Source organism: Eubalaena glacialis, chromosome 1 (genome assembly GCF_028564815.1).
Source record: "Eubalaena glacialis isolate mEubGla1 chromosome 1, mEubGla1.1.hap2.+ XY, whole genome shotgun sequence".
NCBI classification, from domain to species: domain Eukaryota; kingdom Metazoa; phylum Chordata; class Mammalia; order Artiodactyla; family Balaenidae; genus Eubalaena; species Eubalaena glacialis.
The window spans coordinates 112,721,010-112,865,188 of NC_083716.1; the positions used below are offsets into that span (position 1 = coordinate 112,721,010).

Consider the following 144,179-nt stretch of genomic DNA (forward strand, 5'->3'; position numbering starts at 1 on the left):
ATGAATGGGTGAGGCAGGGTAAGACTGGCTAATTTGAATATTTCAATAAGCTCTGGAGCATAGGAGCTGCATGTCTTATATCTGGCCTTGGGTGATTAGGGTGGGTATATAGTGGCCCAGAGTTGAAGAATCCAATAAGTGAAGTGGTCGAGGGTGTGGACTAGATTGGCTGTTCAAGAGAACTGACTGGCCTTTAGCCAGGGCCAAAACTGGGTCAAGAGAGCATTTTTAAGAAACTTATTTCTGGAGTCACTAAGGCTCTTGGATCCATGAGTTGATATTTTTAATCACACCTTGACTTGGCCAATATTTCTCCAAACGTATTTGTTAAACTGCTTGATACTGCCTCACAGGTTATTACATATATTCATTTATTATTTTTCTCAATCGTTTTTCCCTCTTTGCTCTTCAATTTGGATAATTTCCATTAATCTATTTTCAAGTTCTCTGATCCTTTTTTTTTTTGCAGTGTTTAATCTTAAGCCTACCCATGAAATTGGTTCTTAAAAATTTCATCTCTCTCCTAAAATTCCCCACATCTTCATCCTTTGTATATATCCATTCCTATTGTTTCTTTGACATATTTGTAATTACTTCATTTTTTAATAAATTTTATTTATTTACTTATTTATTTATTGGCTGCAGTTGGGTGTTCGTTGCTGTGCGCAGGCTTTCTCCAGTTGCGGCGAGCAGGGGCTGCTCTTCATTGCGGCGCGTGGGCTGCTCACTGTGGTGGCTTCTCTTGTTGCGGAGCACGGGCTCTAGGCACGCGGGCTTCAGTAGTTGTGGCTCGCGGGCTCTAGAGCGCAGGCTCAGTAGTTGTGGTGCACGGGCTTAGTTGCTCCACGGCATGTGGGATCTTCCCGGACCAGGCATTGAACCCGTGTCCCCTGCATTAGCAGGGGGGTTCTTAACCACTGCACCACCAGGGAAGTCCCTATAATTATTTTAAAATTCTTATTCAATAATTTCAACGTCTTGGTTGCCTGCAGATCTCGATTTTTCCCCCTTGTTTATGCGTCCTGTATTCCTGTTTCTTACGTCTGATTTGTGATTGTATACTGCACATTCTGAGTGATACATTGTAGAGACTCTGGATTCATTAATTTTCCCATGAAAACTGTTGAGTTTTAGTAGGGAGTTAAGTTACTATTGGATCACCTTGATTCTTCGAAGGCTTGACTTTACACTTTATTAGAGTGGTTCTATTTTAGTTTTGCCCTTAGTCCTAGGGCCTAGACCCGAGTTCAACGGAAAGCCCCAAATATTTACTGAGCCTCTCCAACTTGGTGGGACATAAATGCCAAACTTTTCCTCCCCAGCACCAGACATCTGCTGACATCTCTGCTGAGCTTTTCCAGCCTTCCAGCTGTTGCTTTGTTTGGCCCTCTTGGAATCCTGCTTTGTTCAAGCATAATTTAGGAGTCAGCCAAGGATTTGAGGGGAGTATGTAAGGCAAATTCAAAGCTCTGTGGCTTCCTCCTTTCTGGGATTTTCCGCCTTCAATTTCTAGCTGCTTGGGCAGCCTCTGAACTCTGACTTGGCTCCTCAGCCCTGTAAAACAGCCACTTTTTGTTTTATTCCCTGTGGGCCACATGAGGAATAGTCGCTTAAATGTGGATCTTATCCAGTGTGTTTCTCTTCTTTCAGTGGTTGAGGAGTCCCTTCCAGTTTTTGCCTGTCTCTTGTCACTTTCCAGTGCATTTCAACAGTGTATATAGTTACTGGTTGGTCTGATACAATGCTCTTGCCACTGATGGAAGCCAGACTATAATCCAGCTTTTTACCTCTATCTGGTTGATGGTTATACAAGTGTGTTTACTTTGAAAATCTATCAAGGTGTATGTTTGTGTACTTGTACCTTCAAGTGCTATACATCAATAGTAATTTTTTTACAAGAAAAAAGTGATTTCATGTGGGCACCCAGTGTAAAACCCCTCAGGGGCTTTCTGGTGGCTCTGGATCAACTCAGATCCCCACTCCAGCACCTCGCTCCTGGCCATGACTCCAGCCCTAGAGGTTCACTTGCAGCTCCTTAAATGAGATACACCAGCTCTCCATCCTCCCTGTATCCCCACCTCCCTCATTCTACATAGATAATGCCTACTGATTCCCCAAACTTCAGTTTAAGCATCCTCTCCTTGTAGAAGCTTTTCCTGACCACCAAATCCCTCCTTCCCTCCTCCACCGTAGGTGCCCTCTGTCACGTTCGCACAGCCACAAGGTCCCTCTGCCCAACCTCCACCTCTGCAAGCGCTCCCACTACACCAGCTTGCAGTGTCCAGTGAGCACCTGAATGGCGGGAACCATATCTATCTTCAACCTCAAATCCAGCCCCAGCGTAGGAGCTCAGAGAATTTGCAAAATGAACGAAGTCCATGCCATCCTCCCTGTTATGGTTAGTGCTTCTGGGGCAGTTCCCCGAAGTTGGGGACCCAGAAGAGGCCTGGGTGCTCCCCTGAGAATCTAGAGACTTGGCTGCGCCTGGACCTAGCTCCTCACCAGACAAGCCATTCAGGTAAAGCTCTTCCTCCTGTCCAGGCCTGCTGCTTCTGTCAGATGGAGGGGTGGAACTTCGAGCTCGAACCATTTACCTTTCCTAAGCATAAAAGCTGAATGACGGACCAGACGGTTTTAAAGAAGAGAAGGAAAAGTTTATTGTGTTGAGCAGACCTTATTTTCATTACAGTACCAGGAAATTCATTCTCAATCCATTTCAGGCGCAGAGGGCTCTGTAGACATTTAGTGCCCCAATGCTTGTTCCCGAGCAAGGGGCAGCACCTGGACCTATGTTGCATTTAATGGAACAGGATTACAGTAAAATAGAAGAGTTACAAAGGTGGTTGTTTTTTTGGGTTTTTTTTAAGTACACAGTTTCTTTAAAAATTCTAATATTTTTGTTTGTTTTTCCATGTTTACCTTATTATTAGCAAAAACAACTGGTTGGAAACCACCGTACTTGATAATCTTTTCTCAAATTGCTGACCTTAGGTTAATGTATTTTGCTATTTTTATTCTGAAGAGGAATTATGTCCATTTCTCTGGAAATCTAAAAGGTGACACGTAAGGCAATGCATAAATTACAGGTGGGATGAAGGCCTTGGCTCAAACCCTAACTTGTGTCCTACTTAAATCTGCCACATTTGGCCTCTGTGTTGCTAGGTAATTGGAAAAGACTCAGGAGATGGCCTCACTTTCGGACTGCTTCTGGGGAGCATGCAGCTGCCTGAAGCTGATTTCGTGGTTTGTTTTTATAAGCTGTCAGCACTCAGTGACACCCTGAGAGGGAGAGATCCTCTACTCAGTGCCCTGACTCACTGCCACCCAGAAGCGTCATTTCTGTATTAGATTGAGAGATCAAAGACCAAATAATGAAAGAAATATCGGTATCCTCCAGATACTCTGAAGTACCAACAAAGACCTGAGTTAATGACGTGGAATTTGTGGAATTCAGTCAGGTTATTACCAAAGTCCTGATAAAGATCCTTCCTCACTCTAGCAAGACTGGGAAAATAGGAGTTTAAATTAAAAAGGTTATCCCACCAGACTAGACACAAAACAGCGATATTCAAGTTGATTAACCCTAATCATCCCACAAAAGTGTCCCCATAAAATCAAATGCTTAAAAAATTATTAAAATTACACAATGGAATATATTTAAATAACTTTGCACACAACACACCCTCCATTCGTTGTTACCAAGAGAAAGCTTCGCCAAAACATTTCCATTTCCATGATATTTGATACCACAGCACTAACATTTTACTCAGAAAAATGTACGAGATGTCCTCTTGAAACTCTTCAGTTGAATTATTTCTTTTAATCATCCATGGCAATTTCAGGAAAAAAAACAAAACAGAACTGCTTTCAAGTAGCCAGATTTACTCCCAAGGTGGGTGTCGGGGAGGAGGAATCATCTTACACTCGTTGCTGTGAGGGCGGGTTCTGACCCGTTCCAAGTTACGAAGTCAGTAAAGTGGAATTCCCAGCCGAAGGAAACTGGGATTTTCATTTCCCTTCCAGTCTCTTCTGGAAACCACACTGCTGTCCCTGGCCGTCAGCCCTTCATTCAGTAACCCTGCAACCAGACAGACGTTGTTCGTTCCATCAGACCTTTCACAAGGCTCATGCTATGAGGGCGTGAGGACAGCAGAGTCGATTAAGCTCCTTTCTTGGAAACTACTACCTGATTTTTATGAAACCTTTGCTCCCACCCCCCCCCACCCCGAGCTGAGCTCACACAGTATGTGGGCCTACCACATGCACGTGCGCTTGGCAGGCAAGCAAACAGCTCTACGTTTCAATTTGCAGTGCCATTTTGACAGGTTCAGCACTCTCTCTCTCAGGCGTGTGGAAAACTGCCACACCAGCGCTCTCAGCGTGGCAAGTATTCAGGATGCTTTTAAACGAAACACAGGCACGTCCCCGCAGCTCCGAGAGCAGGCCGCGTGCACCCGTTCTGACCTCCATCAAATACCACTGTTCACAGGACATAAAAACCCACACTGTTGCATGTCGTTCTGATGTGTCACATTATGTCACATCGCTCTGGCACTGATTCAGAAGAAAAAGTTTCCACTATGGCATGATGAAGGGGGAAAAAATCCATTACGTATGAAAAGATGGTTGAAAACAATGTGCTTCGAGTAGTTTCCAGAAGCTTGCACTTCTCGGTGAAATCAGTTCATGTTTCTTGTGAAAAATCTCTCCTACCTATCTTTCCAGTCACAATTTGCTTTCATGCGGTAGAGAGAACAGACAAAGCTGACCAAGACTGAATTTTAGTGGCGGTGTCATTTCCCAGGGCGCTAGAGGTTCGTTTCAGAAGTTGCTCACGCCACGCGAACCAAGATATTCCTGGCACGAGGAGGAGGGTCCTAGGCCGTTTCAGAAGCAAGCGGGGTCTCGCATGTTTAGATTCAACTGTTAATAAGACTTAAATTTAGGGTGGTGACAAATAAGGGGCAACGAGGACACACACACACTACACAGAGCACAGATTTCACCTTCCTCATGTACGATACGCTTAAGAGCCCAGGCAGAACGACGTGGAGAGGTGGCCTGTTCCATGTCCCAAGGGAACCAGCGTTTAGAAAGCACATCGCAGTGACTTTTGTTATTTCCCACTCAACCTCCCAGAAAATGAAGTGGAAAAACGCACAACTGCGCCCATGGCTGTAGACAGAAGTGGCGGCGGCGGCGGCAGCCTCTCTGAAGGCTTAATTAACCCTCAGAGGGACCTGAGTGAATGTTTTCCACTCTCACTGATTCTATCCCTTCAGCTGCTCTGACCAGGCGAGGAGCAGCGTGGGGGGAACTCATGCTAGAGCCTCTGTCAACAGCGACACCTCTGAGGGACCTTTTCAGTCTTGGATCGATTTATCTAAAAATCTTCCGGGCTCCCTCCTCCCCAGTTTTTTAATGGACCTACAAAAGCACGCTCAAAAGCTCCCTCGGACTAAGAGACTCCCGAGCCAACTCTGGCTCGTGAATATGGAAAAAATTAGTTCCTCGATATTTGTCCTACGACTTTGGAAGGAGGCACGGTCCACGGAGTGCTCTGCTGCCGTGCCCTGCAGCCTGGGCAGCCGGGGGGCAGGACCTGCAGCCTTACAGCCACGCGGGCCGACAGCACCCGCAAGACTCCTCGTGGGCGCCTCCCGGCTCTGCCCACCCAGCAGGAAAGGCTGCCGCAGAAGGGCCCTTCTGGGCTGCTGGAGTGAAGACACGAAAAGCCATGACCAAAGGGCCAAACCTGCTTCAAGATGCAACTCTGTGGAGTCAGAACGGGGGGAACACTGGCAATTTCTGCAAGTCAAAGGCAGCCCACCGCACTAAACTAAAAGGAATACAGAACAGTGTATAGAAAAAAGTGAATTACACAATCAGAATCTCTCCCGATCTCAGATCTGGGAGTCTTCCATAGAGAAAAGTCAAAGCCAACTTCCCCTGGGTCTGAGAGACGAAAATCCTGCGGAGAAGAGGAGGGTAAGTGATGCGGTGACCTTCCTGAAGGAGCCCTGAGCCCTTCAGGATGGATCACTAGAGGGGCTTACTATGGCTGTATCCAGTAAGGAAATAACAGACTTCTTTTTTAAGAAAGTGGGAAGAGAAAAGCAAAGACTTTCACAAATTAAAAAACTGCTTACAAAACAATTACTTAAAAAGTTCACTGGGGCTGGGTGGAGAATAAGGATAACATCTTCATTTCAAATTAGTCACAATGGTACCGATGGTCTATAAAAGAGAACGGCCGATTTCCGGTCCTCCTCGCCCTCACCCCAGCATCCCAGGGCCTCCGACTCCTGACATTTTCCCTACCCTCAGCCCAAGCCACCCCCATCCTAACCCCCAATTAATCTGCCCCGAGCCGAGCCTGAAGACACATGATTGTTGGTTGGGTTTCAATTTGACAGTGAACCTGATGCTGGGGAAGGGCACAGGGGAACGCTGGCGCCGACCCCGAGGTGCGCAGACCTGGGGCAAAGCTCCTGACGGCCGATGTGGGCGGCACCTGCCCTGCGGCCCAGGCTGCAGACAGAGCTCCGCTGCCTGTAGGCTGAGGTAAGGAAGGACACGGTGGCTCTGGCTGGTGGCTTCCCGAGACGCTGTGGCACGTGTGGGCTCCCGGGTGTGAGCGCCACAGGGCTCGCTTTCTTCCAGTCGCCTCTGCATCTTCCCTTCTGGTTAGAAGCCTGTTCTTTATAGCGTCCCCCAAAGATCAGCCCCTTGTCTTCCTCTGAGGTATGAATCCAGTGGAGCCTTGACTCCAGAGATCCAGAGCCGCCAGCGTGCAGGAGTCAGAATGAACGGTGCGGCACACCTGCCCGGCCAGTTCATCAGCAGTTGTATAGACAGATTGGAAAAAACTAGCATTTAATATAAAAAGTGTTCTTCAAATGGTGTAATTCCCTATCCTCCTCTGGAGATCATAATTCTTCACGTTTCTGAGGTCCTACGGAAAAGGAGAACAATTGAAAAGAAAAGGAATTATTGTCAAGTTATAAAAGTACATACTTGGGACTTCCCTTGGCGGTCCAGTGGTGAAGAATCCGCCTTCCAACGCAGGGGACGCGGGTTCGCTCCCTGGTCGGGGAACTAAGATCCCACACGCCACGGGGCAACTAAGCCCGCGTGCCGCTAACTACAGAGCCCATGAGCCCTGGAGCCTACGCGTCACAACTAAGAGCCCACACGCTGAAATGAAAGATCCCGAGTGTTGCAACGAAGGACCCAACACAGCCAAAAAAAAAAAAGTACAGACTAGGCATTTTCTGGTACGAAACCTATTATTTGTGCCCCTACCTCCGCTGTATCTCTCTTTTTAAATTTTTAGGAGCTTTGGTTTAGTGTGTTTGTGTTATATTTTGAAAGCAAAGACAAAGTAAAAAAGACATTTTAATTTTTAAGAACATGGAAACTAGCTGCATACCCCTAACTCCATCTAAATATTGTTTTCACAAGTACAATATTTACTTCTAGTAACGATGCACATATTTTTAGTCAAGATTCTTCTTTTTCCACTTAATAACACATAAACATTTTCCTATGTAGCAGTGTAGCTCATTTACTATTTTCTATTTTTGGGTGTTTAAAACTGTTTTTTAATGCCTTTGGTTTACAAGTAATAATAAAATAAATTTCTCCATGTATATAACTTTTTTCTTGTATTGAATTATTTCTTTCAAGGTAAATTCTCGAGAGAGAAATTACTGAGGATGTAAACATTTTAATGGCTCCTGACGACGACTGACTGCCGTTCAACAAGGAGTGTTCTAGTGCACAAAGCTTCAGCAAGGCCCACCCAGAACAGTTTAATCACCATCTCCCCCAACAAATGGCATTATCAATAGGTACGTTTTTTTCTATGCAGTATGTATTAATGATAGATTCCTTTAATTTGATTACTGTTTCCTCAAATTCATTTATATTTGTGTTTTCCTCTTATTTAAACAGTATGTCTACATTCTTTGCCCATTTATCTATGAAAATCCTTGAGGTTTTACTCATGAACTTAATTATTTTTACGGTGACTATCCAACCTTTTAGCTGTGATTTTAATATCATGCCATAGTCTTCAGAATCACTCAAGACCCATGTTCTATAATTGCTTTTTGAGAACTCGTTTTGAGCTGAATAAATTAAAATCCAGAGCCCAGCTTATTAATGGGTTTACAAAAGGTCACTTTTGTATTCTAATGATTATTTTAGATTGGCTACCATTCGAGATGTACATATAGTAGGGAAAACATTATATGAAGATTTAGTCCTTAGAATACTTTTTTTCAGATCAATACGTTCTCTGTCTTGATCCTAAATGTGTTCATTCACTAGTGCCTGGACAGATTTAATTAAAAACCAAGGAATCTGACAAGAGATCCCCCAAATAATGGCAGGTTTGGCTGATGTATCACAAAACTCATGAACCTAAATAACAATAATCACAAAGAAAGCAGTCTTTCTTCAAAAAAAGAAAGAAAGAGAAAGAAAGAAGAAAAAAAGGGCAGCAATTGCATTAATAAATACTGTTTGGAACCCAAGTGACTAAGGAAGGTGCACAATATACAGACGTCGGGAAGGAAGGGTTAAGCAAGGTGCACAATATACACCAGCAGACGTCGGGAAGGAAGGGTTAAGCAACTGTCTCTTCTAGTCCTTTCACTCATTATTCTGCTTTTGCAACAGACAGACGTGAGGCAGGCCGAGAAGGACTTGCCTGAAGCCACAGGCCTGTGCGTACCTTGTCGGCCCGGCTCCTGTGCCGGTGCGCCTTTGTGAAGTACGCCCGCTTCCTTCTCCTCCTGGAAGCGCGTCTGTAGCTGTTTGATCTCCTGGTCATAGTCCTGCCACTCTGGGACGATTCGGACAGCGGCCTCCAGCTTGGGCTCTTTGGTCATTGGATTATTACACTGTGAAAACCAAAATAACGCACTTCAACTGAGCTGAAGGAAGGGTATGTTACAGAGAATTCCGAGGTGTTTCTGTTCTTGGGTTACAAGTCCTTACTGGACGAAAAGAACAATACTGAGAAAGCAAATGATATCAGCAGAAGCGGTGTGGCAGTGAGTGCGCTGTGCAAAGCTTCTGCAAAGAAGGTGTGGAGCGCTCCTGCAAGGCAGGAAAAGAGACGCTGGAAACATTACAAGGTACAGAGTGATCTGGAAGACCAGCGGTAACTTCACCAATTCTAAGTAGTGAAAACAACCCCGTCACACACTGGAGGATTTGGCTTCCTGCTGAGGTTGCTGTAAGAAGTTCTGCAGTCCCTGAACTGCACAGTTAAAGAGAAAGACTACATTATCTCGTCATCCATCAGACTGGACTAAGAAGCAGAAAAGAGCCACCGACAACTTACCAAATCAATTGTTTTTGCCCTTTTCTTAGAGGCATCGTCACACCATGTTTCACACCAAAGCCATTCTTGAGGGAGTGATTTAATTGGCACCTGGTGGATCATGTTATTGGGCAAATCCTGTTCAGAAGAGAAGATAAAACACAACAATCTAAAGTTCTAGGGGAATAAACAACAAGGTCCTACTGCAGAGCACAGGGAACTATATTCAATATCCTGTGATAAACCATCATGGAAGAGAATATGAAAAAGAAAAAATATACATGTGTATAACTGAATCACTTTGCATTACAGCAGAAATTAACACAACACTGTAAATCAACTATACTTCAATAAAATATAAAAGAAAATGTTTAGAAATAAAGTCCTAGGGGAAATTTAAATAAATGCACAGCAAATTAGCTGCTCATTACATATCACATGTCAATCACAAATTTCTAAAATAGAAAGGGTCCGTACCAAAAACCTTAGAGAAACTAAAATATTTATTTACGGTGTTTTTAAAAACCACGAAGTTTAGAGGATCCATAAAACACCTACCCATAATAAGCATCTGAAAAACTTTAGCTTAAAACTCACAAATAGCGTGCACCTAGATTCCCTCCATGAGGGCAATTCTAAGAAAAACAGTACTGCCTTCTAAAAGCCAATTAAGCATCGAGGGTGGCTCTTGTACTTCAAGGTTTTGCTTAAAGGAAGCTCTGAATCCACCTTGTCTACTGAGGCTTGATCCCAAGTAGATGAAGCCCACATGTTTTCTAGCCAGCTGTACTCTATGCTTTGAAGCTTTTCTCTCAGGAAAACTTGTGCGTTTGACACAATAAAACGTTCCACTGTCCAAAGACACAAACAACCAATACGATCCGATAATTTCACTTCTGGGTATATACACAAAAGAACTGAAAGCAGAGACTCAAATGGATACTTGTACACCGATGTTCATAGAGGCATTATTCACAAGTCAAAAGATGGAAATAAGCCAAATGTCCATCAACAGATGAATATCCAAACAAATGTATATACATACAATGAAATATTATTTGATCTTAACAGGAAGAAAAGTCAGATACATGCTACAGCATGGATGAATCTTGAAAACATTATGCTAAGTGAAATAAAACAAACACAAAAGGAAAAATATTGTATGATTCCAAAAGTACCTGGAATAAGCAAATGCATACTGACAGAAAATAGAATAGAGGTTACCAGGGGCTGGGGGCAGGAGAAACTGTTTAATGGGTACAGAGTTTCTGTTTGGGATGATGAAACAGTTCTGGGGATGGACAGCTGCACATTGTGAATGTACTTAATCCCACTGAACATTTAAAAATAGTTAAAATGGTAAATTTTATGTATATTTTACCACAGTAAAAAATAATCAAGGTAAAATATAGATACTTTCGGACAACAAAAACTGAATCTGTTACTAGTGAACACTAAGTAAAGGGCCTTCTTCAGGCAGAAGGAAAACGATCCAATATGGAAGCCCAGAAATGCAGGGAAGAATGCAGAGTAACCAAAAGGGTAACTATGTGAGTTAATTCAAATTTAAATAGATACCGACTGTATTAAACAAGAAGAATAACTTCTTCTGGGGTTTAAAATATAGACAGATCTAAAATACATGGCAACAAAGTATTTAGGTTGAGATAAGGATAAATGGAGTAATGAGTTCTAAGACAATGATACTCAAAATGTAGTCTGTGGATTGGCAGCACAGAGTTTGCTAGGAATGCAGATTCTAAGGCCCAACCATATACCTACTGAATCAGCCTGTGGGGGATGGGGCCCAGGGATTAAGGCTTTAATAAGTCCTTCAGGTGATTTTTTTATATATGCTAAAATTTGAGAAGAACTGTTCTGATGTTTTTGCACTGTCTGGTAGATGAGTAAAATACACTAACATTAGCCTTTGCTAAGTCAGAAATGCATACTGTAATCTCTAGGCTGATCATTAAAAAATTATTTTAAGTGTATAGTTTAATAGAGGGAAAATGGAATTATGAAAAAATCCTCAATCAATCTGAAAGAAACTGACTAAGGAGAAAAAAGAAATACAGGACATATGGAATAAGCAGGAGGACTATGGAGAAGCCCAACTTGCTGGTGATTACATTAACTATAAACGGACTAATGTTCAAATTAAATGACTGTCACAACCACATGAAAAAACAAACTGATATAAGCTATTTATAAGAAACAGAACTAAAACATAAGGATAAAGAATGATTGAGAACAGAAGGATAAAAAAATATACCATGTAACACTAACTAAAAGGAAAACCAGCGTAGCTGCACTAATACTAGATGACGCACACTTCAAGCCCCTGCCCAAAAAGCATTAATAGAGATAATAAAAGGTTAATTTGTCAGACATATATATGACTTCTGAGTTTTTAGGCACTGAATGATACAGTCTCTAAGCACATCAAGCAAAATTTGACAAAACCAAAGACAAAGAAAGATTTCACAACATGGAAAGAGATTTAGCACAATTCTCTCAGTAACTAATAGAAAAACAGACAGACAAAACACACATAACAACATATCACTAAACCTCACCTAATGGACATACATAGAAAAACATTACACCTAACATCTGCAGAATATAAAACCAGTTGAAATGTTTACCAAAACTAATCATATCTGGGTCAGCTCAACAAGCAAAGCTCAACAAACTTCAAATGGCTGAGATCATACACAATACTTTCTCAGACTAGAGCAACTGGGCTAGAACAAAAAAAAATCCCTGGAAAATCTCCATGTATATAGTGAAAGAAACAGGAGGGGAATTAAAATATCTATTAATGAAGGCAGTAATGGAGGAACTGAGAAACACAAAAGACATATAGAAAACAAGTAGGAAATTGGCAGATGTAAATCCTACCACACTAATAATTACATTAAATGTAAAGGGATTAAACTCTCTAACTGAAAGCCACATGGGCTGCCAGCTCACATCTATCAATTTAACAGATTAACAATAAGTATTACTCAAAATTACAAAGAGCGTCAGGAATTCTTACACTGCTGATGGGAGTATAAATCAGAACTACTTTGGAAAACTGTTTGGAATTATCTAGTAAAGATAAAGATGGACCAATCTAATGACCCAGCAATTCAACTTGTAGTTGCACACACAATTGAAATACATATACATGTGCATCAACCAACACATGTGCATAAACGATGATCACAGCAGCATTATCTGTAGAAGACAAAAATGGAAAACAACCCAAATGTACAATAAACAAAACATACTACCACTTCACACAACAACACGGATGAATCTAACATAACATTAAGCAGAAGAAGTTAGACTCAAAAGAGTACATCGTGTATAATCCCACTGAGACAGGCAGAAAAAAACAGGTAAAACTATAGTGTTTAAGGATACATGTGTAAGTAGTAATTCAATACAGAAAAGCAATGGAGTGATTACCACAAAAGTCAGGATGCTGGATACTTCTGTTAAGAGGGTGGCTTCTGGGATGCTAGTAATGTTGTATTTCTAAAACTGGGTGGTAGTACACGGGCATGTGCTTTGTGGTAATTCATTGATGCATATGAATATGTATATATTTATAAATTTTTGTTTTGTACACTCACTTTTCTTTATGGGTGCTATATATCACAAATGCTTAAAAATGTTTAAGGCAGACTTAAGCAAAACAAAATATGTGAAACTATGTATCTAAAACACAAACTATAATCTCACCTATAAAAAATGTTTAGCATTAATAAACAGTGACTCATCTAAACTTCTTAAAAAACACCATGGTTTCTGATACGGGAAAAAAACGGGAAATTATGATACTATATTCTGTGCTGTGAATCCTGAGCTAGTTAGTTCCTAAAGAAGAGAAATACACTGACCCTAGTAGGCAGAGAAACAAATTTATCAGATTAGCTGGGTACAAAATGAAAAGATAGGGTAATGGTTCTGAGTGGCAGTGTCCTCCTTCTATCTCCCTCCCCAAACCAACCTCAGGCCCATGACATTTTTCACCACTATGTCCTCTCTTGAGGACAGATAAAAATGTTACACACACACAAATTCCTTTCCATGAAGACACAAAACACTGTCCCAACAGAGGAGAAAATTGAGAAGCAAATACTACTTCACTTTCCGACACAACATTGTATACCCATCACTGAAACGGTTAACCAAAAAAATGGCCACTTACTTGATCAAGATTTGAAAGGCTGTTAGGATCCTGACTCAGACCTTGGTACTGTCCCCTGAGTCTGTCACCAGCAGCTATTTTCCTAAACTTCTTCAGATCCACGACATACAATGCACTGGACAGAGAAAATCCATTTGTTATAACCATGGATTATGGCAGGAAAAGTAACTGCACTGATCAATGGAACAGATCACTAGGCAAACATTCTGGCTTCTCTTTGAAAAGGTAAGCTGAGGTCTACAGTGGAGCTCAGAGTTAGTCTGTGCTACTTCAAAGATGGCTAAGGAAGTTATTACAAAACCCATATTCTGGTACCACAAGCTCACTTTGTCACTGTTCTTTAAGTAATTGCCTTCCAAAGGAAATCATCTCTGACAAAAGATTCCTAGCAAATGTCAGCAGGTTTGGTAATAAAGACTGATAACCATTAGCCAAAGATATCCTGATGATGTCTTAAATGTTAGAGGAAAAAAAAAAAACCAACCAAGTGTTACAGTTCTTTTGGACCAAGAACATAAAGTACAATACTGAAATCACCACACCCCAACATTTATCTCTACACATGCTGCTTCCTACATATCCCCCTACTCTCCAAATCACACTCTGCCCAGAGAAGATAATGTAGAAAAGCAACAAATGCCCAACAGATACGTTCACTGTTTAACCTAGGAGTTCTAGGAATTTATCCTACAGATATACTTGAAATATACACAATTACGTATTTAATTATTCACTACAACATTGTATGTCATAGGAAGACCATAAATTATATACTGGAATAATATGTTGATGTAAAAAGGAAAAAGGTCTCTCTCCACATGTGGATATAAAGTCTACTAGAGACATCAAGTAAAAAAAAGCAAGGCACAAAACTATAAACAGGATAGTACATATTTTGTGTAAAAAAGAAGTCACAGTTGTTTACCTAAGAATTAAGAAAGTCTGGAAGGACACACAGTAAATTAATAGAGGATTTTATCTGTTGTGGGAGTGGGAACTGGGAAGAAGAGAGACAGAACAGGGAAGATTTCTTTTCACTGTGTATTGTTTATAATTTTTATTTTTGAACCACATTAATGTATTACCTATTCACAACTTTAAATATACAAAATTAATTTTAAAGACAATCAAACAACAGCATTAGAGGTACTCCTTTTTCAGTACCTGATGTGATACTTTCGCCCGGATAAGTGACTGGCCCAGTACCCTGACTTCCAGAACCTGTAGCCGTCCATTTCCCTGCGGCTATCACAGAAAGGAGTATAGCCGTAAGGAGCACCGTCCAAATTGAAGTCTCTTAACTCTTTCAAGTCTGTCCGTACAATCTGAAGAAGAGAGGATCACAGTCATTTGTTCAACAACCATGCAGACAGCGGGTTCCTGAAAATACGGAGGGGAGCTCAGGGGTCAGCGCCACAGGCAGGAGACCCCGCTCGAGACTCGCTTCCTCCACTGATTAGGCTGACTGCCCTCACTAGCATGTTAAGACGCTTAGCCTAGTGCTTGGCACAGAGTATTCTAAGCATTCAAAAAAAAAAAGCAGAAATAAAACAAATGAATAATTGATACATTGCACAGCCTCTCTGTGACTCAGTTTCCTCATCTAAAATGGAGATCTCACAGGGTTGCTGGGAGGATTAACACGAACTAACGGGGAATGATGGGGAATGACGCCTGGCACACAGTAAGTGCTCAGCAAGGATTAAGTGTGATTATATTAGAACTAGGAAAGCGTGCTTCAGGTTGAGCCAGTTGTGATACAAGTGAGCCAGAGGGGGCAGAATTCCCAAGAGCTGGACGAAGCTTTGTCCAAATGACTTGCACACATTACATCACTTCCATTCAGATGAGGAACTCAGGTTTCAGCCAGCTCAGGATAAGGAGAAAGGCTGTAGGGTAGAAGTATATTTACACTTTTTGAGTTTGTATGCTCTAAAATTTCTAAAATTAGAAATTTTAATTTTCTAAAATTGTGTTCCTTTTAATTAAGTCAAATCTTGACAGCAGGATGACCTTCTGAAGAGTTCCACATTATCAAGGCCACCTACTTGCACTTCCTCTCTCTTACCCTTGTCAATAACTTCTAGCTTTGGGGCAAATAATTGGAGATGATGGCAAGCACTGTGTTAAACTGATGAATTTTCCAACTGTTAGTTTGTATGTTAAATGAACTAAATGGAAGATACAAAACTGCATACACAATGCAATCACAACTATGTGAAAGAGGCAATAGGAAAAAAGATGAAAAGGAGATATGTCGAATGCAAATTCTAAAAGTGATCACATCTGGGTGATACATTTCCATATACTCTAAATAATGTAAACTAAGCATGTATTTTTCCATAATTGGAATGATAAAATCATTTAAAAAAGGAAAGGAAGCCCAATGCCTTTAATACAAACTGCTGAAGCCCAGTCTTTCAGAGCTTACCTGATCGGCATCCACAAACAGGAACTTGTCAACAACCAGCGGGAAGAGCACATCCAGGAAGAGGATCTTGTAACCCCAGATGATACGCTGTTTCTCAGTCTGCTGATGAAGCCACCGGGGCCACTTGTACTGAACAAGCTCATATTGAAAACTGTACTTGTTTGCCATGTAAGGTATAAACTCCTATTATTAGACACAGGGAACAACAATCAGTTACTTTGATTAAGAAAAACAAGTAAGTCAACCAACCACGATTATGGCACAAGTAAAACACATTTACCATATCACTCGTGACTACATAAACTACATAAAAGACTACATACATATAAACTTCTGTCAAATCCCCATTTTTTTATGGCTTCTCATCACCACGTGAGATGACAGAAATCTTTAAGTGAAGGCTTTTAGATAATTAATTTATGTGTGTGTGTGTGTGTGTGTGTGTATTTAAGGGAAATGGACTTTATCTGTCGAAACTTGATTTCAGTAAAACATTTTTTTGAGCTTGATTTTAAGCCTTTCTCACCACTAGGTCTAGCCCGGGGAATGACACGGCAAACCCAAGTACTCTGAACAAGGTTGCTGCCATTAAGTCTTTCAGATTCTACATGTAAGTACTTTCAGGCGACCAGAAGTGAATCACTTCTCTCAGAGAGATATTACTGAGTACCTTAAAAGCTGCTTGAAGAAGAACAACAACAACAAAGATGCAAATAAATCAGTTTAGACGACAAATACTAACTGATATAAAGCGGAAAACTTTCCAAGCGTGTTTTTGTTTTGCACAGATGATCCTTTACTTCCACAGATCACTGGGTAGTTGTTCATGACAGAACTAACCATCCTTCTCACTGGAAACCTGTACTGTGCTTTCTAATCAAACAAGGACATGCACACTCAGAGGAGGAATGTTACTCCATCAACACAAAAGATACAGACTCTCCTCCTATGTTATCCACGCTTCAAACAAGTCACAATTTTGTGTTCAGTTTTATAACAACTACTCCCCCCCAAACAGACCAGTCTGGAAGAATAATCAACATAGAATTATGCGGGTGAATTAGGGTAACCAAATACAAGGAAAAATTTTAAATTATACAGATAACATAGAAGTAGCAAAAAGTATATTACACTGTACATATCTCCTTAATAAGAATGTTTTCCTTTTCAAAGCCTGAGGAACAAACCTTAAACGTGGGGGACAAATAATTCTTCAAGAACCAGAATTTCACAGGAGTCTTGGTATTCTTCAGTACTGATAGCATCATTATGCTGTCAAACAAAAGCAAATAATAATAACAATTGTCCAAATCTTTTCAATCTCAACAAAACCAAGGAGAGTCCATCAAGAGACCACTCAGTGTTCTTTGTGGCAGAGCTAACTGATGGCTCAATTAGGCAAAGAGAGACCCTGAGTAGGGGACAATGGAAAACTGCCCTTATTCATTTTTACAGTGTTATCACTGGATGGGAAAGAAGGACTACTTATTACCTATAGTAATATACCGAACTGATAAAGGCACGTTTTAATTACGCTACAGCTTTAAATAAACTGCTTCATGAACTGACACGTTAGTTAGGGTACAAATGAATCCTAGAGGCTGTGCTTAGCTGACAACATCACCCTAAAAAGAAGCTGGAAAAGCCCGGCGGCTCTGCGTCAGGGCACTGCCCCCCACGGCCTGGACAGGGCCTGCCAGGGAGGAGAGCGGGGCAAGGTAAGGGGACGGCAAGTGGTTACAGCTTCAGGATTCCCTACTTTGGAAACAAACAAAAGCAAATTTTGAGTCAAGGAATTTAATTAAATTCAGTTGTTACTGACATCTGACATTACTATTCTAGGTCAGATATTATTTCTTGGGAATATGAGGGCTAAACATGAGTAAAATGACATCTTGATTAGTTGCTATACTAGATTTGTAGTGGAAAATTACAAGGAAAAAGAACCCTGGCATTAGGAGAGTTACTCTCAGGCAAAGGCCTTCCTGACCACTGACAACAAGGCGCCCTGAGGGCCTTCCCCCTGGCGACCGCTGTGTCAACCAGCCCAAGCCTGTGCCTCTCCTCTGCTCTGGCTCTGTGACCTCAGGCGAATCCTTCCACCCTCTGAATCTCAGCCTGTCTACAGAACGGAATTAAGATCCCTCCTGGCTCTAACATCCTATGAATCTTCAGAAGGCAGGTCCATGGCCCTATTCCACCTCTATTCTCTATGTTAACCTCCTAATTTCTGGTTTAAGCGATGCTTGGTGGAGAGTTAAATACCATTCTTCATGATGTGTGCACAGTGATACTGAAGTATGTTTACAGCCTTGTAATAGGTACACAGATGCATTTAGCTCCCCTTCATGAGTCTGGCTGGATCAAAACAAATACAATTACATGTGGTAATCCAGTCACAATCCTTAGAGTGTGTCAAATATACAGAAGTATAACAGGCAGAATCCCATGAAACACGTACTCCCTAAATAAGAATCCTGTAACAAATTCATGCATATATTCTGAAATAACCAACATGACTAACCGAAGAAATCTTTCATAGAGATGACCAGATGCGACAGAGAAAATATTAATTATGTCATCTTTCTCCTGTTTCACTTCCTCAGTCTTCTGTCCTCCTGTAAAGCCCCTATAACAAGAAGGTAAAAACAAGAACACTTGAAACGCTGGTACAGACACACTGCCCTTTAAGGGGAGAGGGAAGGAGACGGTGCTTCCCCATCCCTGTTCCTTCCCGAGAGCGCAAGGCCGGCAAAAGCAGCTGCCCAACGAGAGGGAGGCTGCCCACAGGGCCTCGTGTAGCTTCCGGAGAAGACTGGACACAGGCTAGTCCACACAGTGCAAGACACACAATGGAAGGTTAACTGAGCAATTACCACTCAGCTCTCCAAACAGCAGGCAAAATCCAACAGCAGTCAAGAACTAGGGCACAGAAGTCACCCCACCATGAGGGGACGCTGACCTCTTTCAGTCTTTCAATCAGTGGGAAACACTCATCTACTCTAAGTACAAGTGCAGGATTTGGTTGCACAGAGCAGAATCTGAAAAGCCCAAACAGGATTATTATACTCAAAAGAAGGGAGGGATGGTGCTCATATATCAGTTTTTCCGTAAAAACATTACTTCTTTATGATGCCAGTTTACCATTTGAAGGAGTCCCAAAATCCAGATTCATTCTCATTAGTTCCGTCGCTCAGCAAGTCTTCATTCACCATGTCTGCCTTCTTCTGAACCTGCAATCAGTCACACGTGATGGATCTGACTCCCCCTACTGGGTCTAACAGGCATTAGACAGTCTTCACCAGATGCACACTGTGAATACTGTCAACACTAGGGAGGGAATGATCCTGCCAGCAGGTACAATCCGCCCCGAGTCCAGACGTATTCAACAAACTGCGCTCATCATATCACATTAAAATCTTAAGTGAGGAGATAGCAACCTCTTTTAATTAGACAATAACTGTTTTCAGTTTGAAAAACGGGCAGAGAACCTTATGGTCTGAGTAAAATCAGAAGCACAACTCAGCAAGCTAACTGCTAGTTCCAGGGAAAGAGGGCAGCACACACGAGCTCTAACTGTCGGGAAGGAGGCATCTCATGTGACAGCCTTGTATCAGGGCTGACTAGTACAAACAGGGGTCGAATCTTCTCGACAGCACAGGGATCATTTTTCTGCTCAACCGTGTGTCGTCTGCTTTCGATTTTACTGTGTATAATGATTATTTATCCCATAATACCTTTTACTTGAATTTAAGGCACTAGGAACTTCAAAATTCTGAGAACAGAAAGCAGAAGTGAAAAGAAATTAAATAAGGCTACCATTTATTATTGGTGTTGAAATTCTCATTGGCATTCTTTCCAATCTTCTGAGAATAAAATCATGAATAATAATGTGAACTGTGGCTGTAAAGCAAAGCAGTATCTATGAAAACATCTTATGTAAAACGAGACTTGTACTGCTCACTGAGATAACCCAAAAGGTGCAACCTCTCAGGTGAAGAAAGCCACAAACTCATATTTACAGAAGACATTTTGCATTTCAAGCGCATTCCTATAAACGCTACAGTAGAATTCCAAAGGTGAATTAAAGTCTTGGGCTGGTTTCTTTCTTTTTCCTTCAGCTTTACTGAGAGGTAATTAACAAATAACACTTCTAACTTTAAGGTATACAACGCAATGACGTGGTATGGGTATATATTGTGAAAGGATCAGCACGATAACGGCACTATTTCTGGAGTTAACACATTCCATCACCTCACATAATTTGGGGCTGGTTTCAAGATACATATTTTTACATAATAGCTACGAAATACCAAGTTACTGCTGCTTTTACCAGCTTTAATAGAGTGGCTGCCTTAATATTCCAAACTCACCTTCACTTTAATAATTTTGCTCTTGAAGTTGTTGAGGACAACGACCACTTCATCAGCATCAGGTGGAGAGTCTGTACCGTCGTGACTTAGAAAAGAAAGGAAGAGAGGAAGACAGGTATCACAGATCACAGGTCTCAACATGCAGTAAGTGGTCTGATATCAACCCCCCATATTTGTCCATCATCTTTATCATAAAGGAGATTTTTCTGAACAAATTATTTTCTCACAATCTGCAGGAAACCCCTTCAAGCTACGCAGAAGCACTTGTCAAAATCTCTATCCGTACACGTTGAGTATGCCAATCGGTCACAGCCCAAACTTCCTTCCTGAGTCCCTCTTCCAATGACCTTCCACAGAGCGAGAGGCTCCCAGTGCTGGCAAGCACATGATGAGCACGGAACCACTGTGTTCACAAGGTCTGAGCCAAGCACGGCGCCCTTCGATAAAGGAGCTCCTGGGGGCCTGGGCCCCTGCACCGTCACCGGAGACGCATCACTACTGCTCTGTAATGGGCAAGTCGCAAGACATGGCTCTACTTCAGAGTTTTGTAAACGCTTCTGCTCCGTCCTTCCTGGAGGCACACAGCCAAGCCTAGGCCCTGCACTCAATCAGGCGCCCCTCCTCTGGAGGAAAAACTCTAACGAGCTCTGTCTGCAAGCAGACGGGGCAGAGGAGGGAAACTGAAAACAGTCCTTCCCTACTAATCAACTGTAATGCCTAAAGTTACCAGTCACCAAATTTTAAGGTGATAACTACAGAAAGCCACGATAGAACATGAAGTCACTGGATTCACTGTCATCCAGCAGAGAGCAAAGTTCTCAGGCAAAGGTGAGATCCTGACAGGGAGCATGAAACATTCCAGAGCCTGGGAAGCACAGGAGGAAGAGAGCCCGCGACCGTGAGGTGCTGGCCACCGTAGGAGGACTGGCCAGGAAAAGGGCACACAGCAGGGACGGAGTTTAGAAAGACAACACATAAGCTTTTGGGGAAAACATTAATAGACAAAAACCCTACTATGTACAATGAAGATTTTACTATAATACAAAAATCTTCTACTTTCTTGGTAAGAAATATGCAGAAATCCACATAGCTCTCACGTGGGTCAGAAAAGCCTATGAAGCTACGATGAAGACACAACAGGATGCTGTTTTCAAATAAACTCTAATGGAAATCATTCCCGAAATGAACTGGCATGAAGTCTTCTCACATAGCTTAAGACTAATTTAAATTGTGTTAAGCAGAATTTAGATCACACCTTTTTAAAAGGCAGTATCATTTTTTTAAACTAACAGTCACTTGTAGCAAACCTTAAAGCAAAAAGCAGGCTACCGACGATGCTCTGGGAGTACTTCTGCACCACCTCAGACCTGGAAAGACAAGTGCTCGCACCAAGGTTCCATGGCCAAAGCTTACATGTCTTGTCAATCTGCAGCTCACTCAGGGTAGAGAAATATACTATCCAGGGTTGAAAAGTCTGACTGTTCTTCATTTCTTTTCTCCTTTCTTGAAATGACTCACTTTCTCATCTGCCTATGGTTTTCATCACAGTGACAGAATGATTTGATCCTGGGATACTGTTAGCACGAAAGAATGACCGAAGAGTCAAACTTGACTATATATACTGTTAGTATTTACACTGCTTGTTATCCAATTATACCCTGACAAGTCTCCCACATTTAATTTCCTAGAAAAGCACCGTTTCATCACACATACAATTGCAAATTAAATTCTTATTGCCTGGGTAATTGCCAGCGTAGTATTCAATTCAAGCTGATTCTCATTGCAGAATGTTCTAAAAAAAATGTACCTGCATCACTTAATCCTACCTGTAGATTCTATAAATGTCTTCAGAACGTCCCTTCCTTAGTCTGAGAATCCAAGCTCCTGGGTTGGCTTTTAACTGAAAATAGCCCTAGGACAAGAAGACAAGACCAATTTTAGTGCTCTTAAAAACATCAAAATGCTGTTTCTGAGGGACAGTTATTTCTTTTTCTGAAATATCAGTCACCTTTATTTTAAATAAGATGGTTAACAAACGAATGCAACTCTTAAAATCTACATATTAGAAACACTAGCAAAATACTGGCCCGTCAAGCCAAGAAGCCTGCCCTTTAGCTGTACTTCAGTGAAGAAGCAACGCATGATGTGTGAATAAGCTTCAAATCCCAAAAAGAAAAAAGAGAAAGAAGGGAAAAACGCTGTCGGCTCACAAGCAATATTTTTTCAGGAGCCAATCTGGTTAGAGTAGAATATTCTAGCATGTTTTCTTTTAAGTTGTCATGTAATTCCAATCTACAAGTTTAACTAAACTGCTGATTTTTATATTGACCAAATTCAGTCCATCCTGAATTTTAATCTCCCTCATGTTCAGAATGCTAATTGCTCTATCATAAATTGCAGTGCCCAAATTAACATGACGGAGTATCACCACCGGATGTACTGATTGTTTACCAGATTAGCCATAACAATAGTGTCCACGATGACTGGCTTGGCTGAAGTTCCTAAGGTAAACTGCAGTCCCCGTGGGGGCTGGCCGGTGGTGACGTCATAGCAGTGACCTTCTAGTAACAGGTACTCCAGCTCATACTCAGCAGCCACTACGCTGTCCACCTGCAATATCAAAATTAAATCACTTGAAGACCACCCAGCAATAAAAAGAAACAAACTACTGATACATGCAACAACATGGATGAATCTGAAATGCACTATGCAAAGTGAATGAAACCAGACATAAAGGGCAACATACCGTATGATCACATTTATAAAAAATTCAATAAGAGGCAAAACTATAGGGATAAAAAGCAGATCAGCTGTTGCCTGGGGCCAGGGGGAGGAGGAGGGGTTACCTGCAAAGGGGCATGAGAGAACCTTTTGGAGTAAGGGGCATGCTCTGTATCTTGATTGTGCTGGCAGTTAACAGGAGTACACAACTTTAGAAACTACGGTGGGGTGGAAGGAGAGTCAGGAAAAAGGACACAGAAAAAAACAATAAGGAGATTATTCCAAAAGTACAGAGAGGATAAGATGCTAATCTACAAGAGTAGTACTGGGAAAAAAGCATGTAAGATAAAACTGCCAAATGAATGAACAGATCTAAAAGCAAATAATGGAGAAGATAGATAAAACAATCCTACAAGGATTAGCTCATACGACACAAGAGAGAAACAATGAGAAAGATCAGAAAAACATCAGAGAGCAATGCAAATTCATCTTGGCCTTTGGAACGTAGCTGAAAATATTGCTATTCTAAATGCAAATGTCCAAGATGAACTTCATGGCTCCACAATGGCATAAAACCATTCACGTTCTGCACCGACTGCCTAAATTATTGCTAATTTCTTGCAGAAAATATGGTACAACTACGAAGTCTTAGGGCGGCTTGGCTTTAGCGAATTAAAGAGTTTCTATCCCAGGCTAGTTCAGGCTTGGCTTTGTAACCCTACCTAATGCTAATAGTGAACTACTTGGAGCTTAACATGTTATTGCAATACTAAATTCCAAAAGTATAATAATAAGAGCTAAGAGGGAAACCTCCACATGCTCACAAGTCTCAGGCTCTGTATTTTCAATGGAATGCAGAGAAACTGGAGGAAGACTAAGAAAGAGGAGCAAAAACTCTGGGAGATACGGAAGAAACCTACTTTGTTTTCGTTTTTTTTGTTTTGGGTTTTTAAAAAATATTTATTTATTTATTTGGCTGCGCCTGGTCTTAGTTGCAGCATGCAAGATCTTCGTTGCGGCGTGCAGTAACTTCAGTTGCAGCAGGCGGGATCTTTTTTTTTTTTAGTTGCGGCATGCAGGATCTAGTTCCCTGACCAAGGATCAAACCCGGGCCCCCTGCATTGGGAGCACGGAGTCTTAACCACTGGATCACCAGGGAAGGCCCTGGAAGAAACCTGCTTTGCATTTGATCTATACTTCTGTGCACTGTTCTTTAGTGCTTTGTGTGGTCTCTTCAACAAGAGTTGGTTCCTCAAGGGTTCCCTATTTGTTAAAAATATGGTGTGTACGTATGTACACATACACACGCACGTGCGTGCACACTCTGTTTCTCTCTCTCTCCCTGCCACCAACTTAGTACCTAAGGGTTTCTACTTAAAGAAACTAGAGTTATTCAACCTCATGATAAGAGGGCTGCTAATTACTTTGGTAACTATCTTCAAGTTTCCAGTCTCCCAATTCCCAAGAAGACAGAACCAGAAAACAGGCTTCAATTGTAATAAGAGATATTTAAGGCAGACACAGAGACAAATGTTTTAAAAAAGGAAGGAGGCTCTGAGGCACCGTAAGCTCCCTGGAAGTAAAGACCATGTCTTTTAATTCCTTTGTTAATACACTCTGAGCTAGGTGTAGAGTGAGGGCTGGGAAGAGACATCAGTGAAATGAAATTGCACTATCGTTGAAAATGGATTAGGGGAAAAGGACCACTTACCTTAGAGACTTCAAATACAGTTATATGGAAATAAATGAAACAGAGAACAGAAAAACAATAAAGAAAAACCAATGAAACCAAAGGCTGGTTCTTTGCAAATATCAACAAATGGACAAACTTTTAGCTAGACTGACCAGGAAAAAAAAGAGAGAAGAGCCAACTTACTGAAATCAGCAAGGATAAAGGAAACATCACTATTCAATAAAAAAGACTATAAGAATATGCTATGAATAACTATATGCCAACAAATTAGATAACCTAGATAGAATGGATAAATTCCTAAGAGACGCAAACTTTGAAAACTGACTCAAGACAAAATAGAAAATCTAAACAGACCTACAACAAGAGATTGAATCAGTAATTTAAAAATTTTCCAATCAGGCAAGAAAAGTATATAAAAGGCATCCAGATTGTAAAGAAAAAGTAAAACTCTATTTGCAGATGACATGATCTTATACAGGCTTGTATACTAAGAACTACAAAATATTGTTCAAAGAAATTAAAGACCTATATAAATGGAAAGACATCCCATTTTCATGGTTCAGAACACTTAATATTGTTAAGATGGCAATCTCTCCAAATTCATCTAGGGATTTAATGCAATCCCTATTGAAATCCCAGCAGCCTCTTCTGCAGATATTAACAAGCTGATTCCAAAATGCAAAGAACCCAGAATAGCCAAAACTGTATTGAAAAAGAAGAACACAACTGGAAAACTCACACTTCCTAATTTCAAAACTTACTACAAAGCTACAGTAAATAAGACAGTGTGGTACTGGCCTAAGGACAGACACAGAGACCAATGGAATAGAATTCAGAGCCCAGAATTAAACCTTCACATTTAGGGTTAACTGATTTCTGAAAAAGATGTAAAGACCATTCAACGGGGGAAAGAATAGGTTTCTAAAACAAATGGTGCTGGGGCAACTGGATATCCACATGCAAAGAATAAAGCTGGAACTCTGCCTCACACCATATAGAAAGACTAACTCAAAATGAATCTAAGAAGTAAAATGTAAGAGTTTTAAACTGTGAAAGACCTAGAAGAAAACACTGGAGTAAATCCTTGTGACCTGGGATTAAGCAACAGTTTCGTAGATATAACTCCAAAAGCACAAGCAACAAAAAATAGGTAAATTAGACTTCATGAAGATTAGAAACTTTTGTGCTTCAAAGGACGCCATCAAAAAAGTGAAAAGACAACCTGTAAAATGGGAGAAGATATTTGTAAAGCATGTATCTGACAAGAGACTTGTATCCAGAATATATAAAGAACTCTTACAATTCAACAATTAAAAGACAAGCCAATTTTTAAAAATAGGCAAAGGATCTGAATAGACATTTCTCCAAAGAAGATACACAAATGGCCAATAAACACATGAAAAAATGTTCAACATCATTTGTCATTAGGACAGGAATGAAAAATGATGCAGTCACTTTGGAAAACAGCTTGGTAATCCCTCAGAAAGTTAAACATAAAATTATCATATGATCCAGCAATCCCACTCCTAAGTATATACCCAAGAGAAATAAAAGCATATCTACAAAAACTTGTACACATATGCTCATAACAGCATTATTCATACTAGTAAAAAAGTAGAAACAACCCAAATGTTTATCAGTGAAATATAAATAAATAAATAATAAATAAAATGTAGTATATCCATACAATGGAATACTATCTGGCAATAAAAAGGAGTGAAGTACTAATACATGCCAAAACATGAATGAACCTTGAAAATAATTTACGTGAAAGAAGCCAGTCACAAAATATATGACTCTATTTAGGTAAATGTAATAGAACAGGCAAATCCATAGAGAAAGAAAGTAGATTAGTGGTTGCCAGGGGCAAGGGGAATGGGGAGTGATTACTTATGGGTATGGAGTTTTTTTTAGGGGTGATGAAAATATTCTAAAATTAGACAGTGGTGATGGCTGCACAACTCTGTAAATATACTGTAACTACTGAACTGTACACTTTAAAAGGGTGAATTTTATGGTATGTGAATTAGATCTACTAGGCTGTTATTTATAAAAATACAATTATACCTGAACACTACTGTCTCAGAAGCCCACCTAGACTGTGGTCCAGTCTGTTCAGTCAGAGACTACCACCACTACATTTTCAACAGGCTTTACATGTGGTTAGACACTGGGAAGCAAAGATATTCTTACCTCTTCTAAGTAAATGTTATCAAGGTCATATGGCGTTCTGACAGACTCTACCATCCAACTCTCAGGTGTGTTCAAGTTCAGAGTGAACAGAGGAGACTGTGGCATATCCAAAAATTTTGCTATTGGACCCTTAGCAAAGCTATTGTCTGAAGTAAAAGAAATCTCTGCTTCCAAGACATAACGGTAAAAGCTGAAATGGAAAAGAAAGATGTGAATTTTTTTTCAATGCAACCACAGTCCTTGAGTTTATACGCATCCACACAGGTAAACAACTGGCTTAAGACAAACTGGATTTGGAAGGGCTTCCTTCCAGACTGAGAAAAGTGTTTCCAAAACTACCTCTTGACCTAACTGTACGTCCTGTGGTTGTTGCAGACGGGAGAGGAGAGCAGGGGAGGTGGGGCTTGGAGAGGAGGTCCTTCCTTCCTGCCCTGTTGGGGGGTGGAGGGATGGGGGCAGCCGCTGCTGAAGTCACAAGCATGTCCTGAGCACTTGCCTCCCCTGAGCACTTGCCTCCCCTTGGTGAAAGAAACTCACTTTCCTCTCTCTCAAAAACAAAGTCCTAAACGGTGGCTGAGTTCTCGGGCGTGCCCTGAAAACACTGTATGCAATCATTTAAACATTGCTCCTATCCGAGGATAATGGTGAAAGCTGGAACCTTTCTGTCACTTTCAAACATGGCTTCAATTCACTCAGAATCTAACCTATAGAAGCCACCGCATTCGCAAGGTGGCAATTTACCACAGTCCCCAGATGTGCTACACTATCACTACTGACTGCTTTCCAGGCGACCTGTTTCACAAATGACCATTCCAAAGCTCAGAGAGTATGCAGATAAGCCTGCCTTCCTTTCAAGATACATGCAAATGAGCCACATACATTCCAACTTAGAAATGACTGCTCTTCTAAGAAGAAGAAGTATAGACAAGTGTCTTTCTACCCCACAGCACATTTTAACGTAAATTTAATAGCTACATTGATTTAAATGTTTTTAGAGAATTATGTAATTCTGACCAAAACAAAAAAAAAGGAAAGAAAACAAACCACAGGTGCAAGTGGCCTGGGTTAATTCCACTTTTTTTTTTTTTTTTTTTTGATTTATTTTTGTCTGCATTGGGTCTTCGTTGCTGCGCGCCGGCTTTCTCTAGTTGCGGCGAGCAGGGGCTGCTCTTCCTTGCGGTGCTCAGGCTTCTCATTGCAGTGGCTTCTCTTGTTGCGGAGCACGGGCTCTAGGCACGCGGGCTTCAGTAGCTGTGGCTCACGGGCTCTAGAGCGCAGGCTCAGTAGTTGCGGCACACGGGCTTAGCTGCTCCGCGGCATGTGGGATATTCCAGGACCAGGGCTCGAACCCATGACCCCTGCGTTGGCAGGCAGATTCTTAACCACTGCGCCACCAGGGAAGTCCCTAATTCCACCTTTAAATGCTCCCACGCTCACACTAAGTTCTTAGAACTTTTGATTAGTTCTTAGAAATTTAGGAAAACTGAACTTCAAAATAAGTGATTTTTTTCAAACATGAGGTCCATATATAAACCCATTTGATCCTTGACATTCAATTTCAGCTTTCAGATTGAGTGTGATTTTTTCCAGGGGTTGATTTCTTAACCAGTTTGTTTTACCTTTTTAAAGGCATGTCGGAAAGTTTAGATTGGCAGTTCATAAATACTCTTAGATTCATGTTGATCAGCTGAGTTAAAACCTAAAAGAGCAAACCAGATGACAAAACATAAAAATTTTCCCTACAAAGTGACTGATATTTGAGATACAATATTTACATTGTCTCTTCAGAAATGTATCGACACTAAGTTAGGAGAGAGAACATTTCTTAATATCTCAAGCAAAAATACAAAGATAATAAATGTTATAAAGTCTGCACTGGATAAATCCCTAGAAATCACAGCTCTAGTGCACAATCTAAATCACACATACATATCACGTGGACAAAAACATGGGAAATAGGTCATTGCAAATAACTGCTCCCCACATATGTGGGGAAGCAAGACAGGCAATGGATATAGCTGTCTACACAAGGAAGAGTTTAAAGGTTCATCAGTGCAGCTTACAGACTATCATAGGAAAAAACACATACAAATACCCACAAAAAAGGTTAACTGATTATACTTCAATAAAACTTAAAAAAAAAAAAAAAACACAACTCAAAAAAAAAATTGAGGCAACTATATTTTTGGCAGAGTTCTTTTAAAAATTTTTAAATTGCAATATCTTATAACATATCTAAAAGACATTCTGCAGGGAATTCCCTGGTGGTCCAGTGGTTAGGACTTGGTGCTTTCATTGCCGAGGGCCCGGGTGCAATCCCTGGTCAGGCAACTAAGATCCCACAAGCCGTGCGACGCAGCCCCAAAAAAAAAGACACATTACAAAAAAAAATGCTAGTTATAAGAAAGGAAAATGATAAAGCAGAATGCTTTTACCTTTTTTACTCTTCGCCAATATAAAGTATGGCAAAAATAAATTTAATTCAAAGACACTTTGCTCTGAATAAAGATAATTTTTTTTCTTAATTACATGAAGTAATCAACCAAACTTGTGCCTACTTTCAGAGGTTATTAAGTTGTTTTCAGAGCCATTAGTAATCTTTATGAAAACATCTGCTCTGCCCAAGATGCCCTGTAGCACTTTCCAATGCCCTTTAAAGATAACTAAGGGAAAACGATGCTCGCAGAGAATCTCAGGGTATGGGACCACTTCCGGTAAATACGATGTGACACAGATGACGGAAACTGCCTCTGCAGTTGTCCCTACCAAAAGCAACGGGGCAAGTCTCTGCGCTTCTCTGGTGACAGGGTCAACGACGGCCACGACATCAAAGTACGTCTCCCCTTCCTTTGGCCTCAGTTTAATTGCACTACAGAGATCAAAAAGATAAAGCATTAATCTGGAGGCAAACAGGAAACAGTTGATTTCTTTGGGGGGGATGGAGTGGGGAGACGACACATCCAACACAACCAATCAGCCCTCTTAACATTTCAAAAAAACTTTAGATCTAAAACAACAAGGTTACATGGTGGTCAACTATGTGATTACCTCTACCACAAAGTTTAAAAACCCTCTAAAAGCTTCTGATGTTTGTTTTTGACAGTTACATTATGCCAATTTTTATTTCTTGGCAAGAAGGTTATGAGGAGAGAAGAAATTGACTTTTTTAAATAGTAAAAGGAACATAAGAATATTACAAAAACTTGCAAAAGAGTGAAAAAGGAAATAAATAATCATAAAATCTCACCATCCCAACTCAACCACTTTGTGGCATATTTCTACATAGTCTTCCTTAAATGCCTATGTAAAGATGAGATGCACCTACAGGATATCAGCAATTTTATAATGATTTCATTCCTTCCCCCAAAAGTTTCTTATAAAGATTTTTCCATGTTGTTACACATCAATATCCTGAATAAGAAATAATCTTCGATTTACCAAGTGAACCTGCTGTCGTTTACTCAAGCTATTCCTTATTGCTGGACATTTACTTACTTACTTATTTATTTTTAACATCTTTATTGGAGTATAATTGCTTTACAATGGTGTGTTAGTTTTTGCTGTATACCAAAGTGAATCAGCTATACGTATACATATATCCCCATATCTCCTCCCTCTTGCGTCTCCCTCCCACCCTCCCTATCCCACCCCTCTAGGTGGACACAAAGCGCCGAGCTGATCTCCCTGTGCTATGCGGCTGCTTCCCACTAGCTATCTATTTTACATTTGGTAGTGTATATATGTCCATATTGCTGGACATTTAGATGCCTTTCAACCTGTAAAGAACTTCTCACATCCAGTTTTTTTCACACTTGGAAATTTCTTAAGAATTAACATAGTCCTAGACATGAGATTACTGAGTCATAATGACACAAATATTTTTGTGGCTAATATGTCTCGTCAACCACATTTCCTGAAGAACTAAACAATTTTACAAGTCCAAGAAATGAACTTCACTACATCTTGTCAGCATTAAGTTATACAATTTTTTTGTCTGTTCTTAGTTAAGTGAAAAAGGACAACTCCTAGGATTTCTGGGGAGAACACGCATTTCCCCACATGTAATTTCTAGTTACATGGCCTCCTTCTAAAGCCACTTTGACTTAGGTGGCTTAAGAGAAGCAGGAGCCTCTGATACATTTTAAAAAGGAATAAACTTGAAAGGATTTAAAAATACATCCAATTTTCCCCAAACATTAATTGCTTAATCAATGCTTATCTTTGTTTACTCTGAACACTATTTTAATGTGGTTTTGAAATAAATCACCACTTTTATGCAAAAACATTTACCCAATGGGATGAAAACAAAAGTTCAAAACAGAACATAATAACTAATAAAACTGGGTAAACACAGTTTAAATGGTAATGAAGGTTATTTCAAATCTTAACTGTTTTGGAAATAACCATCAGAATAGCTTTGTGACTGTACTGCAACACATGCTTTCAATTTGATATTAATAATTCCAGCTACCAATAATTACTCCAATACATTTTTTTTACTCTAATACAGCTGTTCTCAAAGTGTGGCTCCAGACTAGCAGCATCAGCTTTACCCAGGAATTTGTAAAAAAAAACAAATTGTCAGGCCCCAACCCAGACTTACTGAACCAGCAACTCTGGGGGTAGGTCCAGCAATCTGCATTTCAACAAACTCTCTAAGTAAAAGCCAAAGTGTAAGAGCCACTGCCGACAAATAACTTGGACCTCTGTGGTACTCTAGAATCTAGAAGGAAGAGCGCATTGGAGAACAGCATTATACAAACTCTCCCAAAGGAAACGAGAAGAGGGGTCCCAAACAGTCCTCTAGAGCACAGAGTGTGGGTCAGGCCCCTAAGCCTGGCTGGTTTGGGGTAGAGCTCTGTACGGCATACCCATGTCCTGAGCCAGTGCTCTAGGTGACCCACAACAGATATCCTCAGAAACTGACCCTGTAAGGTCTTTTAACCACCCCCACATCTCTGCAGCAAAAAAGAGGGCAAGACAAACACCAAGAAAAGAGGAATATTGGTGTGGAAATGAAGAACAATATAAACTGACAACACGATGTTTAAATACACTTGCTGTATTCATCAGAGAAAAGACCAGAATAAGGCTGAAAGTGACAGACACAGAAGCAACATTAGAGGAATCACCCACATTTTTGAGAGGTGAGTAGAGCAAATGTCAAGGAACGCAGCGCTTCGCCAATCTTAAGGTACGCATGAGTCACCTGGGGGATCCTGTTACAATGAAGATTCTGATTCGGGAGGTCTGGGCTGCGGCCAGAGACTCTGCCTTTCCAACAAGCTCACAGACAGTGCCCTGTTCCATGGACCACACTTTCAGGGAAAGGGTATACATAACCAGTAATTCAGACTTCTTGTTTCTTGCGTAAATAAGAAACTTCTGACTTAAGTATAACAAACACTCATTTAACTAACACGACCCCAATAAAAATAACTTCTCTAATTGAAATTTGTATCATAATAGAATTTGTAATTAGGACATTTTAATTATATATGACTCATGGAGAAAACAATGTGCTAAATAGGGAAGAGGTCTTGCTCAGGTCTTGGCTATGATAGGCAAACAAGACGGCAGGTCAATTAGGAATGTTTCCTGTGGTAGTAACCAGACCATGTCACTTCCTGAAACCATACAGAGTAAAGAGAGGACGGTGCTAATGGGCAAAATCCAACCAGGGTGATTATTAGCAAGGAGCCACAGCCAGTGAGAAAGGAGAGGATCTCCATTCTAGCCTGGAATCATCAGTCCAAATTTTATCCCCACAAGGATTGGCTGTGAGAAAGCATAGGTCAATTAAACCAAAATCCAATTTACTCCAGACTAATTAAATCAGAATCATAGAGGAGCAGGATGCAGGCTTCTGCATCTAAAGCCTCCCTGGTGATCCTAAGGTGCAATCAGGATATACACCTTCCTGGATACATCAACTGTAGACATTCTTCCTCAAGACAAGTTAACCTTAAATCTAATCATGAGAGAACAACCCAGACTGTGGGACATTCCACAAGACAACTGGCCTGGACCCTTAAAAACGTCAATGTCATAAAAGACCAAAAAAACACCAAAAACAAAAAAAAACACCCAAAACTGTTCTAGCTTAGAAGAGACTAGAGACACAACAACTGACTGCAATGTGTGATCTGGACCAAACAAGCAAACAGCTGTAAAAAGTCATTACTGGGCATCGGAGAAATTTGAAAATGGACCGGTATTACATAATATTACTTTATCAAGGTTAGACTGCTGAGGTATGCTTAACAGTACTATGGAGATACTCCTAGTACTCAGGAGATACAGGCCGAAGAATTTAGGTATGATATATAATGATGTCTGCAACGTACTTTCAAATGGTTCCCCAAAAATGTGAGTGCATGTATGTCTGTATGCAAGCATATACTATACACACACACAGGTAACTGTGGCACAGTGTCTACAACTGGTGAAGCCAGATTAAAGATATTTGGGTATTCACTATAATAGACTTCCAGCTATTCTCTAGGTTTGAAACTTTCCAAAATAAAAAACTGGAAAACAAAAGACAAGGACTTCCTTATAATGCTATACTTATTTTTGTTCTACTGAAAACAAGACAGTTTTCAGTAAAAGATGAGACAAATGCTCTAACAACCTGTTTATTCTTTAATATCAGAAAATGACAACTGATCGGTTTCATTAAATGCTTTCTGTTTTCTTAAAGGGTATATTCAGAACTATTTCAGATTTATTTAGAAATAAATGTCAACTTTTATGCAACTGAAATCTGTTACATGAGTTTTATATACGAATATGAATATATATAAAAACCACATGCCAAATTTTCCATTCCTGTAAGAGCTTATATACACACTTTATATGGAAAAATAAAGGAGCTGAGGTAAAGGTAAATATGCACAAATTCAACATTGATTCTATACCTGTGTCTGTCTTCGAAAAACTGGTACTCGATTCTTGCATCTCCTTTTGGTTGAGCTGACAGGAGAGCATCCACCTTCATTACCAAGTCACTCGCCCTGAAAGACATGGTTGGTGAAAATTTAGCATCTCTTTTACTGAAGGTTTTCCAATTGTTGCTGAGCATAATATAATCAACCTAAGTACTGAATGCCAACAAGCTGGTCTGAAGAAAATATAAACTTTGTATCAATTGGCATGAGAAAAAAGTACAGATTTTATCACTGATAAGTTTTATAGCCCTGGGGTAGGTGCTGATTTTTCCATATGTGAAATGGAGATAATGCCTACTTTGCATGGCTCTTGTAAATACTGCACTGGTGAAACATAGAAAATAAAGCACCTAGCTCAGGGCCTGGCCCATAACTCTCCCTCACCCTCTTCTAAACTTTATTACTTTTAATGATCATTAGAGTAATAATTTACTGAAAAAACATTCAGGAAAAAAATATAAGGAGAAAATGAAGATACACACAATAATAGCAAATTCAAGAAATAAGTATTGATAACATTTTAGTTCATCATTCTTCCATATTTTAAAATATATATATCTACACACACAAAAGTGGTACTATATTATTTGGTAACCTGATTTTTCATTTAATAATATATCATAGGGCTTCCCTGGTGGCGCAGTGGTTGAGAGTCTGCCTGCCAGTGCAGGGGACACGGGTTCGAGCCCTGGTCTGGGAGGATCCCACATGCCGCGAAGCAACTAGGCCCGTGAGCCACAACTACTGAGCCTGCGCATCTGGAGCCTGTGCTCCGCAACAAGAGAGGCCACGATAGTGAGAGGCCCGCGCACCGCAATGAAGAGTGGCCCCTGCTTGCCGCAGCTAGAGAAAGCCCTCGCACAGAAGCGAAGACCCAACACAGCCAAAAATAAATAAATATTTTTAAAAAAATAAAAATAAAAAAATAATAATACATCATAAACATTTTGTTGGATAATAAGTATAGGGGTACATCAATATTTTCAATGACTGCATAATATTATATTTATGGATACATCATAATCTATTTCACTATTACAATCAACATCACGGTAAACAACTTAGAAAAGCATTTCCGCTTTCCTGGCCCCTCCTAACTTGATTTCTAACCAAGGAAGATCTTGAACTAAATCATGAGACTGAAAAAATGCTCTAATCTGTTGAATTGAGGACTCAATTCTAAGAATGCTAAAATATATTTGAATACATTCGTGAATATATCTGAACTGGAATCAAGCCTATGTATAGGCTTGATGTATCTCTCATCGAACCAAACAACTGTATCAAATTACACCTTTTGTTACGTCTCAGTACTAACTCTGAATACATATAAAACAGGCCATTCGTTTCCTGTGAGGTGTCAACACTGCCACAAAATACGTCAAGGGATACTTGGTTCTGCGGACTGGGACGAGCACCATGAGCACAGAGCCCGCAGGTCAGTGTCGTACGGCTGAGCACGGCCTCCCGGCTGCAGGTCTGGGTCACGCGTGAAAGCTGTGGCTGGCACGCACGACCAAGGTGGAGCAGCCCTGGCACTAACGAAAACCCTAGGCAAGCAAGGTCACTCTGAGAACCCTAACAGTTTTAGCATCAATCTTCTGGCAGCCCCATGACTACCTTATTTCCCTAAATTCAACCAGGACAGACCCAGAGCCACCTCTGGTTGGTAAAAGGCAAGTCTTCTGTGCATAGTCTGGCAACTATATCGTCCACAAGGACTCCCAGGGGCCCCCCCAAAGCCTCCACAGAGACGGAGTGGTCCAAGGGACACCACACCAAACCTACGCCTATGACACAGTGGCTTCAAATCAGGGGGTACCTCCTGGCCTGCATCAAGGAAGTGTTTCCTAGGCTAAAACAAGGGGCATCACTCAACAACCAATGAGGTGGAAGGAAACCTCTTTATCTGTAGCCCCAGTTTGGGTGAGATGAAAAAAGATTCCTTTCCGTATCACACAAAACTTGGCAAAGAGACTACTTTCGCAGCTATCAAAGTCAACACTTCACTAAGACATGCATCTTGAACTCTGTAGCATCATGGTGTATGAAATAGATGAAGAAATAAAACAGAAGAACTTTAAAATTCTATATCCTCAAACGATGCATCAAAGAACACTATCAAGAGAGTGAAAAGTCAACCCATGGAGTGGGAAAAAATACCTGCATATCATACAGCTATAAGGATTGATATCCAGAACATAAATGAACTCCTACAACTCAACAACAAAATAAATAATTAAAAATGAGCAACGGACTTGGATAATGTTTTCCCACAGATATACAAATGGTCAATAAGCACACAAAAAGATGCTCAACATCACTAATCATTAGGGAAGTACAAATCATCTTCACACCCATTGGAATGGGTATTATCAAAAGAACAGAAAATAGTAAGTCTTGATGAGGATGTGGAGAAATTAGAACCCTTATGCATGACTGATGGGAAAGTAAAATGGTACAGCCTCTGTGGAAAAAGGTATAATGATTCCTCAAAAACTAAACATAACCATACATCCTCCAGCTACACATTCATTTGATATTTAATGCAGAAACCATGTGAATATAACTATGAGCTTCGGTTACACAGCAGGTACACAGACCAGTCAAATATTTATTTTTTTCCATTGAGAAATAACTCATTAAAATATAAAAGCTAATAATAACACTGAAAGAATTAAAATAACAATAAAGAACCAACAATAACCAACTCATCATCACTTTTGGAATATGCAAGAAAAAAAACTCATTATTCCATACTAGTAAATAAAGAAAAAGAAACATTTAACTTGTCTTTTTTTTTCCTGAACAAAATAAAACTGAAAGGGAATTAAAGAGATAATGAGGGAAAGTATTTCTTTACATAAGTATTCCAAGGAAATAAATAAAATCACCTCTCTACTTCTGCATATGTTTGAAATTTTCCACAATCAAAAGTTAAAAAAAAAAAAATCAAAATGGAGAGAACTAATCCAGTTCTTTAAACAGCTGGCTACAAAATAAATTAACTCGTTTCAACAGAAGTATAAATAAACACTTGAATTGAAGAACATTATTATATTTTAAAGCTGGAGATAAAACATCTTGGAATAGGTAGCATGAGGAAAGTCCAATTAATATAGTCCCTGTGACATGAACTGATTCATTTCTTCTATGGCAAAACTTACACATCTTCTTCTACCCGAAGCTGTTGAATATGAGATTTGATTTTCTGTCCTGAAGTTTTTAAGATGATATTTTCTAGGAGGTGGAAATCATCTTGATTAAAGAGTTCACTGTCCTCCAGTGGCCCAATGATCTGTGAAGAAGAGCAGGGTGGTCAGTGCTGGAATCAGCGGGCTGCAGAGAAGTCCTTGGTTGTCCTCAGGCTACCTTACAAACTAAATCACTTTACAGACCCGAAACACGTTTACATATAAGTCAAATCAATGAAAAAAGTGAAAATAAAACCCAAATCAACTCATACAGTTATTCACTTATCAATTCCTCAACTACACAGAGTGTATGTAGACTTGAATACTTTACAGTATTTTTACAGTAAGCAAACTCTGAAATAAAATAGCAGTATCATTTTCATTAATTCTCACCGAATATAAATACGAAAGCCGAAATAGAAATGTAGTGGTAGATACCAGAGATTTCACCCTAAGGGCTAAGAGTTTAAAGTTTGGTATGTCCGCCATAGTCTCATTTCCGTGGCTGCAGATATTTATGAAATAGTCTAAGCATAAAACAATTAAGTTCATATAGACTGCACAAACCATAAACATGGTCCCCACACGGGACGAATACTTTATGAATCACAGGCCTTATGGATTTGGGTTCTGAGAACCACCACACTCTCACCACCTTACACAATGGCAGGACAAAATTAAACAGGAGGAAGGTTTCACATAAGGACGTTTCTGTCAAAATGAGCAAACTTCCTTTGAAACAAGGGAGCAGAAATGATCATCAGCGCTGCACAAGCCCTAATCACCTTGGGAAAAAGTGGCTCTGTTTGAAGAGTTTACTAGCTTCAGAGGAGAATGCGGCCAAGACTGTTCACTGATCTAATTTGAAGTCAACCTTGTCTCAGGACAAAGTTCTCACCCTTCCATTGCTGATCACTGCCCTCTGTCCCTTCTTCAGCTTCAGAACATCCCTGCAGTACATGGCATGAGACAAAATGAAATCCATTTTGGAAGACTCAAAGACCTCTTTAAAAAGACTGAAATCCATGCCCTAGGAAAGTAATTGTTATTAAGGAAAAGTAATTGTTATTAAGAAAACCATAAAAATGAATAATCATACAAATAAATCATAAAATGCTTTTAGTGGAATGTAGTGACTAATTTTAATAATTAACACTACGATGTCTCCGTTCTCCACTCTCCCTCCCATTTTTTCCCAACCTCCCACTTATCAAGTAATGCTTATTTCCTTTTCCTTTTCCTTTATGTAATCGTTCAATTGGCAAACTATAATTCATGATACCTTTATTCTGCATTTTGCTAATTTCATACCTTTATTCTGCATTTTGCTAATTTCAAGTAAGAGTCTTTTTTCTAACTGAAATATCAAGTACATTCATCATTTTATAAGAAATCTCAAAACTACAAAACAGTCAGAAGTATGTAACATAAATTAATAAAATGGGCTTATATTGGAAATACATCAAGAACACATAAGCCTCTAACTCATTAAGTAGCTTAAATCTCTATAAACAAATATTCTTCTTTGTTCTACAAACAAATCAAATATTATCTGTCTTTTAAAAACTTACAAAACCAATGGCTTTGTGCTTAAAACATATATAAGCTTATATCATGCACATCTTGAAGCCTAGCAAGTTTAAAAGTAATCAAGGGAATATGGCAGAATTGTTATTTCTTGGTAAGACCAAGAATTAAAAAATTTTTTTTTAAATTTAAAAAATATAAAAAAATTTTTTTTTGGAAATAAAAATGCTACCTATTCCAATTAAAAAAAAAAAAATCATCTGAGCTCAGAACTACAATCACAAATCCTGATCATCAACAGGAACACGACACATCAGCCCATGGGAATGAACTTCTGAAATAACAATACAAGGCAGCCTCGTGCCACACACAGACTTACCCCAACGGAGAACTCCCCAATGTCAGCTCCTGCAGCCAGGGCCTCTGCAGTCTCCTCCTTGGCCATTTTTGTAATGAAGTTCTTAGCAGAGTTGGAGGTCTGTGTTTGGAGAGCTGCCCAGATTGCTCTGGAGACCTGAGTTTTCTCATAACTTATATCTTCACTAGGATTATTGATCATGCTTACTCTAACATTGTTACTGGATTTCTATTTACAAAAAGGGAAATAAGAGTTATATGGTAGATGTCTTGAATTTAAAAAGCAGCATTAACATCAGTCATATCCCATAAGTAGCAAATAACACTTAAGTCTTTGGTAGTTCTCCTCTGCATACAGAGTAAAATTAAAATGCTATAATCAGGTATTCAAACCCCTACATGAATTGGCCCCCAGCCTACCTTTCCAACTTCATTTCTTACCATCCCTGTAAATACAGCATACATTACAGACCGTCAGAGTCCTGTATTTCCCCAACACATTTTGCATTCTTCTAATGCATGTTATGCCTCACATTGGTATGTGAACCCCAGCTACACCCATCTTCATTTCCTTAAGTCCCAACCCTCTTGAAGGGCTCTGCTCAGACCTTTCATTCACATGGCCTTTCCAGATTTCTAGTAAAAATTAATCTCTCCTTGGGTCAAAAGTCAAGAATCCATGTGGGAGAAGACATCTGGGGCCCACAAAACCAAAAAAGGGCCATAAGCAACAGAAATTCATATTCATGTGTATCTAAAAACATGTACAAGAGTATTCACTGCAGCATTCTTCTAGCCCCAATCTAGAAACAACCCAATTGTCCATCAAACAGACTAAACAAACAAAACTTTGTGGTACAGCCATATGATACAATACGCACAATGAAAAAGAGTCTTATAATAAGACTCTTATTATAAGAGTCCATTTAACTAAAGTAAAAAGCAGGCAAACCTAGGATGTGAGAAGAGGGACAGGGGAGGGCTAGTGATGCAGCCACAGGCAGGGGCGTGCTTTCAGGACTTCAGTAATTCTGTTACTGTACCTGTGTGGTGGTCATATGGGTGTGTTCACTCTGTGACACTACATCCTATTGATTTGTGCATGTCTTTTGAACCTGTATTTTACTTCAATTACTCCCTCCCTGTTCTCCCACTTTTCACCACTTGAGCATTTGTCAATTTGAGTTAGAGTGCGTTATACGTACATCGTCCTTCACCTGGACTACTCCTGATACAACTGACCGCACCATCTAGTCTGTTCCCTTAGACAATAAAGGCACTCAGTGAAGCTGAAATCACCTGGATATTTCAGTAAGCCTCCTTGGGACGCAGAGTGGCAAGGGGACACAGGAGGGGTGTGAAACTTGGATGAAGATCCAATCTGAAACCGCTCAGGAAAAGGAAATGTAACATCTCTCTCTCTGACAATGACAATCTCTAGAAGGGTTGACTATTTTTCAGCCGTTCACCACTGCCCATTCACTCCACTTCTACGGTTTATATGCTGCACAGCTTTCAGACCACCCGTATGTGCATCCCTCTGCATGCCTACACCTACTTCTATTATACACGTGGTAATGTGCCTCCGTGGTATTTCTCCCATATCTGGACCTCTCTCAATATAAGGACCCTGTCTCTCCCATACAATATACCACACAAACTTTGCAGCATCTCTGCAGCAAGAACATGAATAGTCATACAATAAAAACTTGTCTATGATGACGATCTTATTATTTTTTCCTCTAAAAGAAGCTATTCCTGGGACATCCCTGGCGGTCCAGTGGTTAGGACTCTGTGCTTCCAATGCAGGGAGCCCGGGTTCGATCCCTGGTCAGGGAACTAAGATCCTGCAAGCTGCACGGCACAGCCAAAAAAAAAAAATCTACTCCCTTACATAAAGCCAGAATATTGCAGTCTTCTCTGTTTTCTCACTAGCTGCCAGACCTCTGAAAAAACAATGCTTCTTTCCCTCAAGCACCAAAAAAGCAGGATCCAGCCTCCCCACCAGAACCTTATCAGCACACATACGCCCATGAAGATAACTGCAGCCTCAAACAAAGATACAGAATGAAGTCGTAGATACTTGCCTGATGTTTAATAGCATCATACAATAATTGCCTTCCAGGAGGGCTATCAAAATCCCCAACAATCCAAAAAGTTACTGGCCTAATAAAAGAATCATCTATAGAAAACCAAAAACAACATATTGAGTGGGAGGGGAAAAAGCACATCCTATGTTTCAATATTGCTATTAAGCCAAGTAATTTCTGAAAACCATGCAAAAAAAAAGAAAATGACAAGTTTAATAAAGATACAAAGCAAAAGTATTGAAACTTTGGTACTAGAATGAAAGCAGGGTAACCTTCCACGTGGCTTAATTAAAAACTAAGAACATGCACTTATTAATTCTATTTTGATTTGGGTATCTGTTAGCATGTAAAATGAGAAAGAGTCTTTGAACATGTGGATAACATATTATAGTCTTTAATCATATTCATTTATTAACTTTCTGAAATATAATTCTGGCAAACATTTACACACAGAATTTATCTGCATTGATAAATTATCTGTTACCCACAGGTTACAGAGACATCCCAATAAAGTGTCAATAAATTCTGAATTACAGTGGTGCCTGAAACCACATAAGATAATTAATTAACAAAAGGAATAGAACATTCTGAAATTTAAAGTTACCATAGATTTCCTTGGAGGACATTCCTGGACAAAAGTAAAGGAAAAAGAGTAGAAGAAAAGAAAATGTCATTTCTCTAATTAATGCCAACTGTAAGAGTCAAATTTTAAATAATGCCCAACATCACCTATGCTTCTTTTTGCTCCTTAGTCCCATTAGGGTTACAGCACTGTTCCAGGACCCCTCAGAACCAACTTCTTTGAGGAAACAAATGGAGCAATTGCCTGTACTTAAACATATATCTGGGAAACCAGAAATTCTCTCTGGGAGAAGACCACGGTGGATAAAAATAGCTGCCTTAGGGACTTCCCTGGCGGTCCAGTGGTTAAGACTCCACGCTCCCCATGCAGGGGACACGGGTTTGATCCCTGGTCAGGGAACTAAGATCCCACATGCCACATGGCGCAGCCAAAAAAAAAAAAAAAATAGCTGCCTTACATGACAGTCAGTGCTCTGAAAGGGTAATAAGTGTGACCAGAGGGGAAAAGCACCCATCTGCCATTAAGAGGATATCATTTTACACAATTTTAATCTGAATAAATAACTCTGCATCAAAATCAGTTTAAAAATGTGCACAAGTATTTCTTGTACCAAGAAATTTGATCTTACAAATCCTAAAAACATTTAACCCAATACTGTCATTGAAGAGACAAGTCAAACCAATTTTCAATCCATTAACCCATTTTTACATCATAATTCTTTTTCCATTTTGAACCATGAAAAAAATTCTTCCTTTTACCTTTAATGTCTAATATAAAATTTATAAAGACAACATCTGAATTTTCAAATAATATAAAAAATTAAATTTTAAACAGATATTTTCTAGACTCAAGTAATTATACAAAATAATAAAAGAAATTATGGAATCTCTTTCCCAACAGACACTAAAAATTAAGGTTTTTGTAAATACTAAAAAAAAGGAAAAACAAGTTGAATCCAAGGTAAGCCTAAAATGTATTACCTTTCTTGGTCAGATAATTCATACTATTGGCTATAGCGGCAGTCCTGCCTTGGGAATCCAAGACGGTAAATCTAGCATAATCATCCACAAAAAAGTTATCTGAAAGAAAAATTAGATTTATAATGAATATGCCTAAATTCAATCTAATGTTAATATTCAACTGATAATCTCATTTGACCATAATATACATTTTAATAAAATGCATGAGCGAAATATATTGTTTCACGTTTATTGAACAAGTTCACAACATGACCCACCCCATTAATCACATTTTAAGACACAAATAGAAAATGTACACATCTCACACATAACTCTCAGATATGTGTTTGTCAGTTTGATGGTTTAAATTTATTCTATTCCCACTCTTTTCACTTTATACCTACAGGATGATCTTTTAAAGAGACCCCCTTAACTTCATCTCTCCTTTCCATAGTCCATCCCCATAGTACACTCTTCCCTATCCTATTTGGGGGTAAGAGGGGATAAATGGGAGAGAAAATATTTTAAAAAACTCTTGTTTTAGTTATTTCAAGTCTATCAAGGTAACATTTTTAACCTTAACAGAAACAAAAGGTCATTTTCAGATATGTATCTTTTCCGATTAGTGCCTATGGGCAATGCTCTTATTAATCATTTCCCCCTCAGATAACTCTTGCTAAAATTCCAGTTTCATCAAGTCATTCCCTTGCTCTCAATACTTTGTAATTTCTTCCTACCTACAAACTGGTCTCCAGCCTGGTATCATAAACCCCTTCTCCATCTCCAGCAATCTTCCCAGCCCTTTGCATTATTTACTCCCCAATACAAATGCCCCGTTTCTTGCAATGTCCTCCAAGCACATCTTGCTTGCCCACCCTCCCATGTATTTGTCTGTCCACCCACTCACCCATCTATCCTTTCATTCAAAGAAGCACACCAAGGGCCTACTATCTGTTCAGTCAATAGTCTAGCAAAGGTAAGCAATAGTAAGTAAGACAGACACCGCCCATGACTTCGTGTAGCAGAGGGGAGGAAGCACCATGGCCTTAAAACTGAGTCGCCGGACAGCAAAGGCCAAGAGCAGCGTCGATGATGGAGCTATGACAACTGGGTTAGGAGGATGCCCGCTGCTCTTTCACTGGGAGCTCCAAAACGCTCACCAAGCAAGCTGCGTCCTTGCCACTGCGGACTAGCATCGCTTCACAGCTGAGGGCTGTAACGCTCAGTGGAGAACGATACCCCAAAACACAACTATTCTTACGGTCCTTATTCATGAGTACTCCAAAGATAACTCTTTGTAATTTAATTTAAAATGATGGAAACAACAAAAACTCAGGACAAAATTCATAATACTGCTTGCCTTGCTCTACTAATACTTCTGGTAAAAAGCACTTTCTTACTACTTTCTTTTTCAAATATAAACATACATGTGCATTTTTTCCTCTGCCTATATTTAAACATTTTCTTCTGCCTGAAAGGAAAGGAATTTAGTTTCACGTAGAATAGGGGTGGTTGCAATAAAGTAACAACCATAAAGAGACCTACACATTCACTGTATTCAACTACAGCAACAAATACACTTGGTTTTGACTTCACCATTACACATATCCTTTCTTCGCCAGTAAGATTTCCTGAGCAAGTGGTAACTCTACTGTATTTCCAGCAGTTTGTTAAAGTGGCCTTAAGAGTCTCCAGGGGGGTGGGCTTCCCTGGTGGCGCAGTGGTTGAGAGTCTGCCTGCCGATGCAGGGGACACGGGTTCGAGCCCTGGTCTGGGAAGATCCCACATGCCACGGAGCAACTAGGCTCGTGAGCCGCAGTTACTGAGCCTGCGCGTCTGGAGCCTGTGCTCCGCAACAAGAGAGGCCGCGATAGTGAGAGGCCCGCGCACCATGATGAAGAGTGGCCCCCACTTGCCGCAACTAGAGAAAGCCCTCGCACAGAAACGAAGACCCAACACAGCCATAAATAAATAAATAAATAAATAAATAAATAAATGGATCATCACGTTTAAAAAAAAAAGTCTCCAGGGAAAGCAAAAGGAACAATTATACCTGGGCTTAACCTCTTAAAAAAGGTATTCTTGTGGAAACAACCTAAATACTCATCAACTGAGGAACAGATAAGCAAAGTGTGGCCTATCCATACTATGGAATATGAATCAGTCATAAAAAGGAATGAAGTCCTCCAGAACTGTCAGACAATGAAGTTATATTTATGTTTGTGATTTATGATATTTATTACCTGAAAAAAAAAAAAAGGAATGAAGTTCTGAGACAGGCTACGACATGGATGAACCTTAAAAACTTTATGCTAAGTGAAAGAAGCCAGTCACAAAAAACTTCCAATTATATGAAATATCCAGAACAGAAAAATCCATAGAAACAGAAACTTAATTAGTGGCTGCTGAAGGACAGGAGAAGGGGGAAATGGAGAGTAACTACATCATTTCTTTTGGGGGGGATGATAATGTTCTAAAGTTAGTGTGATGCTCACCCAACTCTGCGAGCATACTAAAAACTGTGCACTTTACAACTGTACACTTTGAAAGGTTGAGTTTTATGGCATGTACACCAGGGGTCGCCAATCCCCGGGCCATGGACCGGTACCGGTCTGTGGCCTGTTAGGAACCGGGCCGCACAACAGGAGGTGAGCGGCGGGTGAGCGAGCGAAGCTTCGTCTGTATTTACAGCCACTCCCCATCACTCGCGTTACCGCCTGAGTTCCGCCTCCTGTCAGATCAGCAGGGGCATTAGATTCTCATAGCAGCACAAACCCTACTGTGAACTGCGCATGTGAGGGATCTAGGTAGCGCTCTCCTCGTGAGAAACTAATGCCTGATGATCTGAGGTGGAACTGAGGCGGTGATGCTAGCACTGGGGAGCGGCTGCAAATACAGATTATCATTAGCAGAGAGGTTTGACTTGCATGGAGACCATAATAAATCAACTGCTTGCAGACTCATATCGAAACCCTATCAGTGAGCGGCAAGTGACAATTAAGCTGCATCTGGTGGCAGGCTTTATAGTGGCAAGTGAGTTGATGTACTTCAACTGTACAGCTGCATCTGGTGGCAGGCTTTAAGTCAGAATCCGACGCTTATTTTAGTCCATGCGTAGCCCAACCCACACCTGAGCCCCAAGCTCAGGGCTCCCACTGCTTCTGCATTATGGTGAGTTGTATAATTATTTCATTCTATAGTACAATGTAATAATAATAGAAATAAAGTGCATAATAAATGTAATGCACCTGAATCGTCCCGAAACCACTCCCCCTCCCCAAACCCAGTCCATGGAAAAACTGTCTTCCACGAAACTGGTCCCTGGTGCCAAAAAGGTTGAGGACCGCTGATGTACACTATTTCTCAATGAAGCTTTATTTGTTAAAAAGGCATTCTTAAGTTCTCAGAGTACAGCTACCTGAGATATTTGTCGACATTATCACTGACTGACTGCATAATGAGGAAGAAGATAGCTGCTTAAGAGCTTTAGGACTGTAAGAAAGTCAACAATCTAGGTCCACTCTTACCATCTACTGCCTACGTTTAGTTGGCATTTAAAAGGCACTGAATATCTTTCAAAGTTTACAAAGATTTATCCAGGAAGAATTTCTCTCCTTTTGGAGGAAACTCTTGTGAATTTAGAAGCTCATATAATGAACTCAAGGTGAACGAAACTGTGTCACAATCTTGGGTTATCAGAAATTCTGAACACTACAATCCAATAAATGCAAAGATTCTGAAAGACAAATCAAAAAGGCCCAAAATTGTTCCTGAAATATTCCTTACTGGTTGCTGTTAAATCCAGGTATTCTCGCTCAGCTGTCAAAATCCTAGAGTTGATTCGTGGAACAACATTTGGCTGATTCATGATATATTCTACCACATCTTGATCATGGGACAGTTCACCCTAGAGGAAAAAAAAAAAGAAAACAGGGTGTGGGTGAGATGCACATTAAACAAATATGATCAATAATAATTTATTAGGACCTAAAAAATCATTAACTTTATAGTATCTTCTTATGTACTGGTAACAGCTAAAAATAAAAGTTACCACGTTATAGGTTCCTGTCATTGCCAAGCAAGGCATTTTATGTACAGTATCTCTAATCCGTTCAACAATGTGAGGAAGATGTGGTACAGAAAGGTTAAATAACTTACTCAAAGTCACAGAGCTAATGAGAAGTGAATATGAAACGCAAACCCATGTTTATTTGATCTCACCACAGAAACAAGCAAGCTCTAGAAATTAGCTGAAGAGTTAATACAAGCAAAAATCCATCCTGAGATCTACTCACAGTTAGCTTCTCTCTAAAGAAGAAAGCCAAATTACTTCTCTCAGGCAGTTAATATACTTCGTAAAAAAAAAAAAAAAAATCACCCCAAGTCTTTTTCAATCTCAGGCATCCAAGTAATCCTACATTTCCAGAGTCACAATTACACTGGGGGAGAAGAAATCATTAATTAAAGAATTAATTAAAGAATCATTAATTCTTCCCTTTATACTTCTCATATTATAGAAATACTTGTACTGCATGAGGGTGATCTAATGTAAATGGCTGCGGAAACTTGCAAGTTTTTCACACTTAATATATTTCATACAAAACCATATTTCAACATAATTTTCAGGGGGAATAGATGTGAATCAAATATACACAATCAAGTCTTAAAAATTCCACTCAGGCATCTTCTGTGGCTACTCATCTCAAGAGCAATAACTCACAAATTCTCAAACTATAAGCCAATAATGAGCATATGCACCAACCACATAATTCAAAAGATTTACAAAGGTAATCGATGACTTGCTATAGATGTAAGCTCATGTATGAAACTTTGGTCTCTATCATAAACCTGAACTGATTCCAATAAAAAGCCTAACTCGAGGCAATCTGGCAAATCTATCAAAATTTTACATGTACATACCTTTTAATGCAGCTCACCTACACACACATACACACGCACACACAGTGGTTGTTTGCAGAAAGAAAAGATGAATGGCAGGGGAACAGGAATGAATAAGTGACAGTTTCTCTTCATTTATACCTCTATACACATTTTGAATCTCACACTATCTGCATATCATATGCTTTTATATATAGTGAATTTAGTGCAAAATTTAAAATGTACATTATTACCCTTTGACACAATTCCAATAATTGGTATTTCTCAAAAAATTATAAAGTACAAAGATATACATATTAGAAGATTCACTGAGCATTATTTATAAAAGTGTACATCTACAAGCAACATCCAACATTAAGGGATAAAATAAATGATTGTTCATTCTTAAAAAGGAATAGCAGCAATCTAAAAGTTTTAAGACAGAGTTGTTATGTTCAGAAATGCAGTGCTAAGATATATTCAATTAGAAAAGTAAGCTAAAAAGCTGAAAAATGCACATATACATATATATAAATCAATATACATAGAGACACAGACAAATATTTCTCTAGGGATGAGCGTAAGAACTTTCATTTTTACATTATACAATTTAGTATTTCCCAAATTTAGTATTTTCTAAATATGTGTGGAAGCACATATAACTTTTGTCATAATATTTAAATTCTTATCTAGCCAAACCCATTCATTTCATGTTTCATTCCTGGAGCTCCATGAAGAACAAATTCCTTAACAAAACTACTGGGACCTATTCTTATTCATGAGGAGACATGCAACCGAATTTGGCCAACATTTTTTTGTGTGTGTATAAATGCATTAACAGTCAGCACAAGAAATAGCTTCTTTCAAAAATACTGCTTGCTTTTTTTTTAAACAAATGATGCTAGGAAAATTGGACATCCACATGCAAAAGAATAAAGTGAGCCCATTACCTCACACCACACACAAAAACTAACTCAAAATATATCAAAGACATCAACATAAGAGCTAAACTATGAAACTTTTAGAAGAAAACATTAGGGAAAATCTTCATGACACTGAATTTGACTATGATTTTTCTGATATGACACCAAAATCACAGGCAACAAAAAGAAAAAAGAGGTAAATAGGACTTCATCAAAAACTAATTTTAATACTTTAATATTTAAAATATTATGACAAAAGTTATTTGTGCTTCTACACATATTTAGAAAATACTAAACTTTGGATATTAAATTGTATAAAGTAAAAATGAAAGTTCTTCCCCTCATTCCAATCTTTAGAGGAATATTTCTGTGGTCTCCATGTATATTGATTTTACTTTTTTTTAATTTTTTGGCCATGCCACGCAGCATGCAGGATCTTAGTTCCCCGACCAAGGATTGAACCCACGCCCCCTGCAGTGGAAGCTCAGAGTCTTATCCACTGGACCGCCAGGGAAGTCCCATATTGATTTATACATAGGTATATGTGCATTTTTCAGCCTACGTTTCTAATTGAATATACCTTAGCTCTGCATTTCTGAACATAATAACTCTATCTCAATACTTTTAGAATGCTGCATAATATTCCTTTTTACAAATGAACAGTAACATTTATTTCATCCTCTAATGTTGGACGTTACTTGTAGAAACTTTCGTGAATCAAAGGACACCATCAAGAAAGTGAAGCGAGAACTGACAGAATGGAAGAGAATATTTGCAAATCATATGTCTGATAAGGGATAAATACCCAAAATATATAAAAAACTCCTACACTTCAACATCAATTTTAAAAAACCCATTTTGAAAATGGGCAAAGGACCCGAACAGACATTTCTCCAAAGAAGATATACAAATGGCTAATAAGCACCTGAAAAGATGTTCGTTCAGTCTCATTAGTCCTTAGGGAATTGCAAATCAAAACCATAATGAGATACCACTTCACACCAACCAGAATGGCTATAATCAAAATGACAGAAACTAAGAGGTGTTGGTGAGGATGTGCTATGGAAAACAGTTTGGTGGTTCCTCAAAATGTTAAACACAGACTTACTGTATGATCCAACAATTCCACTTCTAGGTATATATCAAAAAGAATTGAAAGCAAGGACTTGAGCAGATAATCGTACACCAGTGTTCACAGCAGCATTATTCACAATAGCCAAAAGGGGGAAACAACCCAAATGTCCATCGACATTTGAATGAATAAACCAAATGTGGTATATACATCATTTAATCTTAACAGGAAGGAAATTCTGATACATGCTGCAACATGTATGAACCTTAAAATAAGCAAAACACAAAAGTGACAAACACTGTATGACGCCACTTACATGAAATACCTGGAATAGGCAAACGCATAGACACAGAAAGTAGAATAGTGGAATCGCAGTAGGAAAAGTTACCTTTATGACATTTTAACTTGCCCTATCACTATCTACTTGTCCCCAGCTATGCAGGAGCCTTGAAAACCAACAGCCCTGCAATAAAGGTGAAAACCAGCAGACTAGGAAAGTCCCCAGGCATTCTCTTTATTTGAGCGGAATCAGACCTTACTCAGTGCCAAGTGCCTTTTTCCTGGAGGTGTTTGTCAAAAAGAATCAGGAGTAACTGTTTAATGTCTCAGTTGTTTGAGTGGTGACAGCAGTTGGGTTAACATAAAGCTGGCCAAAAAGAGCAGAAGAAAAAGCTAGGGAATGAGATGTCTATGAGGGATTTTGAAAAGTTCTCATATTCCTTGGAATCTAAAAGGCCACGTGCATGGCGGCCAGGGGTGTGTACACGCCCAGGAAAAATCTTTGAAGGCCCTAAACTCTTGGCTCTAACTAACCTTGACACTCGAGCAAGCAAGAACTGAAGAGGCTAAGGCAGAGTTGTAAACTGCCTGGCTGAGCGCCGAAGGCATACTCCAGCATGTACACAGACACACTTGGGAAGAACTGGGATACTTTCTTGGATTCATGCATTTAAGAAAATCTCTGTTTATTCATTAGTCGACCAATAAGCTAACAAACAGACTTAAGAGGCTACATGCGATAAAGAACACAGACTTTAAAGAATCAATACAGTAAACTCACTAAACAAACAACAGCTGCAACAACAAACCTTGGTAGGGCAAAGACCTTGATTTATGAAGGTGTCACATTACATTAATTAAAACGTCCAGTTATCAACAAATTTTAAAGACATGCAAAGAAACAAAAGTGTGACCCATAATCAGGAAAAGCAGCAGTTAGTACATACTGTTCCCGAGACAGTCCAAGAATTGGACTTAATACACAAAGTTTTTAAATCAGTTATTTAAATATATTCAAAGAACTAAAGGAAATTCTATCTAGTAAACTAAAGGTAAGTTTGAGACTCGTGTCTCACCAAATAGACAATATCAATAAAAAGAAAAATTATGGAAAAGAACCAAATAGAAAAACTGGAGTTAAAAAATATAAAAACTGAAATGAAATATTCACTAGAAGGACTCAGCAGAATATTTCAGCTGACAGTAAAAAGAATCAGTGAACTTTAAGATACACCAACTGAGATTATCCAGTGTAAGGAACAGAAAAAAAGAAACCTGTGGGACAGTAAACAGTATCAATATATGTATACATCAAGAAGGAGGAGAGGGAAAGAAAGGACAGTGTGTAATAAAGAATTTGGCTAGCTCCCTGGTTCCTGGAAGGTAACCTCTTAATCCTGAAATTTCCTGAATGATAGGAGTGGTGTCTTTGTTATTTATGCAGGGCCCCTCAGACCACACCTGATAGTTTATACTAAAGAGGTGATTCGTGGTGGTGGGCCCTCAGGTAGTTTATGCTAACAAGATGACTCAGAATGCAGGCTGCCTAGGCCAGAAAGACAAATCATGTGTTTAGAGGATTGGTGTTTTGAGCAGCATGACCTGCAGAAACAGGAGGGGGGCTAGAGACTGAGTTTAGTCACATGGCCAACGATTCAATCAACAGTGGCTATGCAGGGACTTCCCTGGTGGCTCAGTGGTTAAGAATCCGCCTGCCAGGGACTTCCCTGGTGGCGCAGTGGTTAAGAATCCACCTGCCAATGCAGGGGACACGGGTTCGATCCCTGGTCCGGGAAGATCCCACATGCCGCAGAGCAACTAAGCCCGTGCACCACAACTACTGAGCCTGGGCTCTAGAGCCTGTGAACCACAACTACTGAGCTCGTGTGCCACAACTACTAAAGCCCACTCGCCTAGAGCCCGTGTTCCGCAACAAGAGAAGCCACTGAAATGAGAAGACCGTGCACTGCGACAAAGAGTAGCCCCCACTTGCCACAACTAGAGAAAGCCTGCGCACAGCAACAAAGACCCAACGCAGCCAAGAAAAAAAAAAAAGAATCCACCTGTCAATGCAGGGGACATGGGTTTGAGCCCTGGCCCGGGAAGATCCCAAGTGCCGCGGAGCAACTAAGCCCGTGCGCCGCAACTACTGAGCCTGCGCTCTAGAGCCCGCAAGCCACAACTACTGAGCCCACATGCTGCAACTACTGAAGCCTGCGCACCTAGAGCCCATGCTCCACAACGAGAGAAGCCACCGCAATGAGAAGCCCGTGCACCGCAACAAAGAGTAGCCCCTGCTCACTGCAACTAGAGGAAGCCTGTGCACAGCAACGAAGACCCAACGCAGCCAAAAATTTTTTTTTAAATTATATGTGTGTATATATAATATATAAATAAATAAATAAATAAATAAATAAATAAATATATATATATATATATATAGTGGCTATGCAATGAAGCCCCAATAAAAACTCTGGACACCAAAACTTGGCTGAACTTCCCTGGTTGGCAACACGCCACATGTTATCACACATCAGTGAGCTGGGAGGATAATATATCCTGACTTCATGGGGAAAAGACACAGCATTTTTACATCTGGAACTTTCCCAAGCTTTGCGGTGTGCACCTTACTCTTTGGCTGGTTCTGATACATATTCTATTACTATAACGATGCTAACTGTAAAGATAGCACTGTCCTGAGTTCTGCAAGCCATTCTAGCAAATTATCAAAACTGAGGGAACGCCAGCATTTGTAGCCAGTTGATCATAAGTAACAGTGGCCTGAGGATCTCTGAAATTGGGGCTGGTGTCTAAAGTGGAGACAATCTTGTGGAGAATTATGTCCTTAATCTGTTAGGACTATGGCCTAACTCTGAGTAGTGTGGTATCAGAAGTCACTACAGGCCAAAAGACTGTTAGAAGAAATACAGGGTAAAAAGTTCCCAGATTTGATGGAAAACGTTAATTTACATATCTAAGAAATGTAATGAGGGTATATCCATATAATGTATGTTTTTCAATCTCAGCACTATTGACATTTTGGACTAGATAACTCTTTGGAAAGGGAGTTGCTGTCCTGCTTCTTTGGAAGGGGGAGGGACTGACCTGAGCATTTAAGAGGTTTAGCAGCATCCCTGATTCCTGCCCACTAGATGCCAGTAGCACCCCTCCCTTCCCCCAGTTATGACAACCAAAAATGTCTCCGGACATTGACAAATGTGCCGCCAAGTGGGGTAAAATTGTTCCTTCTTATTGAGACCCACTTATGTGATGGAATACTACACAGCTGTCTTCAAAAACTGAGAATACGCTATGCACTGAATTAGAAAGACTCATAACATGCATTTTGTTAAGTGAAAAAAACCAAGGTATAGAATAGTTACGTAATTTGCTACCACTTTTGAATAAAGGTTGGGAAGGAGTAAATATTCATTGTTAGCATACAGATACAAAAATGTTTTGGAAGAATTCAGAGGAAACGTAAAACAGCAATTACCTATTATTGGAAGGTAGGTAGATGAATGGCTATATACAGAGGGAGATTTTTTAATTTTATTTTTTATGATGATTTAATAATCATGGGAATTTTTTAATAATTAAATACATTGAGCAAAACTGACAAATCATTTGAGTCTTTCCATTAGCTCTGTCTTAATAATCATCACTTATAAAGGTGCCAGACCTTGATTTCCCTCTCAAGCTACTGAGAATCCTCAAGTGTACTGAGATTTTCTTTGCCTATACATTGGTTTGGGCCCCTGAAACATCTGTATAGTGAGTCATATTTTGACGTCTTGAAAAGTGGAAAACTAAGGGAGTGGAAATACTGTAGTTTGTTGTAAAAAACAAATAAGCAAGAAAGAAATGTAAAGTACTATAAGTAAGAAAAACTCAAGAGTTCCACACCTAGACATGTCCTTGTCATCTGAAAGATGACAGTATTTTCTATACAGAAAATGTTAAAGAATCCACAAAAAAACTCTTAGAGCTAATAAACAATGTCAACATGGTTACAGCATATGAGATCAATATATAAAAATCCATTGCATTTCTATTCACTATCAATGAACTATCCAAAAATTAAATTAAGGAAACAACTACATTTACAACAGCATCAAAAAGAGTAAAATATAAAATACTAAGGAATAAATTTAACAAAAGAAGTGTAAGACTTCTTCACTGAAAACGATAAAACATCATTAAAAGAAAGTAACAAGACCTAAATAAATGGGGAAACATCCTGTGTTCATGGGTTAGAAGATTCAATATTATTAAGATGTCAATAGTCCCCAAATTGATCAACAGATTCAACACAATTCCTATCAAAATTCCAATGGCCCCTTTTTTGCAGAAACTGACAAGCTGATCTTAAGATTCTTATGGAATTGAAAGGGACACAGAAGAGCCAAACCTTTTTTTTTTATTTTTTTAAAGGAACACCAACAGTCCAACCCAAACTTTCATTTAGATAAAAATCATTTCTCCATTGCATTAAGGGCATACTCAGGCTAAAGAATAGCCTTGTTTTCATTAGTAGCCATGTCACACTATACAGCCACGGTCATATTTATGGTGAGCTTGACATTTTCTCTCAGTATCCTAGCTAAGTCCTTTATATTTTTGTAACTAAAGAGCCCAGACTGGGACTTTTTCTAAAAACATTAGAAGTCTGCTCCAAAGGAGAAATGATGTCTCCACCTCCACAAACTAAAAATTGTCAACACATTGCAAATATTAACATTCCAGTTACAAACTTCCACGAGGAAGGGAGCATCCCCAGCCATCACCTTACTACCAGATGTATGAGTGTGTACGTACACGCTTGTGTGCGTGTGCATGCGTTTTGTGTACGCATTAAAGACTGTCAACATGTACAGAATCACAAATGGTGGCTAAATCTAAGAGACTGTGGGCTATGTTAATTTTCTTTTATTTGCTTTTTTGGGTTTCTTTTTGCTTGGATTTTTACGATTCGTCTGAAAGTGGAACAAGCACAAAGCACACATGCAAAGCTGAGCTTTACAGGCTTTTTGTTGGTTTTAAGCCCCTAATATTTTATTTTCTTTTTCCTTGATCTTTCTTCTAAAAAACAAAGCCCCACATGTCTGATTAATTAAGGTTTCAGTTAATCAAATTTCACTAGGGATTTTACAAATTTTATAGACAACTGTCTGTAAGCCGAGCTGATGCAAAATGGCAGATGGGGCTGTCTGACCACAGAGAAGAGCCCGGTGGAAAGAGGAGACTAAAAAGCGGAGGTGTTCATTTAAATCAATGGGATTTGGAATCAGAAGAGCTCCTTTCTAAAAACATTCATTTTAGCAAAGAGTGAGTTGAAATTTGTGATGTTTATTTAAAACTACACAATGAGTTTTGAAACCACAAGGGCACATAATTATCTTGTCTGTAGCTCCCTCTTTGAACTCAAATGTGACTTTTTAAAAATATTCATTTTAATCTTCAAACTTTAAATCAACTGTTTTTCTCTGTGCTTGAGCAGTTTCCCATCTGTGAGGTGGTAAACAGGCTAGTGCTTTTTTAAAAACTTTTTTATTTCATATTAGCAATACAATACATATTCATTGATGAAAATATAATACAGAAGAGCCCAAAGAAAAACAATCATCCATAATCTCGCCATGCTGTTCATGAAAAAGCTTCTCATTTGAGGTATTTATTTCCAGCCTAACACACACACAGACATACACATATACACATACAGACATACTTACATATGAACACACCTACCCAGACACACTCACATATACACAGTAACAGGATCAGCCTGGCCACACTACTTTATAATCCACTTGCCAGAACTTGGCAACATGTTATAAACATATCTTTAGATATTCTTAGTTAACATCTTTTTAATGGCTACATTGTGCTCCATCATATTGTTGGATATTTAAATTATTTCTAATTCTTTGCTATCATAATGACTGCTTCACTGTACATTTATATATTTCATATTCATATATGTTTATGTAATTAATATTCACAGAAGAGCCAAACATTCTTAAAAAAGAAAAGCTCAAAGTTGGAAAACTCACACTTGATTATGACAATAATCAAGACTGTGAGGTCCTTACATAGAAAAAGATATACAGGTTAATGTAAAACAAGAGACAGTCCAAAAATAAACCTATACATTAGTGGGCAATTTATTTTTGACAACGGTACCATAACAATTTAATGGGGAAAGACTACTCTTTTCAATAAATGGTGCTGGGGCAACTGAATATTCAAAAAGATACCCAAGTTGCATGTCTCAAATTGAACAGGGAAAAAGAGTTGGAATCCTACCTCACTCCATATACAAAAATTAACTGAAGATGGATCAAAGAACTAAATGTTAAGAGAAAAAACGATAAAATACTCAGAAGAAAACACAGAAATCTTCATGACCTAGGATTAAGCAAGAGTTTCTTACATCTGATACAAATAATACAAGCAACGACAACAAAAAAAAAGTAAATTGAACTTAATCAAAATTTAAAACATTTGTGCTTTAAAAGACACTACCAAGAAAGTAAAAAGACAAACCAGAAAATGAGAGAAAATATTTGAAAATCATAAATAATATGGAATTCATGTCTAGAATATACAAAGAACTCTTATAACTCAACAGTAATAAAACAAATAACCCAATTAAACACAGGCAAATAATCTGAATAGACACTTCTCCAAAGAGAAATAAATGGTCAATAAGCATAGGAAACAATGCTCAACATCATTCATGGTTGAGTAATGCAAATCAAAACCACAGTGAGATACCACTTCACACCCACTAGGCTATAATCGAAGAGACAGACAATACCAAGAATTGGCTAGAATTTATAGACAATGGAACCTGCATACATTGCTGAGAGGAATGTATAAGGGCACAGGTGGTTTGGAAAACAGTCTGGCAATTCTGTTAAAAATGGAATTACTATTAAAAATAGAATACCTACATGAGCAGGCAATTCCACTCCTAGGTATATACCCAAGACAACTGAGAACATATGTCTATATTAAAACTTTTACATGATTGCTTATAGCAGCAGCATTATTCATAGTAGCCAAAAAAGTGGCAATAACCTAAATATGAATGGATAAACAAACTGTGGTATATCCATTGGAGGAACTATTATTTGGCCATAAAAAGGAATGAAGTACTGACACATGCTCCAACAAGGATAAACCTTGAAAACATTATGCTAAGTAAAAGAAATCAGTCACAAAATACCATATATTATATGAATCCCTTTATATAAAATGTCCCAAACAGGCAAATCCATAGAGACTGAAAACAGATTCATGGGTGCCAGGGGGTGGGGTAGGGGAAAATGGGGAGTGATTGCTGCTGGGTGCCAGGTTTATTTTAGGGGTGAGGATAATGCTCTGATATTAGACAGTGGTGATAGTTGCATAATTCTGTGTACACACTAAAACCCACTGCAGAGTCCACCTTAAAAGGCTGAGTTTTACGTCATATAAGTTATATCTCAACAATAACTATATATATATATAAAATATTTGAATTTTTCTGAATCACAATTCCTTACAAGTAGAACAAGTGTCTCTTAGAATGGCTAAATTCTTAAGAATTTTTAAAATAAAATTTAATCTTGAAGCCAATAAAATTAGTTATTTCAAAAACAATGTACAGAAAGTCTCAGGGACATTTTCACTACAGCAGAACCTGCTGGGAGTCTGCACATCAATTATGAGTGGTGTACAGAAAACTTTATTGCCTACTACAGAGACTACAAAAACGTAAGCAAACCATATTCTCTTTCAAAATCCGCCTTGAGACACTACTTACCAAGTACACTGCTCTTTGAAAGAAGGTTGTAGCCTCCAGGATTTTGTGCATTGTGACGGTTTCCAACTCATCAGGGTCTAGCTGCTCCTTTTCAAAGGGCATTCCATTGAACAGGACAACAGGCAGTGGACCAACTCCAGTCTGCTCATAGTAGCCTCTTGCTTCCTGAAACACATGGGACCACAAACAGCATATTTTTGTCCTTCCTGAGACAAATGGAGCAAAGCATATTTTTCACACATACATGTTCTAAAAAGAAAAAAACAACAACAGAAATATGGAAACCAAGAAATAACTAAAGAAAAATTCTTTTAAAAATATATAAAGAACTAACACAACATTGTAAATCAACTACACTCCAATAAAAATTAATTTAAAAAATATATGAAGAACATCATAGTTAATATCCTACTAGGTAAATCTGAGTTTAAATTACTGAGTTTTAATAAAACCACAAAACCTTATAAATCAGGAAGTGGTTGCAGATGGGGATGAGGGTAATTTTAAGCAGCCCAGGCTACCAGACCTGAATTACATATACTACAGCCCAGACTATACAACAGACTTTTCTGCAATGATGGAGATATTCTATCTTCACTGTCCAATGCAGTAACCACTAACCACATGTAGCTACTGAGCACATGAAATTAATTAACTTCCATTTTAAAAGCTCATGTGGCCAGAGGCTACCATAATGCGCAGCACAACCATAGACTGTCATAAACTCTTAGTGCTCCTGGCAGATAACTTGAGATGAAATATTTACACCCAATTCTAAATTTTAAAGGGTCCATATCACTAAACAAGAAGTTACACCTACAGAAAACAAAACAAGGTTGGTGGGAAAACAGTGCTCAGAAATTGCTCTGTAATGTACTAAGCTCAATCTTTTGCCTTCTCCAGGACAAAAGAGGTTCCTTGGCAGGGAAGTACCAGGCGAACATATATATCTGAGACTTTTCCAACAATCGACATAGGTGCATTCCCCCAGATATCAACCACACACCCAAGACTAAGATTTTAGAGTAAAAACTATATTACTACCCAAGATATAAAAAAAAGGTCCTTAAAGCATTCTTGTTAAACATCTTGTAACTGCTATCTTCTGAAAATAGCAGAATTTTAAAATATATAGCCTTTTTAGATAGCACAAATAGAAAAGTACCTCAATTCGGTAACTAATACCAGTCATCAGCTTAGTTTCAGATCTAGCCACAGTGATAACTGATAGTACAGACTTATCTGATGGACTAACATGGCACAATGAGAAAGGCCTTCCAGGTTGATTTCTGCCATCTCTGTATATCATGGTTAAAACTTCTAAAATGTACACTCCCAAAACTGTTACATTAATTCTGTTCTTTGACATCTCACCTATCTCAAAGGAGTTCACAAAAACTCAATTTTAATATACTTTGAGCTTTGAAAATCAATACCCCAGGAAAACAAAACAAAATCCACATTATAACTCTCAGTGACAATAAGAAGTAAGTAACATTGGTTTTCTCTGAACGTGGCAACTGAGTAAAAGGCAAGAGTGGGAGGGAGATGTTTTGACTATAAACGTTCCATTTTTGCAACTTGCAAATAGATTATCAGACTAAAAATTAACAGAATGCAGGCCAATTATCAGAGTCATGCTTAAAAATTACATGTGAGAATTTCTACCAACTGATCACTAAAAATGTTAATTACACATAATTTTGAAACACTGACTACAAAGTCACAAATGAGCCATTCATAAATGATAACTGAGATTAATAAAGACTCAGAGTTAATATGCCAAATGTAAAATGTTTGCACGAATAAGTTAGAACTTTTCTTACTTTGGCTTTGAAACATATAAATATGCACCTATCAGACTATATTCTCTTCAGTTCAAAAGATCTACTTTAATTGTACTACGTAGTTTTAGAAATGATTACTTCTTTCAAATACCAGGCATAGAAGATAACACAGCTTCAGATTTATACAAAAGGTACAGATATTCCTAAGTGTAATAACATTTGCTAACCTCACTCATTCCTCCTTTAAAAAAAAAAAAAAGGCACTCGGGCTTCCCTGGTGGTGCAGTGGATAAGAATCTGCCTGCCAATGCAGGCGACACGGGTTCGATCCCTGGTCTTGGAAGATCCCACATGTCACGGAGCAACTAAGCCCATGCGCCACAACTACTGAGCCTGCACTCTAGAACCCGCGAGCCACAACTACTGAGCCCGTGTGCCACAACTACTGAAGCCCGTATGCCTAGAGCCCACGCTCCACAACAAGAGAAGCCACCGCAATGAGAAGCCCGCGCACCGCAACGAAGAGTAGCCCCCGCTCACCGCAACTAGAGAAAGCCTGTGCGCAGCAACGAAGACCCAACACAGCCAAAAATAAATTAATCAAAAAAAAAAAATGCAGTCATTCCTCCTTTTCAAAAAAATCTATTTTTCTTGAGCTTTTTCATATGAGGGGTACAGCTCCTGCAACTTAAAAAATCTTACTGATCATTAGATTCTTAGGACCTCTGGGAATCTCACAACATCCTTGAGAGTATATGCCTACTTAAATAGCTAGGTAATTACGATCTGTTTATATGGGAAGGGCCTCTAAACAGTAGAGATGAGGAAAATGGCCAAATCTGGGAAACTATTGAGGAGCTAGGTCTGTGATACTCCCACTTGATTCTTCAGCAAAATCAAGATTTCAGTGCATAAAAGACAACGTGTAAAAATACCCTTTTCCCCAATTTGTCCACTATAGTCAATGTTTTTCAAGCAAATCCTTTTGATATAGCAATCATCCACAATAAAAAAGGCAACATGTACTTTTTCTTCAATAGGATGATAGAAAACCAGAGTTAAACATTTTCCAAAACTGAAATATAAGAAAATTCCATTAATTTTCTCAAATACTCCCGAAGTGGCCCGTCTTTCCTTTTATTTCACCTTTCTTTTTCTACAGAGTACTACTCAGGCTGTTTGTGAAAATGTGAAAAATCACTAGGTGCCCATATCAATATTATTTTATTTAAAAAAAAAAAAAAAGAAGGTAAGTGACTGAACAGAAGGTTGCAATACAATAATGGAAACATGTTCAGTCTAAACTGAGTAGCTCTCATGACCAGCTTCAACTCCAAACCTTAAACCAAGGAGATTTAACACTGAGGCAGGAGTGATGTCAGTATCATGGCTGAATAAGACTTCCCTCATTAGTGTCTCCCCCACAGAAAAACAACAACTTGGCATCTATCCACGGACAAAAGGGTCTTTGTGGGAGCTTTGGAATCCAGCACCATATGCCAAGTGGCCCGGGAGAAGTGTTGCCCACCCGTGCAGCAGGTAACATGCAGACGGACTTTGACCCTGGCTGTGGGCTCCGCATTGACGCATGAGCTGGCTCCAGGGAACCCCTGGGAAAAACTATCTTAATCAATTACCCATAGACAAGACAGCCTCTGTGAAGTCCAGGTTTCCAGCAAGAAGTTCCAGGACACCACTGGAGCAAAAAAATATGAATTTGGACACACTGGAGGGGGTAAGAGAAACAGTCTGACTTTATTCACATCACCCCTCTCCCAAGGCAGTACAGCTTAGGGCCACAAGAGATCTTCTGAGTCTATGATTTCTCCTACAAGGGACATAAGAGCAAGGGTTGAGCACTCAACTTCCCCAGCTATGTGGGATGCTGCCAAAGAGGCTCAATTCTCTCCCGGTCCATCCAGAATATTGATTTGTGAGTGGCATCACCATGTGGGAAGAGGCTGGGAGGGCAGCAGACAGTGCTCTCATAGGGCATTTAAGGAAGGCAGATCCTACTTACTGCATCAAGAAGCCCACCTATGAGACACCCAGGACACCTCATCCACAGATGCCCCCAGATGGCTCATGGGCACCCCGCAGTGCTCTGCACACACCCTACCCCCATATACCCACACCCTGTGGCTGGCTCCCAGTGCACAGTCCTGACAAGAGCAGCAAGAGTGAGCTCTGCCAGATGGACGGTGAGGACGTACAGAAAGCCAGTCCACATCAGGAGGCCAGAAAGAGACAAAAAACTTGAGCTTTAGTGCCACTTTGGGGAAAACAAAAAGGAGGTGGCCTGTCAGCACCCAGCCTGGGGGCAATGTAGAATCAAGAGGAGTTAAACAAGCTTCAGAATTCTGCACAAGAGGGAACAACAGCATGGAGCAGGTGTGCCCACAGACATCCTGAGAACACCTCGAAATTCCTAGCAGGGCTGAAATGGAAGGTATTTCTCTCCCAAAGCAGAGAGTAGAGACTGGTAGAAGCGACTGCTACCAGTCACTTCTGGTAGCAACTTAAAATTGCAAGGAACATGAAAAATCAAGAAAGCATAACACCACCTAAGGATCGCAATAATCTTCCAGTAACCAATCCTGAAGACATGGAGATCTGCAATTTACCCAATGAAGAATTCAAAATAACTGTTTTTGGGAGACTCAATGAGCTACAAGAAGACACAGAAGGACAATTCAACAAAATCAAGAAAACAATACACAAACAAAATCAGAATTTTAACAAAGAGAGAGAGCATAAAAAAGAACCAAACAGAAATTCTGGAGCTGAAGAATATAATGAATGAAATTTTAAAAATGATATTGCATTAACATCAGAGTGAAATCAAGCAAAAGAAAAAATCTACAAGTTAGAAGACAGGAACTTTGCAATTATCCAGTCAGAGGACAACAATAATAACAACAGCAACCGAAGAATTAAAGAAATGGTATATGGATAATTTTCAAATTACTGGAGCTCCAGAGAAGATGAGATAGAGAAGGGAGCAGAAAGCTTATTTAAAGAAATAATGGATAAGAACTTCCCAAATCTGGAGAGAGATTTGGATATCCAAGTTCCCGAAGATCATAGGTCGCCAAAGAAAATAAATTTAAAGAGCACCTCTCCAAGACACATTATAATAAAACTATCAAAAGTCAAAAACAGACACTCTTAAGAGCAGCAAGAGAAGAAGAAGCTTGTAACTTACCAGGGAAGGCTAACAGTAGACGTCTCAGTAAAAAAGTTGCAGGCAAGGAGTGAGTGGGATGATATATTCAAACTGCTAAAAGAAAAAACTGCCAACCAAGAATACTCTACCTGGCAAAGTTATCATCTAGAAATGGAGGAGAAATAAAGACATTCCCAGACAAACAAAAGCTACAGAGTTCATCATCACCAAACCTGCCTTACAAGAAATGCTGAAAGGAGTCCTTCAAGTTGAAATGAACGGGCATTAATTAGTAACATGAAAACGTATGAAAACATACAACACACTAGTAAAAGTAAGTATATAGTCAAATTCAGAATACCTTAACACTGTAATATGATGGTGTATTAACCACTTAACTCTATAAAGGTTAAAAGACAAGAGTATTCAAATGAAGCAAGAGAGGGCCCTCAACCATGAATTTTGAAGCAATGCCCTCCATGCTCAAAGGGAATGTGGGATGGATGACAGTTGCCTGAATTGCCCTCTAATGATGATGCTGTTCATGCAGAAAACTCCATCTTGCTGTTTTTCAATATAAAGAATATGCTGATGAAAAGCAAAAAAAAAAGACAAGAGTACTAAAAGTAACTATAGATATAATAATTTGTTATTGAATACACAATATAAAGAGTTAAACTGTGATGTCCAAAACAAAAAAGGGGAGGGAATAAAAGGGTAGTTTTTATATTTGATCAAAGTTAAGTCATCAACATAAAAGAGATTGTTTTATCTATAAAATATTTTATGTAAGACTCATAGTAACCACAAAACAAAAATCTACAGTAGATTCACAAAAGATAAAGAGAAAGGAACCAAAGCATACCATTATGGAAAATCATCAGTTCACAAAGGCAGGCAGCAAGAGAGGAAAAAAGGAACAAGGGAAATATAAATCAGCCTCAAATAACTAATAAAATGGCATTACTATGTCCCTTACCTATCAATAACTACTCTAAATGTTCCTGTATTAAATTCCCCAATCAAAAGGCATAGAATGCTGGATGGATTAAAAAGTAAGACCCAACTATATGAGCCTACAGTTCCTTGCAGCTTTAAGGACACAAACAGACTCAAAGTGAAGGGATAGAAAAAGATCCACTTACATAAGTGGAAACCAGAAGAGAGAAGGGGTAGCTATATTTCTATCAGACAAAACAGAGTTTAAGCCAAAAATTATAACAAGAGATAAAAAGGTCATTATATAATGATAATGGGGTCAATTCATTGAGAAGATTTAACAATTCTAAATATATATGCACCCAACATCAGAACACCTAAATATATGAAACGAATACTAACAGATCTCAAGGGAGAAAAAGACAACTATACAATGTTAATAGGGGAATTAAAGATATGGAAGCAGAAGACCATAATTCAAAAAGAGACACATACCACCATGTTCAGTGCAGCACTACTTACAATAGCCAGGACATGGAAGCAACCTAAGTGTCCATCGACAGATGAATGGATAAAGAAGATGCGGCACATATATACAATGGAATATCAGTCAGTCATAAAAAGAAATGAAATTGAGTTATCTGTAGTGACGTGGATGGACCTAGAGTCTGTCATACAGAGTGAAGTTAAGTCAGAAAGAGAAAAACAAATACCATATGCTAACACATATATATGGAATCTAAAAAAAAAAAATGGTTCTGATGAACCTAGGGGCAGGACAGGAATAAAGACACAGAGGTAGAGAATGGACTTGAGGACATGGGGAGGGAGAAGGGTAAGCTGGGATGAAGTGAAAGAGTAGCACTGACATATATACACTACCAAATGTAAAATAGATAGCTAGTGGGAAGCAGCTGCATAGCACAGGGAGATCAGCTCAGTGCTTTGTGTCCACCTAGAGGGGTGGGATAGGGAGGGTGGGAGGGAGACGCAAGAGGGAGGGGATATGGGGATATATGTATATGTATAGCTGATTCACTTTGTTATACGGCAGAAACTAACACAACACTGCAAAGCAATTATACTCCAATAAAGATGTTAAAAAAAATAAAATAAAAACAAAGATATGGAAGCAACCTAAGTGTCCATCAAGAGATGAATGGATAAAGAAGATGTAGTTTACATACACAATGGATTCAGCCATAAAAAAGAATGAAATTTTGCCATTTGCAACAACATGGATGGAGTTGGAGGGCATTATGCCAAGTGAAATAAGTCAGACAGAGAAAGACAAATCCTGTATGATTTCACTTACATGTGGAATCTATAAAATACAGCAAACTAGTGAATATAACAACAACAACAAAAAACAAACTCACAGATATAGAGAACAAATTAGTGGTTACCCGTGGGGAGAGTGAAGGGGGGAGGGACAAGATACAGATAGAGGATTAAGATGTATATTATGGAGACTTCCCTCGTAGCGCAGTGGTTAAGAATCCACCTGCCAATTCAGGGGACACGGGTTCAAGCCCTGGTCGAGGAGGATCCCACATGCCGTGGAGCAACTAAGCCCGTGTGCCACAACTACTGAGCCTGCGCTCTAGAGCCCGCGAGCCACAACTACTGAGCCCGTGTGCCACAACTACTGAAGCCCACGCGCCTAGAGCCTTTGCTCTGCAACAAGAGATGCCACCGAAGTGAGAAGCCCGCACACCGCGAAGAAGAGTAGCCCCTGCTCACCGCCAACTAGTGAAAGCCATGGGCAGCAACAAAGACCCAATGCAGCCAAAAATAAATAAATGAATTTATTTTTTTAAAAACTGTAAATAAATTTTTTTTAAAAAGATGTATATTATATATACATAATACATATCTTCCGGGATAACCTAGAAGAAATGGATAAATTCCTAGAAACATAAAACCTACCAAGACTGAATCATGAAGAAATAGAAAATCTGGACAGACCAATAATAAGTAAGGAGTTTGAATCAGTAATGAATATCCTCCCAACAAAGAAAACCCTAGGACCACATGGTTTCCTTAGTGAGTGCTACAAAACATTTAAAGAGGAATTAAAACCAGTCCTTCTCAAACTCTTCCAAAAAACTGAAGCAAACAGAACATATTTTATGTGGCCAGAGTTACCCTAATAACAAAACCAAACAAAGACAACACACAAAAAAGAAAATTACAGGCCAATATCTCTGATGAACACAGATGCAAAAATCCCCAACAAAATATTAGCAAACTGAATTCAACAATACATCAAAAGGATCATACAGGGACTTCCCTGGTGGTCCAGTGGTTAAGACTTCACCTTCCAATACAGGGGGTGTGGGTTCGATCCCTGGTCAGGGATCTAAGATTCCACATGTGCCTTGTGGCCAAAAAACCAAAACAGAAGCAATATTGTAACAAATTCAATAAAGACTTTAAAAATGGTCCACATCAAAAAAAAAAAAAAAGGAAAGAATCCACCTGCCATTGCAGGGGACACGAGTTGGAGCCCTGGTCCGGGAAGATCCCACATGCTGCGGAGCAACTAAGCCTGTTCACCACAACTATTGAGCCCACGCTCTAGAGCCCATGAACCACAACTGCTGAGCCTGTATGCCACAACTACTGAAGCCTGCGCGCCTGGAGCCCATGCTCCACAACAAGAGAAGCCACCGCAATGAGAAGCCCATGCACCGCGATGAAGAGTAGCCCCTGCTCGCCACAGCTAGAGAAAGGCCGCACACAGCAACGACGAGCCAAGGCAGCCAAAAATAAATAAATAAAATTTTTTTAAAAAGATGATCTTCAAAAAAAAAAAAAAGAAGGATCATACACCATGATCAAGTGAAATATATTCTAGGGATGAAAGGATGACTCAACATCCCCACATCAATCAACGTGATACACCACATTAAAAAAATGAATGATAAAAAACCACATGATCATCTCAATAGATGCAGGAAAACCATTTGAGAAGATTCAACACCCATTTATGATATAAACTCTCAGTGAAGTGGGTATAGAAGGGACATACCTCAATGTAATAAAGGCCACATACAACAAATCCACAGCTAACATCATTCTCAATGGTGAAAAACTGAAAGCTATCACTCTAAGATCAGGAACAAGACAAGGATGCCCACTCTCGCCACTCATTTTCAACACAGTATTGAAAGTCCTAGCCAGAGCAATGAGGTAAGCAAAAGAAATAAAACACACCCAAATTGGAAAGAAGACGTAAAACTGTTACTGTTTGCAGATGACATGATTTTATGTGCAGAAAACCCTAAAGACTCCACCAAAAAATTATTGGAAGTAATAAACAAATACAATAAAGTTGCAAGATATAAAATCAATATACAAAAATCTGTTGCATTTCTATACGCTAGGCAGAAAGAGAAATTAAGAAAACAATCCCATTTATAATCACGATAAATTTAACCAGGGAGGTGAAAGACGTACCCTGAAACCTGTAAGACTGTTGAAAGAAACCAAAGAAGACACAAATAAATGGAAAGATATTTCATGCTCATGGATTGGAAAATTTAACATTGTTAAAATGTCCATATTATGGGACTTCCCTGGCAGTCCAGTGGTTAGCACTCTGTACTTTCACTGCTGTGGGCCCTGGTTCAATCACTGGTTGGGGAACAAAGATCCTGCAAGCCATGCCTCATGGCCAAGAAAAAAATAAATAAAGCCAATTAAAAACACACACACACACACACACACACACACACACACAACAACAACAAAAAAAGGGATTTCCCTGGCGGTCCAGTGGCTAAGACTCCACACTCCCACTGCAAGGGGTGCGGATTTGATCCCTGGTCAGGGATCCCACATCCTGCATGGTGCAGCCAAAAATAAGTAAATAAAATGTCCATATTACCTAAGACAATTTACATTACAGATTCAATGTAATGCCTATCAAAATACCAAGGACATTTTTCACAGAAGTAGAACAAAAATTCTGAAATTTATACAGAAACAGAAAAAACCCTGAATAACCAAAACAATCCTGAGAAAAAGAACAAAGCTGGAGGTATCACATTTCCTGACTTCAAACTATATTACAAAGCCATACTAATCCAAACAGCATGGTATTGGCAGGAAAACAGATACATAGATCAATGGAACAGAATGAGAGCCGAGAAATAAAACCAAACATATATGGACAATTTATGACAAAGGAGCAAAGAACATACAATGGAGAAATGATATCTCTTCAATAAATGGCGTTGGGAAAACCGGACAGCCACATGCAAAAAAAAAAAAAAAAAATGAAACTAGACCACTACCTCACACCATACACAAAATTTAACTCAAAATGAATTTAAAAACTTTAATGTAAGACCTGAAACCATAAAAGTCCAAGGGAAAAAAAAGGCAGTATCCTCTCTGACATCCATCTTGGCAATATCTTTCTAGATATGTCTCCTCAGGCAAGGAAAACAAAAGCGTAAGTAAACAGATATAATTATATCAAATGAAAAAAGCTTCTGCACAGCAAAGAAAACCAACAATAAAATGAAAAGACAACCTACCCAATGAGAGAATATATTTGCAAATAATATACCCAATAAGAGGTTAACATGCAAAATATATAAAGATCTCATACAGCTCAAGAACAACAACAACAAAAACAATCTGATTAAAAAATGGGCAGAGGACCTGAATAGACATTTTTCCAAAGAAGACATACAGATGGCCAACAGGCACGTGAAAGGTGTTCAACATCACTACTCATCTTGGAAATGCAAATCAAAACCACATGAGATATCACCTCACGCTTGCCAAAATGACTATTATCAAAAACACAGACAATAACAAATGTTGGTAAGTATGTGGAGAAAAGAGAATCCTCTTGCACTGTTGGAATGTAAATTGGTACAGCCACTATGGAAAACAGTATGGAGATTCCTCAAAAAAAATTAAGAATAGAATATGATCCAGTAATTCCACTTCTGGTTATTTATCCAAAGAAAGTGAAAACACTAATCCAAAAAATTATATGCACTCCTATGTTCATCATGGCATTGTTTACAATAGCCAAGATACAGAAACAACCCAAGTGTCCATCAACAGGTGAATGGATAAAGAAGATGTGAGATATACATACACACACACAAACACACATACACACAATAGAACACTTCTCAGTCATAAAAAGAAGATGAAATCTTGCCATCTGTGACAACATGGATGGACCTTGAGGGTATTATGCTAGTGAAATAAGTCAGACGGAGAAGGACAAATACCATAGGATTTCACCTACACGTGGAATATAAAAAACTAATAAACAAACAAAACAAAGTAAGTGAACAAACCAAACCAAACAAAAACAAACATGTAACAAAGTAGCAGATACTGGGGGCGGGGAAATGAGTAAACGGGATCAACTGTACAGTGATGAATGGAAACTAAATTTTTGGTGGTGGGCAAGCTGTAGGGGATACAGAAGTAGAAATATAATGTTGTACACATGAAACATATAATGTTACAAATCAATGTTACCATAATAAAATTATATTAAGTTAAAATAAGTGGAAGGAAGGAAGGAAGGAAACGAAAACAAACTGAATGACTAGAAAAACAAAAAAGTGAAAGGCTAAAAAACAACTGGTGTTGAATTGGGTGTGGGTAAGACTTGAGAGGGAGATTATAAAATCTAGGATTCTGTACTCAGATAAAAGAGAAAGTATAAACAATGCATTATCAGTATGGTTTCTAATGAAATGATGGCTCAGATCTCAAACAGATGAACCAAAGGCCTTGTCCTTCATTCAAAAACATGAAAAAAAGCTGGTAAATAAATACACTTTTTTATTGTTTTAAATTGTTTCAGAAATGTATTTTGATTCCTTGCCTTAACATTTGTTTTCAGTAAACTGACCACCTTGTTCCTGCTTACAATAAAGGTCCTTCACTATATTTAATGTCTCACTATTATCTTTAAATAAAGATTTTAAAATATTTCCCTATATCCTTATTATGAGACTTTGCCATTCTGTTTATTACATTTCCTATTGCATTTCCATCTTTAGCCTAAACAATTAAATACATGACACACATTAGGCACACACATCATACCTGACAAGCATACATCATATACTTCCAACAGATTTTATCCAGAACATATATCACTCAAGTACTACCAGTGCATTATAAAGAGAAATTATTTTTCAATTGAATAGTTAATAGGCCAGCTAAGAATCAACGATATCTTCACAAAATTGAAATATAAACTATATTTGCAGAGACAGAAAAGTGACCAAGTTTCTAAATTTTTAAATGCTAAGTACCTAAATATTTCACCATCACCACCTTTATTAACAGCAACCCCCAATAATAAGGAGAGATAAGGAAAGTGTAGTGTTGCAGTCAAATGAGAAGTGCCAGAGAATGTTTACCTTCCGATTCTGATCATAAGCAGAGTCAATCCCCAAAATGCTATTCACTTCCACATATGGATATTTCTTCTCCAGGACACTGACCACATGTTCAACTTTAACTTTTTCTCCAGTCCTTACTTTGTTATATATCTGAAGAAAGAAAAACCAGGTAACCAACTACACTTTCACATGTAAATTTCGGAGTATTTATTACAAAAGATTTCAGAATGTAGAGGAAAAATGAAAACAATAGCTAATTCTCTTAAAAAGAGCAAATGGGCCATATTAGCAATTCTCCCTTTTCCATATACTTCCTTATGCCTTCTTAGGTTAGAAACTACATATTCTTAAAATGACTCAATCAGTTCATATTCACATTAAGTCCCAAACGCAAAAATGTGTTAATTTTTTAAAAATCTGAATACTTATAAGTAATCCTTGAAATAAGAACTCATGTCCATGAAGTTTAAGGGGAAAAAAAAGTTTCAAACTACGTATGGCATAATCCTTGTTTTTAAAAGGCAGACACAAGACAACAAAACTGTGTCTGTACATGTACAGTTAAGCATCTGGAAGGATGCAAGCTTTTAATAGTGGCTGCCTGTAAGGAGCAGGATTAAGGAGGGCAGAGACAGATTTTTTAATCAACACACTTTAATATTATTTTTTAAAAGTTTTAATAATGAACATAATTTCTTTTGACTTTTGCAACTAAAAATAAAGAAAAAGAAATGAAAACTTTTTATCCTTTCCTTCATCTACACAGCTGTGAGGGGAAAACACTTTAAAAAGCAGACTTAAGAACCCTTACTACCCTCAGCAGCGTCACTGGAACGTACTTCACCCCGCAGAGGCTGCTGCTAGCTCAGGTCCCGCCACCATCTCTCACAGAGGCCACAGCGACAGCTCACCGACTAGCACCCCCGCCGCTTTCTCTGCCCTTCACCACACCCACCTCCACACACGCATCACGATGAGGTGCTAACTGGAGTTTACCTCTGTGCTCTGGACACCTATTACCCAGCCGAATGGCCTCAGTGACCACTGCGGTCCCCTCTCCACTCTGCTCTCACAATAGTCTGCTCGAGTCGTACTAACAACTTGGGAGTCGCTACCTCTGATTTGCAGCCACTGTTCAACTGACTCCTGTTTTCCCTCCACGCTCAGCTGGGACGACTTCCCACTCCACAGAAACGCCCGTGGCCATCCCTAGTGGAGTGAGGTCCCACTGCTGCTGTAGCCAGCGGTGCTTCCCACACTGTACCAAATCACCTGTGTGGAGGCGTCCCCCACTAGACTGTAAGGTGTTTGAGGACGGGGGAAAATCTTACTCTTCTTTGTATCCCTAGCAGCTGGTACGGGCCTGGCAAAGGGCGCATCTTTAATACAAGCTGGCCAAATAAATAAATGAACATTTCAATTAATAAAAAATGCCCCTGACTGAATCTCTAAACAGTAAACATAACAAACATAATAAACAGCAGGCTGAAATCATGTTTATGGGTAAAATAAAAGTCATGAAAATAACTGCTTTAAAGATAAGTTTTTCAATAATTAACACTAATCTGTAAGCAAAAGAACTATTACTGGTAAACTTTTTATGCTCAAAAATAGAAAAAAAACAAAAAAACAAGGAGAGTTCTCTGTTTGAACTTGAGCAAGTATCTTAAAATATATATATAAAAATCAGGGTATTTCAGTTTCCAGTTAAAATGGAGAAAACAGATAATAAGAATTTTATGACTTGAATATTAAACTGATTCCTAACAAAAATATCATGATGGTCTTAAAAGAGAAGAAAGCAAAGTTTTTTTTAAACAAGTAGAGAACATCACATTTACCAAAAGGCATTAATCAGTGATTTCAAATCGCCAAAAGGCAGAAAACTAAGATACATTAATGTATTAGTATCTAAGGAATCTTAGCTGAAATCACAACAATCAATTATTAACATTAGTGTATCAATAAAGGCAACTCCAGAAATACAAAATGCATAAAGTTTGTGTGAATAATTTACCTTTTTCTCTTTCCAGAAATATAGAATCTCCTTACCACATACTGTTTCTTAGAGTAAGTTAGATTTTTAAAAATTATTTGCCATTTTGAACAAAAACATACGTGTGTCAGAGTTTGGAAGGCATGATAATCATCCACTTCTTGGGCAACATAATTATACGCTCTCAGAATAGCCACTCCAGCGTCCTGCATCCCATCAACCTCTTCAGAGTCATTAACCACAAAGATTAAACCAAGTCTGGGGGAGAAAGGGAAGGGCAAAAAGAAGAAAAAGAAACATCTCGAAGAATGCAACCAGTTGAAAAAGGAAAGGCATCCTCTCTTGAAAAACAGTTCACATCATACTCAAACATGGTTGGCAAAGGCATTCATCACTTGCAGAATAAAAAAGCAGGTTCCCAAAGGTGGCTTAGACTTTTTAACTATTAAAGCAAGCTGTTTCAATATCATGAAATGAGGCCATTACTGACGTTTAAGGCACTGCCATAGTTTTAGATGGAGATTTTGTTCTGTTTTTAAATAAAAATTAGGGGAAGTGAAAATTCTCAGAATGTGAAAACATATAGAAGGGGGCGGGTGGATTTTGAGATTTCATACCAGCAATATGGGCATCATAGGTAAATGGAAAGCATAAAAATATTTACTACTGTCCTTAGGCAAAAAGCTACACCCAAAGTTAAGGTTTATTACATTTTAAAACTTAAAGGAATAAACCACAAAGAGCTACCATTACACATCTACAGACTGGCCAAAAAAACTTGCACTGGCCATTATACAGGCCACTAGCCTCCATCTTAGAGCAAAAGCAATGAAAAAAAGGACAGTCTTTAACTCAAATGGATCACAGACATAAACGTAAAACACAAAATTGTAAAATTCCTAGAAAAAAACACAGGATAAAATTAGGTGATCCTGGGTTTGGCAATAACTTCTTAGATCTAACACCAAAAAGCACAACCCACAACAAAAAGAACTGGTAAGTTGGACTTCATTTAAATTAAGAACTTCTGTTCTGCAAAAGAAACTGTTAAGAGAAGGAAGACAAGCCAAGATGAGCAGAAAATCTGTGCAAAACACATACCTGATAAAGGACCGATATGCAAAATATGCTAAGAACTCTTAAAACTAACAATCAAAAAAAAAAAAAACAGTTAAAAATGGGCAAAAGATCTAAATAGGCACCTCACCGAACAAGGCATACAGCTGGCAAATAAGCACATTAAAAGATGCTCAAAATCATATGTCATTAGGAAATTTCAAATTAAAACCATAATGAGATACCGCCATACACCTGTGAGAATGGCTAAAATCCAAAGTACTGACAACACCAAACTCTGGAGAGGATGGGGAGCTATAGGCACCCTCATTCATTGCTGGTGAGAATGTACAACAGTACAACCACTTGGAACACAGTGTGGCAGTTTCTCAAAAAACTAAACACATTTTTACCATAAGATAATCACACTTAGCAGTATTTACTCAAATGTGCTGAAAACTTATATCCATACAAAAACCTGCATACAAATGTTTGTAGCAGCTTTACTCATAACTGCCCTAATCTGGAAGCAACCAAGATGTTGTTAACAGGTGAATGAATTAAAAAAACTATAGGACATCCATATAATGGAATATTATTCAGTGATAAAAAGAAATGAGGGGCTTCCCTGGTGGCGCAGTGGTTGAGAATCTGCCTGCCAATGCAGGGGACACGGGTTCGAGCCCTGGTCTGGGAAGATCCCACATGCCGCAGAGCAACTAGGCCCGTGAGCCACAATTACTGAGCCTGCGCGTCTGGAGCCTGTGCTCCGCAACAAGAGAGGCCGCGATAATGAGAGGCCCGCGCTCCGCGATGAAGAGTGGCCCCCGCTTGCCGCAACTAGAGAAAGCCCTCGCACAGAAACGAAGACCCAACACAGCCATAAATAAATAAATAAACCCAAAGTTTAAAAAAAAAAAAAGAAATGAGGTATTAAGCCACAAAAAGACATGGACAAAGCTTAAAAGCATACTGTACTGCTAAGTGAAAGAAGCCAACCTGAAAATGTTACATACATCATGATTCTGGAAAAGACAAAAACTATGGAGACAGTAACAAGATCAGTTGTTGCCAGGAGCTGGGAGAGAGGGAGGGAGGGACAAACAGGTGGAGCACAGGGCATTTTTAGGGCAGTGAAACTAAGCTATACGATACTATAATGGTGGAAACATGTCATTATTCGTTTGTCAAAATCCACAAAATGTACAGCACAAACAATGAACCCTAATGTAAACTATGGACTTTATTTAATAATAATGGAGCAATACCAGTTAATTAATCAACATTGCTCTAAAAAAATACAAAGTCTATTAATTTTTTTTAAAAAGTACAGCCTAAACATATATGATAAACATATATCAAACATCACGCTCTCAGGAGGTATGTGTAGAATTTGTGCATGCATGGATGAGGTAGTTGAGAGGGCTTGCTTTTAGATTAAAAATTGTCTTTGTCTTTTTAAAACCCGTCTTATGACAGAAATCAAATGAGTAAGCGCCAGGCAGAAATGACCTAAATATTATTCCTATGAAAATTAAAATAAGGGCTAGAACCTAATTATCTCCTCACAAAGTACTTCCCTTTCCCAAGTATTCAATTTTTAAAAAGGGCATCAGAGTTGTTCTGTTAGCTAAGTCCCCAAATCCAGACTTCTGTTTCTCCCAGGACCAGTCCCTCATCAAGTACCAGCAGGGAGGCTCTCAGATTTGTCCCCTCCTCTCCTCGGTCCCTGCCAACAACTCCGTGTACCACAGCAACTCACATAAAGGAAAACAACCGCTGGTCTGCCTTGGTCTTTCCACCCACTGTTCACGACATGCCTGTGAGTTAAGTGCCTTCCTCTCACCTACCTTTGCAATCTGAGGAGCCCATGCCCTCTTCCTGTCCCTCAATGCAATTCAGTAGATCTTTAACTAATGCCCACTGTGTACCATGAGCCAACTTCTTTTGTGTTCTTATATTCCCTTTTCATCAAAACATAGCTCTGGCTGTAATCCTCCACCTAACCATGTGGTATTCATGTTTACATTAAAAATTTCATTAAACTCAAAATCTCTGCTTTTCCATCAATGAAAACTCGCCATTTTCTTCAAAGTCTATCTTAAATCCAACTTTGCCATGAAACCTTTGTCCTTACCAAATATCTGTCTATAATCTTTTTTTTCCCTGAAATTCTAAAGCACTTAGAACTAGTAAGGACATAACCTAGCACTTGATTGAATATCTTACTGAAAGTAGGCACAGTATTTTGTCCAAGAGGGTAGAAATGTGGCTTATGTTCCACGCACAGCATTTAGCTCAGCGCTGAGTATAGAACACACAAGACCATTTGTTAGCTAAAGAGCTCTTTTCTTCTTTATTTTCATGTTTTCTAAGAATTCAAATTTTATCAACATGTAAAATTACCACATACTATTCAGAATGTGGGAATATCTTAATCCTTATATGTAAAACCTTCAAACATTGTTCTGAAAAGGTACAGTGGAAACCCCAGCCATTTAAGCACCCCGTTGGCAGATTTGGTAACACAAGTGAAATAAATGTGTCTGTTTGCATCTATAAAAAGCTGTGTATACATTTAGTCCTTGACAGTCTGACAAAAGTTCTTGGCAAAGCTCCTTATCTCTGCTGAAGGTAGGCTTTGTGATGTGAACACTTACTTAGGAAAATTCCCTAAGCAAGCTGAGACCACATGCTATTTTTACACAGGCTATTTATTAATAACTCAATGACGGTAAGATTCTATTCATTGAGAATCAAATTCTCTCCCCCAAAAGATACCAGCTTCATACTGAGCAAAAGATAAAACTGCCCTTAACGATCCCCATGATTAATTATCCTACAATTCAGTAACACCAGACTTGTTAAGAATGACAAACAAAACCTCAGCTAAATGAGATATACCATCATATCGATAATGGTGTTACCTTAGTGGTATATGATTACTGAGGAACATCTCAGCTGTGTTAACCAACTCCGCAGTGCTCTCGTGAGCAGGGTCAACTATGAACACCTGTAGGGGAAGGGAAAGGAAAGCATGAAACGACCTTTATCCACATGTCACTGGGCCAACAAAAATGCCTTAGTCTTTACACTTGAAGGACACCTTTTTCCAGCTACTTTTGAACCACATAAAAAAGAAGTTATACAAAGAGCAGTTACCCTCCCTCTGTATTCAAAGAATGTGGTACTGAAAGGCTACGTGATTTTCTCATGATCTTACGCTAACAACATGGGAATTGTATCCAGATGGCTAATACATATTCTTCACTACACCTAACAAAACCCAAATTTTACTAACTCTCCCACCTTAGAAAATGGAGATTAGCTTCCTGTGTATTCATTTCGAAGGATCTCTGAATTAAGAATTCATTTAGAACCCAATTTTTAGACCACAATAGTAGCTATCATGTATTAAGTTCTCATGATGTACTTTAAAAAATAATAATTATCCCATTTAATCTCATTTAATCAAATAAAGTTCTCATTTAATAAAGTTTAATAAATTATCTCATATGGTAAGAGTAAAAGAGATTGAAATTTTGACTGGGAAGGAAAAAAGTCGTTTCAAGAGTGAGGAAAGTATAGAGGATCGTTTCCCTTGAAAGTTCTGAGGAAGCCAACCTTGGCCATAACCTGTCCCGTCTCTTTAGGAACTACATGAGGTAAAAGAAAGACATGAGAGGGGAAAAGAGCGTCGACTAAAAACCCTCTTCCTCTATCTCTCTAAAGCAGTGGAATAAGGATTAAAAAGCAGGAGGTGACGAAGACTTATTTAAGGGAATAAATTGAACTATTAAATTTTAGGGATTAAGATAGTCAAGAAAAACGGTAATAATATATTCATCTTCTGAGTAAAAAAAGAACTATCTTAAAACTCAACACAGTCTAAACCGTGAGGTTAAGGATGAGGAGCATTTCCTTATACACTGACATTTCACAGCCCTACAAACAATCAGTACACTTCCCAACCCTTTCAGTTTGAATATGGAGCTAGAAAAAGAGCGTATCTAGTGGTGGTGGTGGGGAGAAGCAGCTAGTAAAGGAGAGAAGTGAACATTCTAGATATGACAGAAAGGAGGGGAGAAGGCAAGGGAGAAATAGAGATCACAGCCCAACAATAAGGAGTTTTACTTACCATGTTGTGCAAGTTTTTCCTGATCTGTCGGATAACACCAGGAAAAGTGGGGCGAAGCAACTCTTGTAGACTAGAAGGCCATGAATTATATCTGCTATCAACCTCCAGGTTGTTGATCCACTACAAAAAAAACCCACAACATTGTGCATACACTTTAGTCACCATTAGTGAAATTTGCAGAAATAACAATAAGACTTTAAATTATTTCAAGAAGAATCACATGGGAAAGACCATTTTCAAAATATAAAGATCAAGTAGAAAAACGAGTGACTAAAACACAAGCCACAGAATAGGAGAAGGTATTTGCGACCTACGAAATCAATAAAGGACTAGTGTCAAGAATATCTATACAAATCTAATACATCAATTAAAAAAAGGCAAGCAACATATGAGAAATGGAAATGAGTCAAGAATATAAATGAGAAATTTACAGAGGAAATTTAAATGGGCAATTAACACAAGGAAAAATGTACACCTTCACTAGTAATCTAAGAAATATAAACTAAAAGCACAATGAAATTTCACACTAATTAAACTGCAAAAAAAAAATTTTAAGTTTGTCAATATCCATGAATAGGCAAAAATATAGAACAATGGGAATTCTCACCCAATTCTGGTGTCTGGAACAGTCACTTTAGAGAAGATGACCTAATAAAGTTGAAGCCTTTAATACTACCCTACCACTAAGTACTACAGCTCTAGGTGTCTACCCCAAATATATTCTCACATGTATGCACGAAGAGAGAGGTACAAAAAGAGCCATAACAGTACTGCTTATAACAGCAAAAGATTAGAAACAACTAAATATCCATAAAAAAGGAACAGATAAATAGTATATAATATTTGTACAAAAAGAGCAGGGTGGGAAAGTATGTGTATATTACCTTGCTCATGTAAATAGAGTATTTCTGGAAGGATATACAACGAATTGACAATGCCTGTTGCTTCCAGGGAGAAAAACTGGACAGCTGGGTGAAGAGTTTTTTCACTACACACTCTTTTGTATGTCTTAAATTCTAAACTGTGAATTTATAAAAGATATTTTTAAAAATAAGTAAAATATAAAACATGATGTGATAAACTAGATCTATATGTATCAACCTACATAAGTCTTGAAAAAATTATTGAGTAATAAAAAATTCGATGAAGGATACTGATATGGCATTTTTCAAAATTTTAAAACATACAATAGGGAAGAAAATGATCAAGTAAGGGACAGGAGGGATACACGCCCACTTCAGAAGAGGAATTACCTGCAGGGAGGAGAGGCGTGGAACTGGGAAGAGATATAAAGAGGGCTTTAACTGAAACATTTTTTTCTTCCAAGAAAACATTAAATGATTAAATGTTAGCATTTAGTAAGTATGGCGATGGGTCCTACGGTTGCTAATTATGTTAGTCTCTTTACTCTTCGTAATGAAAAAATTTTTAACAGGAAAAAAATGACATAACAGTATTCATCAAAATAACAGTTACACCACCAAGTGAGAAGTCAAGTAGTGAACATCTACATTCTATATTATTCCCCTTTCCAAAAAATTTCCCTAAAATCGGTGCAGGACAGACACCAAGAAAAGGGGACTGGAGAGCTGAGGGTGCCAGGCACGTCTCCATCACCGACCTCACTTTCTCCACAACTGCCCAAGACAGCTCTGCTCCCCCAAGTCTCTTCACAGACGAGGAGACAAAGGCCCAGCGACATCACAGAGCGATATTAATCTACATAAATCCTTCAATATAAAATATCAAAGTCCTGGTAAAGGAGGTTGGTAGCTACAAACTGATATTTTTAAACAAAATCACACAAGACTTGCGTGCAACTGAGAATATACAAACTAAACACTTTCCCAAGAGATGCTCAGCCGAATTCCTAAAGAGATACAAAAGTGGAAAAATCACGGTCTTAACCACAGTAAACCTAATAGCTCAACTTTCTGGAGCATTTAAGAGCCTACTTTATTATATACACATAGCCCCATATAAGCAGTTGTTGTAAATCTTTGATGCCGACAAAAGTCAGGAATAACTTACCTCTCCTAAAAGACAAATGCGAAAACCATAATAAAATACTTGGCCAGACCACTCCCTGGACACGCTCACAGAATACCTACCGAAATAGCAGGGCTCCTGATGTCTACAGCATAGTCGGCCTCAGAGGGCTGGATGTTCAGTTTCAAAACATTATGCAGAGAAAGGCCTTCTATTCCCAATCTATGCAGACCCTCCATCACCCGAGCTTCATTCCTCAATATATCAAACAGACTGAAAAAAAAACAAATAGGTATTTAGGAGAAAGGGCTTTAAAAAAAAAATTCTCACCATGAGAAAAATATATCAGTTCAAACTCAATGCCCTATCAAACGAGTTGAGAAATCAAAAGAGGGAGCTCTTCCCTTGTTTCCTTTTGTCCAAATATGCAGAACCAAGTAGGTAGGAGTTGCTTCTTGGCTGATGTTTATTTATACTTATCAATGTATACACTGTGTATAGAAATTATCTCTAAGTATAAACACACAATTTGAGGATGAAATAATCCTAAATGTGGATTTTACATTGCATGTTTTTAAAAACACTAAAGTAATCTCCCTGTGATATTTCTTACAACTGCACATGAATCTAAAATTATCTGAAAATAGTTTATTAAAAAAACACCAAAAAATATACTAAATAACATATGTTTAATATATGTTTCAATATCAGCATCAATTCCCACAGGCACACACACATATGATCACAGAAAACTGTCTGGAGGAATTCACTCCCAACTTAAGAGGTTTTCTGGGTAAGGAAGAAGAAATAAGAAGACTCTGCATTATTTAAAACTGTTTACAATAAGCAAGTTTGCAATACTCTGGAAAATTAAAGAGATTTTTTTTAATAAAAAATAAAAGGGCAATCTTTTAATGTGTCCTTTACTAATTTTTTACTAGCTCTGAAAGCAGTATATGGACATAAAAGCTCAATTAACATAATGTGAAAAGTATCTTACTGTGGAAACTGCTTATTTTAAAGCATTAACCAACCACAGCTTTTGTTTTCACTATTATGAAGCTACAGTATCAACTGTGTCAATTTTAATATCAAAGATAAAATCAGAATTCTACCTGTCTTCTGCACCAAACCCCCCCAAAATTCATAAGGAAAATTTAAGAGCAATTTAGTCCTAAACCACATTTTAACAAAACAAAAAGGTATCAAATAATATATGTAAGACAGATCACCTTCTGAGACACCAGAGGCCGCATTTTGCACAAACCTACTTCACACTGTTCTCAGAAACAAAAGAACCTGCTCTCTTCTGTTTCTATGGTTAACAGGAAAACTAAGGCTCTAAAAGGGCACCCTCAAAAGACACCTGGGCCTTAAATGTCCAAGGCATCAGATGTACATTATGATAAAAAATGGCCAAGTATCATCCTGCCCATCCCAGCCAGAACATGGGCCTACCTAAATGCACGCACTGGGCCTGATAAGTCATCAGGCTTTGCAACCTGTCACATCAAGGAGGAACAACAGTCTGGACATGTCATAAGGAGCCACACATTATAAAAACTTTTCAGGGTGAAAAATATTATCCATACCTGAATATATCTTGTGTCTCTAAATCTATATGAAGTCCATTGATGAACAGTGCTGAATCTCCAGGCTGTAATCCTAAAGTTCCCTTGAAATACTGAAATATTAAAAACTTATTAAGGAGCAGGAAGAGAATATTTAACAAAAATGTCCATGTTTCTGGTTTTATTATACGTACAAATGTTGACAATGATTAGTACAACTGCTTCCTACAACACTGGGGTAGGGAGGTTAAATAAGCCAAGCACGGACAGTTACTTTTCTGCCGCCCTTCCCTGTCTGTGACGCCAGCCAAGGTTGCGCTAGCAGTCACTGACAGCTGGGCCTTCCGGATGAAGTCCAGGGATCCGATCTAAAAGGGTTTCAAAACCCCAGACCTCCCTTAAACTTTCAAACTAAGGCACACCAAGAAACTTTGAGTTGCTGAGCTGAGGCCAGCACCTACATACACCCGAGCTCTCCAAGGCCACCTCCACGGGGCCCTCCAACTGCTGCTCTCTGCGGCGGTGGAGCGCACGTGACCGTGCAGCCCCTGCAGCCCTCAGACCCGCCCGACCCACTGCAAACACTGCTTTGATGCCATATCATACACAGCTTCTGTTGGCTTATATCCTTTCCAATCAATTCCTCTTTCTCTCCAAGGAAACTGGAACAGTTGGTCATATATTCAACACCACACAGCAGAGAAGGGAAGAAACGTATCAGATACTAGGGACAGAACATGGATCCCTTAGCTCTCCCAGGGCTGGGGGAGAGAGGCAGGGATCGCTGAGCTCCCTTCACTCCCCCTCACTCAGTAGACAGAGAGAAATAAACTCTAAGATCTAGGACTGCATGGGATAAACAGAACAATGCAGAAGCCACGGCTTTTGCTTCTCTGCCCTGCCAGGATAAAATGGCAAGGAAGATAAGGGGATAATAGAAATTTGCATCAATGAGAATCAGAATTTCTTACAAGGGAAATAAAAACTCCACGTCCACTCATTCCCAGGCTGCGAATACAGCACCCTGTGACTGTGGGAAAGACTGACTGGGAACTATGTGAAAGGAAACACAACAGAGGATGGGGATCCCATTCTGAAAACAGGGGATTGCATGGAAGTTACCGAATGCTCTGCCCTACTGGGCTTCTACAACTCCAGCAGCCAGACCTCACCCTCCCGGCAGAAGATCGGAAGATTCTTTTCGGGAGACTAAACAGCTCAAGAGGAAAGGTTTAAAGATTCTGTCACTGGAGTTCCCTGGGAAACGGCCATACCACCACAGCCTACAGTCACAAAGACACATCCTTCGGGCTTTCAATCAGTTTTTTATTGCCTCACTCTCTAATATGAGCAGTTAGCAAGAGATCACCAGACATCTAATGAAAGCCTCTAACATTAAACCCAAGAGATCAAGACAAAAAGAAAGGCAACTTAAGAGGGAACAGACTATGCAGAGAAAACACATACATGAACCATCGATATCTTCAGAAGGATAAGACAACACCATAAAAAGAAGAATTCAAGAATAACCCTTGTAAATTAAAAATTTGACAACTAAAGAAAGAAATCTCAACAAGTGGTCTGAAAATCCTTCCCAGAAAGTTTAAAAATAAAAGACAAAAGAACTGGAAAACAGGAAATAAAAGAGTTTTAATCAGGCCAAACTAGTCAAGGAGATATAACATCTTAAGAATAAATTAAAAAAAAAAAAAAAGAATAAATAGGAATTCTAGGAAAACAGAAAAGACAAACCAAAGAGAAGAAATGCAAAGAAATATGTCCAGAAAATTTCCCAATACTAAAGGAAAGGATTTTCCAGATTTAAAGGGCCCACCAACCACCCAAGAGTACAAAGACTTTTTAAAAAGGCATTATCACTATGGAATTTCAGATTACTAGGGTCAAAGAAAAGACCCTACATGATTCCAGAAAGAAAAGCCAGATCTCATACAAAGGCTTCAGACTTCTCAAAAGCCGTAATGGAAACCAAAATTCCAAGGAGCAATGACTTCAAACTTCTAAATGACTTCCAACCTAGAATTCTATACCCAGCCAAGCTATCAATAAAAACAGAAATGGAAGGGACTTCCCTGGCAGTCCAGTGGTTAAGACTCCACGCTTCCATTGCAGGGGGCATGGGTTCGATCCCCAGTTGGGGAATTAAGATCCTTCTTGCCGCTCAGCGCAGCCAAAAACAAACAAACAAACAAAAAAACAAAATGGAAAACTGATTTCTCAGAGTCTGAAATTTACCTCACATGCAACCTTTCTCATGAAGAATGATTTGCTGCACCAAAATAAAGGAGTAAACCAAAAACAAAGAAGACATGGAATCCAAGAAATAGGAGATCCTAAAAAAGAGGTTAAAGGAAGGTCCCAGGATAACTGGTATGTACTAGACATAAAGAACAACCAGCCCATAGTGAAGCAGATCAAAAATTGATAAAACCATGACAAAAACACAGGGATGGTAGAGAGATGGGGAAAGTGCCAATATGGAGTACTGGTAGACAGTGGGAGAAGTGGGGAGAGCAGTGAAAGAAAGTCAGACCTCATCCTTGTAACAGAAGGCCAATACATAAGATTGGAAACTGAGAAAGTACCAATTTAAGCTTGCTGGAATCTGGAGATAAATATCCAAAGAATCAACTAGGAGTTGAAAGCAGATGCTTCTGGGAAGGGGGACACACAGGGAGTGAGACATGTTGGCGGGGGTGCTTTTTTCTAAAGAAACAGGTAGCACCATTTGATGCTTTGAATTATATATTCATATTCAACTTTGATTAACTACGGAAAGTATAAAAAAGATTACAGAAATGAATCAAAATATCATAGTCTTCAATAAAAGAAGAGTAAAACTATTAAATGTCACTGATTTAACTCACATTTCCACATCTTTAAAGATATAATACAAAACAGAAAAGCCACTATTTCCCATTGGTTAATACCTTCTGATTCTCTTCCACTTCGGTTCTAAGTTCTGAACTCACGGCTGTTTTTGTTATTGCTCTAAGGAAATAAAAACATTATCAGTGCTTGGTTTAGTATTTGATATAAAAGACTTCAATTTCCCTATATGAAACAACACATTGCTCCATAAATTACAAAAAACTAAATGGAAAAAACCTTAAACCTTTACAATTGATAAATATATTCCTCCTCTCAGATGTGTGTGTTTGTTCATTACCACAAGATATAAAACCAAGGAAAAGTAACAGTAATAGTTGCACTTTAATGCGAGTGCAGTTATTTCCAAGATCTTAGTTAAATATATGTAACTCTATTCCTGTACATGATCTCTACAGCTCACAGGCTAAGGATAATGTTCAATAAGTTAAGGCAGCAGACTGTTCAAGCTATTTAAGCACATGTATATCTTCAATAGCATGCTTGACTAAATGATAATGTACTATATGATTCTTAAGTCCTGTCTAAGACGTATTTTCCCAAGACTAATCAAATAAACAAATTTATTTACAAAACATCTCATATCAGAAGTCAAAACACCTCATTCAGTGACTCAAGAAAAGGACTGACAATTATTTAAGTTTCTGAAAATGTGGCTTTTAAAACAGGTTTGCCTTGTATTTATGAGATGTGGAGGACCATTATACAATTGAAAGCAATAGCAGAAAAGCTGCATTCAAAATCTTAATCTGTCACTATGAACAAGTCAGCCTCTATGATTCATTTCCTTCATCAAGAATGAGTAAGATGATATATAAGAAACTCTTCAGGAAGAAAAACACCAGAGTCCATGCCAGACCCTAAGTTAGTTACATCTGCATACATTAAATTTTGTTAACTCATCTAATCCTGAAAGGTAGGTGTTGTTATTTCTGTTTTACTGCTGAGGAACGTGATTATTTACAAAGTTCACACAACTAGCAAGAGGCAGTGCCAGGAACACAACCTAGACTGCTCTCTTCAACCACACAACACAGGGGCTTGTCGCCTTCTCGGGAAGATGGGCCATTACTAGTACAGTGCTGGTAGTAAGAGAACTTTAATTTCCTAAGAATTTTCATATTTTAATGGCTTCATTTTATGCATAAACATGAAGATAATTAGGCATATGTTAAAAAGAAGAATGTCTCAAAGCCTTATTACTCTACGTTACCTGGCTTTGGTAGGAAAATTTTGACTAAGATCCTTCATAATCACCAGAGCTAACTCAATAGGAGCAGCCAAGATTCGGGCAGCAGTCTGAAAACTTAGATCTGCAACAACATCAAACGTAAGTTAAAGTGTATTCATCTATAGCAATGAGAAAGAAATAGGAAAAAAGCACATTTATTTCCCACTATTTTCTTGGTAATTAAGAATGCCCTAGAATGCCATTTCAAAGCATGCCCATGGTTGAATTGAAGGTTTTACTCACTTCATAGGCCCCTAGAGTGTTTACTGTAGCCGTTCCTTGATCTGCCTGCATAAACACTAAGGCATATACCAACACATTTAGCACAGGATTAATCCACCCCAAATTCTTTTCCTTCTTCTGGATTTACAACATTAACACAAAGTACAGTAAAAGACTTTAGTAAATTATGCTGGGAAAGAAAACCTTGATATATAGTTCTTTGGATCAGAAAAGCACACATATATCCTGCCATACTGACATGCCTTTAACATCCAACTGTGTAATAAATGTATACATATAGAAACACAAAGATTAAGACAAACTTGTTTCTAGTATTACAAGCTTATGCACCTGGTCACACAAAGAAAGATCTGGTACTCATCTATAAATATATATCACTCTGCAGAGTGTTATTTGTCTACAAAGGACTTTCTTCCTTTCCTTTCTAATAAATCAGGATTAATCACATGATCCTTAAAATCTGTGAATAAATACAATTAAATTCAAATTCTGTTTTTTTAAATACCATAAAATTTAGAATGATTCCTCTACGTTTTTATTACCTTGCAATTGCCAAACTTTTAAAGGTGCCATTTCATTGGTGCTCTCAACGAGATGCTTTCTGAGTTCTTTCAACTGTCCCTTCAGGTCAGGGTGCAGGTCTCTGAAAGAAACATAAAATCAATCCTTTTCAGGTGTCTTTTCTTTCCCAAAGCACATTTAGAAGTTGACCCCAAATTTATCTTCACAGCTCTCCCCACTTAGTAACAGGAAAATTCTTACAATATAGGAAAAATATTAAATTTTTCTTAAAAAACAAGTTAATATAGAAAAGTATGAGTTAATTTAAAAACCATAAATTTACAGATTAAAAAATGAATCACTACAACAGCGACTCTCTACATTGGGGGAGGGAGGGGAGTGGGACTGAGAGTAGGGAACAGAGGGGACCTCAACTCTATCTGCTGTGTTTTACTCACCTTGGTTCTTTCTTTCTTCAAGTAAAAGAAGGTGTTATGTTGCAGGAAAAAAAACCTCGATAAACAATTCTTTGGTACAGAAAAGCAAGTACGATAGAAACAGTCAATTCTGGGTGGTGAGTACAGGGGTATGTTATATTATTCTCCATCCTTTCCTGAATCTTTCTAATTTCTCAAAATAAAATTGGAAATACCCTGCTTCCAATCCCAAAATGAGTTTCTTTCAGCTACATGCTCATAAGTCCTTTAGTCACATGAATATAATTCAAGCTAACCAAGACTATTGCATTTTGTTTAGTTTTATCTTGAAATACAGTGCATTCTATTTAAAGTTAGTAAAACAGAAGTTTTCAGAGGCAGAGATAGATCACTTAGATCAGACAGACAGATGGAACAGAGTAATCCTGTTTTTAACACTAAAAACTCAAAATTTCTTAAATGCAACCTGCCGAAAGTAAAATATTTACTCAGATCCTTCACCATCCCACCAACCCATTCCAGTTACCTTACTTTTCTTCATGATAAAAATACCTTAAAATGGGTCACTTACTTTAGATAGCTAAATAACTATTCTGAATGTCCAAAAAGGAAATTATCTTCAATATTCTACATACTACCTTTGCTATAAACACATGAAATCATAATGCTATCCAAAAAACAAACATATAAAACATGAATATGAAAAGGGATTCTGGAAACCTGGATGCAGTAAAAATGGAACCTGACTGCATATTAATAAGGCCATAACTGATGTTCAACACAAAGAAATGTGCATTTGCACAGGATGAACTCAACATATGCACAGTCACTCAACATCAACAAAGTCATCTCTACTAAACTGTTAGTCTAGCTATCATTTCACTGGGTCAAATGTTAAAGCTAAAATATATGAAACTGCACCTACACATACTATTTCTATTAAAAAAAAAAAAAAAAAGCACACCATAGATGTCCTAATTAAGATTTCCAGATAAAGCAGAATTCAGGGCTCTGAACAATGATCAAATCATATCAGAAATAACTGCAACATTTAAAATAACAGCTAAGAACATTTTTCAGCTATAAAATTCTATTATGCTTTCATAAAATAGTTATGGAATATTCTTCAAAAAGCCACTTCCTATCCTCTTTCATATAAAGCAAATTGTAATAAAATGTATTTCAACTGAACATATATAAAATCTACCACACCTCCTACTACAACTCTTTTGCAATTTTTCAAACTATGTTTAGCATAAGTAAATAGCTATAAATACAACATTGTAAATCAACTATAGTTCAATAAAATAAAATTTTTTTAAAAAGAGATAAGAAACAAACAAGCAAAAAAAAAAATAATAATAGCTATGACCTCTCTAACGTAAAATACATTTGATTTTCCTCAGGAAAAGATTGCATAAAACAATTAGATTTCTCCTACTATGTGAATCAAAAAAATGGCATGTAACTTTATGCTATCAACTGCAAGGTCCAGAAAAGGAAATCAATTTAAGCCATAAGCAGGCAGCCATAGTATCATGTAAGAATAATGTACTTCAGAATTATCAGAAATCATAAACTGTACTACAAACTAACTGGTAATCTCCTCATATCAGATTACATACATAAAGTATTGTTGGGAGATCTGTAACTCAGGCAGTAAAGAGAAAGATGATGCTTACAATATGAAGAAGCCTGGAGGTTTAAAGAGAATAAGACCCCTTTCCCAGAAGAATATACATACCTTAATCTTCCAAAGAGAAATCCTTGAACTTCATCAATAGGATCATTTTCACCAATCACTGTGGTGTTAACTTCAGTTCCTACAAAAGCACAGCAAATACATGTCTAATCACTCAGATTAGAAATAAAAATATTGACTTCATAAAATTTGAAAAAAATGTGAAACACCTGAAACTATAATAGCATTTAAACTGTTGAATACCTCAACTAACAGAGTGGTTAACAAACAAACAGAATAAATGTGTTTTTTATATATCCTGTGTTCCTGGATAAAGAAAGAATGTTTTTCCTTAAACTTTGGAAATTTTTACATGTTAACTATTTCAAAATTAGTACCTTTAAAATTATGAATAACGGATTTTTCAATATCAAAATTCTGAGGAATTTGCAACTAGGCAACTTAATCCTAAATATAATTATCGAGGACAGGATGATGAAGTACTAGGCTATCTTCCATGTACCAAAACCAATCATTTTTACTTTTAAAACAAGCTCAAAAGACATAAAAAGAGTACGCATAAAACTTGTTGAAATAATGAATTCAAAACCCTAGAATATTACAACAGGAAGTCTCCACAGTAAAGTGCAGAAAATAATATAAAAACATGAAACTGTCTGTTAATTATATGATAGCTTAAGATTTCACATTGGGTCACAAATTAATTACTATTTCTGAACTACCTATCATCAATAACAATAGCTACTACTTACTGAACTCTTTTGTGAAAAAAACTTTGTTAAATTCTTTACCTATACATCTTATTTTCTCCTCAAAAATACTTTAAGAGGCATATATCATTATCTGAACTCTACAGAGGAAAAAATTAGGACCTAAAGAATTTGTTACCCAACTTAGATATAACAGAACCAAGATTCAAACATAGGTTCATAATACTCCTAAATCTATTCTTTTTCATTAAAGAAACAAATTCCCCTTTAACTCATATTTCAAGAAAACAAAACACATTGGTCTTAATTTACAAATTCACCTTTCACCTGAGTATCATCCTTGGCCTTGTACTCAGTGCTCTTAATGGCCAACTCCACACCATAGCCAGAGAGGTAAACAGGCTCCTTCCTGGGATTCTGCAAGCAGAGCAAGTATTCCACCATCACCACTCAGCTTTCCACGCATTCCCACCTAGCTCTTTATGCATCACAGCATACAGAGCCCGACCATGTTAATGTCACATAGCCATCATCTAGGATTACACACTCAAAACATGCTTGAACTTCCATGGGAATCCTTAGATTGTGGATCCTGCCACAAGTGTGAGAACGGGAATTCCAAGGTAGAAACAAAACCAGATGAAGGGGGCTTCCCTGGTGGTGCAGTGGTTAAGAATCCGCCTGCCAATGCAGGGGACACAGGTTCGATCCCTGGTCCGGGAAGATCCCACACGCCGCAGAGCAGCTAAGCCCGTGCGCCACAACTACTGAGCCTGCGCTCTAGAGCCTGCGAGCCACAACTACTGAAGCCCACGTGCCCTAGAGCCGGCGCTCCGCAACAAGACAAGCCATCACAATGAGAAGCCCACTCACCACAACAAAGAGTAGCCCCCACTCGTCACAACTAGAGAAAGCCCGCGTGCAGCAACAAAGACCCAAGGCAGCCAAAAGTAAATTAAAAACAAAAATTAAAAAAAAAAAAAAAAAACAGATGAAGGGATAGTGGAAAGGGCAAAGGTCACCAAACCATGTGAAGAAATGGAGAAAACAAAAAAGCAGTTCCGGAACCTACACAGGGTTGAAAACTGGTGAGGTTTCAAACCTAGAAGTGCTTTGTTGAGACCGTGTGTGTAAATGTGTATGTGTGTGTGTACATTTTTTTACTGACTTTAAATGTCTTCAGGCAGGGTTTGGGCTGACCTAATATCACAGGCTTACCATCATCCTGAATGAGGATGGCCCTTTAAATACCAGCAATAGGGACTTCCCTGGTGGTCCAGTGGTTAAGAATCCACCTTCCAATGCAGGGGACGCAGGTTTGATCCGTGGTCGGGCAACTAAGATCCCACATGCCGCGGGGCAACTAAGATCCCACATGCCGCGGGGCAACCAAGCCGGCGCACTCTAGAGCCCATACGCCACAACTAGAGAAAAGCCCACATGCCCCAACGAAGAGCCCGCGTGCTGCAACAAAAGATCCTGCGTGCCGCAACTAAGACCTGACACAGCCAAATAAATAAATAAATATTGAAAAAAAAAAAAAAATAACCAGCAACAGAGCAAGGCGGTGGCGGGTGGGGGGCGGGTCCAAAACTGGATATTGATAAATCTGTTTCTGCTCACATAAATTTTCATTTAAAATTTTTATTTTACTTTCCCATGGACTTAACATCCAATATTTACTGAGCTTAATACGACACAGAAACTTTAAAGGCCAACGATCTTTACATATAAATATTTTAAATGCTAAATGCCACACAAGGTTTCGAAAGCTTAATTTTAAATCAATTCTGCCTGATTTTACCTCTTTAGAAATCCTCCTTTTTCTATCAAATAAAAAGATGCCAGAAAGGAAAAAAAAAACGGTTTGGAAAGGAAGTGAATTCAAGAATCAGTTCCATAGTATGATGACCATATTAAATCTGGACCAAATTAAATATAATTTACATGGTTCGTTTTGAAATAGAATGTAGGGAATTCCCTGGCGGTCCAGTAGTTAGGACTCTGTGCTTTCACTGCCCAGGGCCCCGGGTTCAATCCCTGGTCGGGGAACTAGGATCCCAGGAGCCGCATGGCATGGCCAAAAAAAAAAAAAAAAAAAAAAAAAAAATCAATGCTGAAATAGAATGTCAATTTTATACAGCCATTTTTTAGGCATATTGTTTTACATTTCTTCAGAAAGGCAAGCAAAGTACCTCCTATGTGCAAATAACAGATCTGATGAAAGTACTACACTTCCCAAAAAAGTAGTTCAAATCATTTTATAAAGGGGGAAATTATTAGCTTAAGTGCTAAGGTTGTGGTGGGCAAACTAATATTTAAAACAGTTACAAAATAAGTCAATACTTACAGATATATAATGTCTGAATACGTAATTGATTTTGCCTGCATTGCTTTTTGATACAAGTTGTCGGTGAAACTTATAAAACTCCTCAGAGCCAATCTCAGAGTAGAAAATAACCACTGAGCTTTCAGGATTAGATGAGGGATATCTGTGATCTCCTTTGAACAATAAAGGTTTTGGTCTGAAAATAAATATTAAAAGCTTAAAATTGTTAACTTAAAAAAGCTTTTAAACATTAAAAAGAGTACAAAATGAAGCTACAGCAATGATAATTTAAGCAAACATTATAAGCATCTTAATATAAAGAGTATCACAATCGTAAATAGTTTTCAGTTAGTAAGAATACTGAAAACAAAACAGGTATGAGTCTTATTTGTTCATAATTAAAATTAACAAATGTACATTATATAAATACTAACCTTAAAATGTAGACTTTGACTAATAATTGTTACCAATTTCTAGAGCAGGGGGTAAAAAAGCCAGAAAAAGGATACACATCCAGCCCTCATAGTACTAAAACTTTAGTAAATTATTCTACCATATAAATAGAATGTAATTATCTTTTTATCTGAAAACCTAAGTGCAAATAATACAAAAAAGCAGAGGATAAATTTAAGCGTATAACTTCCCAATTACAACATCTCCCTCCTCTATCATTTTTACTATTATGATCATCCTACTACTGCATCTAAAACTTAGGTTTTCCTCATAAATTTTAAAACTCCCCCCTCAAGAAAACTTCTCTAAGAATGACATCAAGATATTAACAGATCTTAATGCACAGTCTTTATGACCTACCAATCCTTAAGGAGGTACACCTACACGTACTAAGTGGAAAATGCCCCTTACAAAAATAAACCTACCTACCTGTATAAATTTATAACCACAGAAAAAAGTATAAAAGGATATATGCCAATCCATTAAAAATAGTTACCACCTCTCAGAAGAGGAGACATTATTACTCTTTTCTTTATAAAGGTCTGCATTACTGTAACAAATTAAAGAGAGAATTTTTCAAGTCAGTCAATTTTGTTTTCCCCAAGGGAACAGCACTTTACCATGCGGCCAATTTTGAATGTCCATACCTCACCCCGAGAGAACTGAATGCTCACTGAGTTTCTGGTTATTACCCTGAGGAAAAAGCACTCATACCATTTGGTGGGCAGAGGACAGGTGCTGAGCAGATAATCTCACTAAAGAAGAATCTCCCCACCTAAAACACCCCCTGGCACTTCTGGTAGAGCAGGGCAGTATCACAGAGAGAGATCGCTGTTATACAGCGATCTGTATAATTTATAACAGCATTAGAGCAGGGCAGTATCACAGAGAGAGATCACTGTTATACAATTTATAACAGCATTAGAGGATGTACAGAGGGGTTACTGCCCTAGGCAGACAGCAAGAGGTACCTATTGTTATTTGTCCACCACAGGAAACCTACCTTTAAGCAAAAAAGTCAGCCCACTGATTACCAATTTAATATTCAAATTAAGCTTGCAATTATCTTAAATAGTCTCCTTTGTCTGAAACTAATACTCTCCTGAGAGATCATTATCATTAATATCATTACTCCAGGCACTGGCTTTAATACACAGAATATTCTTTACTAAACTGATGACAAAGCCTATGTAATCTCTCTGATACAGTCATTACTAAGTAACAATAATAGTAAGTACTCTTATTATCTCTATTTCGAAACAAGATGAGGAAAGAAAGGTTATGTAATTTGCCTAAATTCACAAAACTATTTTAAGTGATGGAGCTGGGATTTAAATCTAGTTGGTCTGGTTCCAGAATTCACATTCTAAACCACTATACCTACGGACTAAAAAACCTATAGGAAAAATCAAATGGTGGACTTGATATAGAAGAAAGCGCAACGAATGCATGACATTTAAATAAAGAAACACACAATCTACCTTTCAGAAGCTGTTAGTAGAAGAGTCTCAAGGGTATCAAAATCACAAGTCCTCTTTCCATGCACTGAAAAAAATGAATTACATCCTTCTGGTGGAGGTTCATCAGCTGCTATCTGTCATTTAAGACACAAGACATTTTTTAAAATAATTTCTAACCAAAAACAAGATGAAAACATGAATATTCTAAATAGGTAATAAAATGATAATAAAACAACATCAGTAAAAGCAAAAATTAACATCTACCAAACACCCATTATGTGACAGAAAGAGCTTTATGTTTCACTGCTTTCTTTGTATTATTTCATCTAGTTCCTCCCAATATCATTCCATGAGGTAGGTGTTATTATTATCCCCAAAACAGAACTTTAAAATTCTATCTTAGAAGGTATCAAATGATATCCAGGGGGGGACTTCCCTGGTGGTGCAGTGGTTAAGCATCCGCCTGCCAATGCAGGGGACACAGGTTTGAGCCCTGGTCCGGGACTATCCCACATGCCGCAGAGCAACTAAGCCCGTGCACCACAACTACTGAGCCCGTGCACCTAGAGCCCAAAGCCACCGCAATGAGAGCCACCGCAATGAGAAGCCCGCGCACCGCAACGAAGGGTAGCCCCCGCTTGCTGCAACTAGAGAAAAGCCTGGGCGCACGCAGCAACGAAGACCCAATGCAGCCAAAAATAAATAATTAATTTTTTTTAAATGTTAAAAAAAAAAAAGAAAAAAAAGATATCCAGGGAACACAGTTTGTACCTTGTAGAAAACTAAGCTTACAAATGTCAATTGTAAGTGTCAAAGTATAACAATGCAGTCCTAATTAAGTATCATACGCAGATTAATGTGAAGCCCCTCCCTGAAACAGGAAGAATGACACTGAATCTAAAAAACCAACGGGGCCTAAAAAAAAGAGTACAGATGGAAAGGTAAAATTATCCAAGGAGCACACTAAGATATTCAAAGGAAAGGCTAAATGAGACGTGGGGTATGTTTAGAGTGAAATGCACTAACGCCCAGGCACAATGAGATAAGTCCACCTGCAACTGAAATGAGAGGCACACTGAGAAGCATGAGTGTATAGAGATGGGGAAAGGAAAGGACATAATGACAAGGTCTGGGTACGCACTGATGTCATTTATGTAATATATTCCTACTGAATGTCCTTTTCTACTCCTGGAATACAAATAATTAAGAACAGATGGGGAGAAATGGAAAGCTTGCTATGAAAAATTAATATTAAAACTTTCCATTACATTTTTCTTTTTTGTAAATGATTACAAAACTTACAAACGTGTGTTTGTAAGAAGAATAGTACAGTAAACCCCTATGTACCCATGACCCAGCTTCAGTAATTATCAATTCATGGCCAATCTCATTTCTTCCACCTTCCTACCACACTCCATTGGATCATTTCGACACAAGCTCCAAACAGCATTTCATTTATAATGTTTCACTATGTCTCAATAAAACACAGAGGTTTTTTTTTTTTTTCTTTTTCTGGCCAGCCGCACGACCAGGGTTTGAATCCAGGCCACGGCAGTGAAAGCCCAGAATCCTAACCACTAGGCCACCTGGTAACTCCCACAACACAGAGATTTTTTTTAAAAACATACTACCATTATCACACTTTTAAAAAAAGTAATACAATCCTGTATTGATGGCCACCGGCAGCACAGTTTTTCAATCTTCCCAAGTTCTCCCATAAAAACAAAGCAAAAATGAAAACAAAAACCAGTGGACCACATTTATGACAAAACTAGGTGGAAGGAAATCCCCATGACACAAAACACAAAAATGACCTGTGGTTATCAGAGGCCACAGAAGCAGAGGGAAACTACAGAGATTCTGATGATCCTGAAAACAAGAAAACCCCAAAACAGCCAAAGGGTTTTCACTGGAAAGTATGGTGGGCCAACGGGTTTTGTTTCACCTAGTACAGGTAAGCATAAGGCAGTCTGACCACTCTGAACTCATAACTCACAGGCTAGGACTCCCTTCTAGGAAAGGGCCCCACTCTAAGGAGAAACCGTTGAGGGCAGAATAAAACTCAAGTAGGACAGAATAAAAGCCAATAAAAGAAAAAGTCCAAATAAAAGTGCAAGAGGGGAACAGAGTCAGGAAATTTCAAAAAGCAAGCTACCTTTTTTTTTAAAGCCACCCTATTTTAACATAACATAAAATCAACAGAATAGGGAGCCATGCCAACCTCCAAAAGTTAAGGAAAACTAATTTCACATCAAATTGAGCAGAAGTCTCAGTGTCAAATCCCATACAAAGCTACTCTAAGGAAAGGGGAGAGGGGAAGAACAGAGTAACACCCTTATTCTTATAGACAAGTGCTGTACAAGAGAAATTTCTGCAATGATAGCAGTCTACTGGGAATTCCCTGGTGGTCCAGTGGTTAGGACTCAGCGCTTTCACTGCCGGGGCCCTGGGTTCAATCCCTGCTCGGGGAACTAAGATCCAGCAAGGCCCTTGCTGGGGCCAAAGGAAAAAAAAAAATGTATAGGGCAAACAGTGTAAGTTATTCAACAGAAAAGAAAGGGATAGAGGGAGAACCTATAAATTAAGAGACCACCCACCCCCCAAAAAAATTAATAAATTTTTTAAAACTGGGCAAGACTAAACTCTACTGTTTGGAGATGAACTCTTGGGCAATGAAATGTTTTTTTTAAAACAACAAAACAGCAAATGATTCCAACAGAAGAAAGTGATTCCTTTTGAAGGGCAAAAGTCAGCTGTGATGCGGACACAGCACATGAAGGGCTTCCATGGTGCCTGGCTAAATTCAATTTCTTGACCAGGGTGAAAATTACAAGAGTGTTCATTTCGTAATAATTCTTTATACTATATATTTCTTGTGAGTCATTTTCTATGCTGGTTTTATTTCAGAATAAAATAAAAGGTTTTAAAATTAACATTTCTTTTATACCAAACATACAATCAGTATACACACCTTTGATTCTCTTGCTCTCTACTTTTTTACGAGTTTGTTCAACTCAAAATCCAACAAGGGGCTTCCCTGATGGCGCAGTGGTTAAGAATCCGCCTGCCAATGCAGGGGACACGGGTTCGAGCCCCGGTCCAGGAGGATCCCACATGCCGCGGAGCAACTGGGCCCGTGCGCCACAACTGCTGAGCCTATGCTCTAGAGCCTGCGAACCACAACTGCTGAGCCCGAGTGCCACAGCTGCTGAGGCCCACGCACCTAGAGCCCATGCTCTGCAACAAGAGAGGCCACCCAATGAGAGGCCCGCGCACTGCAACGAAGACCCAACGCAGCCAAAAATAAAAATAAATTTTTTTTAAAAATCCAACAAGATCCACACGTTGCATTAAGTTGACACCTTTTTAAAGTCTCTCTTGAAGCTCCTCCTTCCCTCTTTTCTTTTCCTTTTAACTTATTTGTTGACAAAATCAGATCATTTTACTACAAAGCTTTCCTCATTCTAGCTTTTCCTGACTGTATTCCTGTGATATTGTTTCACATTTCCTATCTGCTGTATTTCCCCTGAACTGCTTTTAGATCTACAGGCTATGATCACACTCAGGGTTAACTGGTTTAGCAAAAACTATATCGCCTCTCTCTTCAGCTGTGTTGTATAAATAAAGTCTGGTAGTCAGTTTTTTGTGTAGATATTTTATTTTTCCTTAAATGAAAATAAGTGCAAATTATATTTTTTATAATATGTTATTTAAAGATTTAACATCACCAATTTTGCTGATTATTTATAAACAAATTGTAAATCCTAGACAATTTCAGGTAGAAAAGGTATAGTTCTGTAACACAATGCCAGGACAACTGCAATACAGCCGATCAAGATATGCAACCACTAAAAAATACTGTCACGTGTAAGCACTGAACTCACCTGCTGGAAGGCTTGAATCGTCGCTGAGTAGGAGTGAAGAGACAGACAAAATTTCAACAGATTCTGCTGTAGTGGTGACAGAAACTGAAATGCAACTTCCAATATTGCATGATAATAGGAATAATCAGTACCTGTCAGGAAGAACATTAACCAAAATAATTCTATATGACAAGAGGTATCCAAATAAGATAGTTCATAAAGTATAAAGCTATGTGTTACAAAAGCATATTGATTGCAAAATGTTACCACTATACTGTCCTGAACTGCTGTCAAATGCTTAGAATTCCTTGGAGTACACCATGCAATTGGACTTTTCTTCCCTTTGTTCAGACTATTCCCTCTCCCTGGACTGCAATTCTCCCACTTACCTGGATGACTAACTCCTTCTTTCTTCCTCAGGAAGAATTCAGCTGTGAGAGCACCTATTCCAGGGAGGCACCGCCTATCGCTACCCCATGCCTCACTGGACCAAGTTCATCTCTTCTTTGCTCCCATAATATTTCTTCGCTTACCTCTTTCACTTGGCACATCATTTACTCATTTACCTATTTACTAACTGTCCCTCCCAAAGAGCCTTTGGGCCCCCAAAGCCCGAAACTATGACTTGTCTTTGTATCCACAGTGTCTGCATATGTTATCTATTCAAATAACCCAGCAAGACGGAGCAGTGTGGTGAGGAAGTGCAAGGTATGAAAGGATATAATGAAACTGCAGTTTGGGGAGAAGCATTAAAACAACTGGAACAAATTATCTGAGGGGAAAAAAAACGCACGTACCACTATGAAAACATCCCCAGGACATATTAAACAAAAAGCACAAGGTACAAAACAATGTATACAGTACGCGATTTTTTCTTACTCTTAGAAAGAATAAGAAATAGGAATACATACTTATGTATTTATTGTCAAAAAGAAGAAAAACACTGAAGGCTAAACAAATTAATTTAAATGGTTATAAAAAGCCAAGAGAAACAGGAGGAACAAGATTTTTCTGTGTATAGCCTTTTGTATAGCTTTGACTTTTAAACAACTATTAACTATTCCAAAAAGAAATTTAAGAAAAATATTTAACATTTAAAAAAGCAAAATGTAAAAGGTCTATATGGCATTAGCACCTTCTAAGTAGAAAAAGAGATCAGAAAGAAATATCTTAAAATGTTGCCAGATGTTAATGGTGACTGTCTCTGGGTGGTGGGACTAGGAGTAGTATTTCAAATAAAATGTTTAACGTACTTTTATGGTCACTTCCAGGAATTCACACTCCCCTAATTTTAACCAGGAACACATCAGCATTTATACTGAAGAAATTTCATTTTAAATGTCCGAGTTCAAAATTCATTACAAAACTCACTTTGATAAATTTGTTTTATGAAATCATAAACTAAAATGATTTTTTTGATAACTCAAACAATTCTAGCTAACTCTAAATTACGTAACTAAAGCTTACATAATTATGTAACTAAAGCTTACAAAGTATGTAACTAAAGCCTGTTCAAAACTTTTATGCACTTAAATCACAAAAAAAGATTCAGACGACTTTTTAAATATGTATTAATTTTTAAATATCATAAAGTTAAAAATCAATTAGTCAAATATTAACAGCAGTCACATAATTTTTACACATTTTCTCTTCAACAAGGACTTATGCCTGTCAATGTAATACTCAAGGTTTTAACTACTCATGTATCAGCATCTTTGACTATTAATGCTCATACTCTATATAGCTTATATTGAATTGGAAGATGTTTGTGAAAGCTCATCAAAAACTGTAAACAAGTGATACAGTTTACCTTGTCATTAATTTGACACCTTGACACTCCAGTTGTGTGTGGCTGGCATGCATAATGGAAAACATTCTGGATGGCACTAACTTAATGATAACAAACTTAACAGATAATAGATCAGTTGTATAATTAGTTCATAACAAAAGAAAGTGAATCAAATCTGATGGTTATTAAGTAAATGTTAAATGATTTTAAATGAATTTGACTTCCACAAAATATTCATGTAGCACTTTCAATAAAAGAACACAAAAGAACAAAAACAAGGGGAGAAACAAAAAAAATCCAAGGTAGCTCTTATCACCAAAGTTACAAACTTTTTCAAAAATAATTACTAGTTTGTGTTGACTCTGCTGGCTACCATCACAACTCTAGTCATTAAAGATAAAAATGTTTTCCATTAACTGCCATGCCACACATACTCTGAAAGAGATCAATTTTTCTAATATATTCCCAGACACCGAAGTCAAAGAAGCATTTGCTTCAATTTTACCGTGATGATCTGATGATCCAATATTTTGACTGGCTTCTACAAAATTCCAAAATTTCTCTTGACTGTCTTCTGCTAAAAACTCACTGAGAGAAAAGGGGGAAATATCAGAAATAAAACAACTTAATAAAATCTTCTAATATAAGCTCTATTACTAAGGGGAGTAAAAATAGATTTTTAAATTACCAAATGTCCAAAGCTTGGCTTTTATTTGATAATATATATTATACACGAACATGTATAACATATATTTTCTAATGATAAGCAAGTCTTACTAGCTTATTAGCTATTAATAATTAGCCTAGTAGTTTATTCACTTAATAGTTTAATAGGTATCCCTAAAGAAACCTAGAATAATAGAAATGTTGTAACAACAGGGAAGTCCCAATATAAAGAAAGGTTACGAAATCTCATTTGTGAAAATGCCGTCAGTAGTAGAAGCAGAATTAGGAATTGATAATTCTAGTACTAGTTCTGCTCACTCATTTTCTGAAATACCTTGCAAAGAACAAAAAAATATGTTTTTGCCTAAGTTTCTCCCGAGGAAAACATGAACCCTAGAAAAATTTCGAGGAGACTAAAGGCAGCATGTCGTAATATTTTTACATCCACAAATCCAAATTTTCAAAATCACCAAATATTAAAGTTAGCACTGATTTAATAAAATCAGGTCTTAGAACTTAATGCCATCTTAATTTTTTCCCTGACTTTACACTACTGTACTGACCTAAAATAAAATGGCTATTCTACATTTCCCTGCATTCAAGAGCCTAAAATCCCTTAAAAGAAAATGCATGTACTAATTGAATGATTCATGTAAATCGGTAATCTTCTCCTCCAAGGCATACCAGTGTAGTGGTGGTCTTTCCCTGTCTGAAAGCAAACTACAGATCTGGATCTCAGCTTACCTAGCCAAAGGAAGACTTTCCCATTACTTGTCAACACTGGGCTGTACAACTCTCACTCTACTCCACAGCTAGACATAGAAATATGGCAAAATAAGAAACATTTCCTGGTAATGCACAGCTTCTCTAAAAATAGGTTTCTGAATATACCCATTATCATAATGTATTATTTAGTGCCTCCTTGAGTGTGGCATTTTCTAGGCTTTCGAGTAACTGACATAGACATCATACCAACCTTAAAATAGCTTATAGTCTAAGAAAACAGGTACTAAAACAGATAGATTATGATATGCAAGTAAATGCTTTGTATTCTTTGTAAGAATACAAAGTGAATCTTAGCTTAGATTCCTACAGAGGCCATATGCACATAAATATATACTTTTCATATAATTACAGGAAAACTTCTTAAACATACATTCTTTTTCACCCCACTGCATAAATAAGTCTTACAACGTCTAAGTGTCAAACAGCCTTAAGAAAATTAATTACCAGATCCACTGAAGTAATCCATGGAAGACAGGAACAATACAAGATATTATTAAAAGGAATGCTGCCATTTGTTTATAGTATGCTTAAGTTTGCTTGCTTTTTGTTTTAAATTGTTTTTTAGCTTCTGATACCTGAGTAAAATATCGATAAAACTTCCACTGAGTAAAATATTGATAGTTTTACAGATGACATGATACGATGTCTGGGATTTGCTTTAAAATATTTTAGCGGGAGAAGGTAGGAGGGTGGTGGTGGTGACGGTTATTGGCCTTGAGTTGACAATCACTAAAACTGGGTGACAGGTAGAGGGAGAGCACATTATATATACCATTCTCTCCACTTATAAACTTATTAACTTTCTTAAGGGCACAGAGTTAGTAAATGAAAAGTCTGGAATTTACATTCCAATCTCAATCACTCAAATCTATCATGCTGCATTCTCAGGCCATTATAATATCTCAATAAATGACTGTATAAGCACTCAATAAATGATTGCTTCAACTTCAATAATAGAACTTTATTTACACAATATTTCTGTTAGTAACTATAGCTGCTCAAAATATACTCAGAGCTCTACTTCAATTAAATATATATCACTTCATGGACAACCAGAAAGCTACAAACCCTTCATTAGCATCAGGTCCAACCTAAAAATACACACAGGGGACTTCCTTGGTGGTGCAGTGGTTAAGAATCCGCCTGTCGATGCAGGGGACATGGGTTCGATCCCTAGTCTGGGAAGATCCCACATGCCGCGGAGCAACTAAGTCCATGTGCCACAACTACTGAGCCTGCGCTCTAGAGCCCACAAGCCACAACTACTGAGCCCGCAAGCCACAACCACTGAGCCCGCAAGGCACAACCACTGAAGCCCGCGCGCCTAGAGCCCGTCTCCACAACGAGAGAAGCCACCGCAATGAGGAGCCCAAGCGGCACAACTAGAGAAAGCCTGCACACAGCAACAAAGACCCAACGCAGCCAAAAGTCAAATAAATAAAATAAATAAATTTATTAAAAATTTTAAAAATAAAAATACACACAAGAATAGTTTTAGTTCCTAAGGGCCAGAAGCAAGGAAGACAAAATGTCTGTATTAGCTACATGCCTCGATGTGTGGAAAAAGATTCTGTCCCTTCACCCTCCCCCCAATGGACAGTGCTGTGACCCACCATCAATGTCTGCCATGGACCCAGGAGGGAAGGATAGTGGCCTCAGCTAGCCTCAGCACAGCAGTGTTTTTGAGTTGCCTACACGTCCCATTTCCTTGGCAAACTGTTTGCAAATAGCCACAGAAGAGAAGTAAAAATAATGAACCAAAATGGCAAATGGCCAGGATATCATGAAAAGGGGCTATGTTTGTTATGGGTAAGTTGCAGTGAAGGAAACAGTTTACAATACTCACTTCACAGAGATCAAAGAAACTGAAAAAAAATTGATCAACTAAGGCTGACAATTTTAGCATACTTTCTCAAAAGTCTATAAGTATATGCCGTAAGACTCTTCTAAGACAATATACAAACACCAAGAAATTTGTTAGTGTAAGTGAGAGTAATGGGATGTAATCCAGTGAAGGATGTTAGGCAGAATATCGTAAAACATGTTACGGTTAGTTGCACAAAATTATTTAGAAAGTGATAGTAAATCTCAATGACTTAGATTGATACCAGATAAATCATCCAAAATAAGATTAGCAGAAAGGAAGAAAAAATGTTCAGCTATAAGAGTCCTGGCTCAGGCGGTCCAGGACCTCACACGACCTTCAGACACTTCACTGTTACCACCACCAAGATCTAATAAAGCGCGGCCATTTGGGGGGCTCCACCTATTTATCAAATTAGTTATTGTGACATCACTATGAAATACATGCAGTGGACTTTGGGGGTTTCTGGGGGTGAGACGGGGTTGTTGGAGTTTTGTGTGGGGAGGGGGTTTGCCATTTTATTGCTGAGGAAAGGGAGGCACAGAGAAGTGATGGGAGAAAGTCTGTTCAGCAGAAAGTCGGGGAGGCTCCTCAGCAAGTCAAGACCGGCTCCCACACGTCCCACGTTCCCACTGGCCTCTCCTCAAAACTGTACCAAAGGAGGCTTTGCCTTAGAAGGCACAACTATCCGTATACACTGTCAACACAACAGACTCTCCATTCACATCTTCCCAGGGATCAAGGGGAAGATGTCAGCAGATACAATTAGACCACAAAGTTAACTGATATAACACAACAGTTCAAATTTCCAGCTCTATCAAATTCTGAAATTTACCCAATGCTTACGGTTCACCTACCTAAATGTATGCTTTAGAAAGATTCTCTACAGGTCCTAGCTATATGTTATTTGAGATACAATAAAAATAAGTTTCCCTCTATAAACAAAAAACCGACTAAAAGAGAGGTATTTGGTTAGATTTATATTACAAACACTAACTAAAATGTACACGGGTTAAAATCTCCCAAGAAATCATTGACTATATTGCATTTTATCAATTTTAAGACACTGTCAATTCTTTTTTCCAAGTTTGGGAGATCTTTTTTTTTTTTGGCCGTGCCACGTGGCATGCGGGATCTTAGTTCCCTGACCAGGGATCAAACCAGCACCCCCTGCATCGAAGGCACAGAGTCTTAACCACTGGATTGCCAGGCAAGTCCCTGGGAGATCTTCTTCATTGAGAAACTGAGATGTATGTTTTCTTTTTTTCCTAAAAACATATGTGTGGTTTCTACGATCCATCTACTAACTCCTTCTTAGGGTTCATTTGAGCTGTTGTCAAGTTTCCTTCAACTTTGATTTTCTTCTGTACTCCCCAGACCAGGGAATCTCTTCTAGTTTGAGAGATAACAGTGGGAAGCTTGATGTGATTTACTGCATATTTGCTATGCTCTAAATCCCTTCAAGGCCTAGGCCTTTGAAACTCATTTTCTGCACCAAGACCCTAGGAACAAAGCGGGATAGAAATGGCTATGTAGGGGATCAGGCAGACAGGCACGAATCATCTTCTAGAGTTTCCTGTAGCCCCAGATGGTACAGTCCCAGCAGAGGAGCACTAAGGTAGAGATGGGGTAGGAGACTGGGGTCCAGTACATTTCAGGAATAGCAGGATGAAATGCTGCCCAAAGACACTGTCAATTTTAAGACATATCATTGTTTTATGAAACACTGAGTGAAAGATGCCACCAATTTTAAGATAACATCTTGATTTGATTAAATGCATCCTGATTTTGGAGATGCTACAATCGGATAAAATGTGGCCACTTTCTCAGCTTCCCCCTGAACTCTCTTATTTTGGGGTCTCCTTCCAAGTTCTTGGGAGGGGCATGTCCTCTTCCCCCACCTTGCCAAGCTCTCTTCTCTTCCTTTTATTAAACACCTCTTAACACCTTCTTCAAATAAATAGAAAATTTCTTTTAAGTACAACTCTCTCTTCCCTTATTACCACATTTACACTTTTCCTGTAAGATAACATAATAATTTAACCAATTCAATATATTTGTCTAAAGAAATCCCTAAAGATCTCTATCATCAATTCAGTCCTAGCCTGCTGGCAGACAGTCTGTGTTCTAACAGCCTGTGAACAGCACACAAGCACAGTGCACACTGAAAGAAGCTCTTACTAAATGCATATGATGAGAATCTCACTCCCTAAAAAGCTCCTGAATATTCACTAGCAGAGCCTACATTTTCACTCAAACATGTGAAAGAAAAAAAAATGTCTTCTTACCTGGTTTCTAACAACAACGGAGTGGAAAACCATTTTGTCGTAAGAGAGGTTGTAACGGCTTTTGAATCTGCCTTTACTGAGGAAAACAGCCATAGTCCAGTGAGCACAGTCAGAAGACCCATTTTACGGCAAAGCCCTAAAAAGAGAAAAAAAAAAAAGTTTCGCTACAAGGCAATGTTTAAACCTGAATCTTAATAATTAGAGATACAAAGTAACATGACTATCACAGAAATAAAAATGCTTCCGAAATGTAACAGCACCTACTATCTAGATAGTTCAGCAGATGTTTGCTGATGACTGACACACAACTAAAGGTGTGTCGTTCATTACACTCTCTCCTACAAAGGCTGCACTTCATCTCCTGGGTGCCTATACCACACAGAGATATAAAAGTCAGCTGGTGGCCCAGCAGGTTGCACACAATCATACTTTATGAAGCAGGAGAGTAAATAAAGCTGAGACAGATGAAAACACAAATGAAAGGTGTTATAGGTTGAACTGTATTCCCCCAAAAAGATAGAGTGAAGTCCTACCCCACCCCAGTACCTCAGAATGTGAACTTGTTTGGAAATACGGTCTTTACAGAGGTAATCATGTTAAAATGAGGTCACCAGGGTAGGCCCTGGTCCAATGACTGGTGTTATTAAAAGAAAGGGGCGGGGGGGGAATGTGGGCAGAGAGACAGGCATGCAGAGGGAAGACTACATGAAGAGACACAGGGAGAACACCTGGTAAAGACGGGGGCAGACATTGGAATTATACTGCAAGCCACGAACACCTAGGGCTACCAGAAGCTGGAAGAGGCAAAGAAAGATCCTCCTCTACAGATTTCAGAAGGAACATGGTCCTGTGACACCTTAATTTAGAACTTCTAGCCTCCAAAAATTTGTGAGACAATAAACTGCTGTTCTAAGCCACCCAGTTTGTGGTACTTTGTTATGGCAGCCTTCGGAAGCTAATAGGGTGGGTTTCGAATGTAAAATCAAATATAGGTTCTGGAATAAGGAAATGTAAGAACTCAACAGATCCCCATCTATAAAATCAGAAAGTTGGGGTCACGAGTGAATCAGCAGGGCCACAGAATGCAGGCCTCCTACACTCCCAGCAGCAGCCTCACCAAGCATGCCGAGATCCTTGGCATCCACATCATTTCAGAAAAGGTCTCCGGCTGCAGACTTCTTTGATCTGTTTTTTCATCCCTGGAAGTCTGCCTAACAGAACCCTAATCAGACTTCCACTGTGATATAAATAGTCAGCATCCAAGTTCCCCCAAAGGGGACATGAATATGTGGGAAACACTAAACCAAACTGGTGCTTCTGAATGTTAAGGTCTGGTAAAGCTCACCCCAATTCCTCGCCGCCAGTTATAATATACACTGCTGGGGGAGACAGCCCATATACCAGAGCAACCAGTCAGTATCTTCCTTTTACAAAAAGCCTTATCATTTGTGCCAACATCTTGCTTCATATGACACACAATACCTCTAAAGAACAATGGTCCGAAGCGAAATGAATTCTACCAAATAGAAAAGTTGCTTTTAAAAGAGTCTGAAGTTCAGGCACTGCCAGCTTCTTTGGAAACAAAAAAAAATTAATATGAACATCCCACTTATAAATAAACACTAAAAAAATTCAACATCGATAAAGACTAGGACTAACCAAACTAGACCTCTGACAATGAAACCTGCTGGCCATGATTCCTGGCTTGGGGGCGGGGGGCGGGGGAGGAGAGGTCGCAGACAATGCAGGCCCCTCCCGGAATGTAGCAAAAGTTACTGACATTTCCCGCAGAGCAGCGAGCGAGGACCCAAACTTTTACATACAATTTCAGCCCACTCAACTCTCTCCGACACTCTCCCCGGAGGCCCACGGACAGTGGCCTCGGAAACCGGCCCCTCATGACAGAACAAACATGGGTTAGCAAGAAGAAAAAGCCTTTAGAGTCAGGCACCTGTGATCAATTCCTGAGTTTGCTACTTACTAGCAGTTTCACCACAGGCATCTTACCTGATAACTCGCTCGCCCTTAGTCTCCCACTCTCTAAAACAGGAGTAACAGTATCTGCCGCCAACATGCGCCACCAGGCGAACTGAGAAGGCAACGTGAAAGTCCCTTTGTAAAGTGTCAAGCACTACACCAGAACTAACTGCTCTAGTTAAAATATGTAAGGAAGGGAAACTAGAAACTGTCTTCTAAATTATAGAATAATAACTCATCGTTATTACAAGACCAAAAATATGCCTTGGAAATATATCCTCTGTGGTTAGGGAAAAAAAATCAAAAAAAATCCTCCCCCAAAGTCACGAAGTTTCTAAAGCAGAGACAGCGCATATGAACTATGTTCAAGCAGTATTAACGCTACAGCTATGTTCACCATTTTTCCTGCAGGGACCTAGACGTGTCATCCCCCAACAGTGGTGACTCCAGGTGAGAAATTAGATGCTGCTGCACAGTACTCCCAGGCCGAGGCCATGCACAGAGTGGGGAGCGGACACGGAGGGACAGAAGGCCCCAGGAAACACCCGCATTTACAGAGCAATTACTCCGGGCGAATCGCTCTGGACAGCGCCACTGCCGAGCGCTCTGCAAACACGTTACCCAGCCCTTCCACGCAAGGCCCCAGGAGACTGCAGTTCCCGAGGGGGGCAGCCTCGCCCACTTTGCCCACCAGAGCCAACAGCACAGGGCCTGGCCAAGAGCAGGCAGTCCATAAATATGCTGCATAACGCGTGAAACACTATCATCCCTACTTGAAAAATAAGAAAATGAAGCTCAGAGAGGCTGAGTAACTTGCCCGACTAATAAATAGCAATGTTTGGAACCCACATCTGTCTGTTTTCAAAAGTTCCACAATACCATGCTCTCTGCCCTGGTCCTCTGGCTTTAAGAAGGGGTAAGAATCCATACTCTGTAGACCCAGACTGAGCAAAGGACTTTATTACAAGACCCAAGGCAAGTCCAGGGATTTTCTAGGGGCAGAGTCCTTGGGACCCAGGTGGCTGAGAGAGGCAGAGCTTCAACTTGAAACCAAGGGTGTGAGCCTGAAGTTGGGAGCAAACCAAACCAAGCAACCAGCCTGAACAGATCCATACTTGGGCTGGCTCTGGGGACTGAATGTGAGCTCGTCAAGCGCAGGGAGTTTTGTCAGTCACAGTCACATGCCTAGCATAATGCTTGGAACACAGGAGGCACTCAAAACAAAATAAACACAGACTTTGTTCACTAAGGGATGAATGAAAGCCACTGGAAGGAAGGGATGTGACACCAAGAGTAAAGGCGCTACAAAAAGCCTAAGACTTAAGAAGGGTGAAGATGAAAACTCTACGTACCATGACTCACCCAGAGATCTCCCTGCCCTGTTTTAAAACAAAGAGACAGAGAGTTTCTGGGGCACAGTACAGCATCAGTAGAGATGGGAAAGAGAGGAAAGCTACACATTAAAGAAGAGCTTTCCCATCCCCAGACCCCACATCCTTGACACCACAGGTAACACCAGAGGAAAAGGTTGTCCAGAGAAGTAGAAATAAGAATGTCACTGAGTGGCCTTTTGTTTGAGGATGGCTTCATTCTACGAGATCCCTTATCACTCTGACCCTCTGACCTTAAAAGCAACCCTTAGAAGCTGTGAAATAACAGCTGTCAGAATCTGCAGCGTGGCACTGCATGATTATAGGCATCACGCTTCCAGCATGATGGATAAATTAAAAACAGTCTTTAATAGGTTCTACGCCCAAAAGATTCATCTGTAAGATCTAGTGTGTGGCCCGGTTTCTTTAGTTTAAAGACACTATCTCTTGCTCATTTACCAAAAATATTAATCAAAATTATATTATGGCAAATGTTTTTCACTTTTGGAAAACAGAAGAGGCATAAAATTATAAATCATCATCAACTTTTTCTTTTTCCATTTTTAAACTGAAGAAAATAGCTAACAAACTCAAAAAAAAACTTGCAGGGTGCAAGTTAATAAGTAGCCATCTGAGTTTCAACATATATGACAACAGAGAGGAAAAATATCAGGAAGTACCCTTCTTGAGAAATAAATTTACTTCTGAAAAAATTAAACTTAATATACACTTATACCTATTAGCAAAACCCATTTGCTGTGAACCACACACATCCAATTTCGGATTAAAAGTAGATACTATACATCTAATATGAAAATGATCGCAAGTAACTGGACAAAAAGTCTAATAGGATTTTCTCCATAGTTCAATTTATTCCCCTCAAGTTAAATATGCACTGTGAAGATGCCCTACTACTGTACAAAGCAACGTTTATTTCCTTCAATAAAAATGAGTTTCAGCTAAGTTTAACAAAAGCAAGTCAAATGGAAAGGCTACAATCAACCCAAATTTTGTGTTGTTGTCATGTAGCTATTTAAAATGTCTTCAAACATCACACAGTAAAGTTGGCTGGCCAAGTACACGATGAATGAATGTTTCCAATATAGTGTAACACAGTAAGGCATAAGACCCCAGGCCTTTGAATGAACAAAATATGCTAGTTCTCAAATCGGGCAAGAAATGCAAAACGATCTAGAGATTCTGGCCAAGGAACACGAAGAGCTCACACCCATAACTTATCGGCGATGTACGCAGATCTTTCTCTTCTGGCAGGTCCCACACTAAAAGTGAAACCGGATCATCCAATTTTCAGCCACCAGATCCTCGTATTAAATGAAAACGGAACCAATATTCATCACCCGAATTCATTTTAGGGAAAAGAGAAATTTATAAAAAGATCCATTCGTTCTCCAACCGGAGTCCTGCAAACTGCTGGTTCTCAGCCTACTTGGGGTCAGGCTTGGTCGAAATTCACGTTAGGGCACTTCCCCCACCTCCGTCTGCACTTGGGCACACGGGTCCCCAAGCTCTTCAACGAAGGCTCAAAACGGTTAAACAGAGCCCGCCACCACCCTCGCAAAGACGGTATATGCGCCCAGAGGACACCGAGGGACAACTCGGGGGACTCTCAAAGAAGGGGAGGGCTGGGATACAGGAGGGGAAACTGAGTCAGGAAAGAAACGGAAGCTCAAGGTGACCGGGACACAAGGTGGCCTCGCTCCCCAGACCCTCTCTCCGCCCGCGAGAACTCCCCACGCCCCCCCCCCCAGGGGTACCTGTCACCGGCCACGCAGCGGCAGCACACGCGCCGCCCGCAGCCCCTTTCCACTCCATGCCGGGGCCGCGCTTCGTCCGCGACGGCACCTGCGACAACGCCGGGGCCGGGCGGGGCGGGGCAGCGGCAGGGCGGCAGCAGCTGCGCCAGTGAGCGGCCGACACGCGCCTTTCCCGCGGCTCCGCTCGCAAGCCGGCCTCGCAAAGATAGAACCCAGCCGCCGACCGCCCTTTACTTCCGCTTCCTACTGGCTAGAGACGGAGGACTTCCGGCTACCGAGTCGCGGCCGGAGCCGCCCAGAGCGCCTCTCGGCCGCCATCTTACATCCGATGAGGCCCCGCCTCTCTCCTTGCTCCCTGCAGTTCAGTGTGATTCGGCAGGCGTCGGTCTTCGAGGTCGTGGGGGCACGTATAGGGGGACAGCTGAGACCCAGAAGCTTTACCGCATGGTGAAGCTGGGTTGGGGTTTCATACTTTTTTCTGTTTGGGGGAGCTTCAGAGTCTACTTCCTTAAACCCTTCTATTAAAAGCACTGTTGCACAGTATAGGACAAAATGACTCACTGTTTCTGAGCACCTTAGACTTCATCTTAAACCGTAAATTTTGATAGCTTCCGTTCCAGGTGATAGGGACAGAGTAAAGGGACACAGTAGGTGATTAAATAGTTAATCCCACTAGGGGATTGTAAGTAGAAAAAAGTATGGGAAACCCCTGTAAGTTAGTGATCCCTCAAGAAAGCAGGTTTACTTAACCACAAAACCAAGCAGGCTGGCTTAGCAACAAAACCGTGCAATAGAAGCACAAGACATGCCCCAAGACAAGAGAACAATGGTGGCATGAGACCCACATCCTGCCCAGTGAGCTCAGTAAGTTAATGACCCCTAGAACACATAAAAAACAATAATTTATGGAAAGGTAACATTTCACAATGAAAGATGCTCATTGTTCTGAGACCTGAAACAATTTTTCGATAGTGCCATGATAGTCCTAGCTTGACCATGTAGGGACAAGAAAACTCCCCTGCCCAACCTGGAGGAGGAGCTGATGATGGAAGCATGATGTCTACTCAAGAATGAGGAGGAAAGTGGTCTTTTCCCCCTCCCCACTTTTCCTTTGATTATAAAACTGTAGCCCACTAAGTTCTCAGGGAGCGGCACCCTCTCGCCCGCGGGCTTGTAAGCCTCACAAACGTCGTATTCTAATAAATCACTTCTTATTCTAATAAATCACTTCGCCTCTCGCTGAATTCTTTCTGCATTGAGATGTAAAGGACTGGAACTCTTCGGAGCCCCCCCAAAATGCCACCTAGCAGTTTCACAGGGAGCAGGGGAAAGGAAAGTTTTTTTTATTTTTATGAGACGATTTTGCTTATTTTATACGGGCAGTGGAAACTTAATCTGCAAAGGTTACTTTGTCCTTTAAATTATTTTTTTTGCAAATATAAATTACTATCTAAAATTATTTTAGAATATGTGACACTGGACAGATCATTTTAGCCACCCGGAAATGAATACGTCTTTGGAGGGTATGTTTTTAACTCATAAAGTGAACTAAAAACCAAAAACACATTAAAAAGTACGTAGAAAGTGTAAAATTTTAACTGACTCTTGATTATATGACACAAACAGTCCTTCGCTTGAGAATGGCAGAACAAGACTAAAAACACTTGCCTTAATCTGGTAACTATATGTCTCTACTGTGCTTAAGAACTTCTGTAGCTGACTACTGGGCTTTCTGTTCCTTGCTGGACTAAAACGAGTTCAAATAATTTTAAGGAATGGAAATGACTGTTTTAAAATTTATTAAGGGAGATTTTGTGTTAGTAAATTTCCATTGTGTGTTTTGTATCCCTTTTAAAATCACTTCAGCTGATGCTTCCATAAAAAAGGAATTGTTGTTTAATTCACCGAATTACAGAGTTAGTTTTTCACTCTCTTTTAACTTGGTCTTCTACTACTGATGCATGAATAACACCAACATTTGCTTAGTTATAGCATACAATCAAGTGATAGTGCAGAACTTCTAAGAAAGTTGGGTTTCTCTTTTTCTAAAATTTTCTGAGAAAATTCAGTGCTATTTTATTTGACTAAACGCAGATTTTTTTATTGTTTTAACTTTTTATTTTGAAATAATTACAGAATCCCAGGAAGTTGCAAAGATAGTACAGTGAGGTCCCATGTACCTGCTTCTCCCAATGGTTACATCTCAAATAAGTATAGTACAGTCTCAAAACCAGAAAATTGACATTGGTACAATGTGTTTGTATAGTTTTGTCATTTTATCACTTGTGTAGATTTGTGTAACCACCACCAAATCAAGAACTTTTCCAGCACCACAAATATTTCCAGTTGGTTAGGGGGAAGGAAAGACAAGTAGGTGGAGCACAGAGGATTTTTAGGGCTGTGAAACTATTCTTTATGATATTCTAGTAATGGATACAGGTAGTTACACCCTTGTCAAACCCACAGAATGTACACCAGGAACCCTAATGTAAACTATGGACTTTCAGTGGTAAGGATGTGCCAATGTAGGTTCATCAATTGTAGCAAATGTACCACTGTGGATGTTAATAGCAGAAGCAGCTGGGCATGTGTGGCGTTGGGGGTATATGAGAACTCTCTGCACGTTCTGCCCATTTTGCTATGGCTCTAAAACTGCTCCAAAGTCCAAAAAATGAAGTCTTTTTAAAAGTGAAAATCATAAATGTTAAAGATGGAAGGAATATAAGAAATAACCTAATCCTCTATTCTCATTGAAAAAAATGAGTAAAAGTCAGACTCAAACTTTTAAAAATAATTGATAGACTTTATATTTTTAGTAGTTTTATATATTTTTTTTAATTTTATAGGAGTATAGTTGATTTACAATGTTATGTTAGTTTCAGGTGTACAACGCAGTGATTCAGTTATACATATACATATATTCATTCCTTTTTAGATTCTTTTCTCATATAGGTTATCACAGAATATTGATCAGAGTTCCCTGTGTTATACAGTAGGTCCCTGTTGGTTATCTATCTTATATATAGTAGTGGGTGTATGTTCATCCCAAGCTCCTTTAGTACAGTTTTAATTTTACAGAATAATTGAGCAGACAGTACATACAGTTCCATATATCCATCCCACCCCAACACCTAACACCCAATACCAGTTTCTCCTAATATTAACATCTTGCACTAGTGTGGTACATTAGGGTTACGTATATATAATGGAATATTTGGAATAATTTTCAAACGGAATAATTTCCAAGCCACATATCTGACAAAGCAATTGAATCTAAAATACATAAAGGACTCTCAAAACTCAGTATTGTGGAAATAATACTGATACATTATTATTAACTAAGGTCTATAGTTTACATCACAGTTCACTCTTAGCATTGTACAGTTTTATGGGTTTTTCACAAATGCATACATAATTATCCTTACAGCTTCATGCAGAATAGTTTCACCCCTCTAATAATCCCCTGGGCTTCACCTATTCACCTCTCCCCGAAATCCTGGCAACCACTGATCTTATCACCATCTGCTATAGACTGAATGTTTGTGTCATGTCCCTAAATTCATATGTTGAATCCTTCAATGTGATAATATTTGGAGGTGGAGCCTTTGGAAGGTGCTAGATCATGAGGGTGGAGCCCTTATGAATGGGGTTAGCGCCCTTATAGAAAAGACCCCAGAGAGCTCCCTTGCCTTTCTCCCATCTGAGGACACAAAGAGAAGTTCTTGCCTGTGGTCCACTTTGTCCATTAAAGTCTTTAGCATATTACACAAAGTTACTTTAAAATTCTAGTGTGATATTTCCAAAATCTCAGCCATATTTGAGTCTGATCTGATGCTTTATCTCTTCAGATTATATTTTTTCTTGAATTTCAGGATGGCTGTAATTTTTGCTTGAAACCCAGACATGATGTACTGGGTAAAAGGAACTGAGGTAAATAGACCGTAGTATGAAGTTTTATGTTTTTTTGGCTAGGAGTTAGGCTGTGTTTACTGTTTGCTGTAGCTGTATATGTCAGAGACCTAAATTTCTTCCACTGTCCTTGTTTTTGTCTCCTCTTTTGTATTTGGGTTTCCCTAGAAGCTGCTTCTTAAATAGAGTCTTGACACTGTAGTCCTTTCAGCTGTAATCCACCTTATTATACAGGAGCCCTGTTGATATGGTGGTGAGGTTGATGAGAGGGGAAGCTCTGCAACCCTATGATTAGCTCTCAGCTTTTAGGAGGCCTGTGCCCCTGGGCTGTGACCTTCATAAGTGCTTTTCCCATTTGTATGAGATAGGGTAGCCAGAGGGGGCTGGAGTTGGGTAATTTCTTCCCCTCCAAGTCAGAAAAAGCTATGGTAATGGCTTTATCCTTGCTGGGTAGGATGTTTCTCTGGAGAATTCTCTGGGCTTGTTTCAAAATGATTACTTTTCCCCTCCCCCAGGCCAAGCATGAAGGGATTTTTCTAGGGTACCCACTGTGGGAACCTGGTAAGTCTCCTGAAGCAAACCCCACAGAAGTGTGGGAGCCCTCTCACCTTACTCTGGGTCCTCAGGAATATTTAACTCTCAAATTAGTCTACACTCAGCCTCTAAAAATTCACCCAAATTGCCTGTTCAGTGTTCCTACCAGTTACTAGTTGCAGCCACTCCTACTGCAGGTAACCTGCTCTGTATTCTCTGTGTTTGTCCATCTCTCCAGTTTTGGGGGTGGCAGTTTGTCCTCTGACTTAATTCTCTCTTGATTTTCAGCTCATTCCGTTTTTTCTTGTTGTGAGGACAGGAAAGATGACTGCCAAACACTACTCGTAGAGCAGAAACCAGAAGTCCCAGACAGACCACTTGCAAGGAGTTGGTGACAGAACCCAGGTCTCTAGATCAGTGCTATCTGATAGAAATAAAATGTGAACCACATATGTGGTTTAAAATTTTCTAGTAACCACGTTAAAAAAGTACAAAGACACAGGGAACTATATTCAACATCCTGTGCTAAAGCATAATGGAAAAGAATATAATAAAGAATATATATATGTATAATAAGTCACTTCACTGTACAGCAGAAATTAAACACAACATTGTAAATCAACTATACTTACATTTAAAAAAGTAAAAAGTACAAAGAAATAGGTGAGATTAATCTTAATAACATATTTTATTTAACCCAATATATCTACTACATTATCATTTAAATGTGTAGTTATATTAAGAGTTATTAAGATATTTTACTATTTTTTGTACTGTGTTTGAAATCTAGCATGCATTTTGCATTTACAGCATATCTCAATTCAGTCGTCTTTTTAAATATTTATTTATTTATTTGGCTGTGCCGGGTCTTAGTTGCGGCACACGGGATCTAGTTCCCTGACCAGGGACTGAGCCCGGGCCCCCTGCATTGGGAGCGTGGAGTCTTAACCACTGGACCACCAGGGAAGTCCCTCAATCCAGTCATTTTAAGTGCTCAAGAGCCACAGACTCTGCTACATCCCATCAGTCATCATAAAAAATTAATAGCAAGAGTGAACTGAGCGCATCCTTACCAGGACTGTTCCTTGAACACACAGGCACACCGCTCTGCTTATCCTCCCTGCCTGGATTGCCTTCTTCCCCTTTCTCCACAAGGCTTGCTTATACTCTTCACTTAGGTCACTGTCAACATCACCTCTTCAGAGGGACTTTCCTGACTACCCCACCTAAAATCCATCCCCCAAACTGTTACCCTCTCTCTCCTTCACCTACTTTATTTTTTCCATTCTGTATTTGTTTATAGTCTGCTATCCCCTGTTAGATGTCACCCCATGAGGAAAGGGACATTACTTAGTTCCATGCTATGTCCTCAGCCCCAGGGCAGTGCTCATGCAACATCCAATGATGAGTTCCAGCCACATCACCCCACTCTGTCCGTGAGGACATACTCAACGGAGGAGACATTCTGCCCTTGCTGTTATTCTCACCCAGTCAGCTTGTGGGCAAAGGACCTGCCTTGAGATCAGTGAGTCCCCTGGAGCTGCTTAAGAGACATAGCATAGAATCCTCCAGGTTTTAAGCTCTGTTTGTCATTCAGAAAACTAAATCGTACTGTTGGCTCCGTGTGCTTTTTCTCTTAACAGGGGGTTCAGGGGACCCAATGGGAGAGTTATGTCCTGCAGGGGTGCTGGCCCTACAGTCAGACCCACACCACCTGACCTTTGTAAGCCAACCAGATAAATTATCATTTAAAAGTGTAGTTATTTTTTAAGTTATTAAGATATTTTTCTATTTTCTGTACTAAGTGTTTGAAATCTAGTATGCATTTTGCATTTACAGAGTTGCCTTACTAGAGTGCCCAATGAAGAAAAGAAATTGCCTGGCAAAAGAAATTGCCCAAAAGTAAGTTAATAAACATAGTAAAAACAGGGTATCTAAAAATAGCCGTATGAGTTAACTGTAAATGAACATAGTAAAAACAGGGTATCTAAAAATAGCCGTATGAGTTAACTGTAAATGCCTACCTATAAGTATTTTACACTGTTTTATCTTTGATTACATTTACGTGTCTTTCTTCTACTTGTATTATTCTGTCAAATCAATTCTTATTTTACATCTCCTGTCCAGCATCTCATTCTCTCATCTTTATTGATTGGCCCCATAATGGCTCCACTAATTTATAAAAAGGAACTGAAGCTCCTTAGGGACTTTTCAGTTGTTCATTTTATCACTTCAGAGAACTTGATGGGCAGTGTCTGGGTCTGTATCACTGGCCCCCACTCTGCTTTATGATAGGCCTCTGTTGGCCCTTGTGTCTCCCCCTTTCCTAACCTCTGGTTCTTTGTGTGAATGTGCATGTCCATTTATATAATGTTCACATGCTCCTGCAGTGAGGTGCCTATTTATTGTAAGGAAGTCTAGTCTGCATTTGTCCTCGGAACTCTTAGCACTTACTGTCTCTACCACTTAGTTAGCTACTTCTAAACAGTGCCACGTAGCTACTCAATCTTACTAAATTGTTGGAGGAGGATGTGAGATTGGTTAAAAAAGAGGAAGGAATTAAACTTTGAACTGCCAAAGGAAAAGGGAGGGGGGAAAAGAATGTGCTCAAAGAAAGAGAGGGGAACAACACCCAGAAAGCATCTTACGGCCAGAAACCAGGTTCTAAGACTTGTGGTTGCCAAGGGGGTGAGGGAGGGGTGGAGGGGTGAATTGGGAGTTTGGAATTAGCAGATGCAAACTATTATATATAAAATGGATAAACAACAATGTCCTACTGTATAGCACAGGGAACTATATTCAATATCCTGTGATAAACCGTAATGGAAAAGAATATGAAAAAGAGGGCTTCCTTGGTGGCGCAGTGGTTAAGAATCTGCCTGCCAAGGCAGGGGACATGGGTTCAAGCCCTGGTCTGGGAAGATCCCACATGCTGTGGAGCAGCTAAGCCCGTGCGCCACAACTACTGAGTCTGCGCTCTAGAGCCCGCGTGCCACAACTACTAAGCCCACATGCCACAACTACTGAAGCCCATGCGCCTAGAGCCTGTGCTGCACAACAAGAGAAGCCACTGCAATGAGAAGCCCACACACCACAATGAAGAGTAGGTCCCGCTCACCGCAACTAGAGAAAGCCCGCTAGTCGCAACAAAGACCCAACACAGCCCAAAAAAATAAACCAAAAAAAAAAAAAAAAGAATATGAAAAAGAATGTATATATATATATATATATGTATAACTGAATCCCTTTGCTGTGCAGTAGAAATTAACACAACATTGTAAATCAACTATACTTCAAAAAAATAAATTTAAAGAAAAACAGGTTCTAAAGGGAGACATAGGTGGGAAACACAAGTTATATAAATGAGAGACAGCTTTTATAAGGTTGGCAATGGGGGCTATGTAGAACCTTCAAAGCAAATCTTCAGAAAACTGAATTCACTGTTAAGGGGGCTCTATGTACACCTTTGGATAAACTTGAATGTAGCATATGAAACTTGCTAGGAACTGTAGGAATCTGAGATCAACAAAGAAATTGGTTGTGGAAAGCAAAGTTGATTTAATGTTTGTTTTCTACATAGAAAAGGCGTGCAAGACAACAGATGCTTATAGTGGCACACTGCAGAGTTGAAAAGGTGGTCAGGTTAGAAGGCCATCACTGCAGAAGGCCATCCCAAAGGAAGATTGTCCAGCCATGAGAAACAGAGGCTACTCCAGAGGGGAAGATGATTCCATCAGGGAGGTCTGGGGGATGAGGAATCACTGAGGTCAGGATAGTGGCTCCCTGAGATTTTAGGGGGTCAGATTCCCTCCAGTTCCTAAAATTTGGGGGAGGTGAGAGTTGACTGCTGGCAAATAAGCTATCTCACCAAAGTGAGTTCCCTTAGAAGATCCATATACCTTGCAGCAAATAGGATGATCTGATTTCCTAGAAAATCTCACTCACCCACCCCAAAGTGCATTTCCAATGTCAGGTGTACTGTGTATTTTGTCTTGGGCAAGAGAGTAGCAACAGAGACACATAGGATCATCCAGTTTGTGTGGCGTGGCCCCCAGTGACTCACGCCTTTCTATTACAGTGTGATTTTGCCATTCTTTCCATCAGGAAGTGAAATCTATCTCCTTACCCCTCAAATCTGGGCAGGCATCATGACTTGCTTTGACCAAGAGAATGCTGTGGATGTGTGTCTTTCTGGAACTTCCAAGCCAAAACCCTAAGGAGCCTGGCAGTTTCTGCCTTTGCACTCAGGGCCCAACCTCCATGTAGAGAAGCCCAAGGTACCCTGCTGGAGAAAGAGGCATTATTTTAAGGGCAAGTTGTTATACATTTACCACCATTAGAAGGAAAGGAAACTTTCACTGCACATACTTTTGTAGCCTTTGAATTGTAAAATATGTGAATATTACCTGTCTAAATAAAGTAAATGAACTTATTTTCAAAACATATTTCAAACATGCAGCCAAATAAAATAGAGGGAAAGGGGAAGAGGCAGAAAGAATACACAGATGGAGGTTCCAAGGGAAAGAGCAGGCAACACCTAAAACCTCTCCCCACCTGTGGACAGGAGCACTGGCTTGACTGGTTTGCGAGTCAGTGATGTGTGAGCAATGAGTTTCACGTGTTCCACAAGTTATACTTTCTCCCCTAAACAAGAAGCCCTAATTCCACAGACCAACTAGCCATGGACCCCTTAGGCCTTATAATCCTGACCTTTAGGCTACTCATGGCCCAGAGATGGGCCAGCTGTACCATTTCTCAGGCTTCTCTACATGGAGGTTAGCTAATGTATTACAGTGAGTGTATAATGAGGCTCAAGTTCTACTGGAAGTTGAATCTTCTGCCATCTTGGACCTAGTTGGTTCTAACCAGTTTTTGTCGTACCCTCAATGGCTGTGTCATTCTTTTACAGGTTGTGCCCTGCCTATCTCTTCCTTCCTATCTCAGTTGAATGCTACCCAAACTGAGGAGACACTACTGATTCCCTGGGAGACTGCCTGCCCTTTGTCCATCTTGGCCAAACCACCTCTTTCATATGGACACATGTACAAGAGTTAGACTCAGAGGTCATCACTTGATGTTTTATCAGATGGCAACTGGAGACATAATTCCCAACTATCACCCCCTAAAACTTTCTCATTTGGAATGGAGGGGTGGTTTCCAAGTCTTGATTTTCTCTAAGCACTTCTATACCCCAGGATTCTTTGTTTAATAAGGTGTTCACATCATAATAATTTCTTACTGTTCTTTTAATGTAGATGCTGTTTAATATGGGTTCATCCTCTCATTCCTGGGCTGCTTTCAATTATATTCTTAAAGAAACTTGAATAATCACCTCTTGGTGACTATAATTTAGATATTTATTCTGCTAAAATAAAGTAAAATATACCTTTTTTAGGCTATTTTTTTAAGATTGCTTCAGGAGGTTGTGGGGAGGTTTGAAGATGGCCTCCAAAGATTCTTGCCTCCTAGTATTCACACCCTTGCATGGTCCTGCGATATTGTAATTTATGAGAAATATATAGGGACTTCCCTGGTGGCCCAATGGGTAAGACTCCATGCTACCAATGCAGGGGGCCTGGGTTCAATCCCTGGTCAGGGAACTAGATCCCACATGCATGCTGCAACTAAGAACTGGTGCAGCCTAAATAAATAAATAAATATTTTTTTTAAAAAAGAAATATATGTATTTGGTCATTCAGATGACCAAAATATATCTCTCATATATATTTGGTCATCATCTACAGTTCCTGGCTCACAGCTCCAAAATGCTTCGAATTTCCTGAGTGATGAGAGCTTAAAGATGTCTCCTGGGTTATATTAGTGAGATGACTTTTGAAAAGCACCTAAAGGTGAGGGCTAGTTGCCAGAACCAACCGTATGATTAGAAGGTTGGAACTTTCAGTCCCCCCACACACACCTCCGAGGAGGTGAGAGAGGCTGGAGATTAAATCAATTGCCAGTGGCTAATGATTTAATCAATTATGCCTATATAATGAAGCCTACAAAAAACCCAAAAGGGAAGGGTTTGGAGAGCTTCCATGTTGGTGAATACATGGAGATTTGGGGGAAATGGCGCTCTCTGAGAGGGCATGGAAGCTCTGTGTCCCTTCCCATGTACCTTGCCCTATGCATCTCTTCCATCTGGCCCTTCATGAGTTATATCCTTTTATAATAAAAAGGTAATCTAGTAAATAAAATGTTTCTCTGAGTTCTATGAGCTGTTCTAGCAAATTAATCGAACCCAAATAGGAGGTCGGGGGAACTTTTGATTTATAGCCAATAGTCTTGCAACTGGCATCTGAAGTCCAGGGAAGGGGTTATGGGAACCTCCAATCTGTAGCCCATCTGTCAGTACCACTGGTAACAACCTGGTAGTGTGATTAGTGTTTGAAGAGGGGGTGGGGAGTCAGTCTTGTAGGACTGAACCCTTAACCTGTGGGATCTGACACTATCTCCATGTAGAACTGAGTTGAATTCTAGGACACCCAGCTACTATCCGAGAATTGCTTGCTGTTGTGTAGCAAATCACTCCCCACCACGAACTGGAATTGGGATCTGGACAGTTTTAGGTCCCCTCACACAGTGAACATGGATGACCTAGGTAACCAATTGTGGAAATTATGGAGTACGTCTTTCGAGATTAAGTCATAAAAGACATTGGTACTTCCCTCTTGCTCTCTCTTGCATCACTCGCTCTGGAATAAGCCAACTGCCGTGTTGGCGTTGAGACTCAAGCAGCCCCACGGAGAGGTCTACGTGAGCAGGAGATGAGCCCCCAGCTAACTGCCGGCATCAACTTTGTGGCCGTGTATGTGAGTTATCTTGGAGTTGGATGTTCCCACTGTCCAATGGCTGCAATCTCTGCTCATATCTTAATTGCATCTAGTGAAAAACACCAAGGCAGAACCACTCAGTTAAGCCAATTGCTGGCCCCAACTCACAGGAACTATGTGAGATAATGGTTCTTGTTTTTTAATGCCACTATGTTTTGGTATAATTTGTTACATATCTCAAAGCCACAAAGCAGTGTGGCCCTGTGCCAGTGCACACAGAATGGCGTGGGACACATCAGCCCAGGCAGAACTGAAGTTGGATGGGCAAGGGGTACCCATGCTGGGAGTACAGGCAGCAGCTGTAAATTGTATCCTCTTTACTCTGACCAGATATAGAGTTTTGCTAGGGAGTAGTCCATGCTTGTTTCATGCAGTTTCTGAGGAATCCCTGCTCCACGTGGTATCCTGAGGCATGTAGCTCAATGATGCCTCGAAAAGAAACTCTGTATTCAGTGGGAATCATTTTTTTCTCAATATTGTGTCTTTGTAAACAGTCTTGTAGGAAAAAAAAAGTCCAACACCCCAGATTGTTTGAACTTGAGATGAGGTTTATCCATAGCAGCTGCATGTTAATGATAAATCTAGAACAGTGTTTAGACTGCAACAAACAGTAACGTGTTTCATATTGTGACATAATGCTCATAAAGATATCTATAAAACTGAAAAATATTTCATGAGACAATACTTTATACATTTGATCATGTAAAAACATTACAAAGTTGATATCGAATATTATTCTATTCATATGTATATATAACGCAGGAAAAAATAAACAATACAAAAACAAAAAAATTGGAAGGACTGTGTTCAATGCCTGTTCTTGAGTGTATTTCAACCCAGAACACTCAAGGACAAAGCTATTATGCACATATCTGGTTGAGACTTATGTGAACGTTCATAATAAAACTCAGTGGTAAGTCTCATACTTGCTAACTATAGATAAAATTCTCCTACATTTCACAGATGTGAATTATGTTATGTTAAAATTAAATACTACATAATACAAAAGAAAACAATCAAACTAAAAAAGAAAAAAACAAAAACAAAAAAGAAAGGAAAGAAGAAATACAAAATCAACTGGAAAACATGATTTAAAATGGCAATGAAGGGACTTCCCTGGTGGTGCAGTGGTTAAGAATCTGCTTGCCAATGCAGCGGACATGGGTTCAATCTCTGGTCCGGGAAGATCCCACATGCCGTGGAACAACTAAGCCCACGAGCCACAACTACTGAGACTGTGTCCTGCAACTACTGAAGCCCGTGTGCCTAGAGCCCCTGTTCCACAACAAGAGAAGCCACCGCAATGAGAAGCCGGTGCACCACAACAAAGAGTAGGCCCCGCTCACAGCAACTAGAGAAAGCCCATGTGCAGCAATGAAGAACCAATGCAGCCAAAAAAATAAATAAATAAATTTATTTTTAAAAATGACAATGAATATATATCTATCAATAATTACCTTAAATGTTAATAGACTAAATGCTCTGATCAAGAGAAATAGAGTGGCAAACTGGATAATAAAAGAGCCTACAATATGCTGCTGACAAGAGACCCACTTCAGGGCAAAGGACACACATATATTGAAAGTGAGGAAATGGAAAAAGATATTTTGTGCAAGCAGAAGTAACAAGAAAGCAGGGTGGTAATACGCACATCAGACAAAAGAGACTTTAAAACAAAGGCCATAAAGAAGGATAAAGAAGGATACTATATAATGATAAAAGGATCAATACAAGAAGTGGATACTACACTCATTAAAATATATGCACCCAATATAGGAACACCTTAATACATAAAACAAATACTAAGGGATATAAAGGGAGAAATTGATGGGAATACAATAATAGTAGGAGACTGTAACACCCTACTGACATCAATAGACAGATCTTCCAGATAGAAATTCAATAAAGCAAGAGAGATCCTAGATGACACAATAGAAGAGTTAGACTTCATTGATATTTTCAGAACATTACATCCAAAAAAAAAAAAAACCCAAGAAACAGAATACACATTCTTTTCAAGTGCTCATGGAACACTCTCTAGGATAGACCACACTCTAGGACACAAGAGAAGCCTCAACAAATTTAAGAGGATAGAAATTATTTCAAGTATCTCTTCTGACCACAACAGCATGAAATTAGAAATCAGCCACAGAAAGAGAAATGAGAAAAAAATGATTACATGGAGATTAAACAACATGCTACTAAAAACCCAATGGATTAACGATTAAATCAAAGAGAATAATTAAAAATACGTTGAGACAAGTGACAATGAAAACACAACCATACAAAATCTATGGGATGCAACAAAAGCAGTCCTTAGAGGGAAGTTCATAGCAATACAGGCCTTCCTCAAAAAAACAAGAAAAATCTCAAACAACCTAACCTACCACTTTAAAAATTAGAAAAAGAAGAACAAACAAAACCTAAAGTCAGCAGAAGGAAGGAAATAATAAATATCAGAGAGGAAATAAGTAAAATAGAGATAAAAACAATTTAAAAAATCAATAAAGTCAAGAGCTGGTTTTTTGAAACAATAAACAAAGTCAACAGACTTCTTGCCAGGCTCACCAGGAAGAAAAGGGAGAGGACCCAAGTAAACAAAGTAAGATATGATAGAAGAGAGATAACAATGGATACTACAGAAATACAAAAATCCATAAGAGAATACTATGAACAATTATATGCCAACAAATTGGACAATCTAAAGGAAATGCACAACTTTCTAGAAACATACAGCCTGCCAAGAAGAAATAGATAAGTCAAGAAGAAATAGATAATTTGAACAGACCAATCACTAGAAGTGAAATAGAATCTTTAATTAAAAAACAACAGAAAACAAAAAAACTCCCTGCAAACAAAAGTTCAGGACCAGATGACTTCACTGGGGAATTCTACCAAACATACAAAGAACTTATCCTGACCCTTCTCAAACTCTTCCAAAAGACTGAAGGGAAGAGAACAGTCCCAAAGACATTCTATGGGACTTCCCTCGTGGTCCAGTGGTTAAGACTGAGAACTCCCAATGCAGGGGGCCCAGGTTCAATCCCTGGTCAAAGAACCAGATCCCACATGCTGCAACTGAGAGCCCACATGCCACAACTAAAAGATCCCGCATGCTGCAACTAAGACCTGGTGCAGCCAAATAAATAAACAAATAAATATATATTTTTTTAAAGAATAAATTAACCAAAGACATTCTATGAAGCTACCATCACTCTAATAGCAAAACCAGACAAAGACACTACCAAAAAAGAAAATTACAGGCTAATATCATTGATGAATACACATGCAAAAATTCTGAAAAAAATATTAGCAAACCAAATCCAACAGCACATATAAAAGATCATACAGGGAATTCCCTGGTGGTCCAGTGGTTAGGACTCCATGCTTTCACTGGGGAGGGCCCAGGTTCAACCCCAGTCAGGGAACTAAGATCCCACAAGCCACATGGCATGGCAAAAAAAAGAAAAAAAAGATCATACACCATGATCAAGTTGGATTCATTCCAGGGTCACAAGGATGGTTTAACACATGCAAATCAATTAATGTGATATGGCACATCAACAAAAGAAAAGACAAAAACCACATGATCACCTCAATAGATGCAGGAAAAACATTGATAAAATTCATTCATGATTAAAAACTCTTTCCAAAATGGGCATAGAGGGAACATGTCTCTATATAATAAAAGCTATTTATGAAAAACCCACAGCCAACATAATACTCAATGGTAAAAAGCTGAAAGCCTTCCTGCTAAAATCTGGAAGGATGCCCACCCTCACCACACCTATTCAACATAGTATTGGAAGTCCTAGCCACAGCAATCAGACAAGAAAAAGAAATAAAAAGTATCCAGATTGGAAGGAAAGAGGTAAAATTGTCATTATAGGCAGATGACATGATACTATGTATAGAAATCCCTGAAGACTCCACACAAAAGCTACTAGAACTGATAAATGAATTCAGTAAGGTAGCAGAATACAAGGTTAACATACAGAAATCTGTTGCATTCCTTCACACTAGCAAAAAAATATCAGAAATGGAAAGGTTTTTTTATAAATCCCTTATAAAATCACATGCAAAAAATGTACTTAGGAATAAAGCTCACCAAGGAGATGAAAGACTTATATTCTGAGAACTGTAAAACATTGATAAAGGAAATTGAAGATGATTCAAAGCAATGGAAAGATATCCCATGCTCTTGGATTGGAAGAATTAATATTGTTTAAATGGCCATACTACCCAAAACAATCTACAAATTTAATGTGATCCCTATCAAATTGCCCATGAGATTTTTCACAGAATTAGAACATATAATGTTAAATTTATATGAAACCATAAATGAGCCAGAAGTGCCAAATCAATCCTGAGGAAAAAAAACAAAGCTGGAGAAATAACCCTCCTAGACTTCATACAATACTACAAAGCTACAGTAATCAAAACAGCATGGTATTGGCACAAAAACAGACATATGGATCAATGGAACAGAATAGAGAGCCCAGAAATAAACACATATACTTTTGGTCAATTAACCTTCGACAAAGGAGGCAAGAATATACAATGGAGAAGAGGCAGTTTCCTCAGAAAGTGGTGTTGGGAAAGCTGGACATCCACATGTAAATTGATGAAGTTAGAATACACCCTCACACCATATGCAAAAATAAACTCAAAATGGCATAAAGACTTAAATACAAAACATGACACCATAAAACTTCTAGAAGAGAACATAAGCAGAACATTCTCTGACATAAATCATAGCAATATTTCTTAGGTTTCCCAAGGCAATAGAAAGAAAAGCAAAAATAAATAAATGGGATGTAATCAAACTTATAAGCTTTTGCACAGCAAAGGAAACCATAAACACAACAAAAAGACAACCTAAGACTGGGAGGAAATATTTGCAAATGATGTGACAAACAAGGCCTATTTTCCAAATTAAACAAACTACTCATACAGCTCAGTAACAAAAAAAAAAAAACGACCCAATCAAAAAATGAGCAGAAGACCTAAATAGGCGTTTCCCCAAAGAAGACATACAGACAACAGACACATGAAAAGATGCTCAACATTGCTAATTACTAGAGAAAGGCAAATCAAAACTACAATGATGTATCACCTCAATCCAGTCAGAATGGGCATCATTTAAAAAGTCTACAAATAATAAATGCTGGAGAGAGTGTGGAGAAAAGGGAACCTTCCTACACTGTTGGTGGGAATGTAAATTGGTGCAGCCACTATGGAAAACAGTATGGAGGTTCCTCAAAAAACTAAAAATAGAATTGCCATATGATCCAGCAATCCCACTCTGGGGCATATATCCAGTCAAATCTATAATTCAAAAAGATACATGCACCCCTACGTTCATAGCAGCACTATTTACAATAGCCAAGACATGGAAGCAACCTAAATGTCCAGTGACAGATGAATGGATAAAGAAGATGTGGTATATACATATATACAATGGAATATTACTCAAGCCATAAAAGAGAAGGAAATAATGCCATTTGCGGCAACATGGATGGACCTAGATTTTATCATACTAAGTAAAGTAAGTCAGACAGAGAAAGACAAGTATCATGTGATACCACTTATATGTGGAATTTAAAAATAGATACAAATGAACTATTTACAAAACAGAAACAGACTCAGGGATGTAGAAAACAAACATGGTTACCAAAGAGGAAGGTGGGGGAGGGATAAGGAAAGTTTGGGATTAGCAGATACAAACTATTTTATATAAAATAGATAAACAACAAGGTCCTACTCTATAGCTCAGGGAACTATATTCAATATCTTGTAATAAACCATAATAGAAAAGAATATGAAATAGAATATATATATGCATCAATATAACTGAATCACTTTGCTGTACACCAGAAACTAACACAACATTGTAAATCAATTGTACTTTAATAAAAATAAATAAAATAAAATAACATATTTAAAAATTAGGGGCTTCCCTGGTGGCGCAGTGGTTAAGAATCCGCCTGCCAATGCAGGGGACACGGGTTTGAGTCCTGCTCTGGGAAGATCCCACATGCTGTGGAGCAACTAAGCCCGTGCACCACAACTTCTGAGCCTGCGTTCTAGAGCCCGTGAGCCACAACTACGGAGCCCAGGTACCGCAACTACTGAAGCCTGCGCGCTCTAGGGCCCAAGTGCCGCAACTACTGAAGCCCACGTACCTTGAGCCCATGCTCTGCAACAAGAGAAGCCACCACAATGAGAAGCCCGCACACTGCAACCAAGAGTAGCCCCTGCTTGCTGCAACTAGAGAAAGCCCACGCGCAGCAACAAAGACCCAATGCAGCCAAAAATAAATTTTAAAATGTTTTAGGGCTTCCCTGGTGGCACAGTGGTTGAGAATCTGCCTGCCAATGCAGGGGACACGGGTTCAAGCCTTGGTCTGGGAGGATCCCACATGCCGCGGAGCAACTGGGCCCGTGAGCCACAACTAGTGAGCCTGCGCGTCTGGAGCCTGTGCTCCACAACGGGAGAGGCCGCGACGGTGAGAGGCCCGCGCACCGCGATGAAGAGTGGCCCCCACTCGCCGCAACTAGAGAAAGCCCTCGCATAGAAACGAAGACCCACACAGCCATAAATAAATAAATAAATAAATAAATTTATTTTTAAAAAAAAGTTTTAATTAAATGCTATAAATCCACCCCCTGCCTCTTGGTAATGGTCAAACTGATCATTTACCAGTGAATCAAATGTCACCTATAAGCAAAAGCTTGAGACACCAATAGTAGCAAATGCACATCCCTTGTACCATCTCACTCACAAACTTGTCAAAACTGGCATTAGCATTTGTCACAATGGGTGCAGTTTTGGAGTAAGAATCTGTGAAATGCAGTGTGACATTTTCTGTTCTTCTTTTTTTTTTTTACTTGTCATAGCCCACAGATTTTTGGGTAGTTGGTCCACAGATTTGAAAACACTGGCTTAGAAGCTTTAACCTTTTAAATACATGCAGTATATGGTTCCCTGCCTGTATTAGTTTTCTACTGCTGCTCTTACAAACTACAACAAAATTAATGGCTTATAACTACACACTTGTATTTTCTTACATTTCTATAGGTCAGGAATATGACATGGATCTCACCGGGCTGCATTGCCCTCTGGAGGCTCTAGGGAAGGACCCACTTCCTTGCTCATTCAGGCTCTCACAGAATTCAGTTCCCTGGGGTTGTTTGACTGAGGTCCCCATTTCCTTGCTGGCTGTCATCTGGGGCTACCTTTAGCTCCTAGAGGCCTCCCTCCGGTCCATGCACATAGCTCCCTGCAGCTCAGAGCCAGTAACAGGACACTGAACACTTCTCTTCTGTTCTGGCATCTCTCCCACTGCAAGTCTGAAAGGTTCTCTGCTTCTAAAGACTCGTGTGATTAGATTGTGCCCACTTAGGTAATCTCCCCATCTCAACCTCCATATCCTTAGCCACATCAGTGAAGTTGATTTTGCCATGTCAGGTACCATTTATAGATTCCAGGGATTAGAACATAGAAAACTTGGGACTCTTATTCTGCCAACCATGCTAACACATAGGTGCATGCTTAAATACATACATTTTATTGATAACAAAGCTTAGAATTGTCAAATGAAATTATTTCTTTATCATACTTGAGGATGTTGTAGACGCAGTGTTTTGGGGAGCTTTGTAAGCTTCCATCTGGTGCTTTCTCCGTAGACTTCAAAGTGCCATTTGCTTTTCCAGATGGTGTTTTAACATATATACATAAATCTGGGTACACACAATAGCACACAGGAGTCACGTTTAGGTGTAAACTCAGAAGAATGCTAAAGATAAAAAAGAGGCAAATCCCAGCCAGTCTTTACTTGTAATTTGTTAGATGTGAAAAAGAAAACCTGAATTTTTCAGGTTTTCCTGAAAGTATCCTGAATGGGACATTTGGTTCTTTACCCAGTACGCAAAGAATCTTCCTTTAGGCTGCAAACCATCTTGTGTCAGCTGTGGAGGTACCTACTATATACTTTCTAGTGTCCATGGCTCAAGACTCCAGAATCTTTTGAGATCAAACTAGTCACTGGCCAGTTGTTGTGAGGTAGATTAAGTTTGGCTTTTACATAGTCTCTGGTCTCTGTGACTACCACTGACTTCCAGCAGCCGTACCTCTGGTTCCTATTCCAAAGCCCTTGTGTCACAGAATTCCCCACACATTTCCTTGATGTAAGAGGGATGGTATATCTAGCAAATGTTCTTTCATTCATTCAGTTAATTAATACTCTGTGCCAGAAACAATCCTTTGCCCTCAAGGAGCCCAGGCTATGGGGAGAGAGACAAAGACACAGATGATTATAAAACAGGTGAAAGGCAAAGTCAAAGGCCATTTTAGGCCATGGTTGTGTGCAGAGGAAGGGCACTAAGCCAGCAAAGAGAATCAGGGAAGGCTGCCTGTAAGCTATTAACAAGTTTGATTACTTCTCTCTTTTATATGATAATGCTTTTCATTATTAAAAAAAATATAACCCATTGGACAAAGAAAATTTGGGAAACTCACATGTAGAAAAATTAACCTATACCTCTATCTTCCAAGCATGTCTTCATTTTAAAATTTCCATCTATTTCCTTCTATTATTTTTTCTATTCATAGATTTTTTTTTTTGGTTTGGGAGATTTTATTTTAATATATAAACTTTTACATGCAAGCAGCATTTTCTAAACCTTGAAAATTTAGGGACATCCCTGGTGGTCCAGTGGTTAAGACTCCGCACTTCCACTGCAGGGGACGCGGGTTCAATCCCTGGCTGGGGAACTAAGATCTCGCATGCTGCACAACGCGGCCAAAAAAAAAAAAAAAGAAAGTAAGAAAATTTAGCTGATCACTATCACATAGATTTGAAAATCCAAAAAGTAACTTGACATTACTATTTCACACAAATTCCTGGTGTAATTTAATTTTCAAATATTTGGGGATTTTCCACATATTTTTCTGTTATTACTTTGTAATTTAATTCTGTTATGGTCAGAAAACATGCTTTCTATAATTTCAAATTATTGAAATTAATTATAATGTGTTTGACAGATAAGAATATGGTCCATCACAGTGAATATTCTGTGTGTACTTGAAAAGAATAATTCTGCTCATGTTGGATGAAATGCTCTAAAATGTCAATTAAGTCAATTTGGTTGATAGTGTTATTCAAGTCTTCTTTAATCTTACTTATTTTCCTTTCTTTGTTATCCAAAAGGTAACATATTTTAGATATTCTTTTGCACTTCACTTTTTTTAACTTATATCCTGGAAATTATCTACATGTTCATGGAAAACTTCCTCTCAAATTTTTTTCTTTTTATTGTTATAGTTTAAATATGAACAGTTTAATGAACAGTTGTTTGTGTTTTAACAAACACATTCAATTGTGTAATGATGACTACAATCATGATGTACAAAAATTCCATCACCTCCCAAAATTCTCCCATGCCCCTTTGTAATCAAACTTCTCCCACCATCCCAGGCCCTGGTAACTACTTCTCTGTCTCTATCCCTGTAATTTTGCCATTTCCAGAATATCATAGAAATGAAATCAGTGTGTAGCCTTTTGAATCTGGCTTCTTTCACTTAGCATAATCTGTGTAAGATTCATATATGTTGAATGAAACAATAGTTCAGGGACTTCCCTGGTGGTCCAGTGGGTAAGACTCTGCACTCCCAATGCAGGGGGCCCGGGTTCGATCCCTGGTCGGGGAAATAGATCCCACAGGCATGCTGCAACTAAGAAGTCTGCATGTCGCAACTGGAGAAAAAAAAAGATCCCACATGCTGCAACTAAGACATGGCACAGCCTAAATAAATAAATATTTTTTAAAAAAGAAAGAAAGAAAGAAACAGTAGTTCATTCCTTTTTGTTACTGAGTAGTATTCCATTGAATGGCTGTACCACAATTTTTTAGCCATTCACCAGTCTTTGAACATCTGTGTTGCTTGGTAATTATGAATAGAGCTACTATAAGCATTCATATATGCATTTAATGTGAGCACTCGTTTTCATTTCTTTTGGGTAAAGCAGTAATACTTGCTGGATAATACTGTAAATGTAAAATTAACTCTATAAAAAATGGACACGCTGTTTTTCAGAGTGACACAAGATTTAAAAAGCATTCACTTTCTATAATTAGGAAGATCCTGAAAGTAAGTACCTCTTTATGTTTGGCATACTCACTTTGCCTCACTTGCCTCACCTAGCCCCAGCCCTGTCTCTAATACATATAGGACTATTCAGGTTATCTGTTTCTTCTTGTGTGAACATTGGTAACTTGTGTCTTTCGAAGAATTTGTCTATTTCATCTAAGGAATTAGGAAACTTTTTCTATAAGTGACCAGATAGTAAGTATTCATAGGCTTTGTAGGTCACATATATTCTTTGTCACATCTTTTCTCCTCCTTCTCCTTCTCCTCCTCCTCCTCCTTTTTTTTTTTTTTTTTTTTGCAAACCTTTAAAAGTATAAAAATCATTCTAGGCTCATGGGCTCATTTGACCCAAGAACATAATCTGCTCCTGTCCTAAGTTATCAAATTTAGGGGCAAAAAATTCATAATATCCTTGCTTCTCCTTTTTTTTTTTTTTTTTTGTCATGCCACATGGCTTGTGGGATCTTAATTCTCGAACCAGGGATTGAACCCGGGCCATGGCAGTGAAAACACCAAGTCGTAACCACTGGACCACCAGGGAACTCCCTGTTTGTTTCTCCTTTTAATAACTGTAGAATCTGTAAATATATTTCCTTTCTTATTTCTGGTATTGGTAATTTGTGTAGTCTTTTTCTTAATCAGTCTAATTAGAGATTTATTTATTTTAATTGCTCTTTTCAAAGAACCAGTGTTGCTTTCTTTGGCTTTTTTTCATTTATTTTCTCTTTTCACTTTCAATGAAATTTGCTCTTTATTTCCTTCTTTCTGCATGATATGGGTTTAATTTCCTTCTCTTTTTCTAGTTTCTTAAGGAGAAAACCTAGATCATTGATGTGAGATTTTCTTCTTAATGCTGTAAGTTTCCCTCTAACTACTTAGCTGTGCTCCACAAATTTTTATTTTGTATTTTTATTTTCATTAGATTCAAAATGTTTTCTAAATTCCCTGCTTCCTCTTTGACTCATGGGTTATTTATAAATGTGTTGTTTAATTCCTAAAATTTTAGGGATTTTTCAAAACTCTTTCTGTTTCTCTCTAATTGTGGTTTGCAAACATGATTTATATAATTTCAATTATTTCAGATTTGTTAAATTTTGCATTATGGTGCAGAATTTGATCTAGTGTGGTGAATGTCTGATGTGCAATTGAAAAGAATGTGTGTTCTGCTCTTGTTGGATGGAGTATTCCATACATGTCAATTAACTCAGTTTGGTTTGTGGTGTCATTCAAGTCTTCTATAGTCTTACTGATTTTCTGTCTACTTTTTCTAGCAATGACTGAAACAGAAGTATTGAAGTTTCCAATTGTAACTGTGTTTTTGTCTATTCCCTGTTTTTAGTTATTTCACTGTTTAATACATGTCTTTTTTTTAACATCTTTATTGGAGTATTCATACATGTCTTTTAAAGCCCTTTATAGCAATATATATTTACCATTGTTACGTCTTCTTGGTGAATTGACCACTTTATCATAATGGAATGGCTCTATCTTTGTTAATATTCTTTGCCCTGGAGTATATTTTTTGACTGTAATATGCCCAATACAGCTGGGTATTTTGTTAGTTTTTAATATTTGCACTTATATCTTTTACTTTTAACCTACCTACTTTGCCTTTATCTTTAAAGTGGGTTTCCCTCTTTAAAGTGGCCAAAAAATAAGTCTTAAGAAATTTAAGAAGATTGAAATAATATCAACCATCTTTTCTAACCACAGTGGTATAAAACTAGAAAAAAATTACAAGAAGAAAAATGGAAATTCATAAATATGTGGAGACTAAGCAACATGCTACTGAGCAACCAATAAGTCAAAGAAGAAACCAAAACATAAATATTTTTAAAATATTGCGACAAATAAAAATGAAAATACAACATACCAAAACTTATAGGATGCAGCAAAAGCCCTTCTAAGAGGAAGGTTCATAGCAATAAATGCCTACATTAAGAAACAAGAAAGATCTCAAATAAGCAACCTAACTTTATACCTCAAAGAACTAGAAGAAAAGAACAAGCAAAGCACAAAGCTAGTTGAAGGGAGGAAATAACAAAGATCAGGGTGGAAATAAATATGATAGACACTAAAAAGACAATAGAAAAGATCAATGAAACCAAGATCTGGTTTCTTAAAAATATAAGCAAAATAGACAAAACTTTAGTTAGACTCACCAAGAAAAAAAGGAGAGGACTGAAATAAATAAAATTAGAAATAAAAGAGGGGAATTCCCTGGTGGTCCAGTGGTTAGGACTCAGTGCTTTCACTGCTGGGGTCCTGGGTTCAATCCCTGGTTGGGGAACTAATATCCTGCAAGCTGGGGGGAAAAAAAAACACTTACAAAGGATCATAAGAAACTGTTATGAACAAATATACATCAACAAACTGGACAACCTAGAAGAAAAGGATAAATTCCTAGAAATATAAAACCTACCAAGAATGAATCATGAAGAAATAGAAAATCTGAACAGAAATATTACTAATAAGATTGAAAGAGTAATCATACCTCGAATAAACAAAAGTCCAGGACCAGATGGCTTCATTGGTAAATTCCACCAAACATTTAAAGAAGAGTAAATATCAATCCTTCTACAATTCTTCCAAAAAATAGAAGAGGAAGGAACACTTCCAAATTCATTTTACAAGGTCAGCATTACTCCGATACCAAAAGCAGACAAAAACACTACAAGACAAGAAAATTACAGGTCAATATCCCTTGTGAACATAGATGAAAAAAATCCTCAACAAAATATTAGCAAATCGAATTTGACAATACATTAAAAGGATCATACACCATGACCAAATGGGATTTATCCCTTGAATGTAAGGATGGGTCAACATCTGGAAATCAATGTGATACACCACATTAATAAAATGAAGGATAAAAAATATATAATGATCCCAATAAATACAGAAAAAGCATTTGACAAAATTCAACATCCATTTATGATTAAAAAAAAAAAAACTCTCCAGAAAGTGGGCATAGAGGGGAAGTACCTCAACATAATAAAGGCCATATGTGACAAACCCACAGCCTACATCACACTCACAATGAAAATCTGAAAGTTTCTCTTTTCTCCTAAGATCAGGAACAAGATGAGAATGACTACTCTTGTCACTTTTATTCAAGGTAATATCTGAAGTTGTAGCATAGGCAATTAGGCAAGATAAAGAAATAAACATCATTCAAATCAGAAAGGAAGAAATAAAAAGTATTTACAGATGACATAATATTATATATAGAAAACTGTGAAGACTCCACCAAAAAACTGTTCGAATAAACGAAATCAGTAAAGTTGCAGGGTATGAGATCAATATACAAAAACCAGTTGCATTTCTATACACTAACAATAAACTATTAAAAAGAGAAATTAAGAAAACAATACCATTTACAATTGCATGAAAAAGAATAAAATAACTAGGAATAAGTTTAGCTAAGGAGGTGAAAGACCTACTCTGAAAACTATACTACATTCATGAAAGAAATTGAAGAAGACACAAATAAATGGAAAGATATTCTGTGCTCATGGATTAGAATTAATATTGTTAAAACGTCCATACTATCCAAAGCAATCTACAGATTCATTTGAATGTCTATCAAAATTCCAATGGCATTTTTTTACGGAAATAGAACAAGCAATCCTAAAATTTGTATGGAACCACAAAAGACCCCAAATAGCCAAAATGATCTTCAGAAAGGAGTTCAAAGCAGGAGGTATCACACTTCCTGCTTTCAAACTATACCACAAATCTAAAAAAATCAGAACAGTATGGTATTGGTACAAAAACAGACATATAAATCAATGGAACAAGATAGAAAGCCTGGAAATAAACTCACATATTTATGGTCAATTAATCTATGACAAAGGAGGCAAGAATATACAATAGGGAAAAGACAGTCTCTTCAGCAAGTGGCTCTGGGAAAGCTGGACAGCTACATGTAAAAGAATGAAATTAGAACATTTTCTAACATGATATACAAAAAAAATAAACTCAAAATAGTTTAAAGACCTAAATACAAGACCAAAAGCCATAAAATTGCTAAAAGAAAACATAAGTGTAACACTCTTTGAGATAAACGTAGCAGTATTTTTTTGGCTCTGTCTCCTAAGACAAAGGAAACAAAAGCAAAAATAAATAAATGAGACATAATTAAACTTAAAAGATTTTGCACAGCAAAGGAAACCATGGACAAAACGAACAGACAACCTACCAAATGAGAGAAAATATTTGCAAATGAAATGACTGATATCAGGTTAATATCCAAAATATATAAACAGCACATACAATTCAATATCAAAGAAACAAACAACCTGGTTAAAAAATGGGCAGAAGACCTGAATAGACATTTTTCCAAAGTAAACATATAGATGGCCAACAAGCACATGAAAAATGTGCTCAACATTGCTAATCATCAGAGAAATGCAAATCAAAACCACAACAAGATATCACCTCACATCTGTCAGAATAACTAACTATCCTCAAAAAGACCACAAATAACAAATGTTGGTGGGGGTGTGGAGAAAAGGGAACCCTTGAATACTGTTGGTGGGAATCTAAATGGGTGCAGCCACACTGTGGAAAACCAGTATGGAGGTTCCTCAAAAAACTAAAAATAGAACTATAGTATGATCCAGCAATTTAACTCCTGGGTATACATCTGAAAAAACCACAAAAACACTAATTTGAAAAGATGCATGCACCCCAATGTTCATGGCAGCATTATTTACAATTGCCAAGATATGGAAGCAACCTAAGTGACTATCGATAGCTGAATGGATAAAGAAGATATGGTGTGTACATACAATGAAACATTAGTCAGCCATAAAAAGAATGAAATTTTGCCATTTGAAACAATGTGGATGGACCTGCAGGGTATTACCCTTACTGAAATAAGTCAGACAGAGAAATACAAATACTGTATGTTATCACTTATATGTGGAATCTAAAAAATAAAACAACCTAATGAATATAACAAAACAGAAACAGACTCACAGATACAGAAAACAAACTAGTGGTTACAAGTAGGGAGGGACAAGATAGGAGTAGAGGATGAAGAGGTACAAATTACTATGTATAAAATAAATAAGCTACAAGGATATAGTGTACAGCACACAAAATATAGTGAATATTTTATAATAACTATAAATGGAGTATAATCTTTAAAAACTGTGAATCATTATGTTGTATACCTGAAATTTACATAATGTTGTAAGTCAATTATACCTCAACAAAAAAGCAAAAAGAAAGAAAGAAAGATAGAAAGAAAGATTTCAAAAAAGGCAATCTATGGAATGGGAGAAAATATTTGCAAACCATAAATCTGATAAGGGGTTAATATCTAAAATATATAAAGAACTCATACAATGTAATAGCAAAAAAAAATCTGATTTACAAAGATGATTTAAAGAAATGGAAAGATTTACCACACTCTTGGATTGGAAGAATTAATATTTGTTAAAATGGCCATATGGGAGACACAAAAGACCCCGAATAGCCAAAGCAGTCATGAGGGAAAAAACCGGAGCTGGAGGAATCAGACTCCCTGACTTCAGACTACACTACAAAGCTACAGTAATCAAGACAATATGGTACTGGCACAAAAAAATACATAAATCAATGGAACAGGATGGAAAGCCCAGAGATAAACCCACACACCTATGGTCAACTAATCTATGACAAAAGAGGCAAGGATATACAATGGAGAAAACACAGCCTCTTCAATAAATGGTGCTGGGAAAACTGGACAGCTACATGTAAAAGAATGATATTAGAACACTCCCTAACACCATACACAAAAATAAACTCAAAGTGGATTAGAGACCTAAATGTAAGACTGGACACTATAAAACATTTAGAGGAAAACATAGGAAGAACACTCTTTGACATAAATCACAGCAAGATCTTTTTTGATCCACCTCCTAGAGTGATGGAAATAAAAACAAAAATAAACAAATGGGACCTAATGAAACTTAAAAGCTTTTGTAAAGCAAAGGAACCATAAACAAGACAAAAAGACAACCCTCAGAATGGGATAAAATATTTGCAAATGAATCAATGGACAAAGGATTAATCTCCAAAATAAATAAACAGCTCATGCAGCTCAATATTAAAAAAACAAACAACCCAATCCAAAAATGGGCAGAAGACCTAAATAGACATTTCTCCAAAGAAGACATACAGATGGCCAAGAAGCACATGAAAAGCTGCTCAACATCACTAATTATTAGAGAAATGCAAATCAAAACTACAGTGAGGTATCACCTCACACCAGTTAGAATGGGCATCATCAGAAAATCTACAAACAACAAATGCTGGAGAGGGTGTGGAGAAAAGGGAACCCTCTTGCACTGTTGGTGGGAATGTAAATTGATACAGCCACTATGGAGAACAGTATGGAGGCTCCTTAAAAAACTAAAAATAGAATTACCATATGACCCAGCAATCCCACTACTGGGCATATACCCAGAGAAAACCATAATTCAAAAAGACACATGCACCCCAATGTTCACTGCAGCACTATTTACAATAGCCAGGTCATGGAAGCTACCTAAATGCCCATCAATAGACGAATGGATAAAGAAGATATGGTACATATATACAATGGAATATTACTCAGCCATAAAAAGGAACAAAATTGGGTCATTTGTAGTGACGTGGATGGATCTAGAAACTGTCATACAGAGTGAAGTAAGTCAGAAAGAGAAAAACAAATATCGTATATTAATGCATATATGTGGAACCTAGAAAAATGGTATAGATGAACCGGTTTGCAAGGCAGAAATAGAGACACAGATGTAGAGAACAAATGTATGGACACCAAGGGGGGAAAGTGATGGGGGTGTGTGTGATGAATTGGGAGATTGGGATTGACATATATACACTAATATGTATTGAATGGATAACCAATAAGAACCTGCTGTATAAAATAATAAATAAAATTAAATTTAAAAAAAATAGCCATACTACCCAAAGAAATCTACAGATTTAATGTGATCCCTATCTAATTACCCATGACATTTTTCACAGAACTAGAACAAATAATGCTAACATTTATGTGGAACCATAAAAGACCCAGCACTGCCAAAACAATCCTGAGGAAAAAAAACAGCTGGAGGTATAACCCTCCCAGACAATACTGCAAAGCTACAATAAACAAAATAGTGTAGTATTGGCACAAAAACAGACATATGGATCAATGCAGCAGAATAGAGAACCCAGAAATAAACCCACACACCTATGGTCAACTAACTTTTGACAAAGGAGGCAAGAATATACAATGGAGGGGCTTCCCTGGTGGTGCAGTGGTTGAGAATCTGCCTGCCAATGCAGGGAACACGGGTTCGAGCCCTGGTCTGGGAAGATCCCACATGCCGCGGAGCAACTAGGCCCGTGAGCCACAACTACTGAGCCTGCGCGTCTGGCGCCTGTGCTCCACAACAAGAGAGGCCGCGATAGTGAGAGGCCCGCGCACCGCGATGAAGAGTGGCCCCCGCTTGCCGCAACTAGAGAAAGCCCTCGCACAGAAACGAAGACCCAACACAGCCAAAAATAAATAAATTAATTAATTAATAGAATGTTTTTAAAAAAAAAAAAAGAATATACAATGGAGAAAAGACAGTCTCTACAGCAAGTGGTGCTGAGAAATCTGGACAGCCACATGTAAATCAATGAAGTTAGAACATTCCTCACACCATACACAAAAATAAATTCAAAATGGCATAAAGACTTAAATATAAGACACCATAAAACTCCTAGAAGAGAACATAGGCAAAACATTCTCTGACATAAATCGTGGCAATGTTTTCTTAGGTCAGTCTCCCAAGGCAATAGAAATAAAAGCAAAAATAAACAAATTGGACCTAATCAAAAGTATAAGCTTTTGCACAGCAAAAGAAAGCATTAAAAAAAAAAAAAAAAAGACAACCTACAGAATGGGAGAAGATATTTGCAAGCAATGCAACCAACAAGGCCTTAACTTCCAAAATACACAAACAGTTCATATAATTCAATAACAAAAAAATGAACAACCCAATCAAAAAATGGGCAGAAGATCTAAATAGATATTTCTCCAAAGAAGACATACAGATGGCCAATAGGCACATGAAAAGATGCTCATCATCGCTAATTTTTAGAAAAATGCAAATCAAAACTACAGTGAGGTACCACCTCAAGCCGGTCAGAATGGCCATCATTAAAAAATCTACGTACAATAAATTCTGGAGAGGGTGTGGAGAAAGGGGAAACCTCCTACACTGTTGGTGGGAATGTAAATTGGTGCAGCCACTATGGAAAACAGCATGGAGGTTCCTCAAAAAACTAAAAAACAGTGAAATAATGACATTTGCAGCAACATGGATGGACCTAGAGATTATCATACTAAGTGAAGTAAGTCAGACAGAGAGAGAGAAATATCATATGATATCACTTATATGTGTAATCTAAAATATGATACAAATGAACTTATTTACAAAACAGAAACAGACTCACAGACATAGAAAACAAATATATGCTTACCAAAGGGGAAAGGGTGGAGGAGGGATAAATTAGGAGTTTGGGATTAGCAGATACAAACTATACTATAGATAAAATAGATAAACAACAAGGTCCTACTGTATAGCACAGGGGACTATTCAATATCTTATAATAATCTATAATGGAAAAGAACATGAAAAAGAATACACATATGTTTGTGTATATATATGTATATGTATACATGTGTATATATATGTATATGAATCACTTTGCTGTACACCACAAACTAACACAACATTGTAAATCAACTATACTTCAATTAAAAAAAAAAAAAAACAGGCAGAGGATCTGAATAGACATTTTTCCAAAGATGATATATAGATGGCCAACAGGTACATGAAAACGTGCTCAGTATCACTATCAGGGAAATGCAAATCAACCCACAATGACATATGACCTCATACCTGTTAGAATGGATATTATGAAAAAGACAGGACATGGTTAAAGATGTAAAAAAATGATGTAGAATAAAGGGAATGGTTGGTGGGAATGTAAATTGGTGCAGCTTCTATAGAAGATGATATGGAGATTCCTCAAAAAACTAATAGAACTACCCTATGATCTAGCAATCCACTTCCAGGTATTTATCTGAAGGAAATGAAAACACTAACTCAGGTAGATATCTGTACCCTCATGTTCATTGCAGCATTATTTACAATAGCCAAGACATGGGAACAACCTAAGTGTCCATCAATGGATGAATGGATAAAGAAAATGTGATAGAGATAGAGGTAGAGATATATTTCAAGGACTAGTATTCTGCCAAAAAAAAAAAGGAAAGAGTGAAATCCTGACACATGCAACAACATGGACGGACCTTGAGGGCATTATGCTAAGTGAAATAAGTCAGACAAAGCAAAAAAATACTATGTGATCTCACTTATATATGGATATAAATTAGAAAAACAAAAAACTAACGGATAGGTACAAGAGAACAGATTGGTGGATGCCAGAGGCAGGGGTGAGGGATGGGCAAAATGGGGGAAGGTGGTCAAAAGGTACAAACTTCCAGTTATAAAATAAATAAGTCCTACACGGGTTTGAGCCCTGGTCTGGGCTGAGCCTGCGCGTCTGGAGCCTGTGCTTCGCAACAAGAGAGGCCGCGATAGTGAGAGGCCCGCGCACCGCGATGAAGAGTGGCCCCCACTTGCCTCAACTAGAGAAAGCCCTCGCACAGAAACGAGGACCCAACACAGCCATAAATAAATAAATAAATAAATAATTTAAATAAATAAATAAATAAATAAATAAATAAGTCCTAGAGAACAAATGTATGTATACCAAGGGGGAAGGAGAGGTGGGGTGGGAGGAATTGGGAGACTGGGATTGACACATATACACTATTGATACTACGTATAAAATAGACAACTAATGAGAACATACCGTATAGCACAGGGAACTCTGCTTAATGCACTGTGGTGACCTAAATGGGAAGGAAATACAAAAAAGAGGGGATGGGACTTCCCTGGTGGTCCAGCGGGTAAGACTCCATGCCCCCAATGCAGGGGGCCTGGTTCAATCCCTGGTCGGGGAATTAGATCCCACATGCATGCCACAACTAAGAGTTTGCATGCCACAACTAAAAGATCCCGCAGGCCACAACTAAGACCCGGTGCAGCCTAAATAAATAAATAAATAAATACTTTTTTTAAAAAGAGGGGATATATGTATAGGTATAGGTGATTCATTTTGCTATACAGTAGAAACCAACACAACATTGTAAAGCAACTGTACTCCAATAAAAATTAATTTAAATAAATAAATAAATAAAATAAATAAGTCCTGGAAATGTAATGTTATAAATAAAGTAATTGGGTTTCCTCTAGACAGCATATATTTGTCTCCACCTGCTCTAAGAATTTAAATTCCCTGAGTGCAAGGCTTTTGTTGTTTTGTTTATAGCTATATTCCCTGTGCCCAGAAAACTGTTTGGCCTGAAGTAGATATAAAATTTTTATTGAATGAACATCCAGCTTAAATACACTTTACTAGAAAGATTTCTTCATTTAAAGGGATGATATGGTTCTTCTTATCATTCCTCTGGTATTTATGTTGAGAGTCCTCATTTTTCTTTCTCTCCGATTTGAAAAATGTAATGTCTTCATTTACTTAGTCTTTTTTTTTCCCTCTGTTCTTTTCTTATGAGAGTAACTTGCCAATTGAATCTTTGTCTTTTTGCCTATCAAAGTGATGATTGTTTAGTTCAAATGAATTTCCCTGACTTTTATTTCCCTCTCCTTGAGTGTTTTGTGGTCACAGTATATTTTACTGTACTTCAATGTAAATAAGAATCCTTACCTATAAAAATCTATTTGAACATTAAAAAAAAAAAAGAATTATCAGGCCTGGTGAGGGTTTCCCTAGATTTGCCCAATAGAAGGCAAATACACGGTATTTTTAATATGAATAAATTTCATTAACATTAGACTCTATTAACTTTTTTTTTTTGGAATTCCAAAGGCATTTATTGAGCACCTACTATTTGGAGGCCCTGGGCTAGGCACTTGGGACACAGCAGTGAATGAAACAGGTAATGTATTTACCCTCCTGGAGCGTAAAAACTGATAATAAATCAGTAAAGATGTAAATAAATAGAATATAGGAGGGTGGTAAGTATTTTTTAAATTTTACTAGAGTATGGTTGATTTACAATGTTGTGTTAGTTTCAGGTGTACAGCAAAATGATTCAGATATATAAATACATATATTCATTCTTTTTAAGACTTTACCCATGTAGGTTATTACAATGTATTGAGTAGAGTTCCCTGTGCTATACAGTAGGTACTTGTTGGTTACATATATTATATACAGTAAAGTGTGTAGGTTAATCCCAAACTCCTAATTTATCCCTCCCCCATGTTTCCCCTTTGGTAATAAATTTGTTTTCAAAATCTGTGAGTTTGTTTCTGTTTTGTAAATAAGTTCATTTGTATCATTTTTTAAAATTAGATTCCACATATGAGTGATATTATATGATATTTGTCTTTCTCTGTCTGATTTACTTCACTTAGGATGATAATCTCTAGGTCCATCCATGTTGCTGCAAATGGCATTGTGTTTTTTTATGGTGAGTAATATTCCATAGTATATATGTACCACATCTTCTTTATCCATTCTGCTGTCAATGGACATTTAGGTTGCTTCCATGCTCTTGCTATTGCAGATAATGCTGCAATGAATATTGAGGTGCATGTATCTTTTCGAAGTACGGTTTTCTCTGGATATATCCCCAGGAGTGGGATTGCTGGATCACATGGTAGCTCTATTTTTAGTTTTTTAAGGAACCTCCATACTGTTTTCTATAGTGGCTGCACCAATTTACATTCCTACCAACAGTGTAGGAGGAGTCCATTTTCTCCACATCCTCTCTAGCATTTATTGTTTGTAGGCTTTTTGATGATGGCCATTCTGACAGGTGTGAGGTGATACCTCATTGTAGTTTTGAATAGCATTTCTCTGATAATCAGTGATGTTGAGCATCTTTTCATGTGTTTTTTTGGCCATCTGTATTCTTTTGAGAAATGTCTGTTTAGATCTTCTGCCCATTTTTTGATTGGGTTGTTTGTGGTTTTTTTGTTGTTGTTGGTTTGTTTTTGTTTGTTTTTTACATACAGCTGCATGAGCTATAGACTCTTAACTTCTAATTCAGTGGTCATTGTATGCAGTTGTCAGACTTTGACTCTGAGCAGCCCATCTCTCTACTGCACTTCTTCCAGAGCAAAAGCTGAAACTGTGGGAGTGCCCCCATAAAGATACCAGCCAGACCTCAGCAGCTGGCCTGCACTCGTGCACGTGTCCCGCAGGTCCTGGGGCACCCACAGGCAGCTGTGTAAATTGTTAACCAGATGTGCGCTGGCATCTCATAGCTCTGCGAACCCAAGCTCCCATGCAAAACACTTGTAGGTTTCACCAGGAATAAAAAGATCTTTGTCCCTTCCTTACAGACAGCCAAATGGCACATAAAAAGATGCTCAACATCTCTAATTATTAGAGAAATGCAAATCAAAACCACAATGAGCTACCGCCTCACACCAGTCAGAATGGCCATCATTAAAAAGTCTACAAATAATAAATATTTACATATTACTCAGCCATAAAAAAGAACGAAATAATGCCATTTGCAGCAACATAGATGGACCAAGAGATTATCAACTCTCATACTAAGTGAAGTAGGTCAGAAAGAGAAAGACAAATACCATACGATATCATTTATATGTGGAATCTAAAGTATGACACAAATGAACTTATCTACAAAACAGAAACAGACTCACAGACATAGGGAACAGACTTGTGGCTGCCAAGGGGGAGGGGGTGGGGGAGGAATGGATTGGGAATTTGGGATTAGCAGATGCAAAGTAGTATATAGAGAATGGATAAACATCAAAGTCCTACTGTATAGCACAGGGAACTATATTCAATATCCTGTGATAAACCATAATGGAAAAGAATATGAAAAAGAATGTATATATATGTATAACTGAATCTCTTTGCTATATGGCAGGAATTAACACAACATTGTAAATCAACTATACTTCAATAAAATAAATTTTTAAAAATCTTTGTCCCTTCCTTTGCAGTCACTACTTCTCCTTTCCAATTTTTTTATTGTGGTAAAATACACATAACATAAAATTTACCATGCTAACCATTTTCAAGCAATTAAGCATTTTCCACTATTTAGCCAATCTCTCACAAATCCTTGTACATGAAGATACAGCGGAAGAGTTCCTCTAACCTGCACTCTGCTCGTAGTGTGTGGTGTTGAAACTGGCTTCAGCAAACGCCTGAGTCTAACCTTCTAGCACCACTTAGAGTTGAATAATATCAGAGTGGAGAGCATGTCCAAACAGCCTGGTCTGTTGGCGAAGATTATTTGGGTGCATAGAGATGGGAGCCACAGGATTTTACAGTCTCCGTGGTTTTGATTCGGCCAGAGAGCAGTCGCCTAAGTCACAGAAGGGATACAGATGCAATCCCAAGAGGATGGCTGGGTCAATCATGATTTCATCACAAAAACAGAAGCCACTTTAGACAGTCCAGAAAAAATTAGAGGTTTACACAACTGTGCTGGGAAGACTCTAAGATGGCCACAGTGATTCCTCTCTCCTGCTGGCTGTGCACACCCTCATGGAATCCCATTCCCATAAGTGTGGATGACCTAGCAACTTGCTTCTAACCAGCAGAATGCAACAGACATTGTACTCTAAGGACATCAAAGGAAGTCACCTTGGTGAGTAGGTTGCAAGAGATTGTGACATCATCTTTCTAG

The 144,179-nt window shown here is 38.6% G+C and overlaps 1 protein-coding gene across 1 annotated transcript; it reads right to left on the bottom strand.

The window, feature by feature from the left end:
• Positions 1–2,632: 2,632 nt before the first annotated feature.
• Positions 2,633–109,182, bottom strand: UGGT1 (UDP-glucose glycoprotein glucosyltransferase 1). Its single transcript, XM_061183001.1, has 41 exons — positions 108,960–109,182; positions 103,838–103,973; positions 98,739–98,821; positions 96,466–96,596; positions 92,603–92,715; positions 90,690–90,864; positions 88,660–88,756; positions 87,672–87,750; positions 85,532–85,632; positions 84,729–84,828; positions 83,557–83,617; positions 80,630–80,721; positions 79,160–79,310; positions 77,049–77,168; positions 75,838–75,923; positions 71,977–72,112; positions 69,877–70,008; positions 57,572–57,736; positions 46,396–46,516; positions 42,631–42,729; positions 41,672–41,695; positions 41,065–41,159; positions 39,000–39,206; positions 37,992–38,123; positions 37,067–37,197; positions 33,870–33,965; positions 29,716–29,818; positions 28,569–28,648; positions 26,950–27,139; positions 22,794–22,952; positions 22,169–22,254; positions 20,343–20,427; positions 19,114–19,202; positions 18,494–18,598; positions 17,157–17,241; positions 15,970–16,152; positions 14,703–14,863; positions 13,539–13,653; positions 9,356–9,472; positions 8,741–8,909; positions 2,633–6,955 (listed from the first exon to the last, which is right to left on the bottom strand). Exons 1-41 carry the CDS (start codon positions 109,015–109,017, stop codon positions 6,930–6,932), a joined length of 4,674 nt encoding a protein of 1,557 aa, XP_061038984.1. The 5' UTR covers positions 109,018–109,182; the 3' UTR covers positions 2,633–6,929.
• Positions 109,183–144,179: the final 34,997 nt, after the last annotated feature.

Bases quoted from the DNA above. Each gene is read 5' to 3' on its own strand.
- UGGT1 (XM_061183001.1), bottom strand. From the start codon at position 109,017: ATGGAGTGGAAAGGGGCTGCGGGCGGCGCGTGTGCTGCCGCTGCGTGG. The intron at 92,716-96,465 runs GTGAGTTCAGTG...CTTAAATGACAG, and splicing joins CGATTCAAGCCTTCCAGCAG to ATAGCAGCTGATGAACCTCC. The intron at 18,599-19,113 runs GTAAACTGGCAT...TTCTTGTTATAG, and splicing joins TTTTGGGACTCCTTCAAATG to GGGCTTTACAGGAGGACAGA.